The sequence below is a fragment of the Lissotriton vulgaris genome, chromosome 1_1, assembly GCF_964263255.1.
Source record: "Lissotriton vulgaris chromosome 1_1, aLisVul1.2, whole genome shotgun sequence".
NCBI classification, from domain to species: domain Eukaryota; kingdom Metazoa; phylum Chordata; class Amphibia; order Caudata; family Salamandridae; genus Lissotriton; species Lissotriton vulgaris.
Window position 1 is genome coordinate 914,713,745 of NC_141685.1, and position 144,179 is coordinate 914,857,923.

Genomic DNA, 144,179 nt, shown 5'->3' on the forward strand with positions numbered 1-144,179 from the left:
AGGATCGCTTTCATTATTATTTTCAGTAAGTGTTTAAGGGGCAGGCGGGAGGAGTGGGGGCGGGAGGGAGTCGGGACGGGAGGGGGTCGGGCGGGGGTACTGCCCCCAGCCTTTTTCTGCCCCAGGCAACGCTGGGGCGGGCTGCTAGTACCTAGCTAAAAGGCCTTGGGTATTTGCAATGCACCATTGATTAGCTGCAATCTATTTGTGGATGCTAGTGTCTCGAACAAGAAATCTTCTTGTGATTGATTCTTTTTGGAGCTCTACCCCATGGTAATGTGCAGCCCTGGCAAGGAGTTTATGGTGTGATGAATTGTCGTCTGGAGGAGATGGTTTGGTTGGGTACAAGTCTGGATCAGTGTCACCTGGGGGATCCAGTGTGTAATCTGTCCATGGAAGTATTGGAATATTTATCCCACCACCCCCATCATCTGCATCATCGTCATGAGTTTGAGGAGAATCTCGTGATGTAATCTGCAAAGGATTCTCAGGTGGTGACGGAGATGCTAGGGGTGGGGGTGATGGAATATGAAAAGGACTTCTAGCCTGTTTTTTTCTTCAAGGGGATTTTGTAAGAAATGTCCTCTTCTTGAAGCTTGCGTTTCTGAGGTGGTTTTATGTGAATATGACCAGGATCCATGTGACCACTTAGGCATGAAAGAGGTCGACCTTCTAGTTACCTGAGCACGTTGCGCCTATTGGGGTAACACATAAACCTATGGGTTTATTATTCTGACAAGGGTACAGTCACATTAAAACACACCCCTCGGTTACCCTTAGTCAGTTTTAGTGCTTTGCACGCACTTCATCACCCTCCAGATAGGACTCACCCCACACACATCAAATGGCAGTTCTCAGAAGACCTCTGCTACCCGTAGGGCATTGCAGCACCAGCCCGATTAGCAGCAAATGCCCAATGCCCAATGATGAAGCATGACATCCTTCGGGGTGTGTGAGGGCTACAAGAGGCAAGACCTGCTCTTCCCCCTCACTGGTGGGTTCTAGACATAGGAAATCCCCTTTACTCTCCTTCCTCCCTTTTCTTAGTGAGTGGGTGACACGCTGCACCCCTCCTCCGGAACAGTGTCCAACTTCAAGCTACTAATGGAGACACAACCTTTCCGGAGCTACTGATGTTGGGGGGCACGAGTCCCTAAAGCAGCTCCTTAAATGATTGGCCTAGTTTGTAGGGAATGGGCAGTCTGACAAGTGAACACAGGGACCCCCATATGCACCAGACCCGTCTATATGGTCCCTACAGCCCTTCCTCCAAATAAAACAGGCGATGGACAATTGGCAAACAGTAGGCTGTACCACACTCCGAGATCTGTACCCAAATAATAGATTTATAACACTTGAAGATGCTGTGGAGACCTTCCAATTCGGTCAGGGGCAATTCTTGCAATTTCTCAAGCTGGTGGAGATTGCTAGCGACATATGGCCTGCAGTCCCCAGAGTCTCCTTCGGAGTTTGGTACACTAGCTACATTGTTGAATATGACGGGAGGTAGGCGATTCATCTCCTTTTTATACAGGGCACTCTGAGAGGATGTCCCCAGCAGACCATTACTGATACAAGATAAATGACAGGATGTACTGAAAGAACAAATCACATAGAGGGAATGGGACACTAAACCTGCTGGTGCAAAAACACACAGCTAACCAGAGTTTAAATTGATTCAATATAATGTTGTTCGCGAAGTATACTTGAGCCCAGCTATCTTACACATGATCTAAACGGGAAGGGGCCCTGTTTGTCTCTGCTGCTCTGTGGGACAAGCGGACTTCGTGCATAGGAAATGGCGATGTGGGGCATTAAACACTTACTGGCAGACTGTGACAGCTAGGCTGCACACAGCAACAGGATGGGAGGCCCCAAGGGACCATAAGCAATGTCTTCTAGGTTTGCTTCCTGTCCATAGGAAAAAAAGTTCTGAGTAGGAAATTCCTTGCACTGGGGTTAGCCCTGGAAAAAACGCAAATTGCCATTCAATGGCTTTCCCCAACCGCTCCCGAGGTACGGATGTGGGTGACAGATGTGGCTGAATGGGCTGTAGCTGGGATGGGGAGAAGTTGTGAATGTAGGATGGACGTAAGGCTGGAAGACTATTTACGGGCATGGGCGGCCTTGCAGGCAGACTTGCTTGATGCCTCAAACACTATACCACCCAAGACTGTTGATAATTGGATTTTCTGAAAAAATGTGATGATACAATGAGTGGTGTGATGGGATGTCATGATGTCCAGCCGCAGCTAAAACGTTATGTGGCCAAGATCCTATATCCTACAAGATGAAAAATGCTCATGTTCATGTCATGTATGTGCTTGCAGTTCTGAATGCTTTTGGTGAGTTTTTTTAATATATTTTAAATCAACTTACAACTCTGTTAACTAAGAATGGTATATTAAGGGGAGAGCAAGGGTTGGTCGGTGGGGGGAGGGGTGCTCATTTACTTTACGAATATCTGTGGCATATGGCTATTACTCCGTGAAATGCCAATAAAAATAATCATACATTTTTTTAAACAATCATACATCTTTTAGTCATCTGACTTGATCGACGACACAGTCTTCAGATTGGGTGCCGGCTGCAGGGCCAGGAGAAAGGCCAGCCAGCTTCTTCCTGTTCTTCAATGCCATTGGATCTTCCTCGCCGAAGCAGTCCAGGGGGTCTGAGGTATCCTGCTGATGAATCCTCTTGTGGGTCCAGTGTCGCTCCCTGTGATACTGAACAGTCTTCTAGGATTGAAAGTTGAGGCCCGACAGAAAGAAAACATCATCATGGTTTGGGTACAGGAACAGATTCAACAACTCATGATGGTCTACCAGGCGTATTTCGAAAGGCAGTGAAGGCAATACTGAAAGGGTGTGTGTTCAATTACCCATGCAGCATTCTCTTGTTACCCCCAAGGTATTTGCACATCAGGGAGACTAAAGTCCGGAGCTCGGTTGAATTAGACACTATGGGATCAAAGGATAAGCAAATGGGGCCAAAGAAAAAAGTGTTCTGGACAAGATGAGATCAGAGTTCACTCTGTGCACGTCTAAACCAGAGAGCAGAAATAAAAAATCTAAGATGGAGTTGGTGCCCATGTACACCAATAGAAGTCACATCACAGCTCAGTTCTCAAGAGACTTCTTGGAACAAAAACAACTTGCAAACCCAACACTAGTTAGCAGGCGTATACAGCCACACACACTACCAACATATTTTAGACTGACCTGTTGACACAGAAGATGCTAAAATAAAGCAGATCAGCGTGTTTGGTGTGCATGGAATACTAGCTCTATATACAGAAATAATTTTCATTTGTTGATCTTCCTATTGAATAAAAAATAAAGCTAGTTATGCGACAATTTTATGAGGCATTGCTTAACAATGACTTTTATTCAGATCGCTTATACTAATCCAAACATATTGTAGTTACGAAGTACTTCTATTAAAAAGAGGTTGTAATAGAGGTGGTGAACGTGGTGGCTTCCATACATTTGGTGGCCCTGGAGAAGGTCTCTGAAAGCACTGCTGCCCCAGACATGATCTTGGTGATGGCACAAAAAGAAGCACATCTGACAACAAAATCTCTGTTGAGGGTCTGGGGGAAAGTGCTACTATGGAGTCTGCTGCAGACAACTTGAAATAAAATGGCATCATTAAGATTAACAAGAAGACTGGCCTTTCAATGATCAATCTAAAGGCAAACAGGAAGACTACAAATTTAAAAGGGGGAGCTATGGTGTCATCTGACGTCCCTTCACCCTAGGTTGCTACTGACTTGGGAGGAGTTCTATGGAAACCCTATACAGTTTTCTTGTGCAATACGGAGGCCTGTCTAGAACAGCGGCTGTGGCAACAAAAGAGGTGGCCAATGATATGGGGAAAACAATGGTATTCAGGGGATTTTGTTGTGGTTTAGGTGGTAGTAGATATCCTGTAGTGGGGTGGGCCAGAGCAGAGAGGTCATGACAAAGTGCCCCAACCCAACAAGAAAATATTAACTTTTCCTAGAAAAATGAACGCAGCCAGTAAAGGACACCCAAACTTGATGGAATAGGTAGGCTGAAGGACTGCACATGGGTGGTAGGTGAGTACTAAAAAGGTGGTGGTAAAGATGGGTTTGACAAAAGTGGCTTTGGATGTAGAGGCGACGACTGTTGTGCATTTGAAACAACATGGAGTCTATGCCAAACTAAAGGCAAAATTGCAAAGACCCTCCTCATTTGATAAGACTAGTTCATGCTTGGCCTGATATGGTGCTGTACTATCCCCAACTATTCTGTGTGATTCCAGAATTGTATTTGGCTATATTGGTACAGAGAAAGACAGGGAGGATAGGCTGGCCACTGTAACGTGGGAGGGCTTGAAAGCGTCTATAATTCCGTCAGATAGAGTTTGATCTAGTACAGCTTCCAAATGTTAGGACAGGGGACAGCAGGGCCACAAAAAAACGTAAAATTTTACAGTAGACACTGTAAACAGATCCTGGTTGTGTGGTCTGACAGTGGGACTTTGGATTTTCTATCAAGCTATTCACCCTGCCTCAAACTAATGACTAGATTAGGAATGGCATTTGGGTTAAAAGGTGGAAGGAGCTAATATTGCAAATGTAGTGCCCGATCTGACTAAATAGACAAACAGCTTATTCATTGAAGAAATGTTGTCAAAATGCAATCCCGGTGCACAGTTTAAGAAATTCTGCCAAAAGACAAGCAGCCACAAATTGAGAATAATCCAATTTTTATTTCGGTCCGAGGACTAGTTTTCATTCAGACACAGTGACTGATTTGGCATGCAGAAGGCAGCGTGCTCAAGAACAGCAAGGACACCACAACTCTCCAGGAATGAGACAGGAGGACTAAAAATCATAGGTAAAAACAGCATTTGAAGAAAGCTGGACTAACCCATAGCCAGTGTAAAATTAATTGTCAGTGACTGAAAAACTGTCATAAACAGACGTAATAAGAGGAATCTGAAAGGTCCACTGGAAACAAAACTAACCATGTAGCCTCCTTCCACAAATGGAGCAGAGAGCAAGGCTTAAATGTTTTTTGTGAGGCCCATTTTGTGTTTTAAATCAAAATCTGCGATACTCACCCCCAGACTGCTTCAGTTGGGTGAAATCTAGCTATCAAGCTTTCACGTCTCTATTGTAGCAGGGGTGGAGAAGCTCAACACCACCTCTCAAAACATAAGCTTGTAACTTGTCCTGCCAAGATGCTGCTGCCAACAGCTCACCAGCGACTGGTTTGAGGCTTCAGCCAATCAGTACGTGCCCCACATATACATATACAAACACACACAGACGAGGGGCAGCGAGCTTAGTTGTGAAAAATGTCCCTTATCAAATGCTCTGGTGTGGAAAGCAAAGAGGGATACTGACAGAAAAGCACCAGAATTAGGTTTCTCGTCAGCTACGCTTTTGTGGGCTCTTCTGAGCTTTCTTTTTTGGCTTCCTCATAAACAGGCTCTCCACCATCGTCAGCCTTGTCCTCGTCTTCTGGAGCTTTGGAGTTTGGCACCCAGAGGCCGGAATCAATGCATTGCTTCATGTAGTATTTTGCTTCCTATGAAAGGCAAACATAAGCTTGTTAAAGAGCAAAGTAAAACCAAATTAACCAATGAGAACAGGGAGAGCCTTAACTTTTTATGGGGGGAGAGTGGGTAAGGGCAACGGAAAAGTTCATACTAGATCAAACATAAAATGACAAACAAAGAGTTTGGTATTGTGGATTTGTTGGAGAGCATGGCATACGAGGTGACTGAAGGTGACCAGAACAGAAGTTACTTTAAATCGAAGCAAGGTGACAAGAAACAACATGTCAGGTGGTAGATGGAAGGACGGATTGAGAAAGGCAGCAGAAGGGAAACTAAACCAACTGCAACATCACTAAGTGAGGAGCATATATGGTTAGCTGCATGCTTTTTTAAAAGTTATTTTCTTTAGGAAGAGGTTAGGGGTGTGCGAAGTTGGTGAAATTAATGTACATCCATTTCGTTAAACTGCGATAACTTTGTGAACATTACGACGTAAAAAATATATATATATATTTATGTAATAAAATGAAGAAAAACTCTACAAGACCTATTTTAAGCTGGAGAACATTCCAGCTAAAGCGGTTTTCGCTAACCAATTAAGTCACATCTTACTAATGTCACAATTTTATAATTCCACCAGCATTGGCAGTAGGTGGGGGGTTAGGGCAACTAGGGAAGTGGAAGAATGAGCACAACCATGGAAAAGGTCTACTGACTCATGAGACCACATTTCCTTCCAAACTTGATGCCCTTAGAAGGGATCGGCAAAATGCTCCAAGCAGATATGCACACAGTACTAACTTTCATGATGTCACTGCCCAGAAGCAACACCCAGACTGACTGACTTTTCCACTTGTAGCTGGCCGATTCAGCGCAGGTGACAAAGGCAGCAGAGGATCAGTAGCAACCCTTTAGGTGATAAAATGCCTTGCCATCCATATTTCATCCTGGTCGCTATTTACGACGAGAACTCCTACCTGGTTTCTACTTTAGGTCGACACTCTGAATCATCATCTCCATATTCCATTTCTTCTAAGAAGATAGCTTATTTTACGAATTCATTCAAATCACTCTGAACAGTGAGTTAAGTAGACTGTTCAGAAAGTAGTACATTTAGTAAGCTATACGTCCAATCACAGCCAAGTTTTGTTTTTTCATAAGACAGGATGAGTGTTGTGAAACTCTCTGCTTGGCTGGGCCAATATTACAGATACTTCTGGTCACTACAACAACGAGCATCATAAATTACTGACCATCTGCAAACCTTTACAATTTCCACTGTGCCAGAAGCAGACCTGCCAAACATCTCTTCCAAGAAATATCAGGTTTCCCCACATTTGAAGATGGAGAACCAAAATTGAAAAAAACGTAAATAAAGCACATTCATATATAGAATACATAAAGAGCAGCTGTGTAATATGGTCCAGTATTGCACTGAGGAGCTCTGGTAACATCAAACAACTAGGCCCAGGGTGGACTGCTACTAAAAGTTTCACCAGAATCCCAATAAGGCTTTATAGGGCCAAATTGCACATTCCTCGTTATGCATTATTTATATTACATGTTTATTTCAAAGCATTTATCTTTACAATTGTTGTGACAATCTGCCCTGAAATGTGGGAATGTGTTGGTCATCTGTAGGGGCAGCTTTACATTTCTTCTTAATGCGAGGGTTGAGGACCCGAGCCCCGACAGGTTCTTTAAAAACCTCTGTTGCGTGCTTAATGACGCCTTTAAGCATTGGCAAAATGGCAGAAGACCTTTGTGCGTTATCAAAAGTGTCTAAAAGAAAATCTTCCTCCACAGCATCAGTGTGCATGTCAACCCCATGGTACTGGGCAGCTCTTTGGACTAGTAGGTTAAAACTTGTAGTGTCCTCTCGTGGAGAAGGTCTGTAAGGGTATACATCATCTTGTGGGACGTAAGGCACATCAGGGGTGTTATAATCATCCCAAGGATTAGGTGACTGAGGGGGAATATTGGTCCCTGCTGGGTCATGTGCACCCTCACCTTTGTCATCAGAGTCTCTATCCACATCATCATCATCTGGATTAGTCGATGGTGTAGGAGAATGATGTGGCGGAGGAGGAACAGTATGGGGAGGTGGTGGAGAAGGGACCCTTAATGGAGAGGTTGCAATGTCTCTTCTTTGGAGGAGGAGGAGGAGGAGGAGGAGGTGCTGGTGCTTCTAGTGGTCTCTTCTTGGAACTAAGAGCTAGTTGGCCAGTCTTAGGGTCTTAAACAAGAGCTTTTTGGTGAGAATCTGGTGTAAAAGGTTCTTCTGTATAGGGCAGATCCTTTGGCGTCAAAGTTTTCAGTTCCAGAGGTTTTTTCGGCACTGAGTCTTTAGATGGTCTAGGGTCTTGTGGTTTAGAAGTGTGACCTTTTGAAATGTCCTTTACCGGAACATGTTTTTTCGGTTCCGGGTGTTTTTCGGCTCCGAAGCGTGTGAGTCGGGGCCTTTAGGTGTTTTTTTTACTCTGTTACGAGTGAGGTTTCGGCATGGATGAGCCGCTGCCAGTCTTAGGCACCCAGGGGTTAGGTGTTGGAGCAACGGTCGGCGTGGTTGAGGAAGAAGGCTTATTCTTCGGTGTTGGTAACGGATCGGCACCGGGAATAGGCTGCGCGAGCCCGAGTCGCCTCAAGGCTTAGTAGGCTTCTTTGCCGGGCCCGAAGGCGGGGCGTGGGAAGCAGTCTCTCGATGTGCACCCGGGCCCGAAGTGGAGGGTGTGACCGAAGCCTTTTTTGAGGGTGTCGAGGAAGGGTTGGGGTCGACGGTCTTACTTACGACCCATTGAGCTGGAGTGATGTCCTCGACGTCTGAGTCTTCGGCATCAAAAGAGCTGGAGCTTTCTTCGGCGTGCTGGTGTTCTGGAGCTTTCTTCGGCGTGCTGGTGTTCTGGCACGTCGACGCCCTCTCCAAAGATGTAGTATGGAATCGAAGCTGACGAGCGAGCCATTGTTCTTCAAGCTCGTCGGTCCCGAATCGTCTTCTTGGAGCGGAAAGAAGCACAAGCGGAACAGTCTTTGGCCTCATGCTCCGGTGAGAGGCAAAGGTTGCACACCTCATGTAGATCGGTGTGGGGAAACTTCGACCCACATTGAGGACACTTCTTGAATGGCGTCCTTTCCATGAGCCAGAAGAGGAGGCCTAGGTAGGCCCGAAAGCTTACGTCGACGACCGGAATCGAAGACTTCGAAGTTGTCGAAGAATCGCGTTGATGTGAATCACGATCGAGACAATACCATCGAACCGGGTGAGGATTGCACGTCAAAGGAAATTCGGTTCCAAACCGGAGCGTAGGAAACACATCCGAGCCAGATGGCGGAATAAAACAATCTGAGGATGGAGCCGATACCCATGCGCAATGTGGCCCAAAGGAGGAGTCGCCTATCTCGAGACTTACAAAGAACTTTTCAGGACTACAACAAACTGCAAACATCCGGGCCCAACACTAGGTGGCGATCTATGTACAGTGTGTAATCTGCACAGTGTGTAATCTGCAGCTCATATGCCTCGAACATAGGGTTATCGCTCCCAAGTTTTCAGTGTGGGTGAACTTTGATTCCAGCAAGTCCCCACATATGCTCCGATGCGGCCGGGACAATATCCGTAGCCACATATGTACCACACTTGTGAGCCTGATGGCATACATTCATGTATTTACTCTCCCTCTTTGTGTGTGGATATGTGATGCACTGTGTGAAAAGTAGAGAACTATGATATTTTAAATATTAGCTGTTACAGGTACGTTAAGTCATACCAGGCCACATACCCTGGGATATAGATGATGGTATCTCCAAGGTTAGGGACCTCATCGTTTTAGAGAGTGAAGTGCAGGGCAATGGTTTCATTGTTCAAACTACCCATTTTCTATTACAGACATATTTTTGTTTCAGTGTTCTTCCTCCTTTTTTTAGGATTCTTGAAGTGGATAATCTCTAATTTTCAATCAACTCAACCTGTGCAGAAGGGTTGGCTAACTAGCTCTTGATCTTACGTGGAATGCGTGCAGATACAGATCTCCTGCTCAGCATGGCTCAGCACAAGGGTCTTAGATGTTCTTATAAAATCTGCAGATCCTGTGAAGCAGATGAAACATGTTGACCTAGAACAGACACACTGGCTTAGTAAATGCCTCTTTGTGTCAGGTATCTTTTTTAACTAGATCACAGGACCCCTCTTACTAAAGAATTGGGTCAGGGTTCCCTGGAGATATTTAACGCTTTCTGTCCTAAGATCTCATTAGGAACGGAGAATATCAAAGTGCTCCCTTCCACTGAGAGGAAGAGCTCACTTGGTGGAGAGTACCTCACCAGGTGAGGACCTGATGAGGAATCATGCCACATAAGTTGCAAGTGGGTGAGGGTTGTATAGGAACACATGTACTGTACCTGGTGAGCACTATAGATCAGGAGACCGTGACTGCTTGTATTGGGAAACACTTTTGGTTTGTAAAACAAAATGCTGCCAAACTGTGTACATATAATTTGTGTTTTTTGCTGCCAAATTTAGATGACCTTGCTGTGTAATTTGGTCCTCCAAGCCAAAATTATAGTTGCCCTGACAAAGGTAAACCTCTGCATAGTGGCTTTAGGGCGGTCATGATGGCAAAATCCATATGGGACACGAAACCATGAAATATTTACCTAATTTTATGGTTACCTAAAGTTATCATAATCCTTTAACACCATCCTCTGGGCCTTGCCCCAGTAATTAGTTCTTTTTTAAAACTTACCAATATAATAATGCCTGGGGATAATTCCACTCCTGATCCCTTCCTAAACAGCTGAACCAGTGCATACATTCCTAGCCACCTACCACAGGTCGCCAGAGTATATGCTGGAAACAGATCCCAAAACTATACAAATTAATCAGTCCTTTCATACAAGACTAGAAGTCCGTTTGGTCTCCAACAGTTACCTTATCAAAATTTTCCTTTATTTCTCAAAACACTAGCAAATACATGGGTACCTTCCGCTCTATTCAAAGTACAACTTACGGAGGGCAATCACATCTTCATGGCAATTGAAAGCATGCTAACAACTTTGCATCTAAAACCGCTGCTATATGATGTTTGGATCAAAAAATGCTACATGTAAAGTGAGCCCCAAATAAAAATTCCAGAATGAACTTAGTGCTTAAACAAAATGCCTGGATTAGTAACAAGGTGTCTCTGGTGAAATGGATGCATCTTATAAAACGGTTGTTTAAACAGATGCGCAGTAATAAATGCATTACCTGAACTCACGTGGCCAAGAAGGGGCAGAGAGTAAAATATATGCAGGAATTGGGTAGACTAGATGAGACTGATGTTCTTACCTGTTTTGTTTTGACAGCATATTTTACAGGTGATAGGAGTCTGGGTTTATTTTTGTTTGTTATTAAACCACAGTAGGCTAGTTTAACTTCCCCTTTGCAAAGCCAAAATGACTGCAGGGGGTCGAGGCAGGGGAAAAACCAACAAATGTGGAGCGGATAGAAAACAGAGGGCACACGTTAGCCTCTTTTACATTAGCAGATAAGAGGAGAAGAGAAATTTAAATCAGAGCCACAAAACGAACTGCTCTTACCGACCGCATTGAGGACATTAACAGTGACAAAGAAATCTTGACCATAGTGAAGGAATTCTCATTGCTGGCAGCTGCTTCCACTAGCATTAGCCACTCACAAGACCTCAGCACCCAGCTGTCACTCTTTGTCAGCAGTAAGAACAGTAACATCTACAATAAATTCAAGCTCCAGCCGGATTCATCCCTTGCGGCCCTCCGGCCTGTGGTCCATTCATCCTGGGACACCCTCGGACACAGGCCCTCACCGCATCTTCGTTAAAAGACTAGACCCTCATCAGCGATGCCCTAGATACTGAGACAAATTCAACACAGCCACCTTCCTGGACAACTGGTAAGCACACCACAGTGCTTCCTCTTCTTTAGAAATCCTCAACTGACCCGAAGACGCTAGTCAACTACAGACCCATCTCCCTGCTATCCTACCATGCGAATGTCAAAGATCATCAACCAACTAGCTGCCTACTTCAATGACAACCACCTCCTCGACACCACTCAATGTGGATCACGCCCCAACCTCAGCACCAAGACTGCCATCATCCCCACTACAGACAACATACAGCTGCTCATAGACAGAGTAAATACGGCTGCCCTCATCCTACTAGATGTACTGGCCGTTTTTGGCAGTCTCCAACCCAATCATCACTAAATGCCTTCACAAAGCAGGAATACAAGGCCCTGTGCTCCGCTGAATCTGCTCCTTCCCAACAGTCCGCACCAGGTCAGTCAGCCCCTGATTCCCTACCCCATAACCGCCATCTACTTTATGCGCAGAGTTCCAAGGATCATTGCTCAGCCCTACATTCTTTAACACCTAAATTGCCAGAATCACCCAGACCCACAAAAACAACATCTGCCACTCAGGCGACAGCCAGCTCATCTTCCTCTCTGATAAAACAAGCACCTGGACGAGCTTTACCTCTTGCATGTCTGAACTTACCAGATGGATGAAAACCAACTGTCTATAACACAGCCAAAACTTAAGTAATACTGCTTGGCAAAGAGAACTTCCTATAGAGCTCCACCTGAAGTCCTACAAAGCCATGCAACCCAAGCCAAGACCTAAATATAGTGGTCAACAACCAACTTGCTTCGAAAGACTAAGTGAACGCAATCACAGCCTCCTGCCTTAACAGCTTTGAAATGCTCAAAAAAGTCTTCAAAAATCTCAGACTACCTACACGCACTCATGTCACCAGAACTTCAAGACCTCCCTAAGTCGTTTTTCCCAAAATGCGCAACCATGACAGTTCTCATACACAAATACAAAGCCCTACTCAACCTTCACTCCACGTACTTCAACAATTGGATCAATTTTCACCCACCCACCACACTTATGCTCAGCTGGCCGCCTACTTACGCAAGTCCCCAACATATTTGGAACCTGAGCCGGTGGTCGTAACATCTGCTTCCTCGTACCCGACCTACCCCTACACATCAAATCCTCCCCCTCATTGTTTTATTTACGCAAGAAACTGATGATTTGGGTTTTCATTCAGCAGTGGCACCAGCTAACCAATGCCAAAATAACCCCCACCACTGGGCGAGTGCAGCACTTTACAAATACCCATAACATAAAATAATTAAACACTCACGGTAGGGTCCATCTTGCTGATTGTGTCTTGAAGCATCTGAATGTCCTTTGAGTCGAAACATTTCTGAAGTTCCTGAAAGAGTAATAAGAAGAGCGATAAAAGACAAAAGACAAAAGCAAGGGTAGCCGACAAAGGCTTAAAAGGGATTTAATGGGAACAAGTTAAATTCCATCCTCATTTCTAGCCTTCCGTTTTCTTTTGCAACAATTACATAACTGGAGAGGCCAGACACCAAAATGTTTTATTTCAATGCATCAGTACGTAGGTATCAAAAGGAATGGACTACACGTGATACAAAGGTACAGCTTTTTAATGGACACAAACGAATAGCAGGACATATTGGAGGGACACTTGTGTTACATTCTGCTTGTACATATTTATAATAGTAATGTCTATTTAAACACTGCATCTTTCAGTAGTGCTGTGGTTCTACTTAGAATCTCCACTGCTGCTAGGCACCAGGTCAGTTGCACTGTTCCTGTCTGCCAGCCAGATGCTGTTTGTTGCTGTGCCGCAAATCTTGGATTAAAGATCTTAAAATAAACATGTTTCAGTGTATGCTGTAACATATTTTGGCGACGAGGGTCAACTAAAATTGAACACTCCACCAACATCATTGCGGCACAGGCGTGGAGTAAATTGAAAAAAATTTCAGGAATTATCGGATTAACCTGGAACCTGGATTTAAATTTGGAGGAAGTATCGCTCCTGGAAAGTACTCTTGCTTCGATTCCCTGGAAACCCGAATTTTGTATCAACTTTGGGTCGGGAGAAAAGGAATTTGAACTTATTTGAGAAGAAGTTTACTTTTGAAGCCTTGCTAGCGCTGCGCGAGGGATACTTACTGGATAACTCATTGGTGTGCGCTTGCATCTTTTCCTCGAGACGGCATCTTAATATTCTGTATCCGCGACTACGAGAGAACCTTCTCAGCATTGGCGTGTACATAGTAATTGAGGCTACGCAACGTCATTGGATAAAACGTGGATAAAACGAGGCGGCCATTTTGATAAACCAGTTTCCATGACAACAAGTCACCGAGTGAAAGGATTTTACTAAGGACATATATTTACGGTGCAGTTACGACATTGCAGCAGCATCATTTCATCGGTAAAGAAGCAATCTGGAGGTTATTTACTGCTTTTCTCTTTAAAAGAAAAAAAAGAAAAAAAGGAAGAGTCTTTGTTTTCTTTTAAAATACTATATTTGGAGCCAGGTGAGACTTTTGTTTATTGGATACGACGCTTGGAAGACTTTGATAGAAATAAGCCTTATTATTACTTAACATTTCCCCAATATTTCATCACCACATACTTACATATTTTTTTTTTTTATTATTACCATTAGGTCATATATAATTTTATATTTTTGATACTTGTGGTTCCTAAAGAGAAAACTCATGGCCATGCAATTCGATCCACCAGACAAATTTCTACAACATAAAGTAGATCCACCTTTGCCATGGACACGCTGGAAGGAGGAATTTATCAATTACATGAAGGCTATTGATGGCGAACGCATGGGAGCAGAAAGATAGAAGAGCATCCTTTTACATTGTTTAGGGTCTGAGGGACAAATGGTGTTTAGGGCTTTGCCGCAAATTCCGCCCTCTGAGGGGGAGGGGGAGGGCACTAATGTTTATAAGGAAGCCTTATTAAGATTAGAGAAGAGGTTTAAACCGGTGACAAATATTGCTTTAAACAGGTATAAGTTTTATACCAGAGCGCAACTCGATACAGAATCTTTTGATGAGTTTATTACTGCTCTAAGGTCATTATCAATACATTGTAATTTTGGTAGTATGTGTGATGAAATGTTGAGAGACCAAATTATTGTACATGTAAAAAATGAGAACACACAGGAACGGTTGTGGGAATTGGGTGATCCAAAGTTATCTGAAGCCATTGCAATTTCCAAATCTTTAGAGCAGTCTGAAAAGTGGAGGAGTACAATTAAGAAACACAGTGAACAAAAGACTGATTCTGTGGATGAAGTATGTTTGGTAAAACGCACAGAATCAGTTACCAATGGAAATGCACATCCCAATTATAATTTCAATTCCAATAGGATCAATGTTCAGGGCAATGTCAGAAGATTTGACAAGTCTTTCATGTGTTTTAGATGTGGAAGTAGAACACATCTGGCTTCACATGGGGGATGCCCTGCTATCAACAGAGAGTGTAGGAAGTGTGGTAGGTCGGGGCATTTTTCTAACATGTGTAGAGATGTAAAGAAATGTGTTCCAAATTCTCAAGCAAAGGTATCATCTGTTATGGTGTTATGGGAGAAATTCCCAAAGTGTGCAACTGCGAATGTAATGGGAATCACTGTGAGGACAAGAAGGGTTTTGTGGTATATTTGATGGAGGGTGTTTCAAATGTAAATGATTCCACTGATTGCATCTGTATTAAAAAAACATTGTGTGAGGTTGAAGTCTTAAGTATCAAGTTAGAACTCATGGCTGACTCAGGTTCTCCTTGGACGATTATTACAAAGGAGTATTTTGATTTACGACTAAGTTCTACTCTTAGTTTGAAGAATATTTTTCCATCTGACATTTGTACCGTAAGCTTTATTGAGGATAAAATTGATATGTTAGGTTTTTTTGTGGTGGATCTTACTTTCAAAACTAAATGTTTGAGTGTCAAATGATATATAGCCATCAAAGGTGTCAATGTACTGGGATGGAGAGACCAGTGGAAGTTTGGCATTATTCTCAATCCTCGTGCTAAAGAGCCAGTGATGTTGGATAGTAATGTGGAGGCAGATAATATTGCAGTAGTAAAAAATTTTTTGGGGATATGTTAGAAATGTTAGTTAAAGAAGAGTTCAAAGATGTATTTTCAGACACCTTGGGTAAGATCAAGGACTATTCACATAGAATTAAACTTAAAAATGGTGTGATTCCCCTCAAACAAAAACTAAGAGGTGTACCTATAAATGTTAGAGAGGAACTTAAGAAAATGCTAAATGATTTAGTTGCAGAGAGTATTATTGAGCCTATTGAGTCGGCAGAATGGGGTTCTCCCATTGTTTTAGTGAGTAAACCAGATAAAAGTTTAATGTGTTTGGACCTTTGGGCTCTTAATGCAGGTATCATTGTGGATTGTCATCCCCTTCCAAACATAAATGAAGTTGTATCGATGTTGGAGGGGGCGAAGGTGTTTTCAACTTTAGACCTGAGATCAGCCTACCATCAGGTACCTCTTACTGAAGAGTCAAAATGCCTAACAGCTTTTATCACCCCCCAAGGATTATATCAGTACACTAGAATTCCGTTTGGGTTAGCATCGGCGGCATCCGTATTTCAAAGAGTCATGTTCAATATCTTTAGAGATTTGGATAAGTTTGTTAAATGCTTCCAGGATGACATTTTGATTTTTTCAACTAATAATGATGATCATTTTCAACATTTAAGGTGTGTGTGTGAAAAATTGAGAGAAAATGGTCTTACATTAAAACCTAGCAAATGTAAGATGTTTCAACACTCTGTAGAGTACTTGGGACACACATTGTCAGGTGACGGTGTGGTCCCAAAAAAAATCAAATGTTGATGGCATCACTAATGCTCCTGCTCCTGAAAATAAGGAACAATTGCTCTCTTTCGCAGGGATGTGCGAATACTATAGATAATTCGTATATAATTTTGAATCCAAGATGGAGCCTTTAAGGAAATTCTCAGACATAATGCTGATTTTGTTTGGGAACATGAACAACAAAAGGCTTTTGATCTCATCAAGTCTGATATTCTACAAGCTCCCACCCTTAGACCGTTTTGCTTGAACAAAATGTGTATAATCACGGTGGATGCTAGTATGTATGGGTTGGGCTCTGTACTGTCTCAAATATTGGGTAAGGAGGAGTGGAATGTTTGTTCTGCTTCACGTACACTGAATGAAACTGAAAGGAGGTATGCGGTAATAGAAAAGGAACTTTTAGCCTGTGTTTGGGCAATAGAACATTTTCGCAATGACATATGAGGTAGTAAGTTTCTTTTGCGAACAGACCATAAACCCTTGGTAAACATTCTGTCTACGGGTGGTGGATGGAGTTCTACTGCTCGTATAGCTAGATTGACTTGAAGATTGCAGGAATATTGTTTTACACGAGAGTTTGTGCCAGGTAAAAAGAATGTAATTGCAGATTTTATGTCTTGCATGCCTTGTAAATCGAGTAGTGATGAAACTTCTATTAAAAACAAGTAGTTACTGGTTTACAAGATTTTCTTTCGGGTTCATTTGAAGATATTTCTGAACAGGCTTGGAACCTTGCGGATGATCAGGACGTCACTTTACAAACTATCAAGAAGTACATTTTGGACGGTTGGCCTGATAAAAAGAATATATTGGAAAGTGCCTTCCCTATGTTTTCTGTTTTGGATGAGTAGGAATTAGAAAATGGTTTGGTTTTCAAGTCTGGGAAATGTGTGCCTCCATTTGAAATGCAAAATGTAATCTTAGATATCGCTCATAGAATGCATCCTGGAATGTCTGCCATGAAGCGTCTTAAAATAAATTATTTTTGGTGGCCCGGTATAGATAGAATGGCGGATCGCAAGGTAAGAGAATGTGATGTGTGTATGGGAAGTGAGAAGATGTTGAGGGTAAATGTTCCTCCATTAAAAAATTGTTTGGCCAAATGAACCTTGGAAGAAAATTGCTTTCGATATTTCAGGTCCTTTTATGTGTCTTCCACTTGATTCCCGTTATGCCTTAGTTTTTGTTGATTACCACTCTAAGTGGCCGGAGGTTAAGTTTGTTTCTTCAGTTTCCACTAACATGGTGATAGAGTTTTTCAAGGAGGTGTTTTCCAGAGAAGGGTGTCCTTCCGTTCTTGCGAACAGATAATGGGTGGAACTTACCTCTTTGGAAATGGAAAACTTTCTCAAACTACAAAACATTAAACATTGTACTGTTTCTGTGTATCAACCTCATGAGAATGGTTTAGTTGAACGTTTCAACAGGGTATTGAAGGGTTTTGTTTCTGAGGTCATCAAGATGGGCTCAGGGTGGAGAAATTTATTAAGAGAAAAACTTTGGTTATACAGGATAACCCCACATTCTACAACAGAAGTTAGTCCTTTCCGTTTATTAAAAGGCCGTGACCCAGCTTCTACTATTTGCCCATGGTGGTTTAAGGACAAGTGTTCTAATAAATCATTTTCTGATGATCTGATTAAGGATGTCGTAGAAAGAGTGGAGTGCAAACAAGCCAAGGTTAGAGAATGGTATGATAACAAGTGGAAGGTGAAGAAGTCAAATTTTTGTATTGGTGATTGGGTCAGGATTAGGAAACCTGGTTTTCTCACCAAATGTTCAAACAAATTTGGTAAACCTATGAAGGTTGTAAAGGTTTTAAGTAACAGTATAATTACTCAAGATGGTAAGTTATGGAACATCAAACGTGTTGCTAAATGTCCTTCTTTGCAAAATGTTACCAATTATCCCTCTTTGCAAAATTCTACTGTGCCTGATGTACAGTTAAGTTCTAATGGTGATGTTGCTTCACGAGTTAAGATGTCTGTTGGCTCCAGATGTCCACCAAGTAGGTTTGCTGATTATGTAACCTGAATCCTCTGTCATTTTGCCAGATCACATCTTTTCTTTTTATTTTCTTATTGATTTTTTGTTAAAGAAAGGAGATGTGTTACATTCTGCCTTGTACATATTTATAATAGTAATATATCTTTAAACACTGTGCATCTTTCAGTAGTGCTGTGGTTCTACTCAGAATCTCCACTGCTGCTAGGCACCAGGTCAGTTGCACTGTTCCTGTCTGCCAGCCAGATGCTGTTTGTTGCTGTGCCGCAAATCTTGGATTAAAGATCTTAAAATAAACATGTTTCAGTGTATGCTGTTACAACTTGTCCACCACAAAAGAGGGGAGGAGCTGTGATCAAAATACACTGTGGAGACCCATATTGTCTAAAGTATATCTGTTCAGGATAAATCAGAGGTCATCTCAGATTTTCTTTTAAGTATTTGATATAGAGCAGACCTTGTCCCTGGGAGCAGTAGATTGCTTTACAAAGAGCCTTTCTGTGATATGCCCCTCGGATATAGTCCATACACTGAACAGGATGATGTTGTCTCCGCTGTAAAAAATAAATGACAAAAACCAGGATTGGATGGGGAAAAATGGAAGGGGGGCAGTCGGGAGAAGATTCAATTGGACAGCACATTTGATCTTATTTAATTTCAATATGACACCTTTACAATAGAGCCATTCCGCGATCAAATACTTTAACACTGTCACAAAAGTGCAATACTTGATAAAGTATGGTCTCCAAGGGACAAGAGTCAGCCATTTACCCTCAAGTTCACATCCAAAAAGCATACATGAATATGGATTTGGAGCAATCTTACTAGTGTGTCCTAGGGTTGCCAAAAGTCATTTAACTGGGTATAATAGACAGAAGAGCACATCTAGCCATATGATACAGGTGTTCTGTGGAAGAAAACTAACCCATGGAGTGTCTGTAGCATCTAAAATAGAGCCTCTGCTCACTGTGCCTTGGGACTAAACTGAGATGAGGCAAACTGTTGCTTGTATTCCCAAGCAGAAGGAAGGGAGGTGGGCTAGCATGTTAGCCAAACTGCTACTTGTGGGACAGCAATGGATCGATTTGCATGCTGTATGCATTTGTTGTGGTGCAAAAAAAAATAATCTGTAACGGGATAGAAAATGCAGCACCTGCTCCCCCTATTTAGCAGATTTTGTTAGTTTTACCCACTATAATGCTCATACATGGTAATTCAATGTACAAGACCAATATCAAAAAAGTGATTCACAAATATTCACAAGGCAATATGTTCACCATAGCGCTTGACTTGAACAGCAGTAACTAAAATGATGTGAAATGGACAGCAAGAACTAGTGCTGGGCAAAATTCGAAAGCGGAAAAAAAAAAAGAAAAAGGGGGAAATAGTTGAAATAAACTCTTTTCAAATGTACCTGCTGAACAATATCTGGGTCTGAAATTCTCCCCACAGGCCCAGTATTTTAACAAAGAGCACAATGAATTAAAGTTCTAGTATCATGAAACATCATTTTTAAAATCACTTCCCATCCACTTCCCTTGCAGCATCTAAAGGTGTTTTTGTCAGTATTAGATACATACAACATCCTTTGATGCAGCGGAAGTGATGAACTACGGTTTCTAGCCCTGGAGACAAATGTGAATAAACATGCTGTTGTAGCAGGAAGGAACAGGGATAGGACAGGCGCTTGGGTGGCCCAGAGGATTGGTCATTAAGTCTTAATCAATTAATATAATGACCAAACGCCCTCTGCCCCTTACAGTGCTTTAATAGCCAATATCTCCACAGTGCTGTAATCTGTAGCTTTTGCTTCTACTGCAGCCGCATTAAAAAAGGCTGCTAAAAACCCTTAGCAGCTACAGCCGACGAGCACTGCAAGGGCTTCTATCTGTAATTACCACTATCAGGTCCCCTACACAGGGTTCCGGTCATGGAATTTACTGAGAACAGTAGCTCCATAGGAACGGGAAGAGCAGGCACATTTTGTCTCTACTTCTTTAGGTCGAGCATTCAAGACCTCTTGTATACACTTTAGTATATACTTATATGTGTATGTACTTTGTGGGCTCTGAAGATCAGCCCTAGGACTGGTCTCCTCCTAATCAGGGATTTTTTTTTCTGTTTAACTGCCTCTATTTAACTGTCTTGATAGAAAAGGACCAGTAGAGGTTAGTAAAATACCAGCATTGCTTTCTGCTTGTTCAACTGCCTCTATTTAACGGTCTTGATAGAATTGTTTTCCAAATATTCTATTTTCAGCGATATGACAACAGAAGGCCCTGATTTTAAAAACAGAGCTTTGGACTATACCATTTCCAGCTGAAAGGTAATATTTCTCTCCATGCCTTCCCATACCTGGTTTATTTTACAGCCATCTCCGTTAAAGTCAACCTCCATCGTGCATTTGAAATACTTACCTGTTAAATGTAGCTTTTTGTCGTACAGATGACTTAGTTTAGTTTGTGATATTAACACTGTATATCTTTTATATTACTGCTATTCCCAAATAATATTTAATGAGCCTAAGTTCAGGGTATTTTTTTTAATATATAGGGGTGGTAGGTCTTTGTGTCAAAAGTCGTACACACTTTTTTATGAATTACTTGAGTTGTAGCTTGGCGAGATACTTGAGAATTGCTGAAACTAGTATTAAGTTTAGATAGAACCAAAGTAATATATGTACAGGACCTGTATTTTGCTTTCAGCCCTGGCACTTTATATTTAACAAATTAAGTATTGTAGGCTTTTATTTGGGACTTGTATAGCTGCAGAGTATTGTAGCGTGGAACTTGCAGCGTGTTTGATTTTGCAAAAGCAGGTCTGGTTCGGGGGTTTTCTCTTCAGTTGAAGTTACACTTTTTGTGTTTATGACGCTATGAAGGGGAGTCATTTCTTTATTTTATTGCAAATAGTTTTTTTATCACACATGTAACATGTTTATGGCCAGTATGCTTTTAGCCCCGGCATTTCATGTTTTACAAAATAAGCACTGGGTTTAGGCCTTTATTTGGGACTCGTGCGGCTGGAGAGTGCTGTAAAGTTAAAACGTGGTAGTTGCTTTTTGTTTGATTTTTGATAAAGGGGGGGGGGGGGGGGGGGGGGAGGAGTGCGATGTTTCGTACCGAACTTTGATCCAACTCAGGGTGGATCTTTGTTTATTCACAGGGAAAATACAATCTCAAACAGGTCTTAGTGAAGTAAAAACACGTTTTTGCTTTGAATTAGCAGGCTGGTTTTCTGGCCACATTTTAAACACAAGTTGTAATACAGGAGTTATCAATAAATTTTCTTCCTCCTGGAACTTACGATTGATCCCACTGGGCCACTTTCACTTAAGAGTTGTCATTTCTTACCTGAGGAAGTGTCTCATAGACTTCTACTGGATCCAGACCCCCAGGTCCCAGCCTCTTTTTCCGTTCCTCCTCTTCGTACTCCTTGAGAGCCTTCTCTATTCGAACCTTAGCACGGCCTCGCACCCGCTCTTTGAAGGATTCCAGCTCATCGTTAAAGGCTTCCATGTACTGCTGATCTGCAGTCTGTGGGGTGCACCAGAGGGAGAAAAGTGCAAAACCATGATTAAGAAAAAATAAGAAGGACAACACTGTTAAATACATCTATAACCGGGGTGCAGTGCTTCTCCATTTTTGTTCTTTTGCAGGAAAGCGTGTAAAGGAAAAACATTTATCAATATGCACGTGAACAGCCTTTGAAAAGACACTAAAGTACACCAATGGACCTCCTTCCATCTCATTACTCAGGGCATTAAGCTGCACTTTATTTACAGTGCATTTAGAACATAGTGTTCCTGAGCTGATTTTCCTTTCTTGCTCATCTATTCATTAAGTCATACACCTGCACCCACCTGAGACCCAACCTGCTCCTCCTTCCCAAACACTACCTTTGTTCATACCTGTTCCTCTTGCCACTCTACCCCTTATAATCTGCTCCCCTGATGCGCTTTTGGCAGAACCGACAGTCGCCCTCAGTTCCACTTCGTGCAATGCCTGTATCTGACTTGCAATCCCAGATCAGTTTTTACCTTAAGTAGTTAGGGCGGTTTTAATGTACTATTCTAGCTTCAATACTACCTTAGCTGGAGAGAACGGCAGAAGCAATCTATATTTCAGCAAGTGCTTTCCAGCCTAAGTTTATATACGTTATATACGTTTACATGTTACCCATTTCTACCCATTTCTACTGCTCTATGTCCAGCTGCTTTTCCTCACCTGCTGTTGCGTGTTCATTTTTGGTGCCCTATTGCTAAGCACTCGATAAGTGCCTGGCTAGCTTCTACCGACTGACCATTTTGTGCCGCACCTTCTCCACCCGATGGCCATGTCTCGATCTCCTCCTAACCCTACAGCCAATCTCCGTTAACTCAGACTATGTAACCCAATGGATAGAATGATAACTTAATGAAGTAAAATAGTGTACTTTATGGAAAATGCTTCCCAATCAATCGGTCATTAGATTTGTAGAGAGCTACTGGTCACTTGTGAGGGTATCCAAGCGCTGGCAGGGCCCAGCGGATTAGCCGAATTGCCAGGTTTTCAGGGACTTTCGGGAAGATGTGAGGTCCGTAGATAAAAGGGTAGCTAGTTTTAGGTCTTCACTGCTAGGTAGGATGTTAGGAGAGTTGTTGGTAATGGCTTTTTTAAATACTCTGGCTGGGAAATGTAGCAGGGAGATTGGTATGTAGTTGTGGAGTTCGCTAGGGTCTGCCGATATGGACTTTTGCATGATTCCAGTCCTTGGTGAAGGTTTGCAATGGCAATTGAGATGTTGAACAAGATGGGGAGTAGCAGTACCTAGCTTCGCCTAGGTTGAAGATGTGGTGGTGAGGGGCATGGGTCGGTTGGGGCCCCTGAATGGACAGAGTTCATGAAGGAGGCACTGTTCTGTAGGGAGAGCTGACTCCATTCAGCTAGTCGGCAGTCTGTGGTGGTAGCAGGGTCGTTGTGTTGCTTGAAGAAGTCTGTGGTCTTGGGCAGGATATTGAAGTTGCTGTAGATGTTGGCAATCTTGTCGTGGAAAACGTTTGCAATGTTGTGAGGAGAGTTATGTTTGTTGGAGCTGAGGAGTTGGAGAACTCTTTCAAGATGCTGAAGAGTTCTTTGCTGAAACTGGAGCTTGATTCGATAAGTGAGACCAAGGCATTTTTCTTCAATTCTCTCAACTATCTGTGGTAGAGGTTGAGGAAAGTCTTGCAGGTGGTCTTGTCTGTCATGTTGTTGCTGGTGCGCCATCTCCTTTCCAGTGGTTTACAGTGTTGTTTAGCAGTTCTGAGATCTTCAGTGTACCAGGTAGCCTGCTTGGTGGACCTTCTGGGGGTGAAGTTGTAGATCGGAGTGACACTGTTGGCACAGTGGGTGATCCAATTGTTGAGGTTTCTGGCATCCAGATCTAGGTTGGTTGAAGAGATGTGTGGGTGGGGTTGAGGGCATTGATCCATGTGTCCTTTTAGAGACTGCATCAGCTGCGGTGGGGGACGCTAGGCACACTGGGGCGGAGGTCCGGAAGCTGGTGATGTTGAAGTGGACGATGGAGTGGTTGGTACAGGTGAGTTCCGTGGTGCGAATGTACCCAATGTGGTTGCTGGAGGTGAAGATGGGGTCTAGCATGTGGCCTGCGGTGTGCATGGGGTCATGAATAAATTGGGTGAGCCCAATGTTCATGCTGTTGAGGCAGTTGGTAGTGTTGAGTTCATTGTGGTCGTCAAGATGAAAATTGAGGTCACTGAGGAAAATATAGTTGTTGGGAGTCCATAGAGAGGAGGGGCGATGAAGTTGGAATGGCTAGACATGGTCCTGGAGAATGGTAGGCAAGGGTGCCCCTGATGGGGGTTTTTCTATTTTGAGTCAGAAGTTGAGGTGCTCCATGGTTTGGGTTAATTAATCTGTGGTGGTGCCTTGGATGGATTGCATGAAGTATAATGTCGATCCCTCTACCAGGCTTGTTGATGCGGTCACAGTGGGTGATTTTGTAGCCTTTGGGTATTGCGGTGACTATGTCAGGTGCGGAAATGGCGTGGAACCAAGTCTCAGAGATGTGTTTGCATAGTGAGCGTGTGTTGAGTAGGGCACATGCGAGCAGGTGTTTTTGTTCTTGTAGTGTCTGTGGTGTGTTCGAGGTGGGGATGGTGAGCTGTGGCAGATGAAGTGGCAGTAGGTGCAGGTGAAATACAAACAGATAAATAGCAGACTGCATTACCAGTCCTCGTACGTGAATGGAAAGACTCCCTTCAAAACAAATAAAGGAGGCTTCATATTGAAGATCCCTGGTCAGAGGACCTACTTCTATAGCATATTATAAAAGTGCTACCATAAAGTGCTGGTTGTCACACGGGAGGCGGCGGTAGTTGGGAACACGCCCTATGCAAGGAGCGCCCTGTGACGGCGTGCACCCGGGAAGCCATCGTGGATAGACGTCACACTGAGGAGGCTCATGGGAGAGAGCACTCCTCCTACCCCCAATGCACAAGTCACTTACCTTCGGTAACGATATATCTGTAAGAAACAGTAGTTAGTATTAGATTCTTTACCTTAGAATATCCCCAGGCGTCAGACTGGATCTGGAAACTTTTGCGTTGCAGTACCCTTGCGCGTCTGTAGTCGTCGTCTGCGGCTTCGCGTCTGTCTTTGGCGCCGGGGTGACGTCGCCGGAGTACTTAGACGTCGCCCTCGTGCGCTGAAGTCAGTTCTTATACACAGCTTTTCCACGCCAGAAACGCAGAGCCATGATAAAAACCAACACTGGTGCCAAGATACTAAGGCCCTGAAAGGGGGAAAACCTTAACCCTAGATATCGGTCCGCAGAACAGGGAGGATGGGTAGGGCGGTAAGGAATCTAATACTAACTACTGTTTCTTACAGATATATCGTTACCGAAGGTAAGTAACTTGTGCATCTGAAAGAAACTGGTTAGTATTCGATTCCTTACCTTAGAATAGATACCCCAGCAATACCAACCCCGGTGGTGGGTCTGCGAACCAGTATTCACACCAGAAAGTCCTGGAGAACGGAACGGCCGAAAAAGCCATCTCTTCGGACTTGGCTGTCCAGGCAGTAGTGTCTTGCGAATGTGTGCAGCGAGGCCCACGTAGCTGCCTGACAGATGTCCTGCAAGGGGACTCCCCGACCCAGGGCATTAGTAGCCGCCGTGGCCCGAGTGGAATGGGCACGTAGCCCCACAGGAGGCTCCTTTCTAGCCAGAGAGTAACAAGCCTTGATGCACAAGACAGCCCATTGAGAAATGGTCCGTTTGTTCACCGCCTGTCCCTTCTTAGCGCCCACGTAACCAACAAAGAGTTGGTCATCCACCCGGAACTAGCGTGTGCGATCCAGATAGAATGAGAGCGCACGTTTTGGGTCCAGATGGTGGAGCCTCTCTTCCTCTTTCGAGGAATGCGGAGGCGGAAAGAAGGTGGGCAAGGAGATGGACTGCCCGATGTGGAAGGCTGTGACTACCTTGGGCAGGAAAGAGGGTCGCGTCCGCAACACAACTTTGTCTGGATGGAAAGAAAGGAAAGGAGGTTGAGAAGAAAGAGCCTGGAGCTCACTCACTCTCCTGGCAGAGGTGATGGCAACCAGGAATGCAGTCTTAAGAGTAAGGAGACGAAGAGGACAGTTATGAAGTGGCTCGAAGTCAGCGCACATCAGATAAGTCAGAACATGGTTCAAGTCCCACTGAGGCATCACGAAAGGAACAGGAAGGAACAGGAAGGAACATACGAGTGATGCACTTCAAAAACCTATTTACAACTGAGGACTTGAACAAAGAGGGCTGATCAGGGAGCCTTAGGAAGGCGGAAATGGCAGAGAGGTAGCCCTTCAGAGTGCCCAGACCAGAGCCCTGCTGGGCAAGAGAAAGAAGAAAGAGGAGAACTTCTGAAAGGGGGTAGAAAGGGGATACACAGCCTTTGCTGTGCACCATGCCACAAATTTGTTTCACCTGCAGGCATATACCGATTTTGTGGAGAGACGCCTGACTGCCAGAATCAAATTACAGATTTCAGGAGGCAAGTCAAATGGCCTCGGCTACCGCCGCTCAATCTCCACGCATGTAAGTGGAGACTGGACATGTTCGAGTGGAGGACCGTCCCCTGCTGCTGCGACAGAATGTCCTCCTGAAGAGGCAGACGAATCGGGGGATCGACAGACATGTTGCGTAGCTCGGGATACCAGTATCTTCATGCCCAGTCCGGAGTCACAAGGATGACTTGGGCCCGGTCGCGTCTGATCTTCTTCAGCACTCTGGGCAGGAGTGGTATAGGCGGAAAGGCGTACAACAGACCGCAGCTCCACTCGCGACGAAAAGCGCCTTCGAGCGAGTGCAGCCTTGGAAATTCCAATGCACAGAACTGAGGACATTGCCCGTTCTCTTCTGTGGCGAATAGATATAACCAAGGATCTCCCCACTGCTGAAAGAGGCCTTGCGCCACGTCAGAGTATAGACGCCATTCATGATCCATCATGCACCGACGGCAGAGTTCGTCCGCTCTGGCGTTCAGGGAACCTGCCAGGTGTTGAACCACAAGGTTCACGCCCTGATGTTCCAGCCACTGCCAGAGGCACAGAGTCTCTTGGCATAGGGTCCACGACCCCACCGCCCTGTTTGTTGCAGTACCACATGGCGGTGGTGTTGTCCGTGAACACCTGCACTACACTCCCCTGGACAGAGGGGAGGAATGCCTTCAGTGCCAGCCGGATCGGCCGCAGCTCCAGAAGGTTGATGTGGAGCCGGGACTCTGCCGGAGACCAGAGGCCTCTGATCTCCGCCTCTCCCATGTAGCCCACCCCAGACCTGAAGGGACACGTCCGTCACAACTACGTGCTCCGATTGGGGTAGGGAGAGGGATCTGCCGCTGACCCAATCGCGGTCCGTGAGCCACCATTGCAACTGTCTTGCAGTGCCCTCCGAGATCAAGACATGGTCAGACAAGTTGCCCTGATGCTGGGCCCACTGAAACTTCAGGTCCCACTGCAGAGCCCGTATTCGCCACCTGGCGTGATGCACCAGAAGAATGCAGGCGGCCATCAGCCCCAGAAGCCGCAGCGTCAACCTGACCGAGACTCGGGATAACGGCGGAAAGATAGGAATCAGAGCCTGAATATCCCGAACCCACTGTTCAGGGGGATAAACCCGAAACTGCGCCGAGTCTAGAACCGCTCAGATGAAGAGGAGCTTCTGAGAGAGGGACACAGGTGTGACTTCGGCACATTGATGGAGAACCCTAGCAGGTGCCGGAGGTCAGCCGTAGTCTGGAGGTGGCTGATGACTGTCTGGGGCGAGCCCGCCTTCAACAACCAGTCGTCGAGGTAGGGGAAGACTGAAACCCCTAACCTGAGCAGATGAGCTGCAACCACCGCCATCCCTTTCGTGAACACCGTGGGGCACTGGTAAGGCCGAAGGGGAGCACGGTAAACTGAAAGTGCTCGTGGCCTACCGTGAACCGCAGGTAGCGCCTGTGGGCCGGCAGGACGAGGATGTGAGAATAAGCGTCCTGCAAGTCCAACACTACCATCCAGTCTCCCAGGTCCAGGGCAGCTAAGACTTGAGCCAGTATCAGCATCTGGAGGAAGCCGTTGACGTTCCGCAGGTCCAAGATAGGACGTAGGCCCCCTTTGCCCTTCTTGGGAACCAGAAAGTAGTGAGAGTAGCAACCACACCCTACTTCTGGCCCAGGAACGCGCTCGATGGCCCCTTTGGCCAAGAGGGCCGTAACTTCCTCTCGCATAAGATTCAAGTGATCCCCGACAAGCGCTGGTACTGCGGTGGCATGGCTGGAGGGGTCGCCTCGGAGGGGAGGGAGTAGCCCCTTCGGACGATTTGCAGGACCCACCTGTCAGACGTGACAGTGCGCCAGTGGAGGAGGTGATGGCGAACCCTGTCCCCCCCACTGGCGTCACATGGGCCTGAAAGCTCTGACTAGGAGGGCTTTGAGGCAGATGCTGCGGGTGGATATGGACTAGCCTCGCCGTTGTCCCCGGGCACCGCCACGGCAGTTACCACGTCCGCCACCGCGCTGGATGGTAGTCTGCAGCTCGTGGCTGACAGGACGTGTGGGGGGGCGCCCGTTCCTTGGCCACGAAAGGAGCGAAAGGCAGCAGTTTGTTGGCGCGGGGCCGACAGTCCCATGGACTTGGCCGTAGCCCTGGAGTCCTTAAAGCGCTCAAGCGCACTGTCTGCCCTGTCGCCAAAGAGGCGACGGCCATCAAACGGCATATCCATAAGGGTATTTTGGACATCAGCCGAAAAGTTGGCTGACCTCAGCCAGGCGTGGGAACGAATCACCACCGTCGTTGCTATCGCCCTGCCTAGCGATTCCGTGGTATCCAGCCCACACCGGATGGAATACCGTGCCGCATCTCGACCCTCCGCAAGGGCTTGTGCGAGTTTAGTCCGGCCTCCTCCGGAAATTTTGGCAGCACGTCCGCGACTGTGTCCCACAGAGAGTGGGAATAACGGCCCAAGAGGCACGCGGTGTTAACTGACCGCAACCCAAAACTCAGTGAGGAGAGCATCTTCTTACCATACTGTTCATACCTCTTTGATTCCCGATCGGGGGAGCTGTCGGGAATGCGGTCTGGGAGTTAGAGGCCTGATTGGCCAGGCTCTCGGGAGTGGGGTGGGTGGACAGGAAGCAAGGGTCGCCCGGAGCCGGGCGGTGGCGTCTGGCAACGTTACTATCTACAAGGGGGACCTGTAGTGGGCCTGGACCAAGTGCCCAGAAGAACGTCAGACAAGGCTTCGTTAAACGGCAACAGAGGCTCCGAAGAGCTTGCTTGCGGTTTAAAGACCTCAGTGAGGAGGTTAGTCCTCACGGCCATGCGGGGAGTTCAAGGGATAAGGCCCTTAGCCGCGCGCGTCAACACCACACTATAGGCAGCCCCCTCCTCCATAGCCACGGTAGAAGGGGAGACAAGACCAGTGTCTGGCGAAGTGTCCAAACGACTGGCATCCCCTAGCTCACCTGCCGGGGCCTAAGCACTGGGCCCGCTTGGGCTCCTAGTCGGGACAGCGGGGCCCTAAGGCGCCGCGGAACCAGACAGAAGAGTGAGCGACCTCATGGCCGTTAGGAAGGCATTGATCTCCTCCGGCGTCACGTTTTGCCCAGGGATAGGCAGGTATGGAGCAGGCCGCAACGCCTGCGGCTCTGGCGGAGCCGCATGGGCGGTGTCGCCCGAAACCCCGGCCGCGTCGGGAGGAGTCAGAAGAGCGATGTCGCTTCTTCGACTTCTTGTGCCTCTTACCTGAGGACTTGGAGCCCGAAGAGTGGTGTCGACTCTCCGAGCTGTGATGACTTCGGCCCCTCGACCTCCTTCCGGACCGGGACCATCGAACGGCGCAGGCCGACTGTCGGAACTCGAGGCGCCTAGCCTTCAACGTAAAGGCCCAGCAGTCGGGGCACGACTTGTCATCGTGGTCGGGCCCCAGGCAATGTAGACACCGGCGATGGGGGTTGGTAACCGACATCAGTCGACTGCAGTCAACACAGGGCTTTAACCCGGGCATCCCTACCGGCACCGTCGGAGTCGTTCAACTTCTAAGAAAGATCAAAAATGATCGAAAAAGTTTAGTCAAAAATTGACTAAGGGTACCACTTTTTCCGGATCGGCGCTTGCTGGCGCGGAAAAAAGAAGAAGAATTGACGTCAGCGCGTGAGGGCGGCGTCTAAGTACTCCGGCGACGTCATCCCGGCGCCAACGACGCAGACGACTGACGCGGAGCCACAGACGACGCCTACCAACACGCAAGGGTACTGCTACGCAAAAGTTTCCGGATCCAGTCTGACGCCTGGGGATATTCTAAGGTAAGGAATCTAATACTAACCTGTTGCATTCAGATACTGATTACATAACTTGGATGTGAATCACAGCAAAGAGACCTGGCTCACAACGAGAGAGTTTGCACATATGTTTTGTATCAGGGTAAACTGAGAGATCTCTGTATCACGAGGGTCTCACACAAGCCATAGAAGCAGTTTTCCTGCTGTCATTGCTATTTATTTTATTATTCCTGGCAATCACCATTGCACATAAGAGGGTACCCATTTTAGGACATTGCGATTTCCTTTCACTATGGAGGCGAGAACAAACCTCATCTAAACAAAATGGCAGCATAATTTACATCCAGGGAGAAAAGTCGACTCAGAAGGATCCTAGTAAGACAGGACTCATCCCGAATACTCAGAGACAAGATAGAATGGGACAATCAACGCAATCTGAAACTGAAATAGGACTCCACCCCATGACGTCCCACTAATGGAAAGTGTGATCGGACTTGCTCATAGGATCTGGTCATCATCCACAGTAAATGGTGCGGCCATCTTGGGCTGATTCACTTCCTATGGGTTGGTCCATACCCCCGACCCCCCCCACCCCTACCCCCCTAACTCTACAACTACGTAGGGCTTACAAACGCAGACCTCGAAGATCTTCTGACTAAAAGCTAGTACTTCTAACTATTTATACTACTTTCATCCTTTATATGGACTTGAAAATAAACAAAGGACTCTCTAATCACTGAACTCAGGTGAAACTTTGGTAGGACTGCCTGTATTTTTGCTGGATTAAGGTCTGCCACTACTAGAACAACTTACTTGGAATAAAAATAAAAAATAAAAAAAATAACCTTTTTGCTTATGTTGGTTATCTTTTTTTTTTTATTTCTTTATATTAAAACAAAATCAACAAAATAAACATCAGGTGACACATTACAGAATAGTAACGGACAGTAAAAGACATTCCATACCATCAAGATATTATGCGATTATTACAGTTAGTGGATCAAGGGGACATGCGTTCTTCAGACTCTTTGGGACCTATCGGGGTGGTACAAATATCCCCTTTATAGATCTTGCCCCACTTTCCTGGACAGCCCCTGGAAGAGTAGACTGCTCTTTCCCTGAACATGCACCAGTCCAACTCCTCCCTCCACTTCTCCACACCAGGCGGCTGACAAGCTCCGCACAGTTGAGCAATATTACGCTTCGCAATCATGAAAGCCAGTGTCGCCCATTGCTTCTTGTATGTATTGAGGTTGGTTGGTTGGTTTCCATACATTTAGAATACACCTGCGGGCTTCCATCCGTATTTCTGTACCAAGGACTGTTTCCAACGTGCTGTGAATCCTTCCCCAAAACTCCTCTATTCTCACACGGTGCCACAATATGTGCATGAAGGTCCCCAGTTCCCCATACCATCCCCTCCTGCATTCCCCAGTCTCCGAGCAGCCCATATGGATCAATCGGGGTCCCTTGACATAAAACCTATGTGAGATCTTTAGCTGCACCACTCGTAGCCTAATTGGAATCGCCACAACCTTCGGGGAAGACACCGCCGCTTGCCAGTCATCATCTAGCTCCAGCGCACCCTCCTGCCAATACCGTCTAAGAACTACCAGCGGCTCTTCCATATTGTTGATGAGCTTCTTGTATAGCAAAGAGATAGTTTTCTCAGGTAGGTATCCATCTAACACTCTGTCTTCTAGGGGAGAGGCCTCGGGAAGCATTGTGCCCCTGAGGATATGCGTAAGCAGTGCATGCCGCACCTGCAAATAACCGAAATATTCACTGTCACTCAAGTGATATTGTAGCTTAAGGGAATCAAATGAGTGTAACGTACCTGCCCCCCAAACATCCTTTGTTTGCGTGATACCAATGCGGTCCAACTTATCAAAGCCTTTCGACTTCCATATTTTACCCAACTTCTCCGAACTCCATAATGGAGTGGCGAGTGTGAGCTTCCCCTCCCACTTAAGGTGCTTACAAGCTGTGTGCCATACCTGGACGGCATGCACTGTAGGTCCTGTGAGTGGATATCTACGAGGTCCAGCATAGAGCGCTCTAGTGTAGTTCCCCCTGGCATTAGCCAACGGTCCATGGCGTAGCCAGGGTCGTTCGGGACACCATATATCCCGTGGTTTAATGCCGCCAACTGCGAGGCCCAATAATATTTCTTGAGATCAGGCAGACCTATGGCCCGGTCATACCAGGGAAGGGTAAGCTTAAGAAACGCTATGCGGGGCATACTATCCCAGAGTAACTGTCTCTGGAGGGACTCTATTTCCTTGAAATAGAACGCCGGAACAGGGTCCATTGCATTCTCCAATGCGTACAGAAACCGGGGCAAGGCCAGCATTATAGTGAATCGGGCAAGCAGTAGGGACGTCTGGTGGGTCCCCTGCGAGGAAAAAGAGAACCGACTTAGACCAATTAATAGGGATGCCCGAGTACCTTCCAAAAATAACCAATACATCCAAGAAACAGCTAAAGGACCCCTTTGGGATGGCGAGGTAAAGACGGTTATCATCAGCGTAGAGTGAGATGTTATCCTCCCACTCCAAAGTCCATCTCAACCCAAGTATTGAACGCTCCTGTCAGACCCATGCCGCCAAAGGCCCAAAGCAAAGGCGAATAAAAGAGGAGACAAGGAGCATCCCTGTCTAGTCCCCCTGCCCAGGGAAAAATCAGGAGATTTGCGATTGTTCACCACCACCCGGGTCATTGGAGCAGAGTACAAAAGGCGCACCCAGTCAACAAAGTCTGGTCGAAAGCCTAGCTTCTCCAACACCGCAAAGAGCATCTAGTGACACCAACGCTGCCGGTTCCTAAATTGTTGTGGCCCTGCCCAAGATTCCAAGAAGTCAGCGCAAATTAAGGACAGGGTTGCAGTGCGGCATGAAGCCCGATTGGTCCGGGTGCACCAAGGTAGTAATAACCTTGGTCAACCTCGTAGCTAACCGCTTCTCCAGGACCTTAGGTTCGACGTTTAAAAGCGAGATCGGTCTATATACGACAAACAGAGCGTTCTGGGTTTACCCTCCTTGTGAATGACCACAATGTTGGCAATTCGTTGATCATATGGGAGCTGCCCCCTTTCTCTACTTTCGTTAAACATGGAGCGAAGGAATGGAGTGAGTCTGTTGGAGCTCAAGTTGTAGAGCTCAACGGGAATACCATTCGGTCCCGAGGCCTTGCCAGAGCGTACACCTCTGATAGCCTGCGCTACCTCGTCATTCGTGAGCGAGGAATCCAGAAAGTTACGGTAGTAATCAGAGAGAGTGGGCATTTGAATGACCCTAATCATTCCCCTGTTATCTTCCTCTGTGTACAGCCCTTCTGAACGATATACCTCCCCGTAGTAGTATGCAAACCTATCAGCAATGGCCTGCGAGTCAGTAATCCTATCAGAATTTTCCCCCTGCAATTCAGGTACCAACCGCGACACCCACACCTTCCTCTCCGGCCACGCAATTAATTTTCCCGCTTTATCCCCCAGCTCATATATTCTACTCTGGGTCTCGCCATATTGTGCCCTGGCCCTCTCATTCACAAGGCTCCTGAATTCGTTCTGGCATGACTTAAAGCGGAGGAGACTTTCAGGGGTGACTGGCTGGGATATTTCCTAGTCTAGAGTCAGTACTGCCTCCACCGCTTTCACCAGCTCTGCCTGCAGCTCCCTCTTTTTCTGCACTATCATGGATAGGACTTCTCCTCTGACCACTGTCTTGAACACCTCCCACAGAGTCTGTGCCGAGCCCACCGTGCCCTGATTATCCTGGAAATACCTATCCTTAGCCTTAACTATATTTTTCTTTACAACTGGGTCTCAAATGTCAGGGGTTGATGGGGGCAATCTTGCCGGCAGTGACCTGGTCAAAGTCCAGCTGTAACCATACCGGAGAATGGTCTGAGATGCCACTCCCCAGGTGCTGCGCCTCGCGGACCGCACACACCTGGGCGTCTGGGACTCAAATTTAGTCTATCCTGGACCTACTGTGGTGTGTGGCCAACACATGCGCATACTGCACGCCTTTTAAGTTATACAGCCTCCAACTATCCACCAATCCAGTTGTATCCAGGTAGTCAGGGAGCCACCTCTGCGCAGACTGCAGCGTTCTGGCTGGGTGTCTGTCTTTTTCACCATAAACCACGGCATTAAAATCGCTGCCCAAGACTAGGGTGCCTAGAGGCAGCGTTTAAAAAATTGCACCCAAATCTCGGAAAGTATCCGTCTATAAACCAGCTGGGACATAAATTGAAACAAAAGTGGCAATTTTCCATTACCATTGACCCGAGATGCCAACATTTCTACCCCGCTGATCAGACCAAGTAGCTTGAATAGTCAGGGGAAACGAGTTTCTAATCAAAATACCGACCCCCCTCGACCCAGACGCGAACCCCGCATGTGCCACCAATTTATAGCCAGCCCTGTGGAGGACCATACATCTATTACCAACAAGGTGCGTCTCCTGCAAAAGCACCACGTCCGGGGAGTGACGCCTAATGAACTGGCTAACCATCCCCCTTTTGATTTTGTCGCCCAACCCGTTTACATTCCAGCTGAGCACTTTGATCCCCGATCCCCTCTTACCATTGGACATTAAGCTGGTAGGAAAGCATCGCTACATTGTCTCCTGATGTCACAAACATGAAGCAAAAACCAAACATACCCACAGTCGGCATGGTCCCGAGACCCGGAACCCTACCAAACCCAACCCCCATCCCCTCTCCCTACACCCCTGCTCATGGCTTCCACCCATCCCCAACTTGCAGTGTGCCTGTCGCCCCATAAACTAACTACTGCCTACCTAAAGGTAGAAATGAGGAGGAGGAATGCCGGTGACCCTCCCCCCAAAGCCCCACAGAGTGACCCCCCACCCCTGTTTTTAACAGCCCGTTTTTCAAGGGTTTAAACCAACTGAAATACACGTGGTTCAACCCCGCTACCCGACAGTTCCCAAGAGTCCATTAAAGTCTGCGGTCTCCATCATTCCCGCTCCCGTGGTCCGCCTCCTCCGTCTTGATCTTGACACTCAGGCCCACTCGGGGGACGACTATCCAACCAGTCAGACGCCACCTCCAGGTTATCAAAAAAACAGGCCTTCCCCTCTACCTCCACTCTCAACCGGGTCGGGAACATCATTGCATATTTCAAAGCTCTGTCTCGGAGCTTCTTCTTCACTGCGAGGAAACTCTGGCGCTGTTTCTGGACAGTTTGTGTATAGTCAGGGAAAAAGGAAAGGGTAGCATTCTCATAGCTCAGGGGGCCCTACCACGCGGGAAGCCTGCAGGATAGCGTCTCTGTCCCTGAAGTTTAAAACCCTTGCCATAATGGGGCGGGGTGCCCCAGGCCTGGGTCGCTCACCCGGCACCCTATGTGCACACTCGATTGTGAAGTTACCCAGTCCCTTGGGCTTGAGATGATTAAGGATAATGTCCTCAACGAACAGGTCCAGGGCTGGATCCTCTGCCTTTTCAGGAACACCAAGGATTTGTATGTTGTTGCATCGTGCTCTTCCTTCGTAGTCCTCCAATTTCCGATCGGTCAGGTCACTAGAGGCCCTCAGGTCCCGCACCTCCTGCTGGAGCAGAGGCACATCATCTATCAAGCTAGCGGTCATTACGTCCAGGGACTTGACTTTTTCGCTTGCCTTGGTGAGGTCCACCCGAATGAGATTAACCTCAATAGTGACTGTATCCAGTTTGTTGTCCAGTGACTGCATCTTTTGTCCCAGTGACTACTTCACACCGTCAATCGCCGCCATCACGTCAAGCAGTGTCGGCTTGTTTGTCCAGGTGAAGCAATGCACATTTTTCAAGGGCTTTAGCAAGAAGTGGGGGGTTAGAGATAGGGCGAAGATTGCTAGGATCATTGGGGTCCGCAGTGAGGTTTTTATTAATAGGAGTGATTTGTCCGAGTTGGAGGGAGTCCGGGACACATCCAGTGGCAAGAGAGGTATTGATGATCTTAGTCCAATAAGGGGCAATGATGTGGTTAAGATTGTGAACTAGGGTAGAAGGGAGAGGGTCTTTGGTGTGCGAAGTCGGCCTTAGTTTAGCAATGATATTAAAGACTTCGAGCTCAGTCAGGAGGCGTTATTTGTCAGTTGTACGTTGGGATGGATGTCATGAGGGAGATCAGAGGAAGGAGGAGCCGGCTGCTCTGGTGGCGGGCAGCTGCTGAGACCCCCTCGCACCGCAGTGACTGGGAAGGAAATCCGGCTTCTGAAGGCACCCCCTCCACCCCCCCACCCCCTCCTCGCTGTGGCTGAAAGATTCCGCTGCCTCCGCTAATATCATGGCAGTGGTACGGATTTTGTTTTTTTAATGTGGGGGGGGCTGCTGACATTGGGATCTGCTCCTCCTCATTGCCGACAGCCGATGGCTGGAACCCTGCGGGTCTATACCTGAAGTGGGCTGCTGCGGCGGACCTGGCCGGGAACCTGTGGGTCGATGGCTTAATTTGTGGCTGATCTGGACGCAGGGGGCAGCTGCGGGGCAGGGGAGTCCACCACGCCTACTCGGGTGACGGTGCGCCTCCTTTTGTGAATTCCCAGTGTGCCACCATCTCCTCCAGTGTGGGTCAACGTGTGGGGCACCGGAGGATCGCTTGGGTGACGCTGCGGGTGCGCCTGTCCGAGGCACTATGTTAATGTTTTCTTAATTCGTAGTCATAACTAAACTTGGCTGCACTACTTTTAACTTTTTTATTCCTATTTTGATGTAATTGTTTTTTATTCATTGCCTTGAGTACTGCTGGTGGCTTGCTACTGCACTGCTTCTGGGAACCTCGTGCGCCATTTCCACTGCTGCTGTGTGGTCCTTACATTGCTGGCCTGGGTGCAGCGCTGTTCCCACTGAGAGCACTGCCTGTATTGAGGCTGAAAGTGGACTGTGTGTTGGCCCCTGCTGTTTGATGGGTCTCCTCCGTGTGGGCTCTGATTGAAAAGGATTACACCATCCCAATAATCCTGGCCCTTACATCCCGGCTGGTTGTGTCTGGGCTCTTTGAGACATTGAACGCCACAGCTGGGCATTAAGAGTTGGATTACCAAGATTGAGAGGCTGGTGCACGGACAACGCCACTACTTTGCGCTTTTGCCGGGAGTAGGAGCCATTCTTTTCTAGTCTTCTGGCGCTTCGGTTTCCTGTGTCAGGGCGGAGAGACTGGTGCAGATTCAGAAAAAATGCAGACTGCATACAGTTCCCTGTGCTGATGGGCCCCACCGTGGACGGGTCATGGTAATCCCTGAAAGCACGAACACGGGTCGCATGGAGGACTATGTGGAGCGGTTACTGCTGGGAGCCTGCCGGTATAACCCCTTCTCCTCTCAATTCATTGTGGAAAGGGCGGGCCGCTCCCTGGGGCCTCAACCCCCACCTGGTGGTCCTCCCAGACCAATTGTGGCTCGTCTCCTAAACTATCAAGATCGAGATACCGCTCTTAGGATGGTCCGTGAGAACAAGAACCTGCAATTTGAAGGGGTTGAGTTCACCATATTTCCCGTTTTAACGGTTGCAGTGCAAGAGGCCCTCAGGAAATTCTTGGGTGTTAAACAGAAGCTCCGTAAGGCACAGATTGAATACGCTCTCCTGTATCCGGCTTGTCTGCGGGTCAAGCATCGAGGAAAAACCCACATCTTCACGAATCCTCATCAGGTGGAGGAATATCTTAAATCCTGGCAACGCCGCTCCCCCGGGGGAGCTACTGATGACCGTGCATCCAGGTCCTCCTCTCCACAGATGGACTGACTCAGCTCCCGGTGCATAACTTTTCAATATGTTGGAACTCCGTCGCCTCGTGGAGGCGATGTTGCAGCTTGATATGGACGTTTACATTGTGGCTGCGCCAACTAGAACACGAACTCAAACAGTTGGAAACGGGTATGTGGCAGGATGAATCGGGTACACGACGCGCGGAGCTTCGGACTAAACTAACCGATTACAGACACTGCCTAACGGGAAACAAGATTTCGGGGGAAGTACTTTGCAGCGCGGCGCTATGGGGAGGGTGAGCGGCCTGGGAGGGCACTTGCCCAAGACATACGGAGGGCAAGGTTCTCTAACGACATATTGGAAATTCAAGATTCGGCGGGATGAAATCATAAAGACAGCCAGGAGATCCTAGAAACATTCACTACGTATTATGGGACGCTATACGCCTCCGAACGGACGGCTCCCTCGGACTTTGGCCCATTTCTTACTGATATCACCCTGGGATGGCTGGGGGACACACAAAGAACATTTTTAGCTGCTCCATTCAAGGTGGATGAATTTAAGGAAGCGATCACCCGTCGATTTTTACAAAACATATATAGACCAATTAATCCCCGCATTGCGAGAAATATATGATGAGGCACTGGAGTCTCAATTATTGCCGGCCTCCATGAGAGAAGCTCCTATTACCCTGCTTAAGCCTGCTGATCGATGCGAGTCGTACAGGCCGTTGTCTTTAATTAATATTGACGCAAAGATCCTCGCCAAACTCAGCCTATTGATGGAGTAATTGGTCCTGCCAGACCAAGCAGGATTCATACCGGGAAGGGCAACCTCCCATAACCTGCGGACGCGGTTTTCAATTATGCATAGCATTGACCTGCAGATGGATGTTGCGGCGTTCTTTTTAGACGCTACAAAAGCCTTTGATTCGGTAGAATGGGGTTTTCTTTTCACGATTTTACAATGTATGGGGTTTCAGATTGGCTTCCTATCATGGATCCAGCTCTTGTACATCTCCCCTCTGGCGCAAGTGCGTATCAATGGTTATACTTAGACTCCCATCGAACTTACGAGAGGCACCCAACAGGGGTGTCCTCTCTCCCCTCTATTATTTGCCCTTGCAGTCGAACCTTTGGCGGCGAGGCTGCGACAGCACCACGCCGAAAGGGCACTGCGATGCTTCCTACGCCCCGTTCTTGTCTCGCTTTACGCGGACGATATTACGCTTTATGTTAAAGATCCGATCAATAATCTCAACCCGCTGTTGAGTGAATTTGTGCGATTCGGGGGGCTTTCGGGCATTACCATCAACTGGTCCAAATCACAAATATTCCCACTCACGGCAGCGGCGTGGCCTTTTCAAACGGATTACCCTCTTGAGTGGTGTTCGGACAGCGTGAAATATTTGGGGGTTCAAGTTACTAATGATCAAGATGAGCTTCTGTGCAGCAATTATGGGTGCGAGTTGGAACAGGTCACGACCAGTATCTCCAGGTGGATAGCCCTACCTCTCACCCTCGCAGGGCGCGTTTCGCTTATCAAAATGGTTATTCTTCCCAAATTCTTGTATCTCTTTTTAAATATTCCCATATACCCGGGTCAGCTCTTCTTCAAAATGCTTCAGACAGAAGTCATAAAATTGGTCTGGGGAGGTAAGCAACCCCGTTTGCAGTGGGAGATCCTCACACGCCCGTATTCGCAAGGGGGGGTACGACGTGCCAAATTTTGAATTGTACTATTTGTGCGCACAGGTGCACTTCGCGCATTACTGATTTCATCCCCCTAGATACACACCACAAGTGGCCACACCACAAGTGGCCACTGAACACTGGCTGGCACACCCAATCCCACTTGAAGGGGTGATTCTAGCAAAACCGGAGCGCAGGATTGGGGGCCCTTCGTCCATCGACTGCACGGCAGCGCTTGTGCCACATTCTCCAGACCCCAACACTGTATTCTCCACTACTCCCCCTTACGTATCATCCCTGTATGCAGCTACTGTCAGAAGGTATCTTTTCCAAGACCAAACCTAAGTTCCAGATTCAGACATGGGGGATCTTTATCACAATGGAATTTTTAAAGATATGGCCCTGCTTTATTAAACAGCACAGCCCACTGCCATGGATATCTTTCTCTATGCGAGACTGAGACAGGGTATCCGAGAACATACACTATCCTGCCCCAAGGAACCTCCTGCAGTTACACCGCTTGATCAAGTGCTGCGTGCCCCCAAAGCTTCCCACTTGGTTTCTACCTTATACCACAGCATACACACAGGCATAGAGTATAAACCATGCTTAGCTAGATCTCGCTGGGGTGCGGTCCTAGGGAATGACTTTACGGACCAGCAATGGAATTACTGTTGCAGGCACACTGAATTGGTTTCCTATAATCACAGTCTTCATATAACACATTATAAATTCTTACATCGCACCTATTATACAACAGTTAGACTACATCGCTATGGTTTACGCGACCACGCGAGATGTGATCGCTGCAAGGATGATGACGCTGATTTCCTTCATTTGGCCTGGTCCTGTGCGGGGGTTCAAGTGCATTGGCAACAAGTCTTTGAGGCCTTAAATCATATGGTTTCCTTAGAGATACAGATGGCCCCATTATTGGCTTTGTTGGGCTATACTGAGATGCTACCGCAGACTCAACAAATTTTTTTTTACTTTGGAATCGTTTTATCTAAGTGCCGGGTGGCATGCCAGTGGGGCAGGGCCCCAAAATGTAAGGACTGGTTGGGAGACCTAATTTTGTGGCAAGAACAGCTGTGCGCTTATGGTGAACGAATTCCCCAGGCTTCCAGGCTGCATGATATATGGGCCCCTTTAAAGGGTTATTTGTTGGAGCATCTGATCTCGCCACAAGCTGATAACACGCTAGAACCTAGTTCATGACCATGTGGTACCTCATGAGGAAGACGTGAACTTAAGTGTTGTACTGTGGGAATTCTTGTGTATTGTTTAATGACTGCCATTTTCTGTACATCACTCTTTTAATTGGCTGGGATGCAAAGGCTGTAAATGGTGTATCCGACCACAGACTGACTTATTCGAGGGTAGTGCTATTGACGGTCAACTGGGCCCAAATGGTACAACATGGACACGTTGCCGCTGTGTTCTTTTCTATTTGATCCACTGGCTGGTTAACATGTTCACTGCTGCTGTACGTGCGGTTTGTTATTAAGCGGAACGCACATGACTATGGAAAATGTATGTATTGTGTTGTATTGTTGAATACATGATTAATAAAATACAAAAAAAAAAGCTACAGTAACAACTAAATAGAAGGAAAATGCTACTTACCAGTTCTGCTACTTACCAGCATCTGTTCTTGGCATGTAGAGCTGCAAAATCCTACACTTAGCAATAGATCGCCACCTGGTGTTGGGCTCGGATGATTGCAGGTTGTTGTCTTCTTGGAAGAAGTCTTTGTAGCCACGAGATAGGTGACTCCTCCCTTGGACAATACTGCGCATGGTCATCGACTCCACCCTCAGAATATTTTTCGCCATGATGGGAAATGATGGAGTTAGTAGAAGTAAAGAGAAAGGATGTCCATGCGTGTGCATCTAATTAAGACGATTACTGGAACGGATACAAGTCCCGGGGAGGCGGGAGGGCGTGTAGGATTCTGCAGCTCTACATGCCAAGAACAGTTGCATACTGGTAAGTAGCATTTTGCGTTCGAGGCTTTTGAGCTGCAGATCCTACACTTAGCAACGATTGTGCAGAAGTCTCCCCTAGCGGTGGTCGCTTGTATCCGTTGCAGCATACTGAAATAGTGTTTTAAGGACAGCTTGGCCCACTGCAGCTTGCTGCTTGGCTTGCACAACACAATAGTGTTTAGTGAAGGTGTGTATTGTAGACCATGTTGCTGCCTTGCGCAAGTCCTCTAGTGGTATGTTTCCTAAGAAAGCCATAGAGGCTCCTAGTTTGCGAGTGGAGTGTGCTCTAGGAGGAACTGTTAGTGTACATTTAGCTTTTTGATAGCATATTTGAATACACTTTACAATCCATCTGGCAATTCCTCCTTTAGAGATGGGATTGCCTTTGTGTGGGGGAGAGAGAGAAAGATACAAATAGTTGTTTTGTCTTTCTGAAGGATTTAGTCCTGTCTGTGTAATATAGTAGAGCTCTTCTAACATCTAAGGTGTGTAAAGCTCTTTCTGCAACAGAGTCCGGTTTTTGAAAAAACACTGGTAACTCTACTGATTGGTTTAGGTGAAAAGGAGTAATCACTTTTGGCAGGAATTTAGGATTGGGTCTAAGAACCACTTTGTTAGAATGTATTTGAAAAAATGGCTCTTCTATTGTGAATGCTTGTATTTCACGGACTCTTCGGAGAGAGGTGATGGCAACAAGGAAGGCAGTTTTCCATGTTAGAAATTGTAGTTCACACTTATGTAAAGGCTCAAAAGGGGGGCCCATGAGTCTTGTAAGGACCACATTTAGGTTCCATACTGGTGCAGGTGGTAACCTACGTGGGATTATTCGTTTTAATCCTTCCATAAATGCTTTTATTGCAGGTACTCTAAAGAGAAATAGATGTTGTCTATTTTGTAAATAGGCTGCAATTGCTGCTAGATGCAGGCGTATGGAAGAATAAGCCAGATTGGACCTTTGTAGGTGTAGAAGGTAGCATATGATATTTTGGATGGAAACATCCAGTGGATCAATGTGATTGTTGTTACAGTATATTGCAAATCTTTTCCACTTTGCAGCATAACATGCTCTGGTAGTGGGTCTTCTAGCTTCTTTAATGATATTCATACAGTCTGGTGGTAAGTTTAAGTAACCAAACTCTAGGACTTCAGGAGCCAGATCGCCAAATTCAGTTGGCTTGGTTCTGGTGCCTTATTTCTCCATGGTTCTGTGTTAGCAGGGATGGCGTGAGCCGTAATTTCTGATGTAGAACCAGTGAGAGATCAAAGTAGCGTGGTGAACCACGGCTGGCGTGCCCATGTGGGGGTAATTAGTATTAGTTTGAGAGACTGTTGTCTGAGCTTGCGTACTACTAGCGGATTGAGTGGGAGAGGCGGAAAAGCGTACGCAAATCTGCCTGACCAGTTCATCCATATTGCATTCCCCTCCGACCGTGGGTGTGGGAACCTAGCGGCGAAGGTTGGGCATTTTGCATTTTCGTTAGTGGCAAACAGGTCTATCTGTGGCTGCCCCCACATTTGGAAGAATGGTTGTAGAACTTGTGGGTGTATATCCCATTCGTGAATCTGTTGTGACTGACGACTCAACAGGTCTGCTATCAGATTGTGAATTCCTGGAAGGTGTTCTACTGTCAGATGTATGTTTTGAGGGATGGCCCATCTCCAAATTTTCTGTGCAAGCTGGGACAGTTGCAGAGAGTGTGTCTCCCCCCGTCCCCCCCGTTTTTGTATATAATACATGGCTGTCATATTATCCGTCCGGACTAGGACAGCTTTGTTTTCTATTTGTACTTGAAACGTTTTGAGTGCTAGGAAAATTGCTCGCAACTCTAAATGGTTGATGTGGAACTGTTTCTGTTGATTGTTCCACTGACCTTGTGTGGTATAATGCAAGAGATGGGCTCCCATCCTCCCATCCTGTGAGGGATGCATCGGTCATAAGCACTATCTATGGAACAGGGTCTAGGAACGGCTGTCCCTTTGTTAAGTTTTTGGTGTTCCACCATTGCAAAGAGCGATATGTACGGCTGTCTACCAACACCAGTTCTGTGAGCTGACCTTGAGCCTGATTCCATTGTTGTGCTAGACATTCTTGTAGTGGGCGCATTTGCAGTCTTGCATGAGGAACTATAAAGATGCAAGACGCCATCATGCCTATTAGTTTCATAAACACTCTGGCTGGGAGAGAGTGCTGGCATTGAAAAAGGGAGAGTAAGTTCTGAATACCTTGAATCCTGGCTTGACTGGGATACGCTAGAGCTGTAAATGTGTCTATGGTAGCTCCTAGATATTGATGAACGTGCGAAGGCTCTAGGTGAGACTTGTTGTAGTTTATCGTGAATCCTAAGTCGTGCAATGTTTGAATCGTTTGTTTTGTGTGTTGTACACACTAGTTGAACGACCTTGCTTTTATGAGCCAGTCGTCGAGGTAGGGGAAGACATGTATTTGTTGTCTTCTGAGATGTGCTGCTACCACTGCTAAGCACTTTGTAAACACTCGTGGTGCTGTTGTGACCCCGAATGGAAGGACTTTGAACTGATAGTGTTGTCCTTTGTATGACAAACCTTAGATACTTCCTGTGCGCTGGATGTATAGGAATGTGAAAGTAGGCGTCTTTTAGGTCTAGTGTGGACAGAAAATCTCCCTGCTGTAGTAATGGGAGTACTTGTTGTAAAGTGATCATGTGAAAATGATCCGATTGTATGTAGTGGTTGAGGGGCCCGAGGTCGAGAAATGGTCTTAATGTCCCGTCCTTTTTGGGAATTAGGAAGTACAGGGAGTAAACTCCTGTTCCTTGTTCCCCTGAAGGAACTACTTGAATAGCATCTTTTTGCTAGAACGTCCTGTTGAAGCAGAGTTATATGGTCTGTGGACATTAGACGCTGCCTGGGTGGTATGTTTGGGGGGGGTTGCTGTGAGATCTAGGCAGTAACCATGTTGGATAATTTGTCTTACCCACCTGTATGTTGTGATGGAGTTCCAGACAGGTAACTGTGAAAGTCTGCCCCCTACAGGAGTGGAATGCTGTAGGGGAGGCAGAGGGAAGTCACTGTTTGGGAGTGGAAGAGGAGCGGTTGTTGTTATTACCTCTGCCTCTTCCCTTGTTGTTGTTGCCTCTGTATCCTCCTCTAAAGTATCCTTTATTAGAGGAGGTTTGCGTGTTTGTTTTAAAAGATGATGTGGTCTCTGTGCCCGTTTGCTTTGCGCCTCCTCTATAGAAGGAGGGCGAAAAGAACCTTTATTTTGGGTGGATTGTAACGCACCCATAGACTTAGCTGGGTTTGTGTCCTTTTTCATTTTCTCTAGTGTTGTCTACCTCCGGCCCAAACAACTGGTTTTGATTAAAGGGCTGGTTCGGGATGGTAGTATGTACCTCTGGTTTAAAACCTGAAATGCATAACCATGCATGACGTCTGAGAATGAATATGCTACTTACCAGTAAGCATCTGTTCTTGGCATGTAGGGCTGCTAACATTCATATCTGTGCATAGATCGCTGCCTAGTGTTGGGTCCGGATGATTGCACATTGTTGTCCTGGAAGAGTCTTCGAAGTATCACGAGATAGGTGGCTCCTCCCCTGGACTACAGTGCGCATGGGCATCGACTCCATCCCCAGATTGTTTTTAGCCATTGTGCAGAGATGGAGTGAAATAGTGTAAATGATGACCATGCTAATGTTTGAATGCAAGAAAGTACCTGCAGCCGCTACGGGCGCCGGGGAGGAGGGCGGGCGATATGAATGTTAGCAGCCCTACATGCCAAGAACAGATGCATACTGGTAAGTAGCATATTCAGTTCGAGGCATGTGGGCTGCTAAATTCATATCTGTGCATAGAATACATAGCAGTCCCTCCATTAACGGCGGCCGCCCGTGCCGGCTGCAGAAGTTTGAAAAAGAGTTTTAAGAACAGCCTGACCTACAGCTGCCTGCTGTTTGGAATATACATCTACACAGTAGTGTTTAGTAAAGGTGTGTGGAGTAATCCACGTGGCTGCTCTACAAATATCTTCCAAAGGAATATTACCCAGGAAAGCCATGGAGGCCCCTAACTTGAGTGTGAAGTGGGCCCTGGGGGGGACCGTTAAAGTGCGCTTAGCCTTGTGGTAGCAAATTTGAATACAATTAACGATCCACCTGGCTATTCCAGCCTTGGAAATGGGGTTGCCTTTGTGCTGGGCTGAGAAGGCAACCAGTAGCTGTTGTGTCTTTCTAAAGCTTTTGGTCCTGTCAATGTAGTACAGTAATGCTCGTTTGACATCAAGCGTGTGGAGCATTCTTTCTGCTACTGTTTCAGGGTTTTGAAAGAATGTGGGTAGTTCAATGGTTTGATTGACATGAAACTGCGACACCACCTTAGGGAGAAACTTAGGGTTAGTGCGCAGCACTACCCTGTTAGGATGAATTTGAATAAATGGCTCTTGTATCGTGAGCGCTTGTAGCTCACTAACACGCCGTAGCGACGTGATGGCAATGAGAAAAGCCACTTTCCATGTCAAGAACTGAATCTCACAGGAATGTAGAGGCTCAAAGGGTGGTCCCATCAACCTGGTGAGGACCACATTGAGGTTCCACACAGGAGCTGGTGGGGACCTGGGGGGGATGACTCGTTTCAGCCCTTCCAGGAATGCTTTGATGGCAGGCACCCTGAAAACTGAGAGGTGCTGCCTGTTTTGGAGATAAGCTGCTATGGCGGATAAGTGTATCCGAATGGAAGCATACGCCAGATTACATTTGTAAAGATGTAACAAATAGCAGATGATATTAGGAATGGATGCATCTAGCGGGTTGATATGATGTTTTGTACAGTAAATGACAAACCGCTTCCATTTTGCCGCATAGCAAGCTCTGGTTGTTGGCCTTCTTGCCTCCCGGATGATGTCCATGCATTCCAGGGGCAAATTAAGGTAGCCAAACTCTAAGACCTCAGGAGCCAGATCGCTAGGTTCAGCTGTTGAGGATCTGGGTGCTGAATGTCGCCATGGTTCTGCGTTAAGAGCTTGGGAGTCAGGCGCAACCTTTGATGCGGTACCACCGAGAGTTCCAGAAACGTGGTGTACCAAGGCTGGCGTGCCCATGTTGGAGCAACCAGGATGAGTGTCATCGAGTGTTGCAGCAGCTTCCGTGCCACCAGCGGTATGAGAGGGGCTGGGGGAAAAGCGTACGCAAAGTTGCCTGACCAGTTCATCCATATCGCATTGCCCTGCGACTGTGGGTGTGGGAACCTGGCGGCGAAGCTTGGGCATTTTGCGTTCTCTTTTGTGGCAAACCGGTCTATCTCTGGATGACCCCATTGCTGGAAGTACGGGTGGAGTACTGATGGATGTATCTCCCACTCGTGCATTTGGTGGCTGTACCTGCTGAGCAGATCCGCCATCTGGTTGTCCACGCCCGGGAGGTGTTCCGCCATGAGGAAGATGTTCCTTTGAATGGCCCACTTCCACATGCTCTGAGCCAGATGAGACAACTGTGGAGAGTGTGTGCCTCCCTGCTTTTGGATATAGTACATTGCCGTCATGTTGTCCGTCCGGATCAACACGACCTTGTTGCACAGATGTACTTTGAAGGACTTCAGTGCCATGAAGATTGCCATCAGTTCTAAGTAGTTGATGTGCATCATCTTCTGCTGTGCCGACCATAGCCCCTGCACTGTGTAGTGGAGTACATGCGCTCCCCAACCCTGGAGGGATGCGTCCGTTGTCAGGATTATTTGTGGCACACGGGATTATTTGTGGCACACGCTCCTGGAATGGTCGGCCCTTGCAAAGGTTGTGTGGAGTCCACCAATGCAGAGAGTTGTATGCCCGACCAGTTACCAACACTAGGTCTTCCAACTGCCCTTGAGCCCGAGTCCACTGGCGTGCCAAGCATTCCTGAAGCGAACGCATATGCAACCTCGCGTGCGGGACTATGAAGATGCAGGAGGCCATCATGCCTATCAACTGCATAAACACTCTCGCAGGGAGTGAGTGCTGCGGTCTGAATCTTTGAATCAGCGACTGGATGCTGTTGATCCTCGCTGTGTTCGGCTGAGCTGTAGCAGTCAGAGTATTTATAGTCGCGCCCAAATACTGCTGCACATGTGCTGGCTGAAGGGGCGACTTTGGATAGTTGAGCGAAAACCCCAGACTGTGAAGAAGGTGAATAGTGCGGGACATGTCTGCGGCGCACTGCTGTGCCGACTTGGCTTGAACGAGCCAGTCGTCCAGGTAAGGGTAGACATGTATGTTCTGTCTCCTGAGGTGCGCCGCCACCGTTGCCAGACACTTTGTGAACACTCTGGGAGCAGTGGTCACCTCGAAGGGTAGGACCCTGAACTGGTAATGCCTGTTTAGAATGGTGAACCGGAGGTATTTTTTGTGGGATGGATGGAGTGGTACGTGAAAGTAAGCATCCTTGAGGTCCAAGGTTGCGAGAAAGTCTCCCTGGTTTAACAGTGGAAGAACTTGCTGCAGAGTTAACATGTGGAAGTGTTCTGAAAGAATATACATGTTGAGGGGGCGTAGGTACAGAATGGGTCTGAGTGAGCCGTCCTTTTTTGGGATTAAGAAGTACAGGGAATAAACCCCTGTGCCTTGTTCCTCCAGTGGCACGAGCTCTATTGCGCCTTTTTGCAGCATCACAAGAACCTCTTGCTGCAATAAGTGCAAGTGCTCCGCCGACATAGGACGTTGTCTTGGGGGTATGTTGGGTGGAGTGGACGTTAACTCCAAACAATAGCCGAACTGGATAAGTTTCCTTACCCACCTGTCTGTGGTGATGGACTTCCAGACTGGCAGGAACTGCTGGAGTCTCCCCCCGACCCCCCGACAGGTGTTGGATGGTCGGGGGGCAGTGACAGGAAGTCACTGTTTGTTGGCGGCAGAGGAACGGGAACTGTTGTTGCCTCTGCCCCTGCCCTTGGCGTTGTTTCCTCTATAACCTCCTCTACCCTGTTTGGTGTATGAGGACTGTGCCCCACTTTTACTGAATTGCGCCTGTTGTGCCAAGTGTCCTCTGGTAACACCCCGAGTGCCTGAGCGACGAAAAGTGCTCCCTCTGTATTGCTGAGACTGAAGTGCACCCATGGATTTCGCCGTCTCAGTATCTTTTTTAATTTTCTCGAGGTTGGAGTCCACCTCAGGGCCAAACAGTCTGTCTGGATTAACGGGCTGGTTGAGGATAACAGTCTGTATCTCTGGCTTGAACCCGGAGATGCAGAGCCATGCTTGACGCTGTAACATCACACTAGTATTTACCGCTCTGGCGCCCGTATCCGCAACGTCGAGCGCACATCTAATTGCAGCGTTGGAGATGAGCTTGCCTTCTTGGATAAGCATCTCAGCTCCTTCTTTAAACTCGTCTGGAAGGTGTTGTAAAAGCTGCTCTAAGGTGTCATAGTGTGCTCTGTCGTATCTGGCTAGCAGAGCTTGTGTGTTGGATATGCGCCAGATGTTTGCTGCCTGCGCTGCCACCCTTTTCCCCGATGCCTCCAGCACTTTTGACTCTTTGTCTGGGGGAGGAGCTTCACCTGTTTGTGAGTTCGCCCTTTTGCGAGCATTAGAGACCACCAAAGAGTCCAGAGGCAACTGGCCCCGTATGTAAGTTGGGTCCCCAGGTGCCGGCCTGTATTTTTTCTCTATTCTAGGGTTGACAACCCGAGCTCTTGTTGTTGTTGTTGAAAATGTCTGTGGCATGCTTAAGAACACCCTGAAGCATTGGAAGTGTTTTTACGGTTTTCTCAGCAGCAGAGAAAGTGTCAAATAGAAAGTCAACGTCCACAGGGTCAGCATGCATTTCCACCTTATGGTTTGCAGCTGCCCTCTCAATTAAGGCATTGAACGCCGCAGAATCTTCTGTAGGAGAAGGCTTTGCTCCAAAAGCTTGTGGGTCATGGACAGCTTGTTGGTCCCCTTGATCACCTGAGGCCAACCATGAGTCTTGTTGCTCATCAGGGTCTATGTTTTCTGGAAAAGTATACTCCTCGTCCTGATCACCTAGTTCTCCATCTGAGCAAGTGGGTGAAGGCGATGGGCTCCTTGCAGGATGCAGAGGAATGCGCTCAACAAGTTCCGGCGTTTCTGGCGCTGGCCTCTTCTTTTTCAGAGGGATTACAAACGACTCCAAAGGCTGTGAAGTAATCTTCCTCTTATAGAGCGTTAATTTTCCCGTGTCGGCGTCGATATACTGTTCCGACTGCTCGTCCAGTAAGGGTTGTCGACTCAAACTGCCACTCAGCTGAGTATGCCCTACCCCTTCTGAGTCCTTAGGCACCGACCGTGGTGCAAAGGCTTTTGGCACCAGTTTGGGTGGTAGAGTAAAGAGGAGCGGCTTGGAGCTCTTTTTCGGTTCCGATACTGGAGTAGGTACCGAGGGCGTCTTCGGCGCCGACGTCAGTTCTTTCTCCCGAATACGTTTGAGGGAGTCTGCCACTTGCTTCGTAAAAGAAGCGGACGGTCTCGTCGACCCGACTGAGGACCTCGATCCACCCCCAGGGGAAGACTGGAGCGTTGATGAATCCTTGGTTTTAGCTGGAGGCGCAGACGTAGTCTCGACAACTGCGCGTCCGCCACCATCCATGGCCCCATGCGTCGACGACGATGGCTTCGGATCGGTGGACTTTCCGTTCGACGTAGTGGCTCCCGACTTCAGCTCGGTGCCCTTTGCCGATTTGGCCTCGACGGCTGGTTTGCCTGTAGACGCGGTAGGCTTGACCGCTGACGGCTCGACGGAGGACTTCGACTTGGACTCGACCACCTTAGTGGAGTGCTGGGCGACCGCCTTCGAGCTTGGCTCCTTGACCACTTTAGGCGCTTTAGCCTGTTCGACAGCCTTCTTCGGCTTCGAGGCCTCCTCCGACGACGCCGCCAATGGCGTCTTCGGTTTCGGTGCTGCGTCGGCCATTTTAGATTTGGTCGATCCCGATGGTTTCACTTTCGGTTTCGATTTAGGCAATGGCGGCTCCGTAGAGGCGTCCGTAGCCGGGCCAGAAGGCTGGGCCGAGGAACGAGGTGTAGGGTCGTGGGTAAGGCCTTGTGGCGATCCCGTGACCTGAGCCTTTGTATGATCGGGGCATAGCTCATCCTCCGAGCTATCTTCCACAGCCCCAAAAGGTTCTTAGTCGTCCCCTACCTCCTCAACGTCTTCCTCGAGGTCCTGGTCTTGTTCGTAGTCGGCCTCGACGTCCGCCGATGGAGGTGAAATCTGCAGGTGAAGTTCTTGTTCGCCTGCGTCGGGGCTGTCGAAGATGTCCACTGGTGCCGGTGCTGATCGCTGGGCCTGGAGGCGCGCCACGCGCCGAAGCTTGATCGTCTTCTTCGATCGAAACCTGGAACATGCCATACAGCTGGCTTCGTCGTGGTCCGGCGATAAGCACTTGTTGCACACAGGGTGCACGTCGATGTGTGGGTATTTCGAACCACACACGGGGCAGTACTTGAACGGACTCCGTGCCATTGTAGAATCGTCAGGGTCTTGCTGCGTCGACAGGGCCTCGATGACCGAAGAGTCACCCGACTCCTCCGATATCCGACTCGACGAGCCGGAGTATACACGAGACCGAACGCGAACAATACCGACGAAGTAGGGAAAGCCTTTTGGCCTTTAAGAAGTTGTTTTATCGATTCCGAACAGGAGACGTCGAAATCACATCCGAACCCAATGGCGGAAAAAAACAATCTGGGGATGGAGTCGGTGCCCATGCGCACTGTAGTCCAGGGGAGGAGCCACCTATCTCGTGATACTTCGAAGACTCTTCCAGGACAACAATGTGCAATCATCCGGACCCAACACTAGGCGGCGATCTATGCACAGATATGAATTTAGCAGCCCACATGCCTCGAACTCACACTAGTATTGACTGCTTTGGATGCTGTGTCAGCTACATCTAGTGCGCATTTAATTGAGGCATTAGATATTAGTTTGCCTTCTTGTAAGAGCTCTGCTGCCTGATCTTTGTATTGATCTGGGAGATGTTCCATTAACTTTTCTAGTTGGTCGTAGTGAGCTCTGTCGTAGCGTGAAAGTAAGGCTTGTGTGTTTGCTATGCGCCATAGGTTTGCTGCTTGCGCAGCAATCCTTTTTCCCGACGCATAAATCATTTTCGATTCCTTGTCAGGCGGGGGCGTGTCACCAGAAGTTTGGGAGTTTGCTCTTTTACGTGCATTTGACACTACCAAAGAGTCTAGTGGCAGATGTCCCATAATATAGACCGGATCAGCTGGTGCTGGTCTATACTTCTTTTCTTTTCTACTCTGGGATTTAGCACTCTACATCTTCTGGATCTTTAAAAATATCCGGTGCATGTTTAATCACCCCTTTGATCATAGGTAATACTATCTTCTGTAGGGGAAGGTTTTGTTGGGTAGTACTGAGGCTCAGGGATGTCTGGTGTAAAACCATATGCCTCGTCCTCCTTGGGATATTGTGTGTTGACCTCCTCATCTAAAGGGTATGTTACGTCATTGCCCCCACCTAAATCATAGTCTTCATCAGTGTGGTGTGATGATGCAGGAGATTGAACTGGAGAAGTTATAGGTTCAATGTAAGGATTAGGAGAGGAAGAAGGTGAAGGAGAGGAAGGGTGCATTGGAGAAGTTGCACAGTCCTTTTTAGCAGGAACCACAGGTGGAAGTGGTGTGTCTGCTGGTCTTTTCTTATATGGAATTGCTTCCACATGTCCAGTTTTTGGATTAATATAGACCTTTTTCTGTTTAGGATCTGGTTTAAACAGTTCTTCTTGTTCCACAATCTTCTTTGGCGTCGATTTTTTCGGTGCCAATATACGTGGATTAGTGTTCTTTGCCTTGTAAGGAGTGATCGAGTCCTGTGGCAATTTCTTCGGTGCCGAAGGTTTTTTAGGCTTGTCTGTATCATGCCTTGGAGACTGATACTGATTTTGTAATTTTGACGTGGAGACAGGTTTTGTTGGGCCTGCGGCGCCGGAATCTGGCTTCCCTTCTTTATTTTTGTAACCGGAGGGTTTCGGAGTCGAAGCTTTCGGGTCCGGTACGGTTCTTGGCTTTGGCACCGATGTGTCTTTTGGTTCAGGTGCCGAAGGGTCTTTGGGCACCGAAGGGCGTTTTGGCTTCGTGTCGAAGAATCCTTCGGTGTCGAACGATGTTTCGGTGCCAATGGAGGAGGTGGAATTGGCATGTGATGATTTTTCGGCGCCGAGGCACCGGAAGGCATAGTCTTTTTCCTCGGAGCCGAGCCCGAAGGCGGGGCGTCGGAGGGTAAATTTCGGTCTCGACTGGGCCCCATGGGCGGAGTGCCGACCGCTGCCTTTGTCTTGGGTAGTGTATGTTTTGCGGGGGCAGTGGTACTCACTGGTTGTCGAGATGGAATCAAATCGTCCGAGTCCTCTGCCCCCGATATGATCTGGAGACCAGGCGAGTCTTCCTCGGCGACGAGTGGAGCCTCGTCTTCTGAGATATCTTCGATTGGATCTTCGTCCTCTGAGACGTCTTCTTCGACGATCTCCTCCTCAAAGATGGCCTCCGGTGCTGGCGCTGATCTTCTCATTTCGTGTCACCGGGCCCTCCGATCCGATCGAAGAAAACTATTCGGGAAGGAGGCACAGGCTGCGCAGGTCGACTTGTGTTCTGGCGAGAGACAGAGGTTGCAAACCTTGTGATGGTCGCTATGAGGGAATTTTGCTCGACATACCGGGCATCTCTTAAATGGAGTTCTGTCCATGAGGCGTAGGCCGTATGGCACCGATAGGCCCAACGGCCCGCGTCGACGCACCGGAATGTAGCTGGTGATGTCGAAAAGTCTATTCGACGTCGAAATAAGTTTATCTAAAAAAATGCAGAAAAGTCTTTACTAGCCGGAGCAGAAAACTTTCATCCGAACCCAGTGGCGGAAAAAAACAATCTGGCGTCGATGACCATGCACAGTATTGTCCAAGGGAGGAGTCACCTATCTCGTGACTACAAAGACTTCTTCCAAGAAGACAACAACCTGCAATCATCCGAGCCCAACACCAGGTGGCGATCTATTGCTAAGTGTAGGATCTGCAGCTCATATGCCTCGAACATTAGGTTTTGCAATGTGAAAACTGCAGTGATACTTTGAGCAGGGAATGCATTTAAAATATTTATCAGATAGCACCAAGAATGAAACATTCAACAAACTTAGAAAAAAAACAATTTTTGTTAAACAAAAACTTTAAGTGCATTCCAACAACAGCAGCAGCAGCTTCTACATGTTCATTTAACCACTACAAAAAACAAGTAGTGTGCACGCACAACTTCTCTTTTCAGATCCTGGCTATTCTTCAGACCAGTCATAATTAATCAGCAATAAATCATCTTTCAGCTTAGTGATCCAGTCCATATTGGTAACGTCATTGAGCATTCCCCAACTCCATATCCAAATAGAAGCATAAAAAGAGAAGATGTGACAAAGGTTCAAAGTTCATGGTTGTGGAGAACACACGTCAAAGCTCAGGCTTTCGTGTTGCATGCATTGTAGGTTCATTAGCAAATTTCTTTCTGCGGTAAATCAGAAACTAAAGTGGGAGAGTCTGTAAACCTTTCAGCAGTAAATCTGAATATTAAAGTTTAAAGGGAAAAAAAAACTGGTTCAGAAGCTCAGTATCCTGGGCACAAGAGATTTCCTAACCGGCACATACAAGTCATTCAAGTTGTCGGTGCCAGTCAAACCATATAGTCCGGGACTAGGCTCCTCAAGAGCCACCAATCTTAGATTCCCAAAGTAATGGAAGAGCTTCAAAAAATGGTAACACATTGTTCTTTCTGGATTTTACTGGGTTAGACCTTTTTGGGGGCAACTGTCTCTTGTCAGCCATGTTCCCAAATGCAGAGCAGCAAAGCCCAAGTTAGGTGGGAGTGTAAATAATCCCTTTGTCCTTGCATCTAACATGAATACCCATTCCTCACCTGCAGATACCCCCCCCAGAGAACATTCTGGGGGGGTATAGCTGGCTTGGTGTTTCTCCTAATGGCAACCAAGTTTATCTAACCAAAAGCAGTTGTGTTAAATACATGAGAAATTAGTTGGCAAATTATCGATCAAGTAATCTGCGCTAATTAGGCCATAATTGTGCCATACCAAGAAGGTGAGAGAGATGAGCAAAGACAGAACCAGAAATGGAAAATGAGGGGGATGCCAGGCGCCTCTATTAACAGCAACTCAGGTTACGTGATATGGAGCAAGGCAGACCAAGGAAGAGTGAAGGAAGGAGGAACCAGTGGGAGATTCTTGGTGAAAAACAATCAATGAAAGGCAAGGGTAGTAAAAAAAAAAAAAAAAAAAAAAAAATTCTAAACAAATAATCTATGAACCAGAAGCAATGCAAAAACATTGCATGAATATCATCAGAAATGTTACGAAATAGAGGACAATGTGAAGGTGATGAGGAAGCTGCTGAAGCCCCCTTCTGACACCTACCTTTATCTTAGTGAAGAACTGACGGAAGCAGGCTCGTGGGTCCACCTTCAGGCTCTTCGCCAGTTCCAGAATGAACTGCATAACGATGGTCTGGTGGGCCACTTGTTCCATTAGTGCGTGCTTCTAGAAACGGCAAAGAGGGCACAAAATTGTAAAAGGGGTGCAGGGAAGCAGACAAATTCAAGCCTCAGAAAAAAAAAAACTACTGGCAGAAGAACATGCTCTTCCTTTAGGCTGCCAGTGTTGCAGGAAAGTCTATCCTGAACACACCTCCGGTTATGATACAGACGTTTACCTACTCAGAATATACAAGTGCAAAACATAGGTTTGTCAAAGTAATTTATACCACACCTCAACGTTTGGTGAGGTTAAGAAATAAACAAGTCCAAGAACGCAGTATCCTAGTGACTGTTTACCAGCATTTCCCAACAAACACTTGTCACACCAGTTTGGCTGACCTTACCTCCTCCACTTCCAGATCAATGCACCAGATAACCAGGTAGTTTGCCGTCTCTTCACACACGAGATGGGGGTTATCAGAGAGATACTTCTGGCTGTCCTCCCAGCGGCGTAGCATTCCTGCACAACAGGTTGGTGTCAAATCATAGGTTTGTGAAAGGAGGAGAAATGAAGCAAATACGCAAGTTTTTTTTCTTGGCTTATAAATTTTATTTAAGGGGGCGGGGGGGGGGGGTGAGTACTGCCACCACCCTACCAGATACCTCAGTCAGACCTCTCTACATTTTCACAAACTCATTTTAGCAATTGAGCAAAAACAAAAAACTGCCTGTGTTTTCCTGAAAATATGCAATAGGAACCTTTAATTTGGAAAAAAATAGGTCGCATGCAAAATATAAAAAAAGAAAAATAAAAGATGATAATACGAGAACAGGCAGATGGACTACATGCTCCAACAGCACGTGTACACTACAAATCACAGGTTTGAGTCATATCATGCCTGACTCAAGTCAGTATATCTCACAATTTAAAACATTTTGTATCTCTTTATTACAAGCTGCACAGAATCAGCCGCCAGTCAAGTACCAACAACTATAATATTACCACCTATACAGAAAGGAGTGCTTATTCATAATGTTCACACGCTAATTGCGCTTCAATGTTCATATCCTTCAAGAAAAGTCCATAGGCAGTCTTTAATGAACTACCAATTTGTGTTTTATTTCAACAATCTTCCAATTATTGCATCTAGAAACCATTACAATGGACAATCCAGCCAACTGGTGTGTTCACGTCCAACGCAACCTAGAGACGGCAGGAATTATTGCACTGACCAGACAGGATGCTGCGTTGGACGTGAACGCACCGAATCTCAGATAAACCCTCAATAAGGGGATGAATGGATAAAGCCTTAACAGGTATCACAGAGTCTTCTAAGAGAATGAAAATTAGAGCCCTGACGATGTCCAATGTGGCAGAAACGCGTTGTCTGTATTGTCCATTGTAATGGTTTCTAGATGCAATTATTGGAAAAGTGGTGAAATAAAACACAAATTGGTTGTTCATTAAAGACTGCCTATGGACTTTTTTTGAAGGATACAACATTGACGCAATTAGCTTGTGAACATTATGAATAAACGCTCCTTTCTGTATAGGTGGTTATAGATTGAGGGGCCCGTGGCTGTGCAACCATTGTGAGTAGAGCGCGGTGCAACCAACTAGAACGGTAACCAGTATTGTACATCAGGGTGCACGCTTCGAAGCCCTCACCGTTGGTCGGGTGGAAGCAACTATAACATTACCTGGGCCGACACAACCTTCTCCATAAACCTAAAGTGGCCAAAAAGGATGCTGGCTGTCTGTCACAAGGCACTGTTAGTTTACAGTGGGCTTCATGCCCACCACTGTTCACCACTGGCTGGTTTTATTAACCCTCATTTGCTTACTTAACTTTTGTGGGCTTTCCTTCCTCTTCTGGTGTTTGTCCCTCCTCTGGAGCAAAGACCCACTACTTGTGTCCACTCGCCATTCTTGCTTCATCACCCCCTCAATGCACTTCCCCATCACAGCCCACCCACCTTTGAGTCCAAGTGCTTTCCCAACCAACATGACTGTTTCCAAGTTTACTGTTTATTCGTGTGCCTCCTCATCCCCCACACTCTGTGGTTCCCATTGTTCTCTTACTTCTCCTTTTCTCCCCCACCACCATCTTTCTCAGTAACCCTTCCTCCCTCTGTGTCGCTGCGTCAGCTTACCCACTGGTAGACTTTAGTCTCATTTGCCTGCTGCTTAATAAATTGCTTGCCTTGACTTTTAAGGTACTGCTAATGCATGTGTTTATAGCTGTATCCTTAGTGCGTTTCTCTTACTCACTCGGTGCTCCATGTTTTCGCTCAGTCAGGTGTTTCTGCACCAACCATGTTGCTTTCCCGCCTATCTGCTTATCTCCCCTGAGCCACACTGTGCTCTCCACCCATGCACCCTTTTTGCTACCACTTTTCCCTCGAACAGAGCTTTGTTACTTCTGCCTCATTGCATTGCTTCCAGGCCGAATTATGAAAAGAAAAAAAAGCGTTAATGGATTTTGTTTTAAGTTTTACTTATTGAGCCAGCTAAGATCCATAAGGTAAAAGAGAAAAACTGCCTCTACCATAGACTTTTTTAAAATGTTTTTTTGCCATGCTGCACAGCATCATTAAAGACCATGGGCAAAGCTCATAGGTCCAAAAGACAAAGTCTATTGCCTTTGCCGATGCTTGCCTGCTGAGCAGTCTGAGAAACTGACATGTTTATCGGTGTAGCAAAGTTAAGCAGCAGCATTTTACAACCTATCTTTTGAAGTATTGACTTCTGAGTGCTAAAAATGTTATTCACAATGTTGGTGAACTTATGACTAGTTTTTAGTCACAATTCTGATCAGGGCATAGCACAGACTGCGCAACATCACAGAGGACATCTTTCAGATCATGAATTGGGTGAATCAGTTAAGGATATTGGACGTTTCAGCGGCTGTTCAGAGAGGATACTGATCTTCTCCTCAACACCCTATCTATAAATTCTGGTAGAGAGAACTGTACTGAAATGGTTCAAATCTATACAGATGCTACCAAAATGTAAATGTAAAATAACAGCCACACTTGGGGCCTGAGGAAGATCTTGGTAGACAGGATTAATTTGTCACAAACGTGACAGATATCCCGTCAACCAAATTACAATTCCATTATCTCCCATGAAACTTGTAATACGGTGGACAGGATATCTGTCACGTCTGTGACAGAGTATCCCATCCGCCAAGATCATAATCGGGCACTTAGCGTCCCACAAGGATCCGTATCCTATAATCTATACGTGGAATCACTAGATTTGCTCAAAAACTCTTGGCCTCTAAGAGTAAACCCCTGCCTCATTTTACTTCTTCACTTATCTTCACTTACATTCCAAACTCATAACATTTCCTTTGCTTCTATTACCTTTTAGTCTACTTGCCTTCAAACGATAAGACTGTAGGAGACATCACATGGTGTCCCAGAATGCAGAAGTTTGCTTGTCAAGTACTCTTCTATCCCTTCACTCATATTGCCATTTCTAACCATATGTAGACCTCCATCTTATAATCCCACCCTTTTCCTTCATTTTGCCTTCAAAATCATCTAACAAAAGAAAGAATCGTCTACTTAAGGAGATTTCAAGGCTTGGCTAGCCTAACTCAATGGTCCACAATCAATTATGTTATTCAACCCGGAATCACTAATTCTTGGACCCACACCTCTGGGCATACTCTGACACAATAACTTCTTCTTATCACGTTACCTGGACCAATCAGGTTATAAGATAGTTTAGCTGTTTCATTTTTTCTCCTCCAGCTAAGTCACCTTTCTCAATCCGTGAAGCAATGTAAGAGCTCAGAAAAACTACTTCCCCCATCTCCCACACTCCACTCACCAAACCAAACTATCTTAGAAAAGGAAACTGCATTTGGCAAACAAACCAAATAACAATTAAACACCACTTGGGGATTTATGAAGCTCATTTCAGATGGTTGTAAAAGACTACAAAATTCATGGTGCATCGCAAAAGCTACTTGAACCCCCAAGAAACTTCACAAGACAACAGCTGAATCCAGAATGTTCAACCTCCAAAATCACTCACTAGAACTGCTACTTTCAGGTGTCACCACTTCATCCAGACCTAGAAAATCTGGAATAATATCGTTGAAAAAACCAAGGCGGTCTTACAACTTCATTTAAACCTTATATTGACCTCTCAACCAAATAAAACAAAAGCAGAGGCTTCTCTTCTTTGAACCTCTATCTGCAGATGAGTTTGCCAAATTTTCAAAAGCATGTGGCATACCAAGATCGCCAGTGGACGGTCAAGGCTTCCTCATTAACTGCTCAGCGTCAAATTGAACCACGACCATCATCAAACACTCATTGGAATATTATACAAAAGGTAGAGACCAGAAGGTCTATAAATATTGCCCAATCTGCCATGATCTTCTCTTAGGCAAAAGGATCGAAAAAACTATCTATAAACCATGTAACCTCAAAAGCAGTACTGGAACCAACTGCACGCCTGATTACTATACAAACCCGTCAGGGGTATGAAGAGCTATAAAAAAATTTAAAAACATATTTCCAATGAGGTATGGATAAACAAATATCAATAAGGATTTTGGCAATGATTAAGTCAAAAACTACCCATCAAAAATGAAACGCCTGATCTGAACCTAAAGAAAAGATGAATTATTAGTAGTTAGAATCTAAGAACAACAGCGCAAACATATGGTAGACTAACATACAGAACACTGGTCTATCCTTTACGAAATAGCAGTCTAAATCTCTAAGCCTTCCAGTGGAAAACAAGATCAGTTAAATCAATAAGGAAATTCAACACTCGTGACGATCTTAAACAAAACATTCAAGCTCTTATTAAGTCTTGCATAACTATGGGATAACCTTACTCAACGACTCCCTCGCTATTTGCAAAGTACCCGTAAAAACATTTCACACAACTGACGGGACGATCAAGACCATGAAGAAATTTCAATATGCTAAGCCCCTACAAGTCAAACTCAAATGGCACACTCTAAAAAGTGAGATGCACTTCCCCTGCGTGCGTCATCTTTAAAGCTTGGAACCTCAACATATACCCTTAATGGCATGCCATCTCGGTGGGGGGATGGGGGATATGCCTCTCTGAAAGAGAAGCAGCCCACTCAGGCCTCGCCGTCAAAAATGGACTACAGCTATAGAGATAAGACAGGGCCCAACTTTCACATTTTTCAAAACCCGCCTAAAAAGAAATTTATTGTTGCATCAATTTATAAATCATGGGTCTGAACAACGGACTAAACTTTATACACAGATTAATAATGAAGACTGTTCCACATGGCGTCATCCTTGTTGTAGGTCACTCCTCTTCTTGGGACTACCCTGTGTTAATTAGACTGCACTCTCCTTCCACATCCTGCTCTCTTACACTTCAACTCAGTCAATAATTTTCTCCTTTAGTGAAAATGCCCCAGCTTTTTGTACTATGCCTTCCGAACAAGGTTTTTACACTGATTATTTCTTTTTAAACTTTTTTCCTACAATCTTTCTAAGACACCCCAACATTCCCGGAGATAAGGCCCATGCCATAGAAAATGAATAAAACATAAAAACAAATACAAATATATTTCGCAAAAGTGTGTTTAGTGCAAATGTAAGGTAACTTAAACTGATCACAGTTTATAAGAAAGAACAAGATGAGGAGGAATGGGTCAGTCTACTGCTTAAGCTGCATATTTTTGTCATGCTGAAACAAGAATGGTTTGAGGACCCCATGAGAAAAGATTGTAATTGAAAGGGGGTTATTCAGATTACTTCACGTTACTGGGGATGCAACATATTTTCATTTTACAGCCCAATGTAATTGGATACGTTTTGCCACTTTGCAGTTGAAATGAATAAGCCTAGATCTCCCATTTACAGCAGACTGTTGTATAAAAAACCCACAAAGCCCACTGGGATTGTGGTACTTCAATGAAGTATTTTGTGGTGTTAAAGCTGGTATGTGGGAGGAAAGAAAACACTTTCTCTAATTCTGCTGATCTTTCGGCATCTATCAAGAGAATATTGTAGTCAAGAACAGGAACAGACATGTCACTTCAGGTCTTGTTACAAACCACAGATATAACAAAATGTGAAGTGCGCAAGAATCATGATCCCAGAAAGAAAAGTTTAAAAACAAAACCCAAAACAACAACAGTCCAACTCACCGAAATGTTTTAGCTGCTTCTGATACTTATCCACAAAGGTCTTGTGTTTTTGTTCTTTTTCTTCTTCCGTCTCCTCATGAACTTCTGGCTTCTTGTTAATTACGCTCTAATTTTGAGAAAAGGGCATCTACATAAAAATGTGGACTAAACAATTGTCAGGCTAACGCAATTAAGGGCTTGAGTCACCGCTGCCCTTTCCAGTTACCTTTATTTCCCCAGCAAGAGGGGCAAGCAAATGAGCAACCTTGGAAAACGTAACTGGAGAAAGATTTGCAGCAAAGATAACACTCAAACCAAGACACTTCAGTTAGTTGAAGCTACATAAAGAAGTTCACAAATTACTACAAGAGAAAAATTGGATTACGAAACCTATAACTGTATCAGAGTCTTTGTACAGTGCATAATTGACAGTTTATAATGGCTCTTTGCTCCAAAAGGATGAAAACTGGTGCTAGGATGACAAACCGAAAGGGTTACTGGGGGATTATGTTGTGCAACCCTAGAAACAACCTCTGTCTTTGCAGTCATACTCCCAATTAACTGCCAATTGATATGGAGAGATAACGAAGGTATGCTTTTTATGGTCGGCTGAACAGCAGTGTCTAGAGAATTATGTGAGAATCACTAGGAGTGGGGTTATAGCTCCCCCCACCTATTGGAAGCCAGGAGTACATGTTTCGATTATGCAGAAGTTGTGTTCTTCCACAAAATAAAAAGTGATCGCCCTCCACACAGATGTGGTAATTTTGTTTATTTATCCAGCTGCCCGAGTTTGAACTTTCAAGGGCATACCCAAGACATTGTACTGTGTCTTAGACAACTAGATAATGTAGGTGTTTTTTTCTGGCAGCAGCTAAAGATGGGAGGATGGCAGTCGTTAACCTACATGGATTTTTAGGTTGGGTTGACAGTGCAACTGCCACCAGACCTTTTAACTTACACCAGTATTATTCTATGGGTCTTTGCTTCCACACGAATACATGTCCATTCCCATGCTATCTATTAGTAACGCTTCAACTTACCATACAACGTTTCTTTAAAGCCAGACTTATTGCGATCGCCAATGCTCGTTAAAGAAAAATAAAACTACACAGAGGGCGAACAATGACTTTACAGTATGCTTGATCAGACAATGCAGAGAGTTAAATAGAAGCTCCTCTGAAAAGCAGGGAGCTTTGAGCTGCCCCAGAAGGATTCACAAAGATCATCATGTGGCATACGTACTTTGCTGAAGCCATCCTTGCTCAGTGTGTCCACGTTCCAGGGCATGGTCTTCTCCTTTTTCCGTAGCTCAGTGGCCTTTTTCTCCCAGTTTCTTTCATCCTTCTTCAGCTGCTGCAGCTCGGGCTGCAGCTTCTGGAGTTCGCTCTTTGCATTGTCTGTTCCTTGCAGCTCCAGCTCATTGATCTTCTTTTGGCAGTCTGCAAGCTTCTTCTTACATTCTGCCCAGCTCTTTTCAAGTTCTTCCTTCTCCTTCTGGAACTGCTCCATGCGCTCTACGCGGGCCTAAAAAGGGGAATTCAGAGAATCAAGCGGTTTCATTTCAAGTCACAAAAACTCATGTCTTGTCTTCACTTACTGGACCTCAAAAGCGCAGTCCAGTTTGTTAACTCCGCTCTAATTTTCTTTCTATTCAAAAGGTTTAAAGGTGAAATTACTTCAGAGCCAGAAGGCCCCAAAACCTGGGAATAGCTACATTTTAGGCCCATCATATCCAGCCCAACCAATCCCATAACTAGGCTAAACAAGGATGACGTATTACTCTGATGGATAACTGCGAGCCGTAAATTAACTACAGAGGAAGCTGTAATCTGCTCTTCCAAAGGCTACCTCATGAGTCTTTCCACATCAAAGTGAGGCAAGATAAAGATGTTTGGGATTTTTGTGCAGCCCCTAAAAACGGTTGTATTACTTGTATGCAGCAATGGCAGAACAATCTATCACCCCTTCTCTATACGTCACTCGTCCGGGGTCCAGTCGGATTCTCTCTCATTTCGGATGAAACAAGAATTTCCAACTTGAAATTTGTAATTGAACATTTGTTTTTTTCTTCCCTTTGTAGTTTGATTGAAAGAACAGGCCACAAGGGACAGTGCGAAAGGATTCAGTTAAAAGAATAAATCATTAAGTATATAAAAAAAAACCTTCAGCTACCCTCCCTGCTTATGGCAGGGGAAAAAAATGTGTTAAAACAAAATATTTATGTGTAAATTGCAATAATACAGACATCACAGATCACAAAAATGAGCAGAAGAACAGAATGGCATTAGATGTGTTTTAAAAGTAGGATGTGTGTTTAGATGTGCGCGTGTAGGACAATATTAATTCATATGGATATTGGCATTTAAATTGTAGTGGACGAGTATACCCTGGTTTTTGACCAAAGTTAAAAAACAAATCTTGCAAAGGAAATTCATTATAACGCAGAAGTTCCCAAAAAAGATAACGAAGTCAATCATAAGGGTGGGTTGAGATGACACATGGCGCCTCCATTTATCTAGCTCAGCAGCCGTGACTTAATATAGGACAACACAAAGTGGGTGGGAAGTGAAAAAAAGTTTGTCAACGGCATATGGAAAGGGCAAGTGTATTTGAGAAAGGTGGAGAGGTGTCCGGAACAAACACACTCATTTAATACCAAGTTACCATTCAGAGGTAAAAAAAAAAAAATTCAAGCCATTTGACTCCCAAGACAACATTGTCCTAAAATGAGTTTGAGGAGAGGGTCCCATGAGAGGACTGGTTCTCCAGGTACCTTAGCCACTCTCACAACTCATGCTCCATTTGCAGTTATTTCAGAAGAGGCTATCTTCCATAGATCTGAGTGAGGCCATGCGGAGTTCCCAGAAAGAGTCTGGGAGCATAGGGCCCCCTTCACCTGGAACCAAATAGGACCGGTCAAATCAACCCAACTTTGGTTTTTTATTGCCCCTTCCTACCCTTCTTCCCACTACTGAGTCTGATATTTGTTAATTTTTCTATATCATACTCTATAGATTTGAGCAAAAATTAATAAATAAAGAGACCTCTAAGGCTTCTTGACAACAGAGGTTAGAACATTCAGTCAAATGTTAGAACATTCAGTCAAATGCACTAAGAAACAGTAGTTGGTGTTAGATTCCTTATCTTAGAATATCCCCAGGCGTCAGACTGAATCTGGAAAGTTTTCGTCAGCAGTACCCCTGCGTGTCAGTAGGCATCGTCTGCGGCTCCACGTCCGTCGTCGTGATCGCCGGGATGACGGAGTACTTAGATGCCGCCATCGCGCGCTGTCGTCAGTTCTGTACTTGGCTTTCTGCGCCAGGAACGCAGAACCATGCAAGAAACCGACACTGGTGCCATGAAACTAGGGCCCTCAAAGGGAGATACCTTAAACCTAGATATCGGTTCTCAGACCTGGGAGGATTTAAGGGGTGGGGCGGTAAGGAATCCAACACTAACTACTGTTTCTTACAGATCTATCGTTACCGAAGGTGAGTAACTTGTGCATCTGAAAGAAACAGGTTAGTGTTAGATGCCTTACCTTAGAATAGATATCCTAGCAATACCAACCCCGGTGGTGGGTCTGCGAACCAAGATCATACCAGGAAGTCCTGGAGAACGGAACGGCCAAAGAAGCCATCCCTCCGGACTTGGCTGTCCAGGCAGTAGTGCTTAGCGAATGTGTGCAGCGAGGCCCATGTAGCTGCCTGACCGATGTCCTGCAAGGGGACTCCACGACCCAGGGCAGTAGTAGCCGCCGTGGCCTGAGTGGAATGGGCGCGCAGCCCCACAGGAGGCTCCTTTTTCGCCAAAGAATAACAGACCTTAATGCACAAAACGACCCACCGAGAGATGGTCCGCTTGTGCACCGCCCGTCCCTTCTTAGCGCCCACGTAACCAACAAAGAGCTGGTCGTCCACCCGGAACTGGTGTGTGCGGTCTAGATAAAAAGAAAGCACACGTTTTGGGTCCAGACGGTGGAGCCTCTTCCTCTTTCGAGGGATGCAGAGGCGGAAAGAAGGTGGGCAAGGTGATGGACTGCCCAATGTGAAAAGCAGTAACCACCTTGGGCAGGAAAGAAGGACGCGTCCTCAGAACAACTTTGTCCGGATGGACAGAGAGGAAAGGAGGCTTAGAAGATAGAACCTGGAGCTCCCTCACTCTTCTGGCAGAGGTGATGGCAACCAGGAAAGCGTCAGAAGACGAAGAGGACAATTATGAAGTGGCTCAAAGGGAGCATACATCAGATTAGTAAGTACCAAATTCAAGTCCCACTGAGGCATCACGAAAGGAACAGGAGGGAACATGTGTTTGATGCCTTTCAAGAATCTATTTACAACGGGGGACTTGAAAAGAGAAGGCTGATGAGGAAGCATTAAGAAGGCTGAAATGGCCGAGAGATAGCCTTTGATAGTGCCCAGAGCAGAACCCTGCTGGGCAAGAGAAAGGAAGAGGAGAACCTCTGAAAGAGGGGCAGAAAGTGGATCCACAGCCTTTGCTGTGCACTATGCCACAAATCTGTTCCACCTGCAGGCGTATACTATTTTTGTGGAGAGACACCTGGCTGCCAGAATCACATCACAGACTTCAGGAGGCAAGTCAAATGGCCTCAACTGTCGCCGCTCAATCTCCATGCAAGTAGGTGGAGACTGGACAGGTTCGGGTGGAGGACTGTCCCCTGTTGCTGCGGCAGAAGGTCCTCCTGAAGAGGCAGACGAATTTGGGGGGGGTAGACTGACATACTGAGTAGCTCGGGATACCAGTATCTTTGTGCCCAGTCCGGAGCCACAAGGATGACTTGGGCCATATCGCGCCTGATCTTCAGCACTCTGGGCAGAAGTGGTATAGGCCGAAAGGTGTACAACAGACCGCAACTCCACTCGCGACGAAAAGAATCTCCGAGCGAGTGCCGCCTTGGAAATTCCAACGCGCAGAACTGATGACATTGCGCGTTCTCTTCGGTGGCGAATAGATGTAACCAAGGCTCTCCCCAGTGCTGAAAGAGACCTTGCGCCACGTCCGAGTTCAGACGCCATTCGTGATCCATCAGGCACCGGCGGCTGAGTTTGTCCGCCCTGGCGTTCAGGAAGCCTGACAGGTGTTGAACCACAAGGGTGATGCCCTGGTGTTCCAGCCATGTCCAAAGGCGCAGAGCCTCCTGACAAAGGGTCCACGATCCCACCCGACCTGTTTGTTGCAGTACCACATGGCAGTAGAATTGTCCTTGAACACCTGCACTACACTTCCCTGAACAGAGGGAAGGAATGCCTTCAGTGCAAGTCGGATTGCCAGCAGCTCCAGAAGGTTGATATGGAGCCGGTACTCCGTAATACCAGACCAGAGGCCTCTATTATCCGCCTCTCCCATGTGGCCCCCCCCGATCCCAGGAGGGACGCATCCGTCACCACTCTGTGCTCCGGTTGGGTTAGAGAGAGGGATCTGCCGTTGACCCAATCGCGGTCTGTGAGCCACCACTTACAACTGTCTTGCAGTGCCCTCCGAGATCAGGACGTGGTCGGACAGGTTGCCCTGATGCTGTGCCCACTGGAACTTCAGGTCTCACTGCGGAACCCGCATCCGCCACCTGGCGCGATGTACCAGCAGGATGCAGGATGCCATCAGCCAAAGGAGCCGCAGAGTCATCCTGACCGAGACTCTGGATAAAGGCCGAAAGATTGGAATCGGAGCCCGAATATCCTGAACCCGCTGCTCGGGAGAATAAACCCAAAACTGCGCTGAGTCCAGAACCCTCCGATGAAGAGGAGCTTCTGAGAGGGGCACAGGTGTGACTTTGGAACATTGATGAAAAACCCCAGCGAGTGCAGGAGATCGGCCGTAGTCTGGAGGTGAGAGACGCCTGTCTGGGGCAAGCCCGCATTCAACAACCAGTCGTCTAGATAGGGGGAAGACTGGAACCCCTGATCTTCGCAGATGAGCTCCTACCACCGCCATAACTTTCGTGAACACCCGAGGGGCACTGGTGAGGTCGAAGGGGAGCATGGTAAACTGAAAGTGCTAGTGGCCTACCGTGAACCGCAGGTAGCGCCGGTGGGCCGGCAGGACGGGGATGTGGAAATAGGCGTCCTGCAAGTCCACCGCTACCATCCAGTCTCCAGGGTCTCGGGCAGCCAGGACCCGAGCTAAAATCAGCATCTTGAACTTCTCTTTGCGAAGGAAGCCGTTGACGCTCCGGAGGTCCAAGATAGAGCGTAGGCCCACCCTTGTCCTTCTTGGGAACCAGAAAGTAGTGGGAGTAGCAACCACGTCCTACTTCTGGCCCAGGAACGTGCTAGATGGCCCCCTTGGCCAAGAGGGCCTTAACTTCCTCCTGCAGAAGCTGCAAGTGATCCCCGACATGCGGTGGTACTGCGGTGGCATGGCTGGAGGGGTCGCCTCGAAGGGGAGGGAGTAGCCCCTTTGGACGATTTGTAGCACCCACCTGTCCGAAGTGATGGTCCGCCAGTGGAGGAGGTGATGGCGAACCATGCCCCCCACTGGCGTCGAATGGGCCTGAAAGCTCGGACTCGGAAGGCTTTGAGGCAGATGCTGCGGGAGTGGATGTGGACTGACCGGGCCTCTGTCACCCTTTACCGCCACGGTGGGTACCACATCCGCGACCGCTTTGAGGTTGGTTCTGCGGCCTGTGGCTGGATGAACGTGTGGGGGCGCCCCTTCCTTGGCCACGAAAGGGGCGAAAAGCAGAAGGCTGCTGGCGCTGGCCTGACAGGCCCAAGGACTTGGCCATAGCCCTGGAGTCCTTGAAACACTCAAGCGCACTGTCTACTTTGTCGCTGAAAAGGCGACGCCCATCGAAGGGCATGTCCATGAGCGTGGACTGGACATCCCCCGAAAAATTGGCCGACCTCAGTCAGGAGTGGCGACGGATTGCCACAGTCATGGAAATCGCTCTGCCCAGCGAGTCCGTGGTATCAAGTCCACATCTGATAGAATAACGTGCTGCATCCCGCCCCTCAGCAGGAGCTTGTGCGATCCGTGTCTGGGCCTCCTCCGGACACTGGGGCAGCATGTCCACAACCGTGTCTCACAAAGAGTGAGTGTAATGGCCCAAAAGGCAAGCGGTGTTGATAGACCGCAACCCCAGACTAAGTGAGGAGAACAGTTTCTTCCCAAACTGGTCAAACCTTTTGGATTCCCGATTTGGAGGTGCAGTCGGGAATGCAGTCTGGGACGTAGAGGCCTGGATCACCAGGCTATCGGGGGTGGGGTGTACGGACAGAAAGCAGGGGTCGCCCGGAGCCGGGCGGTAGCTTTGGGCCATGTTCCGATCCACAGGGGGCACTGTGGAGGGCTTGGACCAGGTGCCAATCAGAACCTCTGTGAGGGCCTCATTGAACGGCAGCAGAGGCTCTGAAGAGTCTAATGGCAGCTGAAGAACCTCAGTGAGGTGATTAGTCCTCACGGCCGCAGCAGGGAGCTCAAGAGACAAGGCCTTGGCTGCCCTGTGCAACACCACACCATAAGTAGCACCCTCCTCCGTAGCCACGGAGGGAGGAGAAATGAAGCCAGTGTTGGGCGAAGTGTCAAGGCCACTGGCACCCCCTAGCTCATCTGCCCAGTCCCGACTCAACTGGCACTGCTGTACCAGAGGGTCCTCAGACCCCTCCCAGTCCTCCCCTTCATCCGTGTCCTAATAAACAGGCAGGAAAGGCGAAGCCGGGTCATAGATGAATTGCTCACCCATCGGAGACAGCGCCGGTCCGACGCCAGACCGGGGCTGAAACTGGGGATGGTGTCGTCTGAGGACGGTGCCCGGAGTGACACCATCGGGGTCGGCGCCAGCGGAGGAGTTGTGAGGTCAACTGGCATCGACCGGGATCCAGGCCTGGATCCCCCGGGGCCCTGCAACGTCGGGACTGAAGTCGACGACCACGCCGGGCCGAAGCTGCCGGCTCGCTACAGCCCCTCGTCGGATCTGCGGGGCCAGAAGGTGCGCCGACAGGCCTTGATGGAAGGAAGTGAGACCTCATGGCCACGAAGAAATCAGGTCCCTCCTCCAGTGTCGCATGCAGCCCAGGGACCGAAGGGTATGGGACCGGACGCAACGACTGCGGGTCCGGTGGAGCCGCGCGGGTGGTGTTACCCGAACCCTCAGCCGAGTCAGAAGAGCGATATCGCTTCTTCGACTTCTTTTTAGAGTGCCTCGACTTACCTAGGACATGGAGCCTGCTATCAGGGGGACAAAGAAAAGGTATAGCCATATAAAATCATCTAAAGATTTTAGCTTCCTAATGAAGATTCCCATAACCTCCTAATGCAAGGTCATGTTCATCAAACAAAACAACCATGCAACAACATACATCACTGGGTCAAGAAGTCAGACATGCCCTGTCTAGAACAAAAGATAAATATCTGGCTGCTCGCCATATAGAACATGCCAAACCATACATCACTTCAACTGTTTAAACCTAGCCTTAATGAAGAACAAGCCAACATTCGAAGACAACTGCCATCCATATGCCTCACAGAAACGAAAAGGTATGCAACATTGCCCTTATCTCTTGATTATCAAACCTGATTCCATGTTGTGCAATGTATTAAACATGCTAACAAATACATCTCACGCTCTTCACTTTTATTCAGAACATATGAAAGCCCAAAGCAGAATGCCTTCATGGGATAGATGCTCAGCGGACCTGGCACAAAAATTACAATAACACCACAATGTGAAATAGCCTCGGTAACCATCATGAAGTGACTCAAAATTACAGTTGGATGTAGGACCATGGTGTCCTAATTGGCTTCACCAGAAATCATACCAAGTTTCCCCCCATAGTGTGCCTTTTTCTTACTCTTGTTGCAGTACTTAATTGATAGCAGCACAATTCTTGAAATTACCAATGTGGCAACCGTTGCCACGTCTGCAACTCAACACTCAGACCTTCCATTCAAATCCAGCTGAAGCCTTTCCTCCTGCATCAGTGCCATCTTTCAGACGGATGGCTTTAGCTTCAACTTCGGTCTAATCTGCTCCATAACCTCTCAGAAGGTTATATCCTTTCCCCAAATCCACTACACCATTAAAGGGTAGATTATGGGGTGTACAACAGAATCATGCACGCATTTTGCACGCTTGCCTTTTCAACGCAGACATTAGAATGAACGGGTTGTTCCGACGTGTTCCTTTTCCATGCAAGTGGTTACGACTTGCCTTAGAGGGGCGTTGGACTTTGGATTAATATCATTTACTATTACAACTCTAGTCTGCGTAACAGTGTGAAAGGTGTTGAACTTTAAATCCAACACCACTCAACCTATGCCCCCCGAGCAAGTTGTTATAACGACTTAAGTGTTAAACAAATGTGTGTTAACTACACATTTGTTTGATCGCCGGCGCTGTAGAGGCACTGAGTGATTCCAGCTTCATATTAAAGGATGCGTCCCAGATTATGTATAGCCGATAATAGGGAACTGCTTTTTTTTTGTTGCTTTTACTATTAGTTCTCATTAGTATTTTTCTCTCTCAAAACCGGATCATTGTTGAAACTCAAAAATTAACAACTTGCAGCTTAAGTCTGGAGAGGAACTACATATTCCCTCAATACTTTTGCCTAAGCCCTGCTTGCAAGATTAAAACTTGCCAGTTATTGTTTTGTTAACTATGATTTAAGTTGGCTGCATTGGTTAAAGATGTTCACAACTAAAATTGGTTTAAACCCTTGTCTAAATAACCTTTTTTGGCGTCCATATTTCTCACTCCCAATACTGCTACATATGCTAAAAAAACCATATCATACTTCACACTCCAGTCTACCGATAATTCTCCGGCAGCAGAAAGAACTGTATTATGACAATGCTACACATAATACAAGCACTGGCGTTGCCAATAGGTCTCGCAGTAGGAACGTTTGAGCTATTACAATTGCAAATAACAATGCCTTTTATTTTTGTTTTCATTTTAAAAACATAAAGGGCTTTGTCATTTACAAAACCAATAGCTCCAACTTTCCTACTGTGAGACCTATTGGCAACGCCAGTGCTTGTTTTTGTTTATTTCCCGACAAATGGCTTAAATATTACTACTTGCATTGGAAAGTGCCTACTTTGAGCAAACCTGTTTATGTAGGCTGCATGCATTCCATTTGTCAGGCCATAAAATATCACACAGCAGGTTTGAGGGCTAAGGAGGAGTCAGACGGGCTGGGAAATGTTTTTGCTGGCAAAGGAAATCAAGTACAGGACAGCCCGAGTCCACTGTGAAAAGTAAAACGAGATTTATTTACATGCGAGACTATGAGCATTTGTACAGTTTTATCAAGCCTCCTATGGAGAGAATATAATAAGGATGGGTAGTGTAGCCTCCAAAGGAGTTTGTTGATAAGAGTCTGTTAGTTGTTTGATAGTGGTATGCAGGTAAATTAATTATCCTGAGTGAATTTAATTCTTAACAATGGAATGGAAGGATATACACTTAAGACTAACTAAACAAAACAGAACTTGACATTTAAACAATACAGTTGTGACAAAAACCAATGGACATGTGTATAGGCAAAAAATAGATTTTATCAAAGTTCATTCATAAAGGGAAATACAATACAGAAAAAATATATGTAAAACAGGAATACAGGATGAGGATCGGACAGTAAATCAAAATCACTGTAAAGCCTGTGGAACGCCTATCCAAAAAGATGTAGACAATTTTCTTAAGATAAGGCTGGGAGTCGACGTTTCGGTCTTTATAGGTAAATCTCCAAGACCATCATCAGGACGGAGGAATGTTAGTATTGTTACTCCCTTGAAATGGAACAGACTTTCTTCATATGTTGAGACGATGTATTATATAATATATACAGTCTGGACAGGTCTTTATCTCTGTTGGAGCGGGGACAGGCAGTTTAAGAAAAAGTTTTCGCTATTAATTCGTCCCACCTCACAGGATTTGAGAGGGTTTCAGCGTCGTTAAGGAACCACGATCTGTTATAGTATCATGCAGGGAATAAATGATCTTTCCTCTTGGGTTAATGCTTCTTGCAAACTGGTCAAGAAAGCAGTCTGGATGGAACGATCTGTATTAGTCTCGAGCGTTCTCTGGTAGCGGGAGGTCTCAGCCATCAATCTGCACAATGGTCGAACAGCAGCCTATGGAGAGAGGCTGCTGTTCGACCTTGTGCTGCAATTGGTACCGGTTAGGGGTGATATATGTCACTTTTCTAAATTAAGTTGTTCAGCACAAACAAACCATCCTGTACGAGCGGTGCTGCTTATAAATGTTTGTGTTGGTCCCCGTTACGTGCAAACAGATCGTGATCCTGAATGCCGTCCTTTAAATGGCAGTGGTTTGATGTACAGGGACATTCAAAGATGCATCAAGCTACACAAATAATTAAAAATTGCATCTTTCACATAGCGCTGCTGAACAAAAGCTGATCCGCAAAGTGTCACTGAATGTCATTTGGCCTGGAAAGTGAATTCTTATAGTGCTGCAATAAGTTTAGGAATTGACTATTGCTGCTGTATCTGCATTTAAATTGGCAAAGCGACATTATTGAATTCTATATTTCACATGCATTTCACAAAAACGTGTCTCATAATGCAACATTAATCTGTCTTGTCACGGTAACAAGCTTGTGTTTTCAAAAAAGTCTGTATTTCACTGTGGTAACCTTACTATACACTGTGGTGTTCCAATTCAACTTTCCAAGCACCACACACTTCACATGGAGTATCATACATATCACGTGGGCAAGCACCTCAACATTTGGCCTGGTTTGGTAAGCACCATCTACATGTTATTGTACAGTGCACAAATATAATGCAGTCAAGACCGAAGTGTGTGTGGCTCGTTCGATCATCGGAGGAAATCATTTTTAGTAGTTTCAATATAAGGTATTACAGCCTGGTGAGTTCAATGTGTTCAAACCCTGTTATGTCATTATTATTACCAAATTCAACAGTATTCTTTATCGACAACTGAAGGATGAAAGGCTATGACTGACTCAGTGACTCTGCCGAAACTTGAATTGGGCCTGGTGTTCGCACACTGTTCTCTGATTGCAAGTGGTCCCTCCTAGCCTTTCCGAAACATGTGGAGTAAATCACGTGTGTTTCGGGGATGTGTGTGGCTCAGTTTCTGCCACTGACGTCCTGGTCTAAGAGTTTAGAGATGTGAAAGGGAGTATGCTGTCGCCATTTGAGGCCCCGCTGTTCACAGACACGTGCATACTGACAACCAAAAAAGCGTACAACTATTGTACTCAGTTTTTAAACATTTTTCCAAAGTATGTTCGTGTGTTGAAAATAATATGCAGATCAAATGGTGATACAACATTGTGCACAGAATACACCGTGTATATAGTACTAATGTTTGCCTCATTTTCAAAAGCTCTTTTGTATTTGATAATTGATTGCAGCAAAGGAGACCCCGGAGCGCAATGATCAGTTCAGGACAAACAAAACCTCCTGTATGGGCGGAGCTGCTCATTTAAATTTCTGTTGGAGTCTGACCCTTTCATTCACGTGCACACAAACCTATCGAGGTCCTGACAACCAGAATGACATTCAATCCAGTACTGTACTCGCATCTCTAAGCACTTTTTGTGTTTGATTATTAAATGTTCAATTGGAGCGATTTTTGCGCTTGCAGCAAAGATGACCCCGGAGCTCAATTGCTCGAATCGTTAAAATAAAGGAACATGTTCAGCGCAAACAAAACCTCCAGTATGAGCAGAGCTGCTCAATTGAGCCAGGGGTTCAAGGAAACTAAGGCAGTGCTGGGAGGGGCGCCTGAGGGGAGATCAGAGAGAAGAGAAGGCAGGGAACAGATGGCCTGGCCGTGAAGCAGGGGGCGGGGCAGCGCTGGGGAAGCCTGTGAGAGGGTGATTGATGACTGATGTGGGGAGGGAGGAGAGCCTTTTGCGAGCCTGCAGGAGAAATGCTGCCGATGCGCGTGCATGTTTAATCACGTGATTCACGTGAACTGCATGAAAACCGCGGGGCTGAAAGCCCTTGGTTTGACGATGATTTTCACCACTTGAATTTTCGTTCCCGCAATGCGCTTGCGCGCATTGTAGGTCACGAGACATAAAAAACCAGAATCCCTCTGTGGGGCAGAGCTCCCGAAAATTTACAAACTATATGTGATAATCTTTGTCACTTTTCCAAATGCATAACAAAGTATTCAACACAGTTGAGGAAGCTTTAGTTGGAATAGATGGTACCAGAAGTATAATTGAACAAGATGTAGCATTACAATCTGTAAAAGTCAAAGAAGGGAATACAGAGTTTAAAATCTAAGGCCAGCATACTATAAGCGACAGAGGAAGAAACCATGCAAGACAGTACCATCTTTCCCCCGCCCCTTGTTCTTTCTAGAATTTCCAAATGCGTGAAAGCTTTTGTGCAACAAGGTCAGGTCCGACCAGGCTGTATAGAAAATTACACCTGCTACAGCGAATCACATAGGCAAGCTAGCAGAGTTCCAATGCGAGCTCTGCAAAGGACTGCAGATGTCTTCCAACGACACATTGACTTCCCCAACAATCTTCCTGGTCGGAGGCATATGGCTCAACTTGCAGCGTATACCAGGTGATGCACCAATAGGTTGTTGAATCTCCGGGATCCTGGCCAGGTGGCAGGACTCCTGGTGGAACGCAAATGTGTTACTCCTTCACTTGGAATATACATGCTTGAGATAAGGTGCTGGGGAAATCCACCCAGCAAGGTAGAACTCATTCAATGTGCAGCAACGGTGACTCCGATCATTCAAAGAAACAGAGGTGGTTGCTGCCTATAAATCCTATCTCCAAGTCATTGCCAGTGTTGGAAAGGTGGACGTCTAGACATTGTTAATTTGAAGATGCGTCTAGACATTGTTAATTTGAAGATAGAATGAATGAATTAATAATTCAAAAGGCTTCCACACTGAGAAGCAACGAGAAGGCAGAGCAGGGCAAAAGCTTGAACCCCAATCAGATGTTCCTCTCCTCCGAGTCTAACATGGAGTCAACAACCTCAATAATGTTCCAACACACTGCATTCCTACAGTTCCACATACAACCGTACACAATCCACTCTTAGTTTATATTCCATACACTTGACATTCTACTGCAAAGTCAGGGCTCGAAAAATCAATAAAAATGCACAAGACCTGCAGGTCTAGTAAACCACAAAATCTCTGTGACCTAACTGAAAGGCACTTGACCTCAAACTCTGAAAACTGAGCAAATGTGACAAGTTAAAAGATTTAAAAGCATTTTTATTGCTCATTTACTTTGTGAGAAATAAAGATGCCCATAAATCTTGCTACTTTGTCACATTTCCTCTGCTTTCAGAGGCAGAGATCAAGTGTCAGTTTGTATTCCTACTCACCAGAAAGGTAGAGTAGGGCCTAAAAATAGCTCGACCTTAATCAATCCGACTCGCAAATGCGAGCGGTCGAGTGAATTTTTCGAGCCCTGAAAGTACGTTCTGTTCAGTCCGCTTTATTGTATAATTACTTAAAATCATTACAAACCTATCAAAAAAAGTAAATACGCCAAAGTTTTAAGAGAACAGACGCAAAAGGTGCAGATGTACAAGTTACTTACCTTCGGTAATGATGTATCTGGTAGTGACGATTCTGGCCGCAGATTCCTTAACGTAGAATTACTCACAGGCGTAAGACTGGATCCGGAAAATTTTCTTTGCCACAAAATCTCTGCGCACCGGGGGGCGGTACCATGTGACTACGTCCTAACGTCATCCGCGGGCGTGACGTCAGCAAGGTCACATAAGCCCCGCGCCGACGTCACATTTCTTCTGAGAACTATTCCGCGCTACAACGCGGAGCCATCACAAACACAAACTGTGAGAATATGGGAACAGTGTGTGGAAAAAACTAGATAAACAGAAAGGGAAGAAACAAATGGTGAGGAACAGCACCATCCGGGAGAGTGCCAGGCACTGTGGCACCGAAAGTCATAAAAGGGAAGAGCGGAGCACAGCACAGCTACTGTGACACAACCCGGCCAGCAAATAAGATCTCCTCCCTGGGGGCAGAAAAGCATGTGAAAAACGTCACATCAGAGGAAAGAGGCCTGCAATCCCAGCCTATAACAGTGAGGGACAACAAGGCCAGAACAGAAGAGTAACAACAATTTACCCCAAGACAACACCAGGAAGGAGAGGCGCATTCCCTGTTAAGAGCTACGGGTCGAGGCACAACCAAGAGACCACAACAAAGAGCTGCAGAGGAGTCAAAATTTTCAAGCAATGAATAAGGGAGAAGAGCACACTGAAAGACCAGGGTGCAGGGACGCAGAAGTACCCATGAACCCACCAACCAATCATCAGAAAGGAAGGAGTGGATCAAACCAACAGAACGAGCATCCCACTAGGGAGGAAGTGAAAGAGGGCACTCGCAGAAGACAAAACCACCCGAAGGCAGGCAAGTGCAGAAGACCAAGCTGAAGGTCCTCGCAGAACGGGGGGGAAGGGCGGGTCGTGAAGGAATCTGCGGCTAGAATTCTCTACCAAATACATCGTTACCGAAGGTTAGTAACTTGTACATCTGATAGAGACTACTAGCCGCAGATTCCTTAACGTAGAATAGATACCCTAGCCATACCCAGAAAGGAGGAGGGCCTGCGAGAAAGCCTCCCAGTAGGAAGAAACATAGGGCCCCAGCAGAGGATGTGAAAAGGTGACAAGAAGGGTGGTCCAGCCCCCACCAAGCAGAAGGAAGCAAGGACGGCGAAGGGAGGCCAGGACACCCCAAGCCCGTCCAAGGTACCAGAGACATCCGCCAGAAAGCCCCGGAGGGACAGACCACGGCATAGGAGTACAGAGGAAGACAAAATCACCCCAAACTCAAAGGAGAAGAGGTAAAAATGGAGGCAAAGCCCTCCACCGGAGAACACACAGTGAAGAGGACAGCCAAACCGGCCTCAGCCTCGAGTCAGCGGACAAGGCAGGAACTGCTCCACAGTCAAGAAAGGCAGGCGTGAGAAGAAAGACGTATTCTTGCAAGGCTCCAGTGGAACAAGAGGCAGGAGCACAAAGACACACGTCAAGGCCCCCGGCTGTGGACCAGAAAGAGAAGGAGTGCGCAGCCGGCAGCTGACAAGTACCATGAAGCAGAGTGCCCAGACCAAGCCGAGCGCAAGACGAAGGCAAGACCAGAGAAATCCAGAACAAGCCCTAAAGGGAGACCGTTCCAGACATAAACTGACCCACTAAAAGAAGTGGGACCAGCCAAAAGGGAAGAGGAGCAATATGCAGGACTGACTAAAACCATCAACCAGAACACAGGAAAATCCAATCCTCCCGGGAACACCAGACAGAGAACCAGGCCGAAACGCCGGACAAAAAAGGGTGGAAACACCACAGCACAACATCGCAGATGGCATGTCAAAGCGGATACTGAGAAGGACAGAACCTGGAGCAGCGCAAGCTACACCCAGACAAGTGCAAAGACACCGCACCAGCGGTATACAGCAGGGGTCTCCAAACCGGTCCTGGAGGGCCAGATCCATGCCAGATTTTTTGGATATCCCCATTGAGATACATGTAATAATTTTAAAAATCTGGCATGGATCCGGCCCTCCAGGACCAGTTTGGGGACCCCTGTATACAGTAACGCCAGGAAAGCCAAGGAACCCGCAAGGGGGAGTCCACACCCTCCCAGCGTAGGACAGAGCTATACAATAGGTACAAGTACCCGACTTAGGGTAAGACACGTCCCAAAGAAAACATGGTAACAACTCTTAGGGAAAAAATCCTGCATCAGAGAACAAGAACATAAGGACCTGCGGTTAGAACCATAGACAGCTTATCAGTCAGCCAACACAATTGCCAGAGGGGCTGAACCAGCAGCCAACAGAAGAGAGGGGCCAACCTAGGGACCACAAAGGCACTTCAAACCACACAGAACATACAGACGGGCCACTCAAAACACCAGGTTCCAGGAAAAAGGTGGGATAACGCCTCCCATCAAACCCCAGAGGATCAACAAGCCAAGCTTATGGAGGGGAGGGGGACAGAGCCCCGCAAGGAGACGCTGAATGGCGGAGTCCGCGTGGGTGTTAAACAAAAGAACCCCATCAAATGGTAGGTCAACCAGACGCTCCCTAATGTTCTCCAGAAAAACACTATCCCGCAACCAAGCATGGCAACGGAGTGCCACAGAACTGGCCATAGCACGGCCGAGAGCATCAGCAACATCCAAGGCCGCACAGAGAATAAATGCTGCCAACTCCTGACCATCTAACACATGGTGCTGTAGATCAGCACGGGCACCTTCGTGGGACACTTGAGACAGAAGGGACTCCACAGAATCCCACAGGCTGAAGGTAGCCCTGGCCAACACACAGAGTGTTGAGCGTTCGCAAAGCAGCACTGGAGGAAGCGAAGATGTTTCGCCCCCATGAATCCAACCATCGAGCCTCCTGTGACGGAGGTAACACCACCAAAGGCAAGGAAGGAAAAGCAGTCTGCAGAAGAGGGCCCTGAGTGGAAGGGTGGAAGGAAAGGCAGACTGGGTCGTGCGGAGCAGAACGATGGCGGTGTAGGAGCCGCTGGGGCACCGGATCACCCGTGGCAGGACTCCCCAAAAGAGTTGTGGAGCGAAGCTTCGAATGGAAGAAGCAGCTCCCATCCACCAGAGCCCTGGTGAAGAACTTCCAACAGATGATCCGTAGGGAATGGGTTGACTGGGTCACCCATTCGCAAAATGCCAGCGGCTGTGGAAATAGCCCGAACATATTTAACTCTGGCCTCCGTAGGGCGCCACAGGAGAGAAAGCAAATCTTCCATGGGCGTCCGTCCCAAAGTCCAGCCGGAGGAATAAACGGCCAGCCCCTGGATAGTGGGGGATCCACGGACGAGTGGGGAACCTGAGAGGCCCCCGGGAAAGGCAGAGAAGCCAGTGGAGCAACCAATCGCGAGCTGCGGAAGAGAGGGTCCGAGGGTTGAGGCCACGAGGACGGCGAGGAGCCCTCTCTAGAAGATGCTGCTGAAAAAGAAACAACACAGCGTCCTGTCTCCGGAGAAGAAGAGACCAGGAGATGCCAAACTTCTGAAAAGGAAGGAACCTCTGGAGACGGGTCGAGGACCCGACGACGGCACGGCGCCTTGGAGTCTGCCACAGGCGCCGGCTCGACGTTGATCAGCGCCGGAATGGACATCAGCGGCGCCGAATCGACCTCCACCACCACGTGCTCCCTAGGAGAATGGGGTGGGGTCGGAGCCGGTTCGGCTAAAGAACAGCGCCAAAAAGGCACCGGCTCGACCTCACACGAGGCAGCCGTCTGCGTAGAGGATCGAAAGGGACTCTGGAAAGAACCCCAAGGCCCCAGCCTCCACCCGCGGCACCACCAGGATAGGGGAGGAAAGCCTTTGGTGCCACAAATGTGCCAGCTCGGCCTATGGAGAGGCAGCCGCCTGCTCAGAGGACCGAGGGCGACTCGGAGGAGAGTCCAGAATCCCGCTGACCTCCTGCAATGCCAAAGGGAGCCCTGTAGGGATTTGCGGCGAGGCAGGGACGCCATGGGTTGAAGAGGGGAGCCCCGCAGGACCGCACCTAGACGACACCACCCTCCAACAACCTGAAGCCGAACCCATCCGCGCCGGGGTCGAAGCCGCCAGCGACTCCACGGAAGGCCCAGCGCGAGGTGGAGGAGGGGCCAAAGAAGCCTGCAGAGCCGCAGCGTAGGGCCCTAATCGCCCAATGCCAGGGAACGGCGGGTTGGGTGGCAACAGGCGAGGGCGCACGTCCCTAGGGGTACCAGCGCCCTCTGCCGAACTAGGACAGGGACTCTGAGACAAGCTGCAGGACGTACCAGCTGGCGAGTGACGCCCTTGGGGCCGTGAGGATGGGCGATGCCCCAGTCTGAATTGGCAGCTCCTGGCTTCCGAGGCAGGGGACGGACATTGGGACGACATCGACCTGGACAAGCGGGCCGACAGCAATTTCATCCGGCGCTCCCTCCAGGACACGGCTTGAGTTGCTGACAAGCGTCGCAGTCCGTGGAGTCATGGTGCTCGCCCAAACATCACATACAGATAGGGTGAAGATCCGTTGCAGACATCTGACGTGCACAAGAAGTACACATCTTGAAGCCCGAAGGCATTTGCACACAGGTCAGGACACAATCCGGATCCGTGTTGCACGCGGAAAAGAGAAAAACTGACGTCGGCGTGCCGGGGTGGGGCTTATGTGACCTTGCTGACGTCATGCCCGCGGACGACGTCAGGGCCGAGTCACGTGGTACCGCCCCCCGCCGCACAGAGATGATTTAGCAAAGAAAATATTCCAGATCCAGTCTTACGCCTGGGGAAAATTCTACGTTAAGGAATCTGCGGCTAGTAGTATCGATCAGCTAGAACGACATTCATTAATTGAAAACAAAAGTTGCACATTTTACATTTAAATAATTAGCCGCATGGGAATTTTAAACTCAGAAGTAATCAACTTTATAAAATGTAATTTTAGTGAACATGCAAACATGCTATATGAATGCATAAAAGGAGGTGTGAAATGCCCTAATGCATGGGCTATGACACAAGCCGGGCCAGGATACCTTACAAGAGTGCGAAAATCTACGGGGTGCACAAGGAATAATTATAAAACCTGTGCAACGGTGAGGCCGAGTGCAACCAAACTATTTATTCAGAAGAAGTGGTGTGTAATGGGTAAAGAGCCTTGTAAGTGTGCGTGCGAATGGCAATAATGTGCCATGTGCCAATCCGGACACCAGGTTGTCAGGCCATACCTTATCATACCCACTCATTCTCTTTTGTTTAAAGTGACACGTGCTTAAGCATAAAGTGATTGATAGGCAATATAGCATAGCAACAGTGCAGATCGCCTAATGAAGGAGATCTTCCTATGTGCTATTTGCTTAAAGCGCTAGGTCAAAATGTGCTTAATAAACATACGTAGCAATAAAGTGCGAATAACCCTTTGTTTAGAATTTTTTCACACTGTAATCCAAATCTTCACGTCATGGCGATCATTAACCTTCACACAGTGGTAATGAAGTGTACTAAAGTGTCCAGACCCCTTGGTGGGACAAGCGTCGCAAAGGAGTCCTTCAACTTCATCAAAGAACTTGTCAATCCATGCTCGTTCCATTAGGACATCTCTTGGGTAGATATGTGTCGACGTCTCTTTGCAAGTTCTTATCCCATTCTGAAGAAAGATTGTTCTTAAGTAAACTTGCCTCTAGTGCAGCAATGCAGGACAGCAGCAAACAATATGTGCTGCCATCTCAGAGGGGTATTGGCATAGACTGCCCTGCCCATGACCTGTGGGAATGTTCTTCCAATAGAGCCTATATTTCCGGATGGGCAGAGTTAGGAGCCTGGTCCACAGTATGTCTGTAGGGCTTGTCTTCCCAGGGTCAGAATGGTTGGCAAAAGTAGTCTTCGTGCATTAACAAGACCAGCTACTCCGGGGATGTTTCTAATTTGTTCTATGTCCCAGTCCTTTGATACATGCATGCTTTGCGCATTTACTATCCTCTTTAGACCCTCCATTGTGTTTATTGGATCTGTGGTGCATTCTGGTGACAAGTTAATTTATCATTAGCACTGCTCAAACACTTTGACCAGCTGCTCTTTATTTCCTGAAATATCACGCTTAGTGCAGCCCTCATTAAATCTGGATCTGCCCTGGAAACGCAATGGTGATACTTGATCAGATCTTTTTACATTCAATGTCCATCTTCACAAGATTGAACTCTAGCTGCATCAGTGTGCGCCGAATAGTTTTTGGACAGTAAACTATTTTCCTGTATATGGCGGCGTGACAGCACTCCAATGGATTGGTGAGCTTGCTAGGGAAGGCAATGTGGCCATAGTTTATCATTGGTAAAACCTTTGCATGCAGAACTAGTCAAATCCCCTCTGACGAATGACTTCTGATGTAGCTTGCAAAGTACATATGTGGTCTTGGCTGCTTTGTCTGCCAGTGCCTTGGGCTACGAGGTGGATTAACCGGTGTCTGTCAACCACAAACCTAGGTAATTCTACTTGGTATCTACTTGGGGTTGGTACTTATCGTTAGTGGGTCCATTTACCATTCCAGCTGATGTTTCTTAATTCTATGACCATACACCAGAACTTTGTTTTTTTGAGGCATTTGCTTCTAGAAACTTCTTTGCATTATAGAGGTGGAGTATATTTAAGGCCTTCTTCATACCGATTCAGGTTTGGTGCAATAGCACCAGATCGTCCACGTACTGCAAGATGGGGAGTCTGCTGGGGCCTATCTTAAGTGGGAAGGTGGTTCCAGCAGTTCGAAACCTAAGTCCGAAATGTACAAATTAAACAAAGTGGGAGCAATGAGGCATCCCTGCTTTAGCCCTTTTGTTAGTGTAGATTTTCACAGTAGCATGGTTATGTGTGATCTTGTTCCGGACCCATGTGTCCAAGTACAGTTCTGTGATGGCCACAAGAAGTTCTGTTTCCTCTGTGTTCCTCACGTCGCATGTTTTGACCAGAGGATTTTTTCATCAATGCCATCAAAAGCGGCTCTATTGGTCAACAAACCAAGCACAAAGTGGCGGTGATGTGGTTTCTATAGCCTTAGCTGCCAAGTAGGAGAGGGCAATAATGTCCTCCAAAATGGAGGAGTAAGGTCTGAACCCCCATGCTAAGTATACCACCACATGTGTGATGAGAGTTGATCACAGGGTTTATTTCTTACACCAGCTGTGAGTCTACTGATAATTTGTTTATATAAATGCCAACATCGTGGGTGACAGAGAACCTGCAAACAAAGATTTTCACATGGGTCGTATTTTTTTCTTCCTTTAGGATGAAAGACCATGAACTCCGATTATGAGCATTAAGCGGTGCAGCCAGGCTTCAAAGTTAAGAGGAAAAGTGACAATCTGGCGTGGGGTTCCATCTTTGAGATTGTTCCGCCTACCATCTGGGGACATATGACAAAAAGTCTGGGCTTCTGACTGGGTTGAAAAGAGTTTAACAGATATCAAAAGAACAATGGAATGTTGGTGCGCCTTGCAAGACTGCACATCATTTTTAGGGGCTGGGAATTACTAACCTAGACGCATTAAAAGACAGCATTATTTCAAAAAATTAATGTAAATGTATAGGGTGCACAAATACCCAGAAAACAAGCCCCTGGCATCGGGCTGCCAGCTGGGCCCAAGATCTACACCTCCAAACAGGCGTATGACCCACGCGCCACCAACTCAAACAATCACACTGGGACTCGCACCAACACCGAGGGGCACATACCGCAAGGATGCCACACCGGCAGGCGAGCATGAACCAAGCCCCTGGCATCGGGCTGCCAGCTGGGCCCATCATCTACACCTCCAAACAGGCATGTTAAAAAACACAACACACTAAACACGTAAATGAAGACACGTAACATACAACGCCATCTAACGCCAGGCCCAACCCAGCCCCTGTCCGCGAATCCCAGACCATGTATCAATGTTTAAATTACAAAACGACTGCTGTGCGACACAGAACAATACAGACTGCCAACAAACAGCAGCAATATACCAGACTAGCAGCAGGCGAGCGCTAGACAACTACCAAATCTTTCTGCTCATCATCACTCGCGACACAAAAACATGCCCTAAATAGACAAACAATAAACACATACACTTCCAAAAAGCACATACTCCATAGTATAGCGGTATCTGACCTCTAAAGGAGCGTCAGCGCCTTGAGTCCATGCAGCGCTAGAATGGCCAAATGCAACTTCGATGCAAGCAGGGATGTCATAACATAACAAGACCGTGGAGCTGAAATTGCACAAGCCCTTGAGCCAACACATCCGCTGTAGTCAAGACACTCCTTTCCTCAGACGTGATTTTTCGCTCTGGGGAATCACTTTCAGGTGTTGGCACAAGAAGGTCTTTTTACAGTACGTGCGACATTTCTTTGTTAGACAAACATTAGCAAAAGCAGGTTCTAAGGTTATGAAAACATTTCTCTTGCCTAATCTCAGAGTGAGAATTATTTTGGAAGTCAAGTCACTCATAAAACTGTGCTGTCACCTTGTATCGTGTTCTTGTAAAAAATACCACTTGACATCTCGCAGCACAATTTTCCCCCCCTTCAACTTACTTAAGTGGGTGGTATTAAACTGTTATCTTCCAAAAAGATTTTTGACACGATGTATCCGTATTTTAGCAACCTGCCTTCTCAGAAGAGAGGGAGCGGCTGAAAACTATTTCGCTGACATTCTGTACACACACAACATGCATACACTGGGTGTGATCTTGTGCAAACCGCGGTGAAACATCTTGCTACGTTTAAATGAGTGACACTTCTCAAAGTTCGGCAACTTGACCGGTTTGCTGAAATCCGTTTTGAATTATATCTTTACATCGAATAAGATCCTACTAGATATAGCTGGCTCACGCGGGTCCTGCGCGGTCATGCACTTATCTCTGCGTCGCTATGCCGCTGCCCGGCGAGAATTAACCTGGGACCATAGAAATAAACATTTACAAAATTTAGAAACAATAAGCTTTCCCCCCCGGATCTTCATGGCGTCGGCGAAAGTGAAAGCGCGGTGGGAGCGTACGAGACACCGTCGCCGTGTGCGTGCACATCGGCTGCTCCCAGTCTGAATTGCAGACTGACTCACGCGCGCGACCAAATCCGTTTACAATCCTGCGCGCTAGAACAGCTCTCGTCTCTCCCATTGACAATGCTGGGCGCGTGCCCAGCTCTTGTCTCCACTCGTTGTCGGCTGAGCCGACCGCTATAGTCTCGCGGTGAGAGCGCACTTTCGCCAGGGCGAGACCTAAAAAGAGTATCCTAGCACTCCACTAGCATAAGCCATCTAAACACAAAGTGAAAGGATGTTAACACCTTGGCTGCGGCATGAATTCCGCAGCGGTGCTGGACATTCCATTCGTGGGCGGGGTTCGGACAGCCCCCGGCTGTCGTGCGCACATGCCCGCCGTGACTCATGACAGCCGGGGGCCGTCATGAGCACAAAGGTGTTAAAGACTTAATAGAAGGGTTCGGACGTCTTTATTTTATTTTTACAAATGCTCTGAAGAGAAGTGTTTGAGCGGAGATGTGGTGGGAGGGTGTTCCATGCGCTTGCTACAGTTCGAGTCCGATTGTGCACCCATGCATGCTCCAAGGGTAGACAACATCCAAGAAAGAATGACTCAAAGGACAAGCCTGGTTGCTGACTTTTGGTAGTTTAAAGCCTAGTCAGTTGTTAGGCTGGGAAGCCAAAGTATAAGAAGTTACCGTAATCCATGTGGGAAATTTTAAGTGCCTGAATGAGCGCGTTGCAGGAGTGTGCAGGGAGAATAAGAATGATTTATTTTCCTAACATGAAGTATGTAGAGGAAAGAAGTTCAATTTGGTGAAACAAAGCAGAGTACTGAAAAGAATACCAAAGCTGTGAAGAATAGAAGTCGGAGAGGGAGGAGGAACCATGTGTTCAGGTCACCATGACATAGACCAGGAAGATGTTTAGCCTAAACCTGGGACTTCGTTCTCATCTAATTTGAAATGTAATCAGCTTTTTTCACCCAGGCAGCTACCTGGCATGTACAGTATTTAAACTGAGAATGAAGCATACAAATCTGTCTCTACTCGAAAGATGAGCTGCATATCACTGGCACCTGCAAAGTAGTAAATGTAACATGAGCAAGACAGAGCGGCTAGGAGTTGATACGTAAGGATTTAAGAGTGGGGCCATTGAGAATCCCACTATTAATCTCTTTCAAGGAAGATCTGAAGGGAGAATGTGAAACCACCTGAGCCAGTCATGTGCCTGGTCAGGAATTCCAGTGGTTACTAGCCAGCTGATGAGGGTAGCGTGGGAGGCCGATATGGCAGATAGGTTGAGTAGGATCAGGGCAGCTTTCCCACACCTATGCATTAACATACCTTTGCCATGAGTGCCAATAGTAAGGACAGCCCAGATATTGGAATAAGTCCTGAAACCAGATTGTTGGAGGAGATAATTCAGTCAGTGCATTGTGTTGCTGGATGGCCATGCTTTCTGTAATTGGTCATAATAAAACAAATCAAAGCTACAATTTTGGGAAGGATCTAATGAGGATTCACTGGTCATCGATTACACTGGGCTCTTGAAGATAGAGGGTAGACTTCTTTTGTTGAGTTAGACAGGCTGATGGTGCAAGAGCCATAAGAGGCAGTACAAAAAACAAAAACAAAAATGGTAAAATAGTTTACTACATTTCCAAAGCTCAATTCTATAAAACTGTTGAGCTGAATGTTACTGATATTTACAATAGCCTTTGGCAGCAGCACTGCCAGCGTTAAACCAAGGAACAGATGATGTACAGTGGAATTATTATTTCCTGGGGTTTAGGGACACCGCAAGATCAAGGGCATTGTTCAATGTGGTAGAATTGTAGTCCATGTCCGAGGTGAAGGTGGGTGTTGAGGATGAAACAAATATTGAAAGCGGCTTGAGCATTAAGATTGGACCATACTCAGCCACTCTCTGGTATGGTTGAAGTGGCCTAAAAAAAGAGGTTTGTAGTGTTGCTGTCCTGGCTGTAAAATAAACATAGCAGACAGTGTGGCAACACCAGCATGGTGAGAGGCAGCTAATCTCAATCATTACATTAGTCCCATGGTACACAAGCCTTTCTTGTGAACACCTTATGCGCACAAATCTCAAACAAAACAAACAAACAAAAAAAATCGCTCTGTTGCACAGAGAAGTTCCAATGAATTATTGTCGAGGTTTGAGTTTGGAATAAATATATCAATTACGCCATGTTATATATCAGCAGAGAAGGAGCAAGTTATCTATTGAAAACACATCATAAGATATGCAATAATAAACCAAGCAAAATTATTTTGTGTGCAGCAGAACACTTTTTTCAGAGATTGGCAAGCACCACATAAGGAGTTCAAAAATTAGAATAGCGGTCTCGATTTTTTTCGACTTGTTACTGGTGGTATGAAGTACACACCGCAGTTTGCACGCCAAAAGGGGGTAAAACACAGATTATATTGAACTACATAGGAGTCCAGCGTGGGACCAGCGCACCTTTTATAAAAACCAGCATGGTGACAATGTCATTCTAGTGAAGCTTGCAGCAACTAGTCCCAGGAGAGCAGGGTCAGTCTGATAGCTATAACAATATAGTCCTTTGACAGCCTGAGTGGGATGACAAGGGACTAGATGATCATAGCCATCAAAATGGAATTGAAAATGCCTTAAAAAATTGCTAGGACTCTTCCCATGGGCTGAAAACTGGTGGGGTTTTTCCTGAATGAAATGAGGCTTAACGAACAGCATATTAGTTGCACTCTTAGGAACTGAGCTATTTAATAGCTTGGATGCTAGGGTCAAACTATCCAGATTTAGTGTCACGGCCAAAACACGGAAAATATCTACTGGGCACTTTGCGGACATAAATGTTAGCATTATGTGAACTTTTTGCAAGTGCAACAGGAGTGAATATGGCGAATATTGGTAGATTAGAGTAATGATTCCAGAATGAAAAACTGGAATTAAACACGTTTGGAACTGCTCTAGGCTCAAGAGTCACCATGATGCAGTTCCTTACGGTGGACATGGTTGGCTAGTAATCCTTCCTCATGAGCACACTATAGCAATTGAGCAGTACAGACTGGGAGTTACATTCAATGTTACATTCAATGCATTTGAACCAGGAGTTAATGTTACTAAGACTGCCTTTCACTATTTAAGCATCCTCATCTGCCTTAGCTATTTCCATTCTACAAGATTTCTTATGCAATAATTCTGGCTCGCACCAACTAATTCATAGAATTAATGACTGCTTTTTAGCCAAGATAGTGGACAAACTTGAAATCCCAAAAGTATACGGTAAACTCATGTTTGCCCAGAAACCACCTCTTCATAGATGCCTGTGCAGCAGCTTCCAAGCAAGGCTTGCAATTCAAGAATCGGGCTTCTTGCCTATAAATCTCAATGGACAAGCACAGGTCTACTTTACCGAGACACTGCTGTCTCAGTAAAGAAGACGATCCTCTCCCAATAGCCCAGGGGAGCCATAAACAGAAGATTCTTTCACAAACGCAAACAAAAAAAGAGATAATTTCATTACTCGAATCAACATTTTCAGTCCCTGGGAATCAAAGTACGTTGCAGCATTCCGTTCAACAGACTGCTTTGCCTGTGCATTCATAAGTGGTTAGCCATCCGCACATCAGTCTTGATTGGGTCTGAAATCTGGGAACCAAAACCCTACAAAACAGGGATATTTCTGAGACAACAAACATTGCAATTGTTTAACAAGATATTGCCACTACTGCGGATAGCTGCTACTGGAGTCATGCCGCACTTGCAACAGGCTCTGTAAGAAAGGACATGGTTACTGTATTTTACTATTTACCGCCGGGTTCATCGGAGCACTAAATGCACAGGCACAGGACTGAGAAAACTTTAAAACACACCTGCATATTTATCTGCGATTCTTAAGGGTCACTGGAGGACGGATGCAAACCAAACGGAGCAGAAACCCAGGAGAATAAGCCAAATATCATGACAACAACAAGTCCAACATGAGGAAGTCTAAGTGACCTTCAAATGTAAGAGTGCCCCACTACTGTTTCCACTCCGATACCCCTAGATGAAAAGGGAATTTCAGAAAGCAACACTCCAAATGTAAAACGTCCTGCACCTACTAAAGAGCCTGTCAATTTCCCAGCATGTGAACTTTGGTCAAACCACTCCATTTCTTCAGTACCTCAAGCACTCTAGCTCGGACCCCAAGGTCCCACACAACCATTAGTTGGTCACAAAAATAGCCAGTTCAGGTTTGAAAAATGTTGATCTTGTTATGTATTTCTACTGTTGAAAGATCAGTGGAACATTTCCACTCACCTCAAAATCTACCTCTGTGCTGCACATATTAGTTTAGTTCAATAAAAAGGGTTCCCAATTCTAAATGCTGTCACGCTGTTTGTGTAGCATCACGTTGATTTTTAGTTGTACGCAGCAGCTACGTGCTCTCTCACATGTCCCCTCCACAATTGCCAACAAAAGAAGCTTGCAGAAATCCATTTGTCAACAATCTGCAGAGCCACGAGTAATGACTGAAGTTAAGTCCCTTAATCCAATTACTCCTTAGGAGTAAATATAAATTCCCCGGTCAGCTCCTCAAGATAAATCAATCTAACTGAAGCATACACAGCCACACGCTAAATATATGAAACAACCACAGACTTACACAGAGCAGAATGCAATATAAAACACTTATACTTTTTCTTAACACAGAAAAACAAGATTGTTTGTTGTGACAGAAACGCAGATTAACAACGAACACAAAATACGATACACATCATGTCAATCTCACAATTTAACACACATCAAAATATACATAAAATCTAGCAATCTACATTTTCAGCCATGCACTACACTCTCCGACACACGGCAATCTACATCTTCACACCAACTATAAACTGGGGCATGTAAAAATCTGCAAAATCCAAATGGATAGCATCCATGAATGGATTATTCTCGTATAGTGATATAGTGGTGAAAGGAACACTAATTAATCATGTGAATGTACACCAGGACCCATAATGCGATCATCCAGTTATCCACTAGTGCACACCCTAGACACTTCCATTCGGTCCTCTACCTGCACAGATTCTGGAAATCAAGCCACTGCACACCCAGCACTCTAGGCATCATCATCCAACCACTAACTCTGGAATGCAACCCTAATCTGGATGTTAGCAGCGATACAAACGCAAACTAATACTCTTAAACAACATGAAGGAGAAAAACTGAACAATAAGGAAACCTGTCACAAGCACCATGCACTCAAAACAAAGGTAGAACTTGACTAAGTTTTAATAGCACTTAAAACTGAACGATTGCATCGAACAGTGCACATTTCACAGAAAAACCCTAAAATCTAATAGAGCAACGTCCATAAAATCATTAAATCTTTCTTTTAGGTGTCTACAAGGTATGTAACTTACCACAGATTTTTTACCACGCATACCATTACCACGCATACTTTTACAACGCAGGTCATTTTACAACGCATTACACTACAACGCACATACTATTACAACGCATACCATTACAACGCAAGTATAATTATAGGTAAGTTTATCTTTTTTTTAAAAACATTTATTAGTGGTATTTAGTTATGGGGTACAGGGGTATTTTTAGGTTTTAGGGCTGGGTTTGGGTTTTGGGGTACAGGGGTATTTTTAGGTTTTAGGGCTGGGTTTGGGGGTACAGGGGTATTTTTAGGTTTTAGGGCTGGGTTTGGGTTTTGAGGTACAGGGGTATTTTTAGGTTTTAGGACTGGTTTTGGGTTTCAGGGGTATTTTTAGGTTTTAGGGCTGGGTTTGTGTTTTGAGGTACAGGGGTATTTTTAGGTTTTAGGGCTGGGTTTGGGTTTTGGGGTACAGGGGTATTTTTAGGTTTTAGGGCTGGGTTTGGGTTTTGGGGTACAGGGGTATTTTAACATATATTTACAAATAATAAAATTAAAATTAATTAAATTATTTATTAATTAAATAAATAATTAAATTAAATACAAAAATAATTATTTACATTATATATTATTATATACTTACCTATACTTACGTTGTAATGGTATGCGTTGTAATAGTATCTGCGTTGTAGTGTATTGCGTTGTTAAGGTTTCCGTTGTAAAATGACCTGCGTTGTAAAAAATGCGTGGTAATGGTATGCGTGCTAAAAGTACGCGTGGTAACATCATATATCCGTCTACACTGACTTCCCTGGAATGACAGGAGCATCGGCATACAATTCTTGCACATGCTAGCGTGAGAAACACACTTTAAAATGCAAATGGAGAAAAGAGCATCATAGCACAACTTTAGGACCGGTAACAGAACACAGGAACACAAATAATTAAATTCAACACCAGTATCTGGTGTGGCTCCTGCACCAGGATGGCACACTAGCCTCAAATTTCTTACAATACTGGAAATATTTCAGTTGGTGGGAGATCTCTTAAATCCTAAAACCTCTGATAATTTCATAATTGCCACGTTTTTCTTTTTTTGTTTATTCTGCACCTTGCTTTCTATATACATAACTTTCATTAGTCTGCCAAATAAAATAACTTTCCACTATGGACGTGGGTGCTGATGAAAGAGGAACAAAGGAGAAACCTTTACATTTTATTCTCTACAACAGTGGTTCTTAAACTGTGGTCTGGGGAGTCCGCAACGCCTACTCAGGAGGTCCGTGCCTGCTTAGAAAATCAAATTACATGAAAACAGATAAAGTGCATATAAATGAAGAATCAGAATGTACAACTGTAAATTTTTTAACTCACTGTAAATGTGGAGGAATCTAAACTGAAGGAATCTAAACTGAAGACTAAAAAGTAAGTTAGTATACTCATTGATTTGTTGGAGCAGTGCAAGTGTATCAAACAGAATACAGTATGGATGACAGATGGCATCAACTAAACTGAAAGAAGCTCCAACCTTACTATTAAAATTACAATAAAAAAAATATATTTTTAATTAAATAACGTTTAAATATTTGTGTATTTGTTTGAAGAAGGATTCGTCCGTATTGGTTTTGTGAAGTTTTGCACTTCAAATCATCAAAAATGCTTAGGCTGAGGTCCCCATCATCCACTAATGACACAGGGCCTGGGTTGAGGGTAGATTTCAAACATTATGCAGCAGGGGAGGTCCAGGTTACAGGAATGATTAATTGGAGGTCTGCAGAAGTCAAAAAGGTTAAGAACCACTGCTCTAGAAGATGTAAAGCACAACGTCTTTTCAAAGTGCACACTGCTCTCCCCAATGACAGTGCCCCTCTCTTTCCCTACTTCAGAGGGTTTTCTGATGCCCTCACACCAAGCACCGTGTGTAGCATGCATCCAACAGGCCAGGTGGTTGTCTGGGAAATTAACCAAGTAACAATTTCACACTTTGCAATGTCTTACCTACAAGAAAATGTTAGTCAATGTTCTCAATTATGTCCTTTGAAAGTAATGCTTTCTACCTAAATGAATACTGTACTGAAAAGTTAATAAAGGTAGTGCTCACACCTCTGTAATCGGTTGATATCAATTACCAAGACCTGCCTGTCCTCGTCATATGACAATCCTAAGAAGAAGCAACAGGCTAACAATAGATTTCTTCAGAGGTATACAGTTATTAAGGCACCATTTTCTTCTATTAAGACAACTGCAAAGGTATCATTTCTATAAAACTGTCAAACGGTGACCATGGACAAGTGCAGTGTGTGTGGATGCAAAATGATTAACCCTAGAACAAGCTTTATTTATTTTTAGGTCTCGCGCCTAGCGTTGCAGTGCGCAGCATTGGAAGCACAACGCAATACTTCTTGTACAGTGTTTAGAAAGCTACCCACACACTCGTGCGTGTGGTTTTGCTTTCCACGTGTGGCATTGGCTTGCGCTTGTTTTTCTTTTTTTAAATGCCACGTGATTGGGCAAAGGCGGGACAATGTCCCGCCTTTGAAACGCCCATTCCCAACAGTGGCTAGCACGCGCAGCATCGCGCATTCGGACTGCTGCTGAGCTCCCTCACCCCGCTCCTCTGTGGTGCGCGCGCACCACTAGTTGTTGACAATAGCGATTGCGACGCGATCGCTTAATCACGGCACCCGCGATTTACTTTTAAAAGTAAAGCGCGAGCGCTGCGATTATAGCAAAAGTAAAGAAATAGATGTTTTTCCTATTTCTTTACTTTGGGCATCATTGCGGCACCCGCGCTTTACTTTTAACATTAAAAGTAAAGCGTCAGTGCCACAATGCAGTTTTTGTTTTTTTTGCAAGATATTTTTCCGAAGCCGACTGGAGCAGGAAAGTTTTGAATTTTTTTTTAAAAGTAAAAGCTTTGTTTTAACCCGGGATGCGTTTTCTGTTCCCACTGAGAGCTTACAGTGGCAGACACAATATGTGTACCTGCAAACCTTCCTTGATACCCCTCAGCTCAGCTGGGCTGCTGCACTGTGTGTGTGTGTGTGTGTGTGTGTGTGTGTCTTTGCATGAATGTTCAACCCTCCCACGACCCTTAGACTAATACAATGCTGAAGATTTTAACAAGAACGCTCAGGAAACAGAGTTTAAGTGAAATCCAGCCCTTCCAACTGAAGGTAAGAAAAGAGCACCTTAACTTTCACTAGCACCTATGATGCCCTCGCCACAGCGCCCAGCAGTGGGATTTGACCTGCTGGGCGCTCGTTTGGTGTTACAACTTGGCCTAAAAGTGCTTTACTTTGTGCGACACTAGCACGCCTCATGGCTGGGCTGAGGGTTCACACAAAGGCATGCTAGCCTTCTGCAGGGAAACAAAAATGCCTCGGGCCTGTGCCCTAAGCATGCGCCTACACCGGCCAACACACAGAGGGGCGCTATCCACCAGGCTCGCAGCATGCTTACTGTACACAGCCTATGCAGTTTGTTTGCATTGCAAATGCTTGTTTAAATAGCAGGCTGATGTGTACCCAAAATGACGATATTGAAGTCATCATATATTATATACACACACACACACAGTCACACAACTAACACATATTTTTTTTATTTACCATGTCAAGATAGCAACAGTCACTTGGAGAGGTAATTTTAAAAATGTAAACATGTGCAAAAGCACTCATTTAAAATGAAGCATACTTGTAGCAAATTGTAGCTGATGGGCTCTGAAAAGTGTTTTCTTTTTAAATGACAGCTGTGATTGATGTGGGGACGCAATCGGGTTGAATTAACAGAGCCGGGGGGGGGAGGGGCACCAGAAAGAATACTAGGAGCAATGGTGGAGCTAGAGGCAAAGAGGGGGTGCAATTAAAGCAAGCATTGGCAAAGCAAATAGATTTATACTTTGTTTATTCTGAGTTTTATATAGCGCGAACTTGACCCTAAGGTATCAGAGCACTTTACAATGAGCACCAGTTTCGTTACACAAGGATGCATTCATTTTTGTTAGTCACAGGGAGGTAAAATGGTTTGCCCAGAATCACAGGCTGTTGAGAGTCATTGCCGAGACTTGAACCCAGTTCCCCAGATTTTAAGATTGATCGCCCTAGCCCATAGGCCACATCCTCTTCCCCCAAAAGGAAGTAATGTTTAAGTTATGTTGTACAGTACGGCAGCTACTGTGCAGCACAGCTGAAAGTAACAAAACAAGTGCTTCAACGAGTCACAGTGCACTTTTTATTTTTTACTTCTGGTGCTAGTGAAGTACTGTGGGCCGGGAGGCAAACGCGAACAATTGAGAAGGAGGGAAAAAAGTGCTATGACGCTGTCAGTGCGGTCCAGGTTACATTGCTTTTTTTTTAGGTCTCGCTGGAGTTAGCATCCGAAGGATGCGTCCAGCTAGAGACGTATAGCTGCCCGTCTCGGGGGAATTAGGGACAGAAGGGTGTAACAAGCTTTTCGTGTGGATTTGGGTGCGCGAACGCGCACGTCCAGCACGGCACCGTGCACACTGTCTTAAACATGGGCACCCGCAGGGAGGGAAAGCACGGGGGGGGGGGGGGCGCGAGCCACCGGCAATGTGCCCCAACGCCCCCCTCTTCTACCACAACACCGGCCCCACTTACCGGTAGGCTGCCGGTCTGCTCTGGAGCTCCCGTTCTTAGGGGTTCCTGCGGCGGCATCTCCTCATGTAGCGCGGGGCTCGCTCCATCATACAGGAGCCCCGCGCAGCTCCACCGGCTTCCCCTTCACCCGGGCCCCCTCCTGGGACCCGGAGCTTTCTGCGGCAACTCCGGTCTCCCTCCACCGCATGGGAGACCGGCAACGACAGCTAAAATTTCCCCCAGGCAGGGGGAAGCGGAAACCTCGATCAGGCCCTGCCCACGTCTCCTCCGTGTTTGCCTGTCTTCCTGCCTCGGCGGCCGCCAATGCCAGCGTGACCCCGAGCAGGGAGGCGGGCACAGCGTCTCCCATCCACAGTACAGCGAGGTAGGCTCTCGTTTGGAGAAATCAATTGTTTAGAAGGCATTGCACCGGGGGATCTTGTTCCATAACAAAGCGCTGCATTGCCCCCCCCCCCCTCCACCGCCTTTCCTAAACCATTCCGGCACTGTAGTGTTAGCACACGACTGCCAACAGCCCCTCATCAATCATGCCCAGCGGCTGTGGGTTGGCCCGGCTGCAGGTAAAGTCCGACGTAACTTGCGGGCAGCAGCTACCAGCACATGCGTTTGAGAAGGCTTGCAACAAGAAGTAAGTGCCTGGCGTGATGTTTGTGCTGACTCATGCTTATTAGTAAAAAAAATGTTTAGTGCGTGATCACGCTCATTCATGCTCCCACCTTATCTGTCTGCTCAACCATACAGTTTTAAGCGTGTTCGTCACAGAGTCCAGAGTAATTTTTTTAGAGTTGACAACTCGTTTTTTAAATAATACACTGCATCGCCCTGGCTGCCGGCTGTGACCTAGGTCACTGCGTGCCTCGGCCTGCCCGAGGCTTGCCCAATGCCCTGTGGAGCTGTAGTCCGCGGGTCAGCTGACTGGTGACACCAAATTTAGTTTAATTAGGCACCTGCTGAGACAAGATCTGTGTTGCTGTGGCCGGTTCCCACGTGGGTCCGAGGGCCTGCAGGCCACACTGATGCGCTTCATCGGATTGATTTTTTAGCGGCAGCAGGGTGGCCCAGGAGACAAACTCTGGGTTAAGGTAATCGTTGTTTAAATTGTTTTTCTGCCGGCCCGCCTGGCTTCACTTAGTAGCTGAGAAAAGATCTGTGTTGTTCGGGCCTACATGGCGAGATGTGTGCACACTGTGCTAGGTCTCTGCATGTGATTTAATGTATAAGTTTGAAACTTGCTATATTCATTTTAAGCCGCCTACATGCAGCTGTTATCAGAGTCGTGCCGTGGACTGGACACAGCTGACCGCATTAATTATCGGAGACCACGGCTGCCAGTGACGCCATACCTACCACCACGAAGGTTGCTTTAAATTGAGCAGTCTGTCTTTGGTTTCAGTAATGCTGAAGTGTGACAGGGACTTAAGCAGACCCTAACATAGTCAAACTGGTTAGGGATGACTGTTAAGTGGGAACTCATTATCAGACATGTTTTGTTTTTCGTGCCTATAGTGCCACGTTTACCCTTAACACCTGCAAGGTCTTCCTCATATTTCTTGGCAGTGGTGCTGAAGCAGCCAGTACATTTGTTGTGTTCTCACACCATTTCACTGATTGTTCAACTTTCACACACATTAAAAAATAATGTGTGTAATTCTTTAATTTATTTTGTGCCTAATCATTTGTGAAATACCAGGTCCGCAAAGAAGTAAGGGCCTGGGACAAGTGACCGTATAATCTCCTAGAGTTGCACTTGCTATGCTATAAATTTTGCTTTTTAGGCTAAGGTGCAGTCATGAATGATCAGATCAATGCGATCATCTTCTGAGCAGCGACAGTGCTTGCCTTCAGTTACTGAGAACTGCATTCACGCAGTCTGTCTCCAGTTAGTGCCCTTCCATTTCTGGTGCTTTGCAGCAGTTTTAAGATCTTTGTGTGTCACCTTGCTCAAACGGTTGTAATTTCTGATATTTATATGTTTCCCTTGCCTTCATTGCTTGATTTTGTTCGCAAGAAAGTGTCACGCATAGTTGTTGAAATGTCACTCATAATTACACTGAAATTATGAAAATGTCACACATAGCAATCTGAAACCTTGGCAGCTATGTGATTCACCAGCATGACTAGTAGTGCTGGTGTTAATTTTCCCCGTGTGTCCACATGTTTTCAGGAGACAGTTAAAATGTCAAGATAACAAGTAAATAATGTTCCTGCTGGAGGGATATCACCATTTTGTCTAGTGGCTGATCTTACTGATTATGAAGTAACGCAGAGGATTCATGTGCCTGCAACTGCATTTTTATGTGGCTATCTCAGTGAGTTGCTGCATTTTGTCACAGAGCTCCTTTGGTTACTTGCAGTTCATAAGTTAATATCCCAATAGCACAATTACATACGAACTCCAATCAAGGAGCTGCATTCAAACTACACTTTATATGTTAAAACATATTTTTCACTCCAGTCTTTAATTATACTAATGTTATTAAAGGGTTTTGTTTGGATAGAAATACATTCTTAGATGGGCACACACATAGCTAGGGGTCACAACCTAGACTGCAAGGTACTGAATGTAGTGATGAGGAATAAGGGTAATATGGTTAAAAATGCATGGTAACGGGATGGAATAATAGAGTATGTCTAACGTTAGGACGTAAAGCATGCGAAGAGTGTCTGAACACAAAAGCAGTGTGCGATTTCTGTAAGTCACTAGGCCTTGTGTGAAATGAACTTCTATATATCAATAACAAGCTGGAGGTTTTTGACGCGATATAGCCAAGCTACACTGTTGACTTCATTGGGGGCTCCGGAGCAAATACGTCCTTTTTCCGCAGCCCCTCCTCCCCCTCCCGCTATCGGCCATGGGCAGCAATCTGAGGGATAGCCCCGGGCGCCAGAAGCTCTAGCTACGCCCCTGTATATAGGCATCCATTATCGCATTTTGCAACAGGGAAAACTTGCTGCACGTCACAGGAACATATTGCTCAAAATTCGATCGTACACAACTTGCAATCGTTGGAATCGTGCGCATTAAAACCTCTTTATCAACGCGATTGGCTGATGTTGAAGTCTGGTATGCAACAACTGGTTCAAATATGTTCTCAATGTTTCACGCTTTATTACAAATGTCACCAAAAAAAAGTTCATATTTCACTTCTGTTCTTGGATTTTCGTCACAATAAAATACAATGAACATAATCTTCCCAAAAGTTATTTACAAAAATTTAAGCTAGTGCCATTATAAATTACAATCACTTTTATTTAAGTATCAATTATTTTAAAAAATAAAAGACATTGTTCTTTGTAATATCAATACATGTAAGTCATGTAAATACCACACCTATTGCATTACAAATGCTAAAGATGTCACATTTGCGAAAGTTAAAACTATTGGCATTATAAATGACAAAGCTATTCATTTCACTATTCTCAAAGACAAACACATAAATAAAAAATTTGTCATTTACAATACTAATAGCTCAAACTTTCCTAATGCGAGACCTATTGCATTGCAAATGCTTGGTTAGGGCGGGTATTGGGGACAACACCGACAACGCAGGGATGGCAACACAAACAAGGGAGGGAGGGTATCTGTAGGCAACACAGGCAGAGGGATGGCGAGTAGATGGAAGGCAACACAGACAACAGGAGTAGGGTGGGTGGATGGGAGGCAACACAAACAATGGGACAAGGTGGATGGGTGGGTGGCTGTAAGGCAACACAGACGACAAGGGTGGGTGGGCGGCTGGAGGGTCAGCAGGAGAGAGAAACCTGGAGGAGGGTGAATACATGAGGGAAACCTATGAAAGAAAGGAAATCTGGTAGTGATCAAACACAAAAAGTAGAGCCTAAAAACTAAGAAGTGGAAGGACACAAGTAATGCATCCATGCTCCAGCCGAGGGACAAGCACACAAGGAGCATTTCTACAGCAGCCGACTAATATGAAACAAGTACATGAAGCCAAACAATGGTAACCATTGGGTGGCCTGCAAGTCCACTGCTAGAAAACAGTGTCATGCAAGAGATAGCATTCACTGTCTTAGACGAGAAGTAAAAGGCATGAAGAACGGGGTTGGGGAAAAAACATGAAAAGGGTGGCCGATTAGGGAGCAACAAGGAGCAAGCAGACGCAGGTATCTGGGGAGGGATTCAGCACATGGGGAAGGGAGAGAAAGAAAACGCATACACTCATGCAGAGTTTAACAAAAAAAAAGTACTTCCCTGAATTTGAGAAGCGGAAGGATTCAAGGAGGGAATAAATTAAAAAGGAAAGTGAAGCTCTGTGAGAGGGTAAAACACAAGAAAAGGAAAGAACTCTGAGAAGCAATTATATGAGAGTGGCAAAAAAAGTCAACTGATGTTAACAATGGCCTGGCTCAAAGCCCACGGAAACCATTTGGTATGGTCCACAAGTATCCAACTGTTTCAACAACAGGAAAAGCATAATGAAAAACTGTTCGATCAACATCACACATAGCCTAACAGAAGGGCAGTTACGGTAGTAAGGCCTTTAACAGGTGTGTTTGGAGTTTTTTTCCACCTCATAAGGTAAGGAAGTTTCAGATTGTTCTCATGGCTACAGGAATTTGGTTCTGGAGTCTGGGGACAATGCAGAAAATGGCCCGATTATTGGCCTTGATCTTCTTTGACTTTGGAATTGCAAATGTATTTTAATTTCCAAAAAAACGCCTGATGTTGAGTACTTGTAAAAAACCATGATCATGGTTTTGATATATTCATGAGTCCTTTATTCCGATTTTACCTGAGGACACAGGGAGACATGTATATATACACGCAATAGAGGAGCAATGACGACTAGCCTGCTCAGCCCTTTGAGATCAACTGATCTGCCCACAATGGAACATAAAAAGCCATGGATCCCTCACAGCATTACAAATAGCCAGCAAAGGTGGGAAAACTTGAAAACAAAAGATGTACATATGCATTACAGAGCATAATACTTGGTTGCATTCTGAAGTAATTGTTCAGTTTGAAGTTCGTTTCAAGTCATTCCCAGAACGACTACAAACCCCTCACAGCTGTGATGCACCACTTTACTCCCCACTTGCCCTAATCTGCTAGCTTAGTACTTAGAACTCCTGTATTATAGTCAATAAAATGGCAAAGTTACGTTTTTGATATATATAGATCTGGTGTGATCAAGTCCAACAAAAACAGAGGGGGAAAAGGAAGGCGAAACACAGAGTACGCTTTCCAAGATCGAACTCAATACCAAACAGTACTCTGGGCGGAAACTGAAAAGATGGCAAAACCAAGCTGTTCAACATAGGAAATACTATTTCTTGGGACAACACTGAAACCCCACCGGAGTGCCATGTATCATCATAGGGCTCCTCCTCACATTGGGTTAATGTGAGTGCCAACTTGGGTTGTAACCGTATGAACAGGGGAGTGTTGTGTACTGTACCGACAAATGCATGAACACAAGTAGATGATGTACATGCTTTACTTTTTGAAGCCGGCAGGCTGACACGTCCTCTCTCTCATAGTCCCACCTCTGTCTCCCCACCACCCGCCTTGATGTTATGTATTCAGTATAGAACTTCTAGCCATTGGAGAGCAAACATAGCAACTATGGAACATAACACATCCCCCCTTTTCACATATAAAAAAAAACAAAAAACTAAATAAAACCCAAAAGGTAATGAATACAACATACTAAATTACATAGTACATATACTAACATCTCGAACTAACCCCCACTTAAACTATATTAAACATTTTCAAGAAAAGCCCTTTCACCACACACAAAATCCTTCAACCACTTAGGAGGGTTCCTTACACTCTGTCCTTGCCTCTCCTCCATGCATCTTTCATTCACTCCTGTGTCCCTCTCTACCATGCTACCCCTCATTCTCGACTCTCCAACACCATCATCACTTCTCACCATCTTGATGCTCAAACCACAATCAACACTCACTTCACCATCTTTTCCTCTTATAATACTAGAATTTGATTAATTTCATAAATCTTTGTTTTCTATTGCCTCAACATCTAACCACAGAAAATCGTGCTTGGGTGGATGTACTAACTTACCCCAGATACTCTCTCAGGATTAAGAGCCACTCTTTTCAAATTCCATACTTTACCGCTACTCACTGACATCATTGGTCAGAACCTCAATTACTTACTTAGGTTCACAAAACAGGTTCTGCCCCTTCTTATCTTTACCAAATTTCCTTATGCAAACCCAATCACCGACAGCCATCTCCATAGGCTTTACCCCATGTTTATTATCATAGAGCGTTTTCATTTTAGAATGATGTACGCAATCCTGTTCTGCACCATTTCAAGAGACCATTGCTCAACATCAACATGTTGTAACCAATATGGAGTTAACTGAGACCTGATATTGTGGCCCCTCATAACCACAAACGGTGACAACCCTGTGACTTCATTGTGTAATTGCAGCTCCCGATCACTATTGCTAGCCACAGCAGATTAGATAGCCCCCTACACAACCCGGTTAAATCTCTCAACCAAACCCTTTCGAGTTGGGTTGTAAAGGGAAGTAGTATTGTGTTGCAGATCAACTTTCTTAAAGTATTTTTGGGATGCATTTGAAAGGAATTGCAACCTATTGTCACTTAATACTGATTTTGGCAAACGCTCAGACACAAAAACTTTGTCTAAAAAACCCAAAACTAAATTGGTGTCAGCCTTGCTAACCCCTTGATCTACTGGCCACCTTGAGAATAGATTGAATAGTACAATAATACATTTCTATTTTCCCCCCACAGGACCTACATAATCTATCGCTACTGTTTCCCACGGTTGCTCAGGAGAAAAAAAAAATCTATTTATAGGTGGTCTCCAAGTTTGCAGAGTTTTATCCGCTCCAGCACAACTTAAACATTCTCTCACAAACCTCTCAACTTCTGCATCTACATTCGGCCACAAAAACGCATTCCTGATTAAACTCAATCCATGCAATGCCAAAATGGCCTTCATGACAACACCATTATCGATTTCCGTAACCCCTTTGGAGGAATCATTTTCTCTCTCCTCAAAATGGTGCCATTATCTACAGTGAGTTGGGACCTAGCTCCCAAAATGGTTTGACTTCCACAGGTAAGTTACTTTTGTGAAGCCAAATTCCTTCAACAAATTCTTTAACCAAAACTTGTACTCCTTTTTCATTCTGTGCCAGCCACTGCTCCTTGCATACAGCAAGATTCCAAACTTCATGCTCACAGTCTTCGTCCATTCTAGATGAACAGTCAGCTACCACATTGTCTTTGCCAGGTAAATACACAAGTTTATGAATGTAATCTTGCAAACTCATTGATGGTCTGGCAATTCTTGCTGATGTACGGACTGTTCTTTCTGTTAATAATTTCACAAGAGTTTTATGATCACATACAATGGTGACTGGATTTTCCCAATCAAAAGCCCTGAAATGGTCTAAAGCCCATGCACATGCAACCCAGTCTCTTTCTAGAATCGGGTACCTTTCCTCAGTTGGTGAAAGAGCTCTTGATGCAAATGAGATTATACGTTCTTTGCCCTATTTATCCATCTGGGTTACGACTACTTCCAGCCCCTTGCCACTAGCATCAGTGGTAATACAAAAATTTAAATTTGGGCTAAAGCAATCAAACGCTGGTATTTTTTTAATTATTAGATGTGATCAGATTAAACTCAGTTTGAAAATCCACATTTGCGAACTTTGGAATGAACTTACAGTAGTATTCAAATAACCACAAAAAGGATCAGATTTAATTCTTGTTGCTAGGAACAGGGGCGTCCTTTATTGCACTAATGAGGGAATTTATTTTTATTTTACACCCTTAGCTCCAATTTCGTGTCTCAAATAGGTCACCTTTTCCTCCGCAAATTTGGATTTTAAGATTTCCACAGTCAAACCATTTCCTGCCAAAATTTCCCAACACTTCCTGCAGCCTAGAATCGAGAGTACTTTTATTTTCATCAAAGATTAAAATAGCATACTGAAAGAACCTGATGCCTGCTTCCTTCGAAAAAGATTGAACAGAAGTCTCTGAAAAACTGCAGTCGCGGACGCAAGGATGAAAAGCATACTTTAAAATTGAAAACATCCAAATGGTGCAATTACTAGAATCCGGTGTCAAGGAAATTGGATGGTACGCGGCAGACACGTCATTAGTGGAGAATACCATAGCTCCCTTGAGACAAACAACCATTTAATTGATTTTAGGTAGTGGAAATTGGTTGATCACAATATTGTCATTTAAATGGCGCAGAACAACACAAACTGATCTTTCCATTGCTGCGTCTGGCCACAACCAATGGAGAAATTCAGTCCGCAGACTCTATTGGTTCTATTATTCCAGTTGCGACTAGTTTTTCCAATTCCTTGGATACCTCTTCTCTTATAGTGAGATATTCCAGACTTTGTGTACCTTGGAAATTGCATTAGTTTTAAAATAATGAGATGTTCAAATCCCTTTAGGTTGTAGTGAAAACTGTGGTAAATTCACTTAACATTTGTTGAGCAATTAGAACTTTCATCCACTACTTTGACTTGATCAGTACTGTTGGGATCTAGAATAATTTGTAACTTTCCTTGATCGAACCAACCAAGAAACAGGGGGGGGAAGGGGGGGGGCATTCTGCTGCATACAATTTGGCTCATGTCTGTGTCTTTCAAGCTACAGATAAGCCACCGGTAGCCTAAAGTTTAAATTTCCCCCCCGCTATATCCTTGGGGTTATATGTATGGATCACACAAATCACTGCCCATTTTTTTAAAGAAATTTCTTCTTCCACGATTCTTCATTCACAATGGTATATGGTGATCCAGAATCATCTAAATATGAATTTCAACCCTACCAATGCTCATCCAACATACTGGTATGTTTTTACACCATCGTCACTATAGCCTTATAGCCCGCCGTAGCAGACTATACCGGCTATTACAGGCCCGCTGCAGCGTTAAAGGCCCGAGCCGAAGGCGAGGGAATTAAACAAGGCAACAGGACTTTAATAGCTGGTATAGCCCTGCTACGAAGGGCTATAAGGCTATTAGAACAACCTGCCACTTCAGGGCAGAATGTTCTAACAAATAAAACAAAGCCTCAGGGAGCGCGAGGCACTGTCAGAGCTGTGAACAAAGAAACATTGGAATGTTGGAGCTCCGGGCTTATACCAGCCATTATAAGCCCGGAGCACTCCATTGTTTTCAATGGAGCTACCAACATTCCAATGTTCTAATAATCAACGTACTCATTAAATTCACCACGCATACCTCGCATCGCTAAATTCACACTCATCACCCACATCCTGCTCTAGAAAGCATTTAACTTGGTTTCTTTTCTTTCTGCACACTTTGGCGAAACGCCCCAATATTCCACAGCTACTGCATTTTTGTTTCAGTGCTGGGCTACTGCTGCTATAGGCTAAATGGTCTCTACTATCACATTGGTCACATCTATTTCCTCCTCCTTTGTCTTTATTCAATCAAAAATGTTGACTCGGGGGCGTGGCCAAGATGGCGGGGTGAGCGGACGCTTCCTCCCGTAGCTCCCCCGGCCCAGCTCAGCTCGAGCCCCGATTCCTGCGCTTCTCTCCCCCCGCGGCTGCACTGCGGGCGAGAGAACTGTGCCGGAGTTCTTGGAGCACAGTTTGATACCACTTTGACTTCTGCTGCCCCGGGGGAAGGCCCCGAAAAGTTTGCTCAACGATCGCTCCGGGGAGCAGAGCCTGGGTCGCCCCGAGGAGAAGGGCCTGGAGGCGGAGCATATCGCGGCGCTGTCCGCGCGCCTCGGCTGGGCCGAGTGCTGAAAAGCTGGAGACCCCGGGGAGCGGACTAGACGGACTCCGCGGAGTGTGGAAGCTTCCTGGCCGGCGCCCTTGTGGCAAGAACCATCGCTGGACGACAGACCCCAGCCCGGCGACGGTGATCCACCCCCCTGCCATGGGTGTCGGTGTGTGACGCCTTGCGGACCCCGAGCTTGGAAGTGAAGGACGACAGAGTCGGAGCGGGGCCCGGCCCGGGCGTACTGGCCGGTGTTAATGGGAGGCATTGGTTTCGCTTCTTCCCGACCCATTGCTGTTTGAGGGTCGCCCATAGACTTGCTGGCCTAGGCTGCCCTCCCGGGTGCCGCCCTCCCGCCATCTTGTCTTTGTGGAGCTGAAACTGGTGGCCCTCGCCCGCGCCCTTATCACACGGGCGCCTTGGTTCCTCCTGGTGCCTACACATTTGCTGTCCTCCCTGGGAGCACACAGCTGAAAGCCTCCGTCTTGAACATTGCTGACCACCCTGACTGGCTCGATGGTCGTCTCGCCCTGACCCGGGCCGCCATTTTGTCGCCTGTGACGCACCACCCTTGTCTTCGGTGAGGCCTTCACATCTGGTGCCCTCGAGCAGTGGGGCACATCCACAGCGGCTGGCTCTAGGCCTCATCCACCGCGGAGGCCAAGATGACTGGGAGACGAGGCGCGGCACGGGGAGATCGCACTCTGCCGGAAATGCTCGGCAGGTCCCAGCAACTACGCGACAGGACGCAGCCGTCCCCGGGGTCCTCCCGGGCCTCAACGGACGCCACCGGAGGCGAACCACCAGTCACGAGGTCCTTTATGGAGGACTTATTCAGCTCCCTCAAGGAGGAATTCCAGACTCTCAAGACCGAGGTGGCCGGAGAGGTTCGTGAAGTGCGTAGGGAGGTCGAAGGCCTGGGCGAGCGGGTCGACACTGTGGAAACGGCGGCCCAGCGTCGCGACGAAGAGATAGTCCACCTCCAGCAGGACGTCCTCCGCCTACGGGAGTAGTGTGTCGAGCTCCAGGCCCACTCGGAGGACCTCGAGAACAGGTCCAGGCGGAATAATATCCGGGTGCGAGGCGTTCCGTCCGCGGATGAGGGTGCGGACCTAGTGGCCTATCTGCAAGACCTGTTCCGCGACATCTTGGAAGAAGGAGCAGACTTCCAGATCCGCATCGACAGAGCACATAGGGTGGGCCGCCAGCGCCAGTCATCGGCGCCCCCGCCTGATATACTGGCATTCCTGCCGGATTTCCCCTTGAAGGAGCGCATCATGACGGAGGCCCGCAGGAAGCAACCGCTGTCCTTCCGAGAACGACCCGTGGCGCTCTATCAAGACCTGTCTGCCATCACACTGCAGAAGCGCAGGTCTTTCCGCATCGCCACGGACTTTCTACGGGAGCATGAGACGGCCTATTCCTGGGGTCACCCCTTCCGTCTTATCTTTCGATGGAATGGGGTGCTACATCAGCTGCGCTCCCTACAGGATGTCTGTGGGGTGCTGGGACTCACAGCTACGGAGGAAGAAGGAGCTACGCCCGCATGGAGGCGCCCCGAGCGGCGAGGCCGACGGAGATCGAGGAGGCGCCAATCGTCGGCGACAGTGAGTCGTCCTGACTCTCCTACCATCAGGGCGGATATGGCGGAGGCCCTGAGGACTGCGGCCAGGAACTTGCCTGAATCTGACGGCGTGGCCCTGACGGCCTAACTTTACTCCGGGGGGAGAGATTCTTAGCTTCTATGATGCTGGGCTGGGGCTGGGGGTTGGGGGGGAGCGGTTGGAGGTGTGTGGCTGGACGTCCACTTGACTGTTTTCTGCAGACTCGCCCTCTTGGGCTGGACTGAGACAATGGGGTGTTTTTTCTTGTTTTTGGTTTTGGCTGGTTGCCATGGGTTGGTTTTGGGGGGGTTTAAGAACTGGTTTGGTGCTGGGGGGGTCCCGTCCGATACTGTCCGAACACTTGCGAAGCCGATCCTGGCCTTCCCTGCTCCCCTGCCCCGCGTGCCCCTCCCGCTGATCCCTCGCTTGCTGCATAGCGCTTTGCTTCCCCGTGAGCGATGCCGCCCCTGAAAGTAGTGACCCTTAATGTTAAGGGTCTGAATAACCCTGTAAAGCGTAGGGCGATCCTTTCCCTGCTAGAGGGGTCGCAGGCGGATATTTGCCTCCTGCAGGAAACCCATTTACTCTCTAAAGACTGCCATAGGTTGCGCTCTGCCAAGTTCCCCACGCAACTCTTTTCCTCGGCTGCGACTAAGACTGCGGGGGTGGCCATTCTTCTAGCTAGCTCCTTCAGGGGTGAAGTGTTATATAAACATGCCGAGCAGAAGGGGAGGCTTCTAGTGTATCGCATGCGTCTGGGAGGTGTTGCCTTTACGGTTGGTTCCGTTTACAGCCCGAATGACCACCAGGATCGCTTCCTGGACTCTGTGTTAGTGGACGTTACTGCCTCGCCCGACCGCCATATTATCTTGGGGGGAGACCTGAACATGGTCTTCGACTCCACCCTGGATAGGTCTGCCCAGCGCTTTCCGCAGACGGGGGAGCTTTCTAGGGCGGTGCAAGACCAGATTGCTGAGATGGATCTACATGACCTCTGGCGCACCATGCATCCCACCGACAGGGACTACTCATATTTTTCCCACGCACACCGCACTTATTCGCGGTTAGATTATCTCCTGGTGAGCGGCCCGCTTCGCTCGGCCGCCACGGCGGCGGACATCGGGGTCTTGTCCTTGTCCGATCATGCGCCGGTTTCCGGAGTTTTTGCTTGGCCGGCGGCCCCCCCCTCCAGAGGGATGTGGCGGCTTCGGGACACGCTTCTCCATAAGAAACTGGTGGTGAAGCGAATAGAGGAGGTCATCCGAGAGTACCTGACCCACAATGACAACTCCGATACGTCCCTGGCGACGCAGTGGGCGGCTTTGAAAGCAGTCATCAGGGGGAAGTTTATCTCCATTTCCTCGGCGGAGAATAAGGAGCGCCAACGCAAGAGGGAGGAACTAACGGCGCAGGTCAGGGAACTTGAACAGGTTCACCGCCGGACGGGGGCTCCTCGTGTTTGGAGGCAGCTGAAGGCGGCGCGGAAACTCCTCTCTGCGTTGGACCTGGACCGGGCGGAGTATGCGGCGTTACGCTTGAAGCATGCCTATTACACCGGCGGAGATAGGTGCGGTAAGCTCCTGGCCCATCGGCTCAGAGCTGCGCAGCAACGCAACGTGGTAAAAGAGCTAGTGGGAGTAGATGGGGTCCCGGTTTCCGGTGACGCGGAGGTGGCGGATTCCTTTCGTGCCTTTTACGAGGCGCTGTACACTGCAGAGCCCTCCCCACCGGGAGAGGCTGAAGCCTATCTGGACTCCGTGACCCTCCCGACCCTGGATTCCGCCCAGGCGGACCACCTGGAGAGGGATATTCACGTGGAGGAAGTCATCTCCGCTATTGCTCGGCTCAAGCACGGCAAGGCTCCGGGCCCGGATGGCTATACGGCCTTGTTCTACAAGACCTTCTGTCCCACTGTCGCGCCTCTCCTGGCTCGCTTATTCAATTCCTTCTCCGACCCAGGAGCTATCCCGCCGGACCTTCTCTCGGCGACTGTGTCGGTTATCCCGAAACCGGGAAAGGACCGGACTCTGTGCGGCTCGTACCGGCCCATCTCGCTTTTGAATGTGGACCTCAAGCTTTACACGGGGATCTTGGCGGCCAGGCTTGGTCTACACCTGCCAGGCTTGGTGGAAGCGGACCAGGCCGGTTTTGTACCCGGTAGGCAGACGGTCGACAACACCAAGAGGGTGACGCACGTGCTAGAAAAGGCCTCACGCGTCCCGGGGGAGCGGATGCTGCTATCGGTCGACGCGGAGAAGGCCTTTGATAGGGTTCATTGGCCGTACCTGGAGCTGGTCCTTGGGAAACTGGGGATCGGCGAGAAGTTCCGCACTATGGTCTTCAATTGTTATAGGAGACCGTCAGCATCTGTGCGTGTCAACGGACACAGCTCCAGCAGCTTCGCCATTGAACGCGGCACGAGACAGGGTTGCCCCCTTTCGCCGCTCCTGTTTGCCCTCTATATGGAGCCGTTTGCCCAGAGGATTCGCGATAACCCGGACGCTATTGGGGTGAAGATGGGGCAATACACGCATACTGTCAGCTTATATGCGGATGATGTCTTGCTGACCCTGGATGACCCCAAACAGTCGCTCCCTGCCTGCGTCCAGGAGCTGGACTCCTTTGCCCGCGTGGCGGGCTTTAAAATGAATATGACTAAGTCGGCTGCCCTGGACGTGTCGCTCTCTGTCGACACCAGGCGGGACCTCCAGCGTCTTTTTCCTCTGCAGTGGTCCTCCTCCACGGTGCCTTACCTGGGTATTTTGCTTGCTCGCTCCCTGCCTGCAATGGTTGCCGCTAACTATTCCTCTCTGGGCAAAAAAGTCAAGGACGAACTCGGCCGTTGGAACAAAGGCCTGCTCTCGTGGCTGGGCCGTATCGCAGCGGTGAAGATGACGATACTGCCTCAGATCCTGTATCTTTTTCGCGCTCTGCCTCTCCAGCCTCCTGTAGGTTGGATACGGCAGACGCAGGCAGACATCTCCCGCTTTGTGTGGCAGGGTCGTAAGCCGCGGATGAAGCGGGTCCTCTCCATGCTTGCCCCGGAGGCGGGGGGTCTCGGGGTCCCGGACCTCCGGAAGTACTTTCAGGCGGCGCAACTTCGGTACTTGGTGGAATGGAGCCGGTGGGAATCGGACAAGCATTGGCTCTTTCAAGATCAGGCAGTTGCGGGCCGTACCCTCCAGGAAGTCCCGTTCCTGCGGCGCACTCACCGCCCGCCTAATCTCTACGCCTCTTTTATCACCCGGGTTCCGCTGCGAGTGTGGGACGCGGTGGGTGAGCTTCGTGACCTCACCACTTTTCCATCGCCATTCACTCCCATTGCTGGCAATCCAGACTTCACTCCGGGCCTGGAACCGGGAGCCTTTTCCCACTGGGTGAGCGCGGGTTGCAGGGTGCTTTTCCAGATTTACGGGCCGGAGGGTGTGCTCCCCTTCCAGCAGCTCCGACAGGAGTTTGGCCTGACGGAGGGGGACAGACTGCGTTATATGCAAGTCCGCCACTGGGCTCTTCAACCCTCAGTACGCGACGTCGCTGCCCGTTCGATTACGCCCTATGAGCGATGGCTGGTAACCCGGGCCTCGGATGCCAAGCTTATCACCGACTTGTACAAGTTTCTCCAACCCCCGCCGTTTCATTACCATAACCCAGGGAGGGAGCGTTGGCACAGGGAATTGGGCAGGACCTTGAGCCACAAGGAGTGGGACAAGATTGCGTATCGGGCGAGGCACTCTGCGTACCACACTGGGCTGACGGAGACCTTTACTAAGGTATCCACCTATTGGTATTACACCCCGGAGAGGCTTTACGAGATGCGCAAAATCGGTGATAAAGGTTGCTGGCGCGGCTGCGGACAGGAGGGCACCCTCACGCATATTCTCTGGGAGTGCCCGGTGCTGTCGACCTATTGGAAGGAGGTCCTGGATGAGGTGGATAAGCATTTTGAGATCGAGCTCCCGCGCTTCCCCGCGTATGTTTTGCTAGGCCTCCCCAATGACCTGATGTACCCGCTGAAGTCCCGTAGGGGTAGGCAGATTGCGATTGCGCTAGGTTCCGCGGTCCAAAACATCCTTGTACTCTGGCGCACCCCTACTGCCCCCTCCATCACTGGTTGGCTACACAGGCTCTGGCAGGTACTAGGCATGGAGAAGATGTCGCTCACGGTGGCTGGGAATGTTGACAAGTTTGAAGAGCTCTGGCACCCCTTTTTGGCACTGCTGTCCACAGAGTTTCGCGAACTCACATGTCCACGGTACCTGCGACTCCTTAGGCTGACACCGGCGGCGGCTACAGCGGAGTGAATGTGCGGGTTCGGGGGACTGGGGCTGGGGGTGGGGCGTGGGGTTATATGCTTTTAATGCTGATTTTCGGACGGGGATGTTGGGGTATTGTTTTCTTTTTTTTCCTCCTTCGCTTCTCCTTTTTCTCTTTTTCTGGGGACGGGGGGTTGGGGGGATGGTGTGCTTTCTTCTTTACTGTAATGCGGGACGTTATTCCAGCTCTGCCTTGCTTGGGGAGTGGGGGTCTCCTGGGGGGTCATTCACAATACCTTATTGCTTTATGACTTATGCCTTGTTACCCTCTGGGGCTTCCTGCCTCCCTCCTTTTCTTCTGAACCGCTGCAACGTTCCGCTTCTTGTCCTGTGTATTCGCTTGACCTCCTATTCCCTTCCCCATGCTCTTTTTGTACTTTAATAAAATACTTTAAACCTAAAAATGTTGACTCCGCGTTGAAGGTCTCAATCATCGGTTTACCTACCACTCTGCATATATGCTCAGCTCCTATGTCTTTGGGTAATAGTTCTTTTTCACATCTGACAGAAACCCCGCCTTTACGCACAATATTAATGACATCCTCGAAGAGTAAATCCCCATTGACCCACACAGTTCCTGAATAGCATGGTTGCTAACATACATAACTAATTGATCCCAGATTAAATCATCTTGTAAGATGCAAATTTGCAATTCAACAGTTGTCAACCGAATCTCCCACTTCTTGTAGAGGTTGGAAAAACTTGTATCTAGTTATTCCAATGCACAACTTAGGAGCAAAGTAAAGGTCAAGATCCTTCAATGTGCCTCAAAAACATGCGTCACCCACAATAGGAGCTTTCAACCTTTTATTAAATACTTTTAATCCACAGGGCCCCTAGGAATGTAAGAGGATTTTCTTCTTTTGTACTGCTGGCATCTTTCCAGGATCATCTAGGGCAGCTACATAATTAAGAAAATATTCCTTCAATTCAATCCAGATGGCCAAAATGTATGAGGTGTAGAAATGTTAAAACTTTGCCTTGCCATGGTGAAAGTGAAGACCAAGTTGTAGTGCAGTACTACAACAAAAAACAATCAAGTGCTTCTTTCTCTTTCCTCCTAAGAAAATTACAGGCTAAAGTCACAAAGTACCTAAAAGAAAAGTTACTGGATATAAATCTTTTCTGTTCCTCTTTCTTTTTTAATATTTGTTGACAAACTTTCCTCCGAAACGTCTTTGCTATGAAGATGAAAGGAATTTAAAATGGTGCTGGAGTGGATGTTGCGGTGCGCGTCCTCGCAGCAACAAACAGTTGACGGTCTAGTTGCAAATTAGCTTCCTGCTCGAGTATAAGCTAAGCACGTCACCAAGCACTCAGACGTCCCAGTGTGACGCGCCACGGGTTCCACACAACATGGATGGAGCAGCCAGACGCGAGATGCACAATGCAACTCCTGAAACACCGGTGATTCATGTGCAGGATGTTTTCAAATCCTGCAGCTTTTTCAAGCTCTCAGCCTCCCCTTTTTCTTGACCAAAGAGCGCAAATTCATAGGAATGAAACGACTCACCATCTAGTAAATGAGTCTCCTGACGTGCAGTCTTTAACCTTGCTCTTCCATAGTGCAACAATAAATACTCCATGTCATTCAGAATTAATCGATGAAGTTAACTATAAAATAAAAAGTTTCCTCTGAGGGGGCACCGACTTCAAACACTCATCACCATGTTGTTGTGTACTGTATCCGCATACATTTATTAACACAAATAGATGAAGTACACACTTTATTGTTTAAATCCGGCTGGCTTACATCCTCTATCTCAGTCCCACTGCTGCCATTCCCCCAGCCATGAAGGTCTATATTCCAAATAGAACATCACGCCATTTGAGAGCAAATATAACAACTATGTAACAAAGGGGAGTTCTTGGTTTCCAGTGCCTGTGTTTTTTTTGTGTGGCAAGAATATACTTAAGAGTTGAAAAATTAAAGACTAACTACCTACGAGTATACAATAAATATTATTCCTAACCCCAGTCTATAGATGTATGAATTCCAAACCATAATAGGGAAGCGTAATTTTTCGTCTGATTGCTACATTATGCCAGTTCTATTTTTCCGCGTGCTTGCATGCACGCGTATGTTTACTTGTGTTCTCTTTTGAATACCTTGACTCATGGCACGATCTAGATGCTCTCATACGTAGTAAACTTGTTTGTCTGTTGAAAATATGTGTGCGCAAGGTTATACACCGTCTCCTCCTCCATGCGTCTGGTCTGTTGGTAGTATGCCCTGCATGCAGTGGATAGAATGGAAAGCTTACTTTTTAAACTATATTGAAAGCTTAGATGCTAATGGTAAAATGAAAGCTGCAGAAAAAAAGGTCCTGAAGGTCTCAAGGCGCTCAATCAATTACCTAGGACGGAGAGTGAAGGGGATAGAAATGTTTTTGAGAGAGATATTTCAGATTTTGATCGTTATTGCTCTCCGAAAGTGTACATTGGCATTTCGAGATATACATTTTTTCAAAGAAAAAAAAAAACACAGATGAATCAGTTGACAACTAGGTCTCTTCTCTTAAGATGTTTTCTCTTGATTGCAAATTTGGTACTTCATAGGAAGAACGGATTAGAGATCAAGTAGTTATGCATGTCAACAACATTCATTCAGGAAAAACTGTGGGTTAATGGTGATGCCGAACTTGAAAGTATTTTAGTTATTGTGAGGGAGTCTGAAATGTTGTGAAGAAGCGCAAAGCAGGTGTAAGGTAATGATATCAGCAGTAACAATGAAATAGTTGCTAAAATTAATTCTAAACATTCATATAAAGGAGAAGATTTAAAAAAGAAAAAACAAGCCTCTATTTCTAAAAGTAAAGGTGATGAAAACAAAAATAATTGGAGGGGTTACAGATGTAATAGAAAATCACACTTAGCCAATTATAAACTGTGCCCTGCAATTAAACAAAAATGTTCGAATTGCGGTATCATTGGGCACTTTTCTACAGCTTGCAACAGAAGCAAAAATAACAAGGTACAAGGTATTGACAATAGTGAACACAGTGATTAAGATGAACATAGTACTGGATGTAGCAATAGTAATTATTTTGTACTCTACACAAACGATTCAGACTCCACCATACTCAACGTTGATAATACGCTTGTTAAAAAAAAGAAGCCTGTTTGCGACATGACTATAGGAGGTGTGAATATTCAAATGTATGCTCACTCAGGGTCACCTTATTCCATTGTAAATGAGGTTGTATGGAAATCCCAATTTACAGACATCAATCCTGAAGGTTATTCATGTGAGTGAATTGATATTCTTGGTTTTCCGACTTTAATTTTCAGATAAAAAAAAAAATCGTCAATGCACTGCTAAATCATATGTTTTAAAAAAAAAGGTCCATCGGTGCTTAGCTGGTTTGAACAAGGTAAGCATGATATTATCCTTAATCCTAACAGTCCTGATCCTGTCATGGTTATCGATGAACAAAATGGAATCAGCAACATGATGTTAAAAAAAATTCCCAGTGTTTTTAAAACTGAAATCAGCAAATTAGTTCATTTCAAACATGAAATACGCTTGAAAGAGGGTGCGTGTCCAAAGGTTTACAAAGCATGTAACATCCCCATAGCTGTACGTGAAGAAGTTAAAAAAGTTTGAAACACTAGTAAAAGAAGGTATTATTGAAAGGATTGAATCCTCAGAGTGGGTTTCTCCCATTGTGGCAGCCAGACAAACCAATGGTAAGATTAGGCTCTGCATAGATTGGCGCCATCTTAACAACAATATTGTCATAGACCAATTTCCATTACCCCGTATTTCTGAGTAGTTGACTACTGTCGGCAGCTCTAAATTTTTCTCCACCGTAGACCGGTCTGCGGCCTATCATCAAATAGAATTACATGAGTAGAGCAAGGATTTGACTGCATTCATCACCCCTTTCGGGTGTTTTAGATATATTAGAATGCCTTTCGGATTAGCTTCCGCAGTGGCTATTTTTCAACGAGTCATGCAGGATATTTTGAATAATTGCAAAAATGCCATTTGTTTTCAAGAGCTGACAAGTGTGTTCTGAGCACACCAAGTTTCTCAAAATTAAACTCACGTTAATCTGGTTCTAATGATCTGTGTGCTGCACCTAATAGAGTATACCCTAATACTCAAGTTTAAACAATGAAAATGTGGCTAGTCAACTGAAATGTTAACTCAGACTTAGCTGCGCACAAACTAAATGGATTTATAATGATCTAGCACTTTTATTTCTTTCGCTAATACAATTTATTTCTGTTAATTCACAGTAAATGCCATCATATTCAGTGAGATACAACTTGTTTTTACAAATTTACATTTGCAAGAACATTTTTAAAAAACACATCATTCAATATACAGAAAAAACAATCAATCCTAGCTTAGGTTGTCAATCGCCCAATGCATTTCGGGACACGTAGAAAGTCCCTTCGTCAGGGGCAACACTGCAAATGAAAGATAATATAAAGGCACATCAGTTAGTTTTAAACGGTGGTAACATTTTAACATGTTAAAAAATGATAGCTGCTCAAAAAGAATATCCTTCACCAAAAGTCCACCGTCAGTGCAGTGTGTGTAAAAATAATGATAGAGCAATCACTCACACCACTGATTGAGGGCACTCGCTCTGAATGATCCTTAACTCCTTTTATTAACCATAAGCGATATCCGTATCCTGCAACATGTATATAAGCGTCTTCTGAGTTGGCATATCAAACTCATAAACCAAACATCACAATGTGACACTAATAAACTCCAAAATAGTCATACCTTATGTTTCTAGCAACGAGACACCTTTGTTAATTGCTGCACCAGATTTTCTCACGTAACCTCTGTGTATAAAAAGTTGAACCATGTAATTTCACTCAAACTTCTAGGATAACATTACTTATTCATCATACCACGCTTACCTGTTCGTTCCCACTCAAAGTGTCTATCAAAAACAACTCCTCCTTCCTTCAGCACAACACTGTCGTACCCTGCCGAGTTTTAAAAAGACCCAATCACTACATATCAATTAAATCACGAGTGGATAACTAAATATATACACTTGCTCCTGGACACTCACCTCCTAATAACTCCGCTGTCTCCTGCCACAAAACCCGCTCTTCCTGTATGCTCCGGTATCGGTAATCCAGTATTGCGAAAAAGTATATGAAACACTTCCGGATTTAACCAAACTCACAAACCTCCCTATTGGTTAGCGCCCTTAGTGTCAACCTATCTGAAAGGCACTTTCTATTTCCACGCGTAGCGTGGTTTGTCAACAACTAAACTTGAATCAACCTTCAGTGTGAACAAAAATATTAACCATACCGTATTCAACGTATGCCAAATGAAACGATTCTGACGTGATAACACAATTCGCTATTCAAATAGGCCGTTTTCCAGTCAAGAAAAGAAACAAAGTAACGTGATGTTAATAGAAACAACACAATAATGACGAACATAAAAAAAAAAACATGAATAGGTGAATTAGGGTAAGCAAAACAAGAATGAGCTTAAAAACATGAGAAATATTACCACCTATGACTCTAAGGAAACATTATTGACAATGAGCTAAATTTTTTACAGATAGCTGCTAAGTTCAATGCGATAATTAAGACCCCCTGGGGTCAGAGTACCAAGCATTTTAATCCAATATGTTTCTCTGTAGTAGTTTTTTGTTCATATCAGTACCTTCTTGGAATGACACTACCTCAAGTATTTGGAATCTCAGCTGTGCTATAGTGTGATGTTTTTCTTGCCAATGTAGTGCTAAGGGTGATGTAGTGGACTGGTTTTGAATCCTGCTTTTATGCTCCGAGATACGAATTTTTAGTTTATGCGCGTTTTTCCTACATAAAGTAGCCCACATGGACACTTGATGGTATATATGACCTGATTTGTTTTACAATCACCTTCAAATTTCAATCTGGTCGATTTTCCTGTCTGAGGATGAGAAATCACGTTTCCTGTGATTGCGTTGTTACAATGCATGCAATCCTTTATAAACCTTCATTTTTTGTGTTTTTTTGACTGAGCAGTTCTTTGATGTTTTTGGAACGAGTGTAGGCAAAAAAAGGTCTGTCTGAGAAAATGTTGTGAAAATCAGCTTCCTGTTGCAAAAGTTCCGATCTTTTGTTTATGATGTTCTTAATTTTCTGAGAGTTAATCGAATATTTAGAGACAAACACGTTACGCTTGTGTTCAATCTTTTCTTTTTTCAACAATAAGGTGTTTCTATCTTCTTTAAGAGCCTTAGTCTGTGCTTCTTCCAATAGTCTTTCAGGATAACCTCTCCTCTTGTAATTCTCCTTGTACTCGTTGATATATTCAATACATTCATCTTTCTTTGTCACTATTCTCCTTAATCTTAGGAATTGTGAATATGGTACATGTTTTAACAGATTTTGAGGGTGAAAACTTTGGAAGTGTAAAATACTATTTTTGTCCGTTGATTTTCGATGAAGTGTAGTGGTGATGTGTTCTCCTTCTAATTCAACATTGACATCTAGGTATGCTATCCTTGATCTGCTTGTGGTTTGTGTAACTTGAATTCGTGGATTCCTTAAGTTCAGATTTGATATGTTATTCTCCAATTGTGTTTCTGAACCGGACCATATTAGGAAAATATCATCGATAAAACGACAGAAGAATTCAAGATTGTCAGTCCACTCCTTGTCAAAGATATGATCTTCCTCAAATTTAGCCATATAAGTATTGGCATATACTGGAGCTCCAGTAAAGCCCATTGAAGTTCCATTAAGTTGCATATAGAATGTATCTGCCCATCTGAAATAGCTGTTCTCTAAACAAAACTGTGTCAGTTCTAGTAAAAATACTGGATTCAATTCAATTTCTGGGTGCTGTAACAACAACCATTCTTCAGCTTCCAATCCATCCGTATGTCCAATTGAGGTGTACGAAGACACCACATCTATTGTACACAGAATGTAGTCATTTCCAGTTTTCAATTCAATCTGTTCCAATTTAAGTAAATCAGTTGCATCATGTTAAAATGTTACCATCGTTTAAAACTAACTGATGTGCCTGTATATTATCTTTCATTTACAGTGTTGCCCCTGACGAAGGGACTTTCTACGTGTCCCGAAATGCATTGGGCGATTGACAACCTAAGCTAGGATTGATTGTTTTTTCTGTATATTGAATGATGTGTTTTTTAAAAATGCTCTTGCAAATGTAAATTAGTAAAAACAAGTTGTATCTCACTGAATATGATGGAATTTACTGTGAATTAACCGAAATAAATAGTATTAGTGAAAGAAATAAAAGTGCTAGATCATTATGAATCCATTTAAGTTGTGTGCAGCTAAGTCTGAGTTAACATTTCAGTTGACTAGCCACATTTTCATTTGTTTTCAAGAGGACATTAGTTTTGGGGGTGATGAACAGAAACACATTTCAGCATTGGTAAACATACTCAGTACTCTTAGTGACCATGATTTGACCATTAAACATGCAAAGTGCAAATTTGGAATGAGATCTGTAACATATCTTGGACATGAGCTCTGAAAAAGGTATAAAACCTAAATCTGATTTAGTTGAAGCCATACAAGCTGCACCTCATCCTAAATCCAAAGATGATATAAGATCCTTCTTAGGATGAACTGAATTTTACTCAAAGTACATTCCAAATTTCTTATGTTGCACATTTAACATTAGACAATTAGTAAAGAACACAAATAAGTTTGCATGGTCAAGTGAGTGTGAAACAGAATTTCTTGATGTTAAAAAAAAAGCTATTTGTGTTGCCACTTCTCTTTTGTTTTGATCCTTCACTTATGTGCATTATCACCGCTGATGTCAGTTTTTAGGGGCTAGGAGCTGTACTAGCACAAAAGTCTAAGTCGGGTAAGGAATACATAATTGCACATGCTTCCAGAGCATTAACCCTGGCAGAAGAAACATATTCTACTATAGAAAGAGAAGCCTTAGCATGTGTTGGGGCTTGGAGCATTTTAGAGCATGTGTCTGGAGAAAAGAGTGTTTAATAAAAGCGACCACAAACCTTTAGTATGTTTGCTTACCACTGAAGGCATGTTAAAAGCTTCTGCACGCATTGCACGTATGTCCATGCGTCTACAAGATTTTATTTACACTATGGTTTATGTTCCTAGTAAAGAAAACTTTACTGGTGACATCATACCTAGAATGCCTCTATTTATCAGGGAAGATGTTCACAATGAATGGGATGATTTTCAAATTGCTTTAGTACATGATGAGGGTTCCATGCCTATTGATCAAGCTGTTTGGTGTAAAGAATGTGCCAATGATGTTCTATTAAAGAGAGTAGATAGCTATATTTTGAGTGAGTGGGGCCCAACAAAAAAAACATTGATTCTGAGCTCAGACGTTTTTGGGACCTTAGAAGTTAATCATTATGCATAGATGGTATACTCAAAAGAGTGGATATTGCGAGTCCCCCGAGCAAATTAAGACGCAGCATATTTCTCCATGGTCATGAAGGTCACAGTGGTATATTCAGAACCAATCAAACAGTGAAGAATGGATTTTGGTTGCCAGGTATGGACATGTTCATTGAACGTATTGTGAGAAACTGTCACTTTTGCCAATTCTGATAAAATCGCTTGTTACCCTCCAACCCAACATGGGAAATTATATAATTCCTGTCAACCCATGGAATACTATTGCCATGGATATCATGGGACCTGTGGGGCCTAATTCTAAATGTATTCCAGCACCTACAGATTTTTTTCAAGATGGTCTGTTATCAAAATTATAGAAAAAAATTGATACTGATTCTGTTTTCGTTTTTCTGGATGAGACTTTCACTGAAGAAGGCTTACGTGTACGTCTTATCATGGACAATGGTGTCCAGTTTTTATCCAATAAAGCTACAGATTACTTCAAGAGAGTTGGTATAACTCATTGTACAACTTCCCTGTATAACCCTAGTGACAATGGTGTTATTGAGAGATGTAACAAAGTTCTCAAGAGAGCCATACAATCTGCTGGAGTAGATAATACATGAGAATTACAAGTTCTCAAAACTGTGTGGATGTATAGAACTACCACTAACGTCATGACAGGTTATTCTCCTTTAAAATTATGAGAGGTGGACTTCCTAGGACCAAATGCAATCCTTCATGGTTATCTCCTACCTCATCTAAACTAGATTTATCAAATGTCAAAGAAAGAACTGCTCAGACTCATGCCACAAACAAGGAATATTTTGACAAAAAGAAAGGTTCAAAACAGGATCCTATTGTAAAGATTGCCATGTTTGTGAAAGTGAAGAAACCCTGGAAAGTTAAAAGGAGAGAGACAGTTAATGGGTCTTTTTGAAATTAAAGAGGTTTTTAAAAAAACAGTGAGATTATCTAAAAACAAAGTTTGGAATTTGAGCAGAATTGCTATTCTCACAGCCGACAAAGATGTGTAGGAGAACACTAACAATTGTACTAAATACAAACTAAATTCAGCAGAATCAAAGTCCCTAGATGCCTTACATGATGAAGTTGTAGTTGAAAGTCAGGTTTCTATTCCAAATGTTAGCAATGTTCCAAGTGTTAGCAATATTCACAACAACATAATCTGTACTGAAAACGTAGGTAAACACTCACGGAAAAAAACTAATTGGATGTCTGACTTTGTATCTTTCCCCAAAAACCAATTTGAAAAATGATATTGTAATGTTCTATTTTTATTTTCATTATTATTTTTTGTTCAATAAAGGAGGGACGATGTGTTCAATAATGCCTGTTCTATTTCTCTGCGTGGTTGCATGCACGCGTATGTTTTCTTGTGTTGTCTTTTGAATACCTTGTCTCATGGCACGATCTAGATGTTCTAGAGCATCTGATCGGGTTTGTGATACAAGGGTGTCAGTTGTCGCGGGCCTCCCAGTGCAGAAAGAGATGTAGCCCGAGGTGCTTCCTTTTTTACTACTATTAAACCTTAGTTTCATCTAGATTATGCCTCCGTTCCTACTTGACACTGATGTTGACAAACTGAGCATAGTGTAATAAAGCACTCTGAAATAGCGAACCATTTGGTAGTGACCATGACATAAAATCCTACTTATTAAATCCAATTCTGCCGTACCATGAATAATTACAGTCAACGTGTAGCTTGGCATTTCCGTGCTCTGCCACATTCAAATAAATAATACAAAGTCATACATTTTCAGGTTTCCTTGCTCTTTCAGGGGCCCTACATTGACTGTTAACGGTCTGCCTTCGTTGTCCCGTTACTTGCTCCCTTAAGTTACACCACTAGTCTGTCCCAATAGGCTTCTCCATAGGCCTCCCCGGTTATCTTGAGGATTCATCATGGGTCCTTTCTGTCTTTCCACCTGGTACCCTATCAGAGATTGTACTTGGTATGCCGACTATTTAAAGGGTAATCGTATAGGTTAGAGCCCTTTGTAAATAAGGATTCTATGTTTTGCATTCTTCAATTACCCGAAGGCGGAAAAACGTACAACCCAATTACTTAGGAGCCACAAATCGGTGATTGCCGTCATTGTAGCACTAACGTCAAAGTGAGTGCCATAATATAGTCCTGCTTCTATGTCGATAGCCTCGTACAGTTTTGGAAAGTTGTTCACCCCACTGGTGCCCATGCTGCTCCGTACCCGATGGCCTGCCAGCTCCTTACCTGGTGTCACGGTGCCCTGCCATGCACCACCATAATCCCTATATTTTGTTTGTCCATGCTTTGCTCGTAAATTCTATACCGGTTTGCCCTATTGATCCCAAATTCTGCATCTTCATCTAACTATATCATGCCCACTACTAGATTTTACTTCAACACTAGACCATCCCTACCCACACCTGGTGCCTCCATGCCATGACCCACACACCTGGTGCCTCCAGCGAAAGAGGCTGGGCGTGTCGATGTTGGGATGCGTTTCGTCCTCATCATCAGACACCTCAATCTTGTCCCAAACGCTGTAGTCCACCATCCTGTGGCTTGTTCCGCCTGCCTGCTGTTGTGCAGCCTCTGGTATGCCTTGATGCTCGAATCCAATGCCCCGTGCACCTACTGCTGCAGCCGGGACAGTTTAAGGCGACAGCTCCGCTGCAAAATGCCTCCACCCCCTCGAGAAAACTCTTCTGGAAACCTCCTTCCAATTCAACGCACAGCAAAAACCCACCCCTTTCACTTCCGGCAAAACGCAACTGACGCCAAGACCTGCCCATGCCGCACGTTTTCGGTCCTATGCGGCAGCCTTGTTTGGGTCAGTCAAAGTGTTAGATCTGGTCACCGCCTCAAGGAGAAAAAGAGGCGTGGTTAAAAAGGTCGCTATTACTTATTGCCTGATTCTATTATGGCGCGCAGTATGTTTTTAAGGTTCTGTGCACTTGGTTGTGGAATAGGCGGCCATCTTGGAGGGGAGTGTGTTCGGATTGAACACTGACGACCCCGGTTATTTGCGTGAAAGCCAAACGATTGGAACCATGCTTTTTTTCTTTTAAAATAACATATTTTATTTTTACAATACGTTTCCATATATGTGCTTTTGGTTTATAGTTATAAAGTATTCTTTTGGCTCATTGTCACTGTCTTTGTCAACTTGAAGGGAAAAGGTTTACAGTTGGGCTTGTTTTTATAGCATGAGTGTGTACGTTGTGATTTAACCCCTTCGCTGCGGGTGGATATTCCCCCGCTGTGCTTGGGGTTAGGGAGGCGCGCACAGCGCTCACATGCTCATCACGAGCTGAGCTCGTCATGAGGCACGGCGCTCCTGTGCTCATGATGAGCTCAGATCGTCGCGGCCACACCCGTTCCCGTGGAACGCTCAGCACAGCTGGGGAATTATCCACGGCTCATGACAAGCTGAGATCGTCATGAGCACCGGAGCGCCGTGGCTCATGACAAGCTCAGCTCGTCATGAGCATTCAAGGGGTTAAAGCTCTGTAATGTTACTTTGTTCAGTTGTATATAGCGCAAACTCAACACAAAGGTTTTGGAGCGATGAACGTGCATAACTGCCAAGGTTTCAGATTGCTATGTGTGACATTTTCATAATTTTAGTGTAATTATTAGTGACATTTCAACGAGTATGAGTGACACTTTTTCGAGGGGCAGCATCAAGCAATGAAGACGAGGCAAACATATATATATATATCAGAAATTACAATTGAGCAATATGTGCTTATGTGTGGGATGTCCATGGTATTAGTGGACTTGTGAATGACATTTAACTGCCAAATGTGTGACATATAGAGTGACACTTTCTCATGAATTAAAACCATGCAATGAGGTGCATGGAAAGAGATAAATATCAAAACTTATCCACAAAAAGTTCTAATAATATCTTGCGGGGGCGTGGACAAGATGGCGGGGTGAGCGGACGCTTCCTCCCGTAGCTCCTCCGGCCCAGCTCAGCCCGAGCCCCGATTCCTGCGCTTCTCTCCCCCCGCGGCTGCACTGCGGGTGAGAGAACTGTGCCGGAGTTCGCGGGGCACATTTTGAGACCACTTTGACTTCTGTGGCCCCGGGGGAAGTCCCCGAAAAGTTTATTTGGAGACCGCTCCGAGGAGTGGAGCCCGGGTCGCCCCGAGGTGAAGAGCCGGGAGGCGGAGCGTATTGCGGCGCTGTCCGCGCGCCTCGGCTGGGCCGAGTGCTGAAAAGCTGAAAGCCAGAGATCCCGGGGGAGCGGACTAGACGGACTCCGCGGAGTGTGGTGGCTTCCTGGCCGGCGGCCTGGTGGCGAGCACCATTGCTGGGCGACGGACCCCAGCCCTGCCCCGGCGATCTTCCCCCTACTCTGGGTTTCGAGGAGTGCTGACTTGCGAACTCCGCGCCTGGAGGCTCTGGATGGCGGAGTTCGAGCAGTGCCCGAGCCGGGCAATCAACTGGTGGTGAAGGGAAACATCGGTTTCGCACTTTCCGGACCCGTTGCCGTTTGAGGGTTGCCCACGGACTTGCTGGCCCGGGCTGCCTTCTTGGGTTCCACCCTCCCGCCATCTTGTCTTTGTGTAGCTGAACCCAGTGGCCTTGCCCGCGCCCTTCTCACACGGGAGCCTCGGCTCGTCCTGGTACCGGCTCATCTGCTGCCCCCCTGGGAGTATGAGGCTGGAGGCCTACACTTTGGACGTTGCTGCCTGCCCTGCTGGCCCGGGGGTCGTCTTGCCCAGGCCCGGGCCGCCATTTTGTCGCCTGTGACGCACAACCCTTGTCCCCGACGAGGGCCTCACATCTGGTGCCCGCGAGCGGTGGCGCTCGCCTACAGCAACTGCCCTAGGCTTCAACGGGGGCCAAGATGACTGGGAGACGCGGCGCGGCACGAGGAGATCGCACTTTGCCGGAAATGCTCGGCAGGTCCCAGCAACTACGCGACAGGGCGCAGCCGTCCCCGAGGGCCTCCCGGGCATCAACAGACGCAACCGTGGGCGAGCCGCCAGTCACGAGGTCCTTCATGGAGGACTTATTCAGCTCCCTCAAGGAGGAATTTCAGACTCTTAAGACCGAAGTGGCCGGAGAGGTCCGGGAGGTGCGCAGGGAAGTCGAAGGCCTGGGTGAGCGGGTCGATACTGTGGAGACGGCGGCCCAACGTCGCGATGAAGAGATAACTCATCTCCAGCAGGACGTCCTCCGCCTTCGGGAGCAGTGTGTCGAGCTCCAGGCCCACTCGGAGGACCTCGAGAACAGGTCCAGGCGGAATAACATCCGGGTGCGAGGGGTTCCATCCGCGGATGAAGGTGCGGACCTAGTGGCCTAGCTGCAGGACCTGTTCCGCGACATCTTGGAGGAAGGAGCGGATTTCCCGATCCGCATTGACAGAGCACACAGGGTGGGCCGCCAGCGCCAGTCATCGGCACCCCCGCCTGATATCCTGGCATTCCTGCCGGATTTCCCCCTAAAAGAGCGCATCATGACGGAGGCCCGCAGGAAGCAACCGCTGACCTTCCAAAAAAGACCGGTGGCGCTCTATCAGGACCTGTCCGCCATCACACTGCAGAAGCGCAGGTCTTTCCGCATCGCTACGGACTTTCTGCGAGAGCATGAGACAGCCTATTCCTGGGGTCACCCCTTCCGTCTTATTTTTCGATGGAATGGGGTGCTGCATCAGCTGCGCTCTTTACAAGATGTCTGTGGAGTACTGGGCCTTACTGCTACGGAGGAGGACGGGGCTACACCCGCATGGCGGCGCCCCGAACGGCGGGGCCGACGGAGATCGAGGAGGCGCCCATCGTCAGCGGCGGCGAGTCGTCCAGACTCGCCCACCATAAGAGCAGAAATGGAGGAGGCCCTGAGGACTGCGGCCAGGAACTTGCCTGAATCTACTGGTGTGGCCCTAACGGCCTAACTTTTCTCCGGGGGGAGAGACTCTTAGCTTTAACGATGCTGGGCTGGGGTTGGGAGCTGGGGGTCGAGGGGGGAGGCGTGTGGCTGGACGTCCACTTGACTATTTTCTGCAGACTCGCCCACCTGGGCTAGCCTGAGACTATGGGGTTTTGTTTCCTGTTTTTTGTTTTGGTTGGTTGCTATGGGTTGGTTCTGGGGGGGTTTAACTGTTGGTTTGGTGTGGGGGGGGTCCCGTCCGAAGCTGTCCGACCATGTGCGCTGCTGCCTCTGGCCTTCCTTGCGCCCCTGCCCCGCGCGCCCCCTCCGCTGATCCCTCGCTCGCTGCATAGCGCGTTGTTTCCCTGGAGGCGATGCCGCCCCTGAAAGTAGTGACCCTTAATGTTAAGGGTCTGAATAACCCAGTGAAGCGTAGGGCGATCCTTTCCCTGTTGGAGGGGTCGCAGGCGGATATCTGCCTCCTGCAGGAAACCCATTTACTTTCCAAAGATTGCCATAGGTTGCGCTCAGCCAAGTTCCCCACGCAACTCTTTTCCTCTGCTGCGACTAAGACTGCTGGGGTGGCCATTCTCCTAGCCAGCTCCTTCAGGGGGGAGGTGTTGCATAAACATGCTGAGCAGAAGGGGAGGCTTCTAGTGTATCGCATGCGTTTGGGAGGTGTTTCCTTTACGGTTGGTTCGGTATACAGCCCAAATGACCACCAGGATCGCTTCCTGGAATCAGTGTTGGTGGACGTTACTGCCTCGCCCGATCGCCATATCATCTTGGGGGGAGACCTGAATATGGTCTTCGACTCCACCCTGGATAGGTCTGCCCAGCGCTTTCCGCAGACAGGGGAGCTTTCTAGGGCGGTACAGGACCAGATTGCGGAAATGGACCTGCATGACCTCTGGCGCGCCATGCACCCCACCGATAGGGACTACTCCTATTTCTCCCACGCGCACTGCACGTATTCACGGTTGGACTACCTCTTGGTGAGCGGACCGCTTCGTTCGGCCGCCACAGAGGCAGACATCGGGGTCTTGTCCCTGTCCGATCACGCACCGGTTTCCGGAATCTTTGCTTGGCCGGCGGCCCCCCCTTCTAGGGGGATGTGGCGGCTTCGGGACACGCTTCTCCATAAGAAATCGGTTGTGAAGCGAATGGAGGAGGTCATCCAGGACTACCTGACCCACAATAACAACTCTGCCACGTCCCTGGCAACGCAGTGGGCGGCTTTGAAAGCGGTTGTCAGGGGGGAGTTTATCTCCATTTCCTCGGCGGAAAACAGGGAACGCCAACGCAAGAGGGAGGAACTGACGGCGCAGGTTAGGGAGCTTGAGCAGGTTCACCGCCGAACAGGGGCTCCTAGGGTCTGGAAGCAGCTGAAGGCTGCACGGAAACTCCTCTCTGCGTTGGATCTAGATCGGGCGGAGTATGCCGCGCTGCGTCTGAGGCATGCCTTTTACACCGGCGGAGACAGGTGCGGTAAGCTCCTGGCCCATAGGCTCAGGGCTGCGCAGCAACGCAATGTGGTGAAGGAACTGGTGGGAGTGGATGGGATCCCGGTTTCCGGTGACGCGGAGGTGGCAGATTCCTTTCGTTCCTTTTACGAGGCGCTGTACGCTGCAGAGCCTTCCCCACCGGGAGAGGCTGAGGCCTATCTGGAATCCGTGACCCTCCCGGCCCTGGACTCCTCCCAGGCGGACCACCTAGAGAGGGACATTCACGTGGAGGAGGTCATCTCCGCGATTGCACGGCTAAAGCATGGTAAGGCCCCGGGCCCGGATGGCTATACGGCCTTGTTTTACAAGACCTTCTGTCCCACTGTCGCGCCTCTACTGGCTCGCTTGTTCAACTCCTTCTCCGAACCGGGAGCCATCCCACCGGACCTTCTCTCAGCGACTGTGTCGGTTATCCCCAAGCCGGGGAAGGACCGGACCCTGTGCGGCTCGTACCGGCCCATCTCGCTCCTAAATGTGGACCTCAAGCTTTACACCGGAATCTTGGCGGCCAGACTGGGTCTACACCTACCAGGTTTGGTGGAGGCGGACCAGGCCCGTTTTGTACCCGGTAGGCAGACGGTCGACAACACAAAGAGGGTGACGCACGTGCTGGAAAAGGCCTCACGCGTCCCGGGGGAGCGGATGCTGCTATCGGTCGACGCGGAGAAGGCCTTTGATAGGGTTCATTGGCCATATCTCGAGCTGGTCCTTGGGAAACTGGGGATCGGCGAGAAGTTCCGCACTATGGTCTTTAACTGCTATAGGAGACCATCAGCGTCAGTGCGTGTCAACGGACACAGCTCCAACAGCTTTGCCATTGAGCGCGGCACGAGACAGAGTTGCCCCCTCTCGCCGCTCCTCTTTGCCCTTTATATGGAGCCGTTTGCACAGAGGATTCGCGATAACCCGGACGCTATTGGGGTGAAGATGGGGCAATACACGCACACTGTCAGCTTATACGCGGACGATGTCTTGCTGACCCTGGATGACCCCAAGCGGTCGCTTCCTGCCTGCGTCCAGGAACTGAACGCTTTTGCCCGCGTGGCGGTCTTTAAAATGAATATGACCAAGTCGGCTGCACTGGATGTGTCGCTCTCTGCCGATACCAGGCGGGACCTTCAGAGTCTCTTTCCTCTGCAGTGGTCCTCCTCCACGGTGCCTTACCTGGGAATTTTGCTTGCTCCCTCCCTGCCTGCCATGGTTGCAGCTAACTATTCCTCTCTGGGCAAAAAGATCAAAGAGGAACTCGGCCGATGGAACAAGGGCCTGCTCTCGTGGTTGGGCCGTATCGCGGCGGTGAAGATGACGATACTGCCTCAGATCCTGTATCTTTTCCGCGCTCTGCCTCTCCAGCCCCCCGTGGGTTGGATACGGCAGACGCAGGCAGACATCTCCCGCTTTGTGTGGCAGGGCCGTAAACCTCGGATGAAGCGGGTCCTCTCCATGCTTGCCCCGGAGGCGGGGGGTCTCGGAGTCCCGGACCTCCGGAAGTACTTTCAGGCGGCGCAGCTCCGGTATTTAGTGGAGTGGAGCCGGTGGGAATCGGACAAACACTGGCTCTTTCAAGACCAGGCAGTTGCAGGCCGTACCCTCCAGGAGGTCCCGTTCCTGCGGCGCACTCACCGCCCGCCTAATCTCTACGCCTCTTTTATCACCCGGGACCCGCTCAGAGTGTGGGACGCGGTGTGTGAGCTGCGTGAGCTCACCACTTTTCCATCGCCGTTCACTCCCATTGCTGGCTATCCGGACTTTACCCCGGGTCTGGAGCCAGGAGCCTTTTCCCACTGGGTGAGCGCGGGTTGTAGGGCGCTTTTCCAGATCTACGGGCCGGAGGGCGTGCTCCCCTTCCAGCAGCTCCGACAGGAGTTTGGCCTGACGGAGGAGGACAGACTGCGTTACATGCAAGTCCGCCACTGGGCTCTTCAACCCCCAGTGCGTGACGTCGCTGCCCGTTCGATTACGCCCTACGAGCGATGGTTAGTAACCCGGACCTCGGACGCCAAGCTCATCACTGATTTGTATAAGTTTCTCCAGCCCCCGCCGTTTCATTATCATAACCCAGGGAGGGAGCGCTGGCACAGGGAACTGGGAAGGACCCTGAGTCACAAGGAGTGGGACAGGATTGCGTATCGGGCGAGGCACTCTGCGTACCACACTGGGCTGACGGAAACCTTCACTAAAGTGTCCACCTATTGGTACTACACCCCGGAGCGGCTCTATGAGATGCGCAAAATCGTCGATAAAGGTTGCTGGCGCGGCTGCGGACAGGAGGGCACCCTCACGCACATTCTCTGGGAGTGCCCGGTGCTGTCGGCCTATTGGAAGGAAGTCTTAGATGAGGTGGATAGGCATTTTGAGATCGAGCTTCCGCGCTTCCCCGCGTATGTCTTGCTAGGCCTCCCCAATGACTTGATGTACCCGCTGAAATCCCGCAGGGGCAGGCAGATTGCGATTGCGCTAGGCTCCGCTGTTCAGAATATACTTGTGCTCTGGCGCACCCCTACTGCCCCCTCTATCACTGGTTGGCTGCATAGGCTCTGGCAGGTACTGGGCATGGAGAAGATGTCGCTAACGGTGGCTGGGAATGTTGACCAGTTTGAGGAGCTCTTGCACCCCTTTTTGGCACTACTGTCCACGGAATTTCACGAGCTCACGTGTCCACGGTATTTGCGCCTCCTTAGGCTGACGCCGCCGGCGGCAGCGGCGGAGTGAAAGTGCGGATCGGGGGCCGGGGGTTGGGGGCGGGAAGAGGGGTTATATGCTTCTAATGCTGACTTTCGGACGGGGATGTTGGGGGTATTGTTTTCTTTCTTTTCCTCCTTTGCTTTCCTTCTTCTTCTTTTCTGGGGTCGGGGGGTTGGTGGAACGGTATGCTTCTCCTTTACTGTGTTGCGGGGTGCTATTCGGGCTCGGCCTTGCCTAGGGAGTGGAGGTCTACAGGGGGGTCGTTCACAATGCCTTATTGCCTTATGTCTTTGCCTTGTTACCCTCTGGGGCTTCCCGCCTCCCTGCTTTTCTTCTGACTCGCTGCAACGTTCCGCTTCTTGTACTGTATGTTTGCTTGACCTCCTGCTCCCCTCCCCGTGTTTTTGTGCCTTAATAAAATACTTTAAACCTAATAATATCTTGCAACTGGAGCAAAACCCCTAAAATGAAAGTTTACACTTGCTTTTAATGAACTATCAGAGCCCATTACGATGTTGGACGGAAAAGGCGTCCGTCCGCCGTGTTCGCAGCAAAAATCCACTCGCATGATACTTGGCATCTAAGTCGGTCAAATCATGATGCAATGCACGGAAAATCCTACCATGGAGGAAGGATCACACAAATGACCGTCCGCCATGCCCGGAAAAGTTGCAAATCCGACCGCGGTGGACTGGGAAAGCAGTTCAAGGGACTAAAAAGGCCACTCTTGCCGCGGAATGACCGCATAGCTAATTATGATGAAACTGCAGAGCTGGAGGGCGGAGCATTGTGTACCGATTTCCTTGCTTGCGCATATAGCCAAATGAATGGTGCTTGTAACAAACTGAACAGCAATGCACAATGCCCACAATAACATCACACACGCCACAATGATACACCACAAATGTTCATTGGCAATGTAAGCCATGCCCAGCATGGAAGAAACACTTGGAGGACATCACACATGTGGACAAACCCACATACCACTGCATAAAACCAAGCCCTTCCTGGACCTGCGTCCTTTGCACACCAGAACCCGACATAGAGAGACAGGACACCATATTCACACATAGGACAACATCACATACACCCATCTCCACACAACACCACTCCCCACCCTCACCCCTGACACACTTCACATAACGTATAAATAACAAAAGAGTGAGGCCAAAAGATGAAGAGCTGGCAAGAGGAGTCACTCTTGTTTTCTAGAAGGAACACTTTTGTTTTCTAGAAGAACCCTCACTAACCAACCTGGTTGGCGACATGCTTCATCATTTGGTTCCCACCAGAGAGGCCCAGTGCCTCTCTGGTGTGCTACAATGCCCGATTACACTAATTTTCACGGACCCATTACACCTAAAGAAATTTCTCGATGGCCCTGAGGACTCAACAATGGATACTGCCACGGCGGCGAACACCCGGTCAGATGGCACCTAGCCCTTGTGATCAGCGTTGTCTGGAATGGTGCTCACACGAGTCCCCTGCAAACAGACTGACGTTTCCTATATCTGATAGTTGATAATAAGAAGACAGCGGACCATGGTGTGGTCCCAGGATGGTTTTGTAGTATGCTTCCTAGCTCAGCTTGTCATGAGCACACGACCAGTGTACTGCATGAAGAGCTGAGCTCGTCATGAGCAGGGAAGGGGTTAAAATATTAACTGCTAGCTATGTAAGCCACCTTGAGGTGATGTGCCTATAACATGTTCCTGATGTTCTAATGTTCCTAGGTTCCTATTATCTGGTTACGTTCGAATTGTATCTTTTGGCTTATGTAAGCAGGTTAATATGGTTAATCGCCACAGAGGAGAGAAACTGGTTTGGTTACTTCTCCCTGGTCGCCATGTCCTTAATGTACTTTTTGGGTGAGGAGGGTGGGTTTGGGTTGTCGGTGGGTTGGGTGGGTTTCTTGGTTCTTGGTTGGATGGGGTTCTTGGTTACATTAGTATTTATAACTTTTTATAATTTTTTATAATTTATTCTTGGTTGCATTAGTATTCATAATTTATAATTTTTTATAATTTATAATTTTTCCCTTGTCTTCAGCTTTATTTTTGCTTCCACTCCCCCTCTGTCTCTGTATCCCGGCAGCAAAGTTCAAAAACTCAGTAGTGAAGACGGTGCTCATAGCGGGACATGCACACTCATATATTCATATATTCATATTGTGGTGCCCTGACGCTACCTTTGTTAGGAATATAATAACCAGCATCTGTCACATTATATGTAACTTGAGGTTCGACATATCATTCCGACTCCTCTCATATGGCAACAATAGACAGGCTATCAAGATAGTATCCCTTAACTTTAAGGGAATCAACCATCCAATCAAAAAGAGGAAAATCTTAGACTACCTTCACAAGCAGAAGGGCGACATCATACTATTACAAGAAACTAAAATCGATTTGCCACAATTTAACTCAATGAAAAATAAATGGTATAGTGAGGCAATTGGGTCTGATGCCTTGGGAAAAAAGAACGGAGTTCTTACACTCATTGCTAAAAGAGCTAACATTGATGTCCTGCTAAGCATTGCCGACAGCAAAGGTAGATGGGTCTCAACTAAACTGTCAAAGGATGGTAGAGAATTTTATGTTACCAATGTTTATGCGCCCAATAAAGACGATCAAGGTTTCAGGAAGGAACTTTGCACCCACATAGACACAATACCAGACACCGTGACGCATATTTTAGGGTGTGACTTGAACCTCCCTATGGACCCTATCCTCGACAGGGACTCACGCTGTCCCTTTCATTCAACCAACTCACATAAAGCACTCCTCAACCTCTGTATGCGCTTCAATCTGGTAGACTCATGGAGATTGATGAACCCAACAGGTAGAGATTATACATTTTACTCCCCACCACATGGCTCATACTCACGCATAGACTATTTCCTCACATCGGCTCACATCGGCTCACTCCACTGCAGACATTGAGGTCACCTCCATTGAACCGCATGTAGTTTCTGACTACTCATGCATCACGATGTCTCTGGCAGTACATAACGGGGTCAAAAGATCAACTCTATGGAAATTCAGAAAGGCGGTATTAAAAAAGGCTGAAAACAGGGCGGCAATAGAAATGGACGTCAATGACTATCTTACTCATAACAAAAAAGGGGACACCACGGACCTTACAAGATGGGAGGCCCTAAAAACTACAGTCAGAGGTGTGTTAATTAAGATAAGAGCTGCCATGAATAGGGATGCTAACTCTGCCCTAACACGGCTAGAAGAAGAAATAGCAGCGTTAGAACAACGGCATATAGTTTCTAAAGACGCCTTGGTCCTCAATGATTTCATGAACAAAAAGTACGAATACAACAAAATAATCAGCGAGAGAGCAGGGATTTGGCTTCAACATCAGAAACACTTCAGACTGCGCCACACCAACAAAGCGGGTAAGAGCCTTGCATCTTACCTGAAATTCAAGCTGCAACAATTTTCCATCAAGAGTATTGTTGACAAACTAGGGACACCACACTCAGACCCCAACAAAATTGCTGAAATCTTCAAGGATTTCTACAATGATCTATACAGTAAAAACAAAAACATTGATGGATCCAAGTTGGGACATTATCTAGATAAATGCAAACTCCCTTCTCTTCCGTCAAACGACCAAACCGAACTAAACCGTCCCATATCCGGGGAAGACATCAACCAGGCCATTAAATCCTTCAATACTGGGAAAGCCCTGATCCCTGATGGATTTAGTGCAATGTTCTACAAAAGCTTCTCAAATGTCCTAACAGAACCACTACAGGATTTATATGAGCAGTTTGCCACAAGTGGACAAATCCACGGCACACCTTCAGAGGCCATTACTGACCGTTCTCCCAAAAGATGGGAAGGACCCAACGTCTCCGAAAAACTATAGGCCGATAAGCCTGATCAATCTTGACTGTAAGATCTATGCCATTATTTTGGCCAAAAGGATCCAAAAAGTGCTGCCCCAACTGATCCATCCATCGCAGGTAGGGTTCCTCAAAAACAGATTATCCAGTGATAACACGCAAACCCTTGCAAATATCCTAGAAAAAGCAAAATAGATTAACACCCCCACGGTGGCCGTGACCTTAGACGCCGAGAAGGCCTTCGATAAGGTCGAGGTCGACTGGGCTTACCTAGAAGCCACCCTACATAAATTTGAATTGGGAACCAACTTCATCCGTATGGTGATGGCCTTATACGCTAACCCTTCGGCAAGAGTAAGGGCGGGTGGATGCCTCTCAGACTCCTTAGAGTTGAAACAAGGCACAAGACAAGGCTGTGCCCTCTCTCCCTCACTGTTCCTTCTAGCGATCGAGCCCTTCTTGTACTCTCTACGAAACAATGACCTAATTAAAGGTATAGATTTCGGAGGTGTCACAGTCAAAATTTCGGCTTACGCCGATGACGTTTTGGTGGTCTCCGAGAATGCGGAACTAGCTATCCCGGCCCTGATGTCCTCTATTGTGGAATTTGCAGAGGTGTCAGGATATAAACTAAATAAGGATAAGACGGAGGTAAAACTGCTTAACAACATAGGTGATAAAAGTATCCTGGGCGACTCCAGACTGTGCTGGCAAACAAAGAGCTTTAAATATCTTGGCATTAATTTCGAGAAAGATTTAATCAGCACTCTTAAAATTAACGAGCTTGCCTTATATAAAAAGATCTCCTCACTATTAGACGGGTGGTCCCCAAAATTCTTGTCCTGGTGGGGCAGAGTGGAAACTCTGAAAATGATGATCACGCCACTCGTCAGTTATTTAATAAGCATGTTACCCATGTTATTGTCTGAGGACTTCCTCACCTGAATACATAAGATTTTTAATGTATTTCTGTGGCAAAATAAGAAACCAAGAATCTCCTTATGTAAACTCCAACTGCCAAAAGATAGAGGAGGCGTAGGCTTACCAAACTTTAGATGCTACCAGACGGCCTATTTATGCAAGCAGGGAGCAAATTGGTTTCACAACTACCAGGAATACACTCCTGTATGCATCCAAGTTGAAAAATCTATCATTAATAACCTACCGCTTCATAATGACGATGGACGCCACAGCCTTCCCCCATTCTAAGTATATATTCCTTAATACGAAAACGGCTCTCCTCAACCTAGAGAGACACTGTAAGGCAAAAATAAAGTTTTCCAAATCCAATTTAACATCGTTTTGGTTTAACACAGCTTTAAAAGATGAAGGCCAACTCCTCTTCTGGGAAAACTGGTCCAAGAAGGGAGTGAATTTACTGAAAGATATTTATGAAGGATCCACACCTTTAACCTTTGCCAACTTACAAACACGACTTGGTCTCCAACCACTTGACTTTTACAAATTCCTACGCCTCAAAGCACTTGTATCTGCCAGAGCCAGTCTGCCATAGAACCCTACACTCTGCCATAAACTAATCCAGCTCATGTCAAAAGGTCATATGGTCTCAAAAGTTTACAAGATCCTGTCTCTTATGCCTCGGAAAGCACATAGAAAGTGTGAACGGGATTGGGAAAATGAACCTAACTCCTCCAATATGGCCTTTGACTGGGATAAAATCTACCTTACGCCTTTCTACATTAAAATATCCCGATGATCTCACACTAGACTAAATTTATGTTGATAAACAGGTCGTACTGGACACCAGAAAAACTCTTCAAACTCAAACTCATAGATAACCCCCTCTGTTGGAACAGCAAGTCAGAAGTGGGTAACCTAGCACATATGCTCTTCCACTTCCAGTTATTGCAAAAGTTCTGGGATGAGATCTATAACTATATCCAAAGTACCTTCCACTATAGGCCACCCAGGGAATTCACATATGTCCTTCTGGGAGAAATTGACCCAAACATAACGAGAGACCACGACAGACACCTACTAGACCTCATGATTACACTTGCATGCAAGGTTGTACTCAGCAAGTGGAAGAGTGCTCCTGATGTTTCTTTCAAAATTTGGCAGGAATGGCTGGCGTCCCTGAGGGGAGCTGATAATGAAGTCCTCCATTCATCCCCTTGGCAAAAACCTCATACCAAATTGCGGAGCCTGCTTGACTCATTGGAACTTTGTTACGATCCACCTTAGGCAAGCTGTCTCACACTACGCCTGTGACAGCGCACTGATTATCTACACCTGTTCTGTGAGTGGGCAGTATTCTTCTTCTATGCACACTGTTTAATGTCATGTTGCTGCTGCCTAGCCCCCCCTCCCTCCTCACCCTTCCCCCCTATCCTTGCCCCACGGCTCCAATATATTATGTATGGATGGTAAGAACAATGCTTCCAAATGTCAACTGTCCATTAAGGACCCACTTGCATGTACCTCTTAAGTGCTATTGTATGCTGAACATAGTATCTTCTCTTCCCACCTACAATATCGTATGTGTCCAACCATACATTATTTTCTGTCTCCCATTTTTCGGTGTGCCATCCTTACGCCTTATATTTGCTTCTGTGCTTTATTGTAATCTAGTAATTTTTATACTTTTGTATCTTTTCGTATGTTTTGTATTTTTTGTATTCTCAAATAAAAAAGATTTGAAAAAAAAAAAAGAACTGGATAGATTGACCAGTTACATCCTAGGTTAAAAAGTGAAATGCTGTCTACATGTTTCAGCCTCCTAATGCCCGTAGCGAGGCTTTCGTCAGGACCAAATGCCACGGCGGTATACGCACGCTAAGGCGAACCCTAACCCGTGGCAGCAAAAAAAAACGCTTAACTTACAGTTACGCTAGTGCCTTCAGGGTTCCTGAATCAGAATGAATCTGCAAGACAAAACATATAAGAAGATGATCCAGCGCCTCTATAGAAATTCTGTCTCATCAACACTACCCAACACCACAATAGTAACCATTAATCATAAACTCTCACAAGGCCCATAAGAAACTGAGACAGATATTAGGCAACTGAATCATGTGACCCAATTAATCAGAGCTAATCAAGGCTATTTACATTTTATATACAACTGCAGTTTATCATCATCAAAAACATAGAAATATAACGGAAACATTTAATTAAGTCACTTTTGGTCGATAGAATCAAACTGATGGTAACTAGACTAAAATAATCAAGACCAGCTTAACATTTTATAATCTATTTTATTTTTTAAAGAAAGAGCATTTTATTAAGTAACTTTTTTATTAGCATAAAGCAGTTTAGCAGCTTTTATTAAGTTAGGCACATTGAATTGACGTTTCAAAATCATCACAGAAGCATGAATATTATTCAAACGATTTATTCCTTAAATCTATTTCCCTAACTGACTCACTTCACCTAGGAGGGGAAAATGTAAAGTCCATAAACCCTATTATCCTTACGTGAATAAAAAGTCCATCAGCAGTCACGTCTCTTGGGAATCGGAAAGTGAGGAGCACTCTCTTGTCATGGGGCCAGTTTTTATACTTTTCTAACTAACTAATCTCAGCAAAATGTATTAATTTCCAGACATTCAGTGTCTGTCAGCCATCAGTCCACATGAAGTCATCACCTTAGCAATCCAAAATCGTGCCTTTCTGAAACGTCTTTTGTCCTTTGTCTACCAGCGACATTAGCTTCCGAGGATTTTGCAACATCGTATTATATAACAGTTCATTGCTTCCTTAGCTTGGCTGATCTGCTGCTTCCTGTCCTTGGAGGTTTAAACAACGCGGAGCAAACATCTTGCACAGTTCCATTTATTTTATAATAATCTGAAGAACGAAGAACATCCTTGTGGCAAAACTTTCCACACGGTTAGCTGTGCTCGGCTCATCATGACAGGATTTCAAACACCATATTGAAAGCTAGGCCTCAGGCCTTATCTTGATGGCTAATATTCAAAGAAACAGAAAACATTAATTAATTCGAGTAATGATAATCATTCTATTACCCACCCACCATTACTAATGTTAACCCATTAGTTTACGTTAACTAGCTTTAAGCACACTTAAGCAGCTTTTTTTTATCTACCATTCTTCTTTTAGGCCAGCAGGATTCTCCATGAGCCTTTGCCACACAAAAACACACGACATAGACAAAAGCACATATAAAATAAGCACATGCCATTAATTAAACAGCCGCATTTAATGTTGACAAAAACATTAGACAAGGTTAGTATTTTATTTTTCAACGTACTTGCAGATGCAACATAGAGCAGATAATGTTAGTCCCTTATGTCATGTTTGCATTTTATTCTAGGTTGATTAATTAAAATCATGCACAAACATATTAGTACTATTAATAATTATGGAAGTTTAACTTCGCGAGTTAAAATACAAATTATTTCTGAAACTCGCTCCATCAACTCCCTCATCTGGTGATTTTTAAATCACCAAACAACACCCAAAATTTATCAAATGTAAACCAATTTAGCAGACATCATGTTTTGAACACTCTCTGTGTTAGTTTTCCCTAAACCCCTGTCCCAGCAGTTTGTCTGGTACTCTCATATTGTGCTCTCCGAAACTCTTCCAATTCTATTTCCTTCTCCTGTTCCTTTCTGAGTTTGTAAATCCTTCTTTTTTCCCTCACATGCTTCTTTCTCTTGTGGATCATGCAACTAATTTTAACAAAAGTATCACCATGACTATGATTATTACAGGAAAAAATATTTTGCCAATGATTGAGCTGCCAATTTCTCGAAACCATTCTCCTATTACTGCTAATCTTTTGCTCAAATGTTCTGAAAAATTCTCATCTTCTAAAGGTTCTATTTCTGAATGAAATTCTGTAATGTTTTTAATAAGCATTTCTATATTCTGGCTCTTATCTGGGATATAAGTGCAGCAATGCTGAACATGTAAAATCCCACAGACTCCTCCCTCTTTTGCTAGCAGAATGTCTAAAGCAAGACGGTTCTGCATAACCATGCTTCTAGTGGCAACAAGTTCTGTGTTGACTAATTGGAAACCACTTGCAGTGTCTGTGGACAATCTATCTACAATTGTGGATACTTTTCTGACTTTTATTGCATTCAGGGTTATTCCTACCATAGGAATTATTGCACCAAAAATGTCTCCCATGAGTTCTGAGAAAGTTTCTCTTTTGCACTTGTTCAGGTGTTCACCAAATTCAAAATAACCCTTTGCATTTCTGTCCACATGAAAAATCTTTGGAAAAACCAAACCAAGATAGCACGTCCCATTCCAGTCGTCTGGGAGGCTAAAGTAAGCTTTGTTCCCACAAACAAAATAAATTCCAGGAAAAATTGGGTCTTTGCCACCTTTAAATCCCCATCCCCCAGTGATAAGATAGGTATCCTCACATTGACTTGCACCCACAAAAAAGTTATCATACAAAGTGTTATCTCTCCTAATGCAAAATTTACCACTAACAGGTTCATCTATGTGAATAGCAGCATTCGTATTTCCACCATTGAGCTTCTCATCCTCCAGCTGCCAAAACTTGGATTTAGTTTGTTTCAGCATCTCATTTCTTTTATAAATTGCTCTTCTCTCCTCAACCATGTTTAAAAAAGATTTTTCTACAGCTCTCATTTTACATGTTAGATTGTTTTTGTAAGCATACTCATAGGTAAGCTCATTAGTCACCAAAAAGAATTCCCTCATCTGTTTAGCAGGTCTAACTTTGTTCAAGCTATTTACAACTTTTACAGCCTTAAATTGCCCACCGACTATCGTGGACTCTGCCAAATCTCTGGGAATAATCCTCGACTGCAACCAGAACATTAACCACATTAACTCGATGGCTAAATCAGCCAGGTTCCACTTGGGCTACCTATGGAAGCTGAAACCCTTCATTGATGCCCCTGACCTAAAAATGGCAGTCCAAGCACTAGGCATCTCTAGGCTGGAATTTGGCTGCTCTCCCCTCTCTGGTTTACCCAAGATCTCCCTCGCACCTTTAAAAGCCGGCCTCAACGCGGCCGCCAGACTACTTACAGGCACTAGGAAATTCGACCACAACTCTCCACATCTGAAAGCATTGAACTGGCTCCCCTTAGAGGCCAGAATACAGCTGAAACTGGCTTGCATTACACACAAAGCTCTATACGCGAACTCCCCTGCTTCTCTTGCTCAGAAACTAGTGTTATCTGGAGGAAGCAGAAACTCACATTCCGCCAGTGACCGCTTGCTCCAACCTGCCCGTTTTCAAAAGAAAAAAACCTACAATCGAGCTTTCTCGGGGGCCACACCAAGAATTTGGAACTCTCCCACCCGCCATCAGAAAAAAACCTTCTCTGGCACGCCTCAAAAAGGAGGCTAAAACTTTCCTCTTGGAAAAATTCCTATCCTAATCTCTACCTTTAACCACCACTGAGAACCTGACTATGACAAGACCATCGCCTGGTCCTCTGATCACCTACTCGCCCCAGCAAGAAACATTGGGGTTCTATACTGTTTAACTGCATCTGTAGCCACACATACTTGTCCCTTTTTCCCCTATGTACCCAGCTCCCCTACCCCTTCCTATCGTTTCGTATACTTCTGTATGTCTATGCCTTTTTGTTCACATCTGTAAACTTTATTTTTTGTAAACCTTGTAAAGCGCTCTGATACCCTCACGGGTCAAGTTCGCGCTCTATAAAACATTAAAAAGAAAAAAAAGAAAGAACTTTTAAATTTGCAAAGATTTTGTTGTAATCAGAGTAAAAGTACTCCAGACGGCCTGTTTGATAGAACAAACTAGCTATAACACTGCATGCGATGCCATAAGTAAGGGGAAGCATGTTATATGTAACCCCCTCTGAAACAGAAGCAGGAACCTTTACACAGACATAACAGTCCTTCACATCCATTACTCTAACATATTCTGACAGAAGTCTAGAAAAAGAATTGCTAGAAAAATCACCAACAGATCTATCTTGATGGATCTCTGGTTTGTGCTCAATAACTCTGTTAGTTTTGCCAACATGTTTATCTTGTTTAGTCTCTACTTTACTTATCATATTAACTTTATATTTCTCCTTGTCAATTCCAAAAGGAAAAATGACAGCCAAAATTAACCAAACCAAAATTATTAGGATCACACAAATAGAAGACATTTTGCAACATCTTCTTAGAATAGCACACCTTGAATTGTCAGTACTAGGCATCCTCTCTCTTTTTTTTTTTTACAGAAAATCAAAAACAAAATTTTTAAAAGTACTTATATACACCTCCCCTTTTTAATTTTTTTTTTAATTAGTAACCCTCTAACAGCTTTTCTTCGACCTTGTGTCACATGAATGTGTTTTTCCAGCTAACACAATTTCTTCGACCTTGTGTCACCTAACCCAATTTCTTCAACCTTATGCCAAAAATAAAACCTCAATTTGAAAAGAAAATAATTTCAATAGTTATCACTGGTTTCTTCCAAATCCTCCTGACTATTACTACTGATTTCCACTACTGGTGGCATAATAATGTAAGTCCACTCTGGGGACTTATACTTTTGATTGGGCTTTAATGCTCTTTTTGCCCTACTGCTAATCACTTCTATTTTCTTTCCCAACCGTTTTTTATTGTCAGAGTCACCTTTCTGACTTGATATCTCATTGATCTGTTCTTTTGACTTGTTCACTAATTTGAATTTTAAGTTTTCTTTCGGCCAAATATCTTCTTTTCTTAAGAATTTCTTCTTCGGCTCTGTTTCGTTACATTCAGCTTTCCAAGCTCTTTTTCTGAATTTTCTTATTTCAGACTCTTCATCACTCTCGTCCGAATCAGTTTCTGAGACTTCAAATCTATATCTAGGAACTTCTTTACTCGGCAGCTTCTCTCCGTTAGGAACATTATCCTTGTAGCTGGTACTCTGTAATTCTTCCTCTTCTTCTGGAATTACTTCTAACTTCCCAGTTTCAGAATCCTTGTTCCTGCTTTCAGAGCTTTCAATCTGCTTTTCAATACTCTCCTGGACTTGATTATCTTCTCGCTCAGATTCTTTTTCTGCTTCTTTTTCTAGCAGATTTTAATCATTTTCTGAATCTAGAGTCACAATTTCTAGATCTTTTTCATTCAATGCCTGATTCGCATTTGAATCTTCCAGATATCGACCCTCTTGTCGATCTTCAGAATCTGGATTCTCTTCAGGTTCTTCTTCAGAGTCTGAATCAGTTGTTGTATCACTCTCCTCATCAGGATTATCAGGAGGTGGTACACGAATGGTATGACTTGCATGAACCCACCTTTTCAAACCTTTGCATTTAACCGCATTTGTTGTGACTAATATCACCTGTCTTGCTTTTTGTCACCTTTGTACTAAACAGTTTCTTCTTTGGTAAATTTGTGTTCTGACCCAGTCTCCTGGTAACAGATCATGAGCTTACTCTTTTTCTTTTGAAATCACATCTGTTCCCACCTGATGGAATACAGAAGTCACCACATCAGGCAGGTTTTTGCAATAATCTATAATTGCACTTTCATTAATACTTAATAGCTTGTTAACTGGAACAAACACTTGCCTCATAACTCTGCCCATGAGGATCTAATGAGTGCTAAGACCTGTCTTTTTATCAGGTGTACTTCTCAAAGACATCAGAACAAGTGGAAGTGCATCTGTCCACTTCACTCCTGTAGCTAGACACATCTTGGCAATTCTATTTTTAATTGTGCCATTAATTTGTTCAACAACACCTGATGCTTCTGGTCTGTATGCACAGTGTAGCTTCTGCTTAATGTTTAAGGCTTCACAAATCAATTGTAACAATCTGTTTTCAAAATGTATTCCACGATCACTTTCAATAGTGACTGGAAAACCATATCTAGGTATGATCTCCCTCAAAAGCAATTTTGCCATAGTAACTGAGTCATTGTGACGAGTTGGGAATGCTTCCTCCCATCTGGAAAACAGACAGACAATCACAAGGACATATCTCAGCCTATTGTGGGGTGGCATGTCAATGAAATCCATTTGCAAACTGGTAAAAGGACCACCCTCCCGTCCTATGGTTCCCATACTCACAACTGTTTTTCTGTTTGGATTCATTTGTTGGCAGGTCAAACATCTCTGGCAAAGTGATTCTGCAATAATCTGAATTTGGGGTTAAACCATGTCTGTCTAAATAACCTGATCATAGAGTCCCTTCCTAAATGCCCTGGACCATGGCACATCCGTGCCATGTCAGCAATCATGCAATTTGGCATCACTGGTCTGTCATAATTGTAAATCCAAATCTCATCTTCTTCTCGCTGTCTGCAACCTGCTTTTAGCCAAGTATCTTTTTCTTCATCGTCTGCCTCATCCTGTAGATCTTTTACTCCCTGCCATGTTTCAACTACAGATATTAGCATGAGAGAATTTAGCACATGACTATTGTCTTTTTCCCTGTTGATTGAAAATTTGTTTTTCGCGCAGTTTTTATCAATCTCATCAGCATAGGAGTTACCTTTGGTAATATAGTCCTCGCCCTTTTTGTGAGCTGCACATTTCACAACAGCAATTTTTTCTGGTAACTGAATGCCATCAATCAATCTTTTGATCAATTTTGCATTCCTGGTTGGTGTTTCCGCAGAAGTTAAATAACCTCTTGGAGACCAGAGCTGGCCATAGTCATGAACTACGCCATATCCATACTGACTATCAGTCACTATGGTAATCTTTTTTCCTTTTGCTCTTTCACATGCACGAATCAAAGCAATTAATTCTGCCACTTGAGCTGAACGAATTCCTTCAAGAGGGGAACCCTCAACTACTTCTGAAACTGTACAGACAGAATATGCTGCTCTTAGAATGCCTTCATCTGTTCTTAGACAGGAGCCATCAACAAAGTAAACAAAATCTGATTCTGGCAATGGTACATCTTTTATGTCTTGCCTGGGCTTAGTGCAATAATCTAAAACATCCAAGCACTCATGATCAATGTCAGTCTCATTTTTGACTTCAGTAATAGCACCACCAGGCAATAATGTGGAAGGGTTTAAATTCACACATCTTGCAATTGAGACTTTATCTCATCCCAGAATAGTTTTCTCATATTTGGTCAACCTGTTACTTGTCAAGTGCTGTGTTTAGCTTCTGGTAAGAAGAATTTCAACTGAATGAGGTGCATATACTTTTACAGGAAACACCATTATGATTCCTTCACTCTGTTCAAGGCTTACACTTGTTGCAGCCACTGCTTTTAAGCAACCTGGCAATGCTTTTGCAACAGGATCAAGAACAGCTGAGAAATAAGCAATTGGATTTCTCAGTTTTCCATGTCTCTGAATCAGAACTGATAATGCACAACCTTCTCTTTCACTACAGTACAGCTCAAATTCTTTGTCATAGTCTGGCATCCCCAAAGCTGGAGTTTCACACAGACTTCTTTTTAGCTTCTCAAAAGCCGCTAACTCAGTTTTTGTTAGGGTAATCGGATCTTTTATGTCTGCTTTTGTCAGTCTCTGTAGTGGTTTTGCAGTTACCAAAAATCCACTAATCCATTGACGACAGTAACCAACCATTCCTAGAAACATCCTGACCTGTCTCTGTGTTGTTGGAGGTTGTATTGCTCAAATAATTTTAATCCTCTCAACTGTCACTTGTCTGATTCCTTTTGCAATTCTGTGACCAAGATATTTTACTTCTTGTTTGCAAAACTGTAATTTTGCAGGTGACACTTTATGTCCCTCATCTGCCAATCGATTCAAAAGGGTAATGGTGTCAGTTACACAATTTTCTCGTGTTTTTGCAGCCACCAGAAGTTCATCAATGTACTGAACCAATGTTGATTTTCCAGGTAAATCTAGATCTTCCAAGGATTTCTTTAACAACTGATTAAAAATAGATGGACTCTCAGTATACCCCTGTGGGATTCAACACCATGCTAAGATGCGATCCTGGAACCTGAACGCAAAAATTTGTTGGCTCTCTGGATGCAGTGGAACTGTAAAGAAAGCATTACACAGGTCTATGACTGTGTACCATTCTGCATCATGCAGAATCTGACATAGAATTACCGCAGGGTTTGGTACAACAGGACAACCTGGAACAACTATCTGGTTAATTTGTCTCAGGTACTGAACAATCCTGTAAGTTCCATTTGGCTTTTTGATTCCCATAATCAGTGAATTACATGGGCTGCTCTCAATCTCTTTTAAAACACCTTGTTTTATGAATTTCTCAATCACAGGAATGACACCCTCAATAGTTTCAGCTTTCATTTCATACTGAGGAATGTTTGGGAAATCTACTCCTTGTTTTACAGTAATTTTTACTGGGTCCACATGTTTCATTAAACCCATTTCATCTCCAGTTAAATCCCAGATTTTCGGATTGACTGGCTCTTTTAATTCTTCAGGCAAATTATTTTTGCCAAAAGCAGGAAATAATTTACTTTCCTCTTCAACCATTAACATTGTTAATTTGTAAAGACCATCTTCTTCTAGAGTTTGAAGCTCAATACCATCCGGTGAGCAATATATTTTGCAGTTCATCTTACACAAAATATCCCTACCTAACAGGTTTACAGGACTGCTGTTACAGACTACAAATCTGTGTTTGTCTTTGAAATTCCCAATCTCAATTTTTATTGGATCTGTTAAATCTGTTTTAATCTGTTGATTTGCAACACCAACTACTTGGATGGTCTCACCAGAGAGAGGAAGATTTTCTATTTCCACGGATCTAACAGTGATACGGGTAGCACCTGTGTCCACAAGAAAAGTGATTTCTACATCATTCACTTTACCATTACAAATGGACCAGCCTGAT

The 144,179-nt window shown here is 46.1% G+C and overlaps 1 protein-coding gene across 1 annotated transcript; it reads right to left on the bottom strand.

Annotated features, from left to right (window-relative positions):
• Window positions 1–4,717: 4,717 nt before the first annotated feature.
• On the bottom strand, window positions 4,718–121,381 carry CDC37 (cell division cycle 37, HSP90 cochaperone). The gene is made up of 8 exons (XM_086959059.1): window positions 120,973–121,381; window positions 62,254–62,535; window positions 61,030–61,135; window positions 55,273–55,388; window positions 54,810–54,932; window positions 21,592–21,774; window positions 12,699–12,770; window positions 4,718–5,561 (listed from the first exon to the last, which is right to left on the bottom strand). Exons 1-8 carry the CDS (start codon window positions 121,072–121,074, stop codon window positions 5,409–5,411), a joined length of 1,137 nt encoding a protein of 378 aa, XP_086815185.1. The 5' UTR covers window positions 121,075–121,381; the 3' UTR covers window positions 4,718–5,408.
• Between the last annotated feature and the right edge of the window lie 22,798 nt (window positions 121,382–144,179).

Coding starts and splice junctions, on each gene's coding strand:
- CDC37 (XM_086959059.1), bottom strand. CDS start 121,074: ATGGTGGACTACAGCGTTTGGGACAAGATTGAGGTGTCTGATGATGAG. Junction 54,933..55,272: donor TTGATCTGGAAGTGGAGGAG/GTAAGGTCAGCC, acceptor TGCCGTTTCTAG/AAGCACGCACTAATGGAACA. Junction 12,771..21,591: donor TCTATGAGACACTTCCTCAG/GTAAGAAATGAC, acceptor TTACTCTTTCAG/GAACTTCAGAAATGTTTCGA.